Source organism: Colius striatus, chromosome 6, assembly GCF_028858725.1.
Source record: "Colius striatus isolate bColStr4 chromosome 6, bColStr4.1.hap1, whole genome shotgun sequence".
In the NCBI taxonomy this organism is placed as follows: Eukaryota; Metazoa; Chordata; class Aves; order Coliiformes; family Coliidae; genus Colius; species Colius striatus.
The window spans coordinates 980,376-1,102,271 of NC_084764.1; the positions used below are offsets into that span (position 1 = coordinate 980,376).

The 121,896-nt window shown below is 51.0% G+C and overlaps 4 protein-coding genes across 7 annotated transcripts in view; 3 read left to right on the forward strand and 1 right to left on the reverse strand.

The window, feature by feature from the left end:
• Positions 1 to 18,623, forward strand: part of SLC39A9 (solute carrier family 39 member 9) — a 19,237-nt gene extending 614 nt beyond the window's left edge. The window contains exons 2-7 of the mRNA XM_010202200.2: positions 4,328 to 4,436; positions 7,432 to 7,623; positions 9,925 to 9,993; positions 10,821 to 10,906; positions 12,711 to 12,845; positions 14,512 to 18,623. Coding sequence (XP_010200502.1) covers positions 4,328 to 4,436; positions 7,432 to 7,623; positions 9,925 to 9,993; positions 10,821 to 10,906; positions 12,711 to 12,845; positions 14,512 to 14,742 — 822 coding nt within the window. The 3' untranslated portion in view covers positions 14,743 to 18,623. The remainder of the gene's footprint in view (positions 1 to 4,327; positions 4,437 to 7,431; positions 7,624 to 9,924; positions 9,994 to 10,820; positions 10,907 to 12,710; positions 12,846 to 14,511) is intronic.
• A 3,514-nt stretch (positions 18,624 to 22,137) lies between these two features.
• PLEKHD1 (pleckstrin homology and coiled-coil domain containing D1) lies at positions 22,138 to 38,987 on the forward strand. Its single transcript, XM_061998264.1, has 14 exons — positions 22,138 to 22,582; positions 25,454 to 25,547; positions 26,027 to 26,116; positions 26,617 to 26,693; positions 28,698 to 28,789; positions 29,894 to 29,946; positions 30,337 to 30,431; positions 30,995 to 31,088; positions 32,308 to 32,486; positions 33,140 to 33,272; positions 34,114 to 34,258; positions 35,847 to 35,996; positions 36,518 to 36,731; positions 37,105 to 38,987. Exons 1-13 carry the CDS (start codon positions 22,434 to 22,436, stop codon positions 36,676 to 36,678), a joined length of 1,512 nt encoding a protein of 503 aa, XP_061854248.1. The 5' UTR covers positions 22,138 to 22,433; the 3' UTR covers positions 36,679 to 36,731; positions 37,105 to 38,987.
• Positions 38,988 to 47,023: 8,036 nt separating this feature from the next.
• CCDC177 (coiled-coil domain containing 177) lies at positions 47,024 to 48,904 on the reverse strand. Its single transcript, XM_061998819.1, has one exon. It carries the CDS (start codon positions 48,902 to 48,904, stop codon positions 47,024 to 47,026), a length of 1,881 nt encoding a protein of 626 aa, XP_061854803.1.
• Positions 48,905 to 55,810: 6,906 nt separating this feature from the next.
• SUSD6 (sushi domain containing 6) lies at positions 55,811 to 121,662 on the forward strand. 4 transcript variants are annotated; one of them, XM_061997917.1, is made up of 9 exons: positions 55,811 to 55,904; positions 58,823 to 58,962; positions 62,250 to 62,336; positions 83,721 to 83,911; positions 87,635 to 87,664; positions 111,661 to 111,858; positions 113,572 to 113,710; positions 114,835 to 115,268; positions 116,901 to 121,662. In XM_061997917.1, the coding sequence occupies exons 4-9, from the start codon at positions 83,791 to 83,793 to the stop codon at positions 116,924 to 116,926; spliced, it is 948 nt and encodes a 315-aa protein (XP_061853901.1). In that variant the 5' UTR covers positions 55,811 to 55,904; positions 58,823 to 58,962; positions 62,250 to 62,336; positions 83,721 to 83,790; the 3' UTR covers positions 116,927 to 121,662. The 4 variants fall into 4 exon arrangements, with proteins under 4 accessions (XP_061853901.1, XP_061853900.1, XP_061853902.1 ...); XM_061997918.1 differs by lacking the exon at positions 55,811 to 55,904 and adding an exon at positions 56,117 to 56,450; XM_061997916.1 differs by lacking the exon at positions 58,823 to 58,962.
• The last annotated feature ends 234 nt before the right edge of the window (positions 121,663 to 121,896 follow it).

Here is a 121,896-nt window from a genome sequence, read left to right on the forward strand (position 1 = left end):
GCGCTGTCCCTTGGGCAAGTGCTGCTTGCTAGGGATAATGTCACTTTGAAAGACTCTTAAGGAAGTTATGGTGTTAATTTCCATTCCCAAGTTGTAGTGTAAACCTAAGCTTGTTCTACAGCATGTACAAGAGCCATTTGAACATGCCAGGTTCAAGACAAGTGTCTTGGCTACAGGTGAAGCGAAGTCTCAGCATGTAGTGAAAGGACACAACAGGAGCTGGACGTGGTTGTTCTTAGAAGCTTGTGTGAGAAGCTGCTCAAGTCAGAGATTCTGTTACTGTGTGTCTATGGGCTGCACAAGTTAGGTTTTTCAAAAGCAATTCCAAGAGTGTTCTTGGAATACTTGGGTTTGGATCCCAGTTTTGTCCACGACTTGTGCTGCTCAAAGTTAAACCTCAGCTCTTTGATTACAGTGTAACTTCTAATGATGTTATTGTCCTGTGTAACTCAAGGTGGTTTTTGTTTGAAAAATGCTACATAAAGTGTTCTGTTCTCCTCTCCTGAGACTCCCATCTGCAGTGCTGTATCCAGCTCCAGAGTATAGGAAATAAAGACCTGTTGGAGTAGGTCAACAGAAGGGCCACAAAAGTGATCAGAGAAATGGTGCTCCTCTCCTGTGAGGACAGGCTGAGAGAATTTGGCTTATTCAGCCCGGGGGAGAGAAGGCTCTGGGGAATTACAGTTGAATCAACAGGCTTCTAAACCTTTTGGGGCTTCCAGCAGCTGCAAGAATACAGATGTGTTGTGGATCCAAAGCCAGCACTCTACATAAGCAGAAGCCTTTTGTGTGTGCAGTGTTTACTAACAGCATGCACGTGTGCAGTCAGGTTTGCTGGTGGTATTTTAAACTCAGAAGTTTTAAGTTCTCGATGTTACACTTGACTGAAATCAGATGTTTTAAGGATCCACACGTTTTGCTGGTTTAAAAGAAGAGCAGGATGTGTAAATTACGTGCAAATACTAGCTACTCCTGGAAGTGTCTGGTCAGAGGGTAGAGTTGTTTAAAGGGATTTCTTAGGGCTCTGCAGGAGGGCAGTTTCAAACTGAAATGACTGGGCTGCCAGAAGTTTAGCAGATGGCCTTATTGAGGAGAAATGCCTCCTCCCACTTGCCACAAAACGAGTTCTTTATGTAATCCACTCCAGGTGCTGGAGAACAAAAAATTACTTGTTAGTGTGAATACGTTCCTTAAGATGAGGGCTTGTTGCCATCAAGCCTATTGATGGTGTTCAGTTGCTAGTTTCCACTCTTTTAACTAGCTGTGGATATTCTTGGCAAAGCCAGATAGGACTAAACATTGGTGGTGAAGAGGTACAGACTGAACAGAGCTTTGCTTTATCTCCATGTGCAAATGTCTCCTTAATCTGAATGGACAGTACTCTGCTGGGCTAACTGGGCTGGAAATAACAGGGGATGGGTCTCCAGGATGTGTCTTAAGTGGTGGTCTAAATGTGCTTCAGACAAGTGGAGCTGGAGCAGTTGGATTGCTGTGCTGATGTGCCAGGGGTAGGCAGTGCTGACTGCCCTGGGACTGCTTGCTGCTGGAAACAGCTGTCAGTTTTTGTGAGGTCCAAGTAAGAGTTTCAGTGCCATGCAGACTTAAACCAACTGCTGGGCAGTGAAACAGTTTAAGTTGAGGTATTTCAGGTGATACCCATGCATTTTTTCTTAGTGCTGTTTACTGTGTTGCTCTTGTTTTTAATGACAGACTGAAATGGTTTGATTTCTTGGATGCCTTTTGCTGGTCTGGGTAGGCTGCAGTTGTTATATATATATATATATAACACCTCTATATTCACCGTGTCTAAGGGTTTGGAAGTGAGAAGGAGACTTCTTTTGAAATGGTAACTTCATAGTGTGTGTTACTTCCGTGGATCTTTAAGATTCAGAGATGCCCAAGCAAGCAATTCTCTGTGTTTGCAGTTGTAAAACACCTGACCTGTGACTCTTATTTTCCCTGTGTTTATATATGCCTGTATTTTAGAGACATTAGTGCTGCACTGTCCAAATGAGCTGCCTGTTTTCCTTCTAAGGTGCAATATTGTTTTGCAGTGACTTTATGAGCAGTGGGTGATTATCTTCTCATGTAGATTGCCACTGTTCAGCAGTTTATAAAGTAGAGTTGTTCTGTGTGCCATCATATAGTGCATGTTGGTGGAAACTTTGCAGGTGCTTTCCTCTCTTGCATATTACTAACTTTCGCTGGGAGTGCTGTAATTGTTTCCTTGTGGTTGCATTTGGCTTGCTCTCAGAAAGCTGGCTGTGTAGTTCTCTGGAGCCTCCTATTTCTTCTCTGCAACATTGCCTGTCTTGGGGAGATTCAGCAACTTGTGTCATTTTGGTGCCTGAAGGAGAATGGATGGCACAATCTGGGCAGGCAGCAGGTGGTTTCCTGTTAGTCAAACGCTGTCTGTCTGTCTCCACGTCCTCAGTAGTTCACATCAGTGTTTTGTTAGCACCCAGACATCTCACTGTGTGTGGAAGACAATGATGGGCCTGCCACAGCGTATGCTACACGAGTTGTTGCCGGGATCTGAACTCCCATGCTTGATACTTGTGATATAAGAGCTCTTAACAGATACGGTGAGAAACATCCTCTGCAAGCTGGGATATTGTGGAGTCTCTTAGATGTTTATCTAACTGGATTTTCAGTACCTGGCTTTGAATTTAGACTGTTTGCAGGGAAGCAAAAAGTAATAGTAACCTGTTCTTAATATTTATCTTCTTAAAACTGAGTTTAGTCAGTTTGGGAGGAGTGAGAGCTCTCTAAGCTTTTTGCCCCAAATTAGAACATAACTGGGAAGGTAACATTTACTAATAGCAGCAGGTAGAAAGTCTTCCTGAAACAGGAATTAAGCTGTTCTTCTTCACAATAAAAACATTATGTATCTTTGGAAGATTAAATTGAAAACTTGCAATACTTTTGTAACATCTGTTTTAGAACCTGCCTTTGCAGAGGGGAAAGGGGATTGCCATGACCTGTAATTATATGGAGAGTGTAGTATTGTTTTATACTGCCCTGAAGGCCTTTACAGTCCGTAACACCTTTTAAAATGCTACTGGAAGGCTTAGAAATGGTTGTAAAAGCAGTAATCACTGTTGTGTGTTCCTGCACCTCTGACTTGAAATGTCTATTAGCATCACTAGCAGTTTGGTGCAGTTCCCTCATTCAGACTCGTTTGAGTCAGCCTTTTAAAATCCTTCTTTATAGTGCTGCTGTTGGAGCTGTTTCGGGGATTTGATCTCTTCTGCCAGGTTGTGTGGCTACCTGATGTTTCGTGAGTGTGTGACACTGTGGTTCAAAAACTTTACCTGGCACCTTTTTAATATGCATAACACATCCTCATCATCTTTCATGTACAAGAGGAGTATCTTTCTCTCCATTTACTCTTTCTAGCCATGATTTTATGTTTTTAAAGAGAGTCTGTTGAGTGGCCTTCCATTCAACGGGGTGTCACTGAAGTTGGGAAGTTTAAAGGCCAGGCTTCTGCATGGGAACAGCTGTTTCATTCAGAGGCAGAAATACAGCTCATCTGTCATGTAACAGTCTTGGAACACCTTAATTTCTTCTGCGACTCCAAGCCTGTAGGTGAAAGTAGATCTCCTGCTGCTCTTTTTTTTTCTCTAAAACCTTTTTCTCTTCCTGTAGCGCTAAAACTTTTCTCGGCCCTTTTCTGTGTTATAAAAATATAGATGACTCAGTGGTTTACGCTTCTACTCCACCAAGGTATTTAAATCTGTGTTGCTTCTCTTGTCCTCCTGGTTTGGCAGTTTCTTGTATTTTCTTTTAGCATTTAGCTTGGCTGTTTTGGGGAACAGGCTGTTTATTGTGTGCTGTGCCACACCTAACAGATTTCATGGAACTTGTGACTTCTAGTTGAAAGGATACATTTGAAAACAAATCCAGAATGGAGATAAAACACAGGGCTGCAAATCTGCTTTAAAATTCAGGCACTTGCAGTCTTTCTTTGTCTCTGCAGGCCTTACAGTTGGAGGCCCAATAGGATGAATTACACCCCAATAATCAGTAGTGCCTAATGGAGCAATCTTGCTATTTTCAAGTACACCATGTTTCATTTCTTGTGTGATGTTAACAGTCAAGTGGGTCATCTTTAATTTCCTCCTCCAGCTGATTGCATCAGACAATGGATATGTTCACTTTCCAGAAAGTTAATCATTAAAAATATAAGATTGTACAACTGGGGTTCCTGGATGAAAATCAGCAAGGGGTTCTGAAGACTGATCTTCTCCCCCCTGTTAATGAGAGAGAGTAAAGAAATCACTTTCTTTCTAAAAGATGATAGTTGTTTTGTACTTGTTTGCAGGAGAAGCTAAAGCTCGTGACTGTTCTGGGTGCTGGGCTGCTCTGTGGAACTGCTTTGGCTGTCATTGTGCCGGAAGGAGTACATGCACTTTATGAAGACATTTTGGAGGGTAAGAACCAAACCCAGGTGGCCTTATTCAAGATAACTTAGGTCATGGTGTTACGGTGTTCTGGGGCTTGTTTTCAGGGCTTTTAACATGAGATTGGTGGAAAGGTTTCACAGCAGCATGACACAAAACTGCAGTGGGCATGATCACTACACGTCTCTGGTGATTTGTCAGAGGGATAGGGTCAGGCTGCAGATCGATGCCTCTTGCTGAGTGATCCATGGAACCACAGCCTCTTAGGCCAGGTCATGTTTAGTGTTCCTCATTCTGGGGAGAGTTAAACTTTAACTTTCACTGGAATTCCAAAGCAGGTGTAAGGATGCCTTTGGCTGTTTTGGCTTAGATTGTTTCTCATTAAAGCAAGTGCAGGAACTGTTTTATAGGTCTATATGTACTTACTGTCGTATGAATTTCCTCCCATGAAGTTGAAGAGCAACTTGGAATTAAGTTCCCTCAATACTTGGCTGAAGATGATGGTTATATAGGCTAGTTCACAGAGAAGGAAGCATTTCTTTCTTGTGTGCAGGTGTCCATTACAAGTAGGTATCTGTGGGTGGTTCCAAGTTCAAGCATCCAGCTCTAGTCTACTGTTGCTGGTATTCAAAACCCCACAGCCTCTAATGAATGCTCCAAGCTAACAGCAGTTATGTGCCTTGTAGGGACGTGAGGTTGGAGCGCTCAATTTGAGCTTACAGTCTTATTTTAAATAGCCAGGGCTCATTGCCTCTGTTTGGAGTGCACTTTCAATCTTCAGCTTGGAGCCTTGTGCTGTTTCATTACCATTGTAAGTATGAGATTTTTCCCAGCATGCTCAGAATCAGAAATTTGTCTGGATGTAAATAGCAACAACTTGGTGGTAACAGGAGAAAAGACTGAAGTTGAGGCCGTAGAGAGCTGTGTCTGATGCACCACTGTTGCTAATGTGGCTTTGACAGGTGTTGTAATATTGTTTTCTTATGCTGCTGGGGTTTTTTTTCTTGTTTCTACACTGGTTTAAATTCCTTTTTGGCAATATGCTTTAAGTTATCCTGGTTTAGTTTCCACCACATTTGCTGTTCTACTTTCATTATCTTCTGTTTACTTCATATCTATAAAATTATCCTTTATCAAGAAGTGAAAGAACCTCTGATTATGCTCTTACACTGTAGTGTAATTTGTGCACTCTAGGATGTCTCTAATGAGTTGTGGTTGTGGGTTTGCTTTTCACTCAATTATAATTCTAAATAGACTAAATTTTCCTTGTCTTTACTGCTATCCATGGCACTACAGCTGCTGGGAACGCTGGCATTTTTCATTCTGTTTTCACTAAATAGGGCACACTGTTCATGTCTGCTGTCTACAGCCTGCTGTTTAGAGCTGGATACTCTCTAACTTACACTATGTGGCAAAAAAGGCACTTCCCATTCCTGCAGGAGTAGTATCAGAGGTACTTACCTAGGAAAAAACAGTTTGTTCTGTCAATTAATTCGGACTCCATTCCTAACTCCCAGTATTGTGGCTAAAGCCAGTCTTATGTTAACATCAAGCTTAACATTAACAGAGCTTAATGGCATTGTCTTTATTTTATAATCCATCCATTTACATAATTAAACCTAGAAAGGTGCCCAAGGGAACCTTGAGACATTTGTAGATGAGGGAACAGGCTGCCCAGGGAGGCTGTGGAGGCTCCTTCCTTGGAGGTCTTCAAGACCCACCTGGACATGCTCCTATGCGACCTGATCTAGGTTGATCTGCTTCTGCAGGGGCGTTGGACTGGATGATCTCTGAAGGTCCCTTCCAACCCCTACCATTCTATGATATATCTGCAAAAAAGAGATGTCTTTGTTTTGCCAGTTCCGAGTGTAATTTGACTCTGAGTCTGGTTGCTCGTTATCAAAATGGGTGTTTCATTGATACCAAGTCTTTCACATAAAGGTACTAAGGCAATGCTTGTAATCTTCAGCCAATTCTGAAACAGCTGCTCTTTGCCCTCTGTCAGATGGGATTGCAGAGGCAGGAATTTCCTGTGGTCTTAAGCAAGGCTGGGAGCCGTGAGGCAATGACTACTGGAAGTGCTAAATGCAAGTTCCAGAGAAACCACCTTTCTCTTTAAGCTTGTGTAAATTTAGAGTGAGACTGACATAAGTTTTGTTGAAGTTGGTGGGAATTTAGTGTGTGAGTGTTTGCCTGTGATAAAGATCACGTATGCTGGGCAAATGGCACCCTGTAACATTCAGTGAAGTTACATTGCACCTCTGCTTTCTGAAGGTTGTTGTGGATGGAGCCACCACCCACTGTCACTGACCTGTGAAATGTTTGAAAATGCTTTATTTGGTGTACAGTTCATGATTTTAAAGCATTCTGTACTATGGAAACTGAATTAAAAACCTCACCTGATTTCAGGGTGGGACAAAGTCGATGTCTGACAGCAGCACGGAACTAAAGCTTGTGTAGGGGAAGGAAACAGCCACACAACATTCAACCCCAGGGCCAGGGCTTGGGAATTTGAGTGGTGCTGACTTAACTGTTGTTCTAGTCTGTATCAATGCTAACTTGTTTAACCAGAGTGTGATGGTTGGAGACATACAGTCTTTTAGAAGGGTAACTTTATTATCTTTTAATGAATGGAATCTATTTTATCCCCTCGTCCTGTATTTTCTCACTTAAGTGAAAATTTAGATGTAACTGCTTGACAATATCTCTGAATACTGACAAAACTGGTGACTTTAGGTAAACAAGGACCTGCTCAGCAATTTTGTCTGTCGATTTGTATTTGAAGTGCAGCATTTAAACACAGTAGCCTGGCTTATCACCGTTGCTTTTCCTAAAGCTCTGAAGCTATCCGAGGAGAGGCCAAACGGGCAAATAAATGCATGCTTACCTAAGGAAACGCTCCCAGGCAGACCTGAAACGAGGCCTTTGTCCAAGCAAGGGTGAAGAATGCTTTTGGGAAAGGAGGAGAAAACTGAGGGTGCCATGTGTATTCCCCAGCTCCTAATGGCGTTGCTTGCTGCCGCAGGGAAGCATCACCCCGCAAGCGAGATGCAGCGCGTGGCTCAGTCCGAGCAGGTGGCGGAAATCCCGGCTGTGCACGAGCATGGCCACGACCACACCAGGCTGCACGCCTACATTGGGGTGTCCCTTGTCCTTGGCTTTGTCTTCATGCTCTTGGTGGATCAGATTGGCAGCTCTCACGTGCACTCTACAGATGGTGAGTAAAGCTTTGCTTCAGTTACACTCACTAATTAGTCTTAATTAGCAAGTTGTGAATATTGTTGGAATGCATCTGGGATTTAATTTGACCAATTGCATTCAGAGTTCCAGTAGGTGCCTTACAAACATAAAGCAAGGTCTGTGTGAGATGTTTGTGCTGGAAACCTGTCCTGGAATTGAGCATAATGTTAGCAGTGCCTTTGCTAACGTGGAGCAACCGTGTGAGCACACATGGTGTGAGGGCTGGAGGGTGACTGCACACTTGAGTCTGTTTTACAGTGTCACCTGCAGGGAATTTCTTTGGCTTTCAAAAAAACCCCTCAAGTTAGTTTTATCTTCATTCACTTTTCCTACTTCATTGTCATACACATAGGTAAAACTTGCACAGAACAAAAAGTTACCTTAGGTCAGGCTTCATAAATGACTAGGTATAAGTTCTGGGACTCCCACACCAGTCTGCAGCCTCACTCACTTCAAAATACTTCCTGCTTAGTCCAAGCATTTCTCAACTTCGTTGTGAGACACTAAAAATGCCTACAGTTGCCTTTGTTTCCTGCCTGTGGCCTCATGCTCAGAGGGTAGCTTGAAATGCACCAAAGGAGTTTTGTCATCTGAAAGGACATTTAATTGCCTTTGGCTGCTCATTTGTCTCCCACACAATCTCTTCTAGTGGTGGAATTTGGCCCTCAAAAGTTAAGGAATTGATCTCAAGGGACAAGTAAAATACACAGACGAAGGAGGTGGGATAAGTTTTGGTTGGATCCTTGTGCAGCTGCACAGATCTCGTAAGGTGTTAGTGTGGTGGGGCAGATGGGAGGCCAGTGCAGGGACTGTCGGCTTTGTGCTCCTGGACCAGGGTAAATGAAGCCCTGGCTGGCTGATATTCAGAGCTTTTCAAAGGAAACAGTGGTAAGAGAGAATGACAGTGGAACACAGGTGAGCAACTGCCAGGAGAATCCTTGGTTTGTACAGGTTATGATCCCTCCCTATGTCTCTGGTCAGAGCAAATGCCAGGAGAAGTCTGGCTACAATCTATTTCAGAACTACACACTATAAAGTAGGATATTAAATGAAGTTTTATCAAGTCTGTACCTCTGTCACAAGAAATGTAGTGTTTTTGTAATGTTTTTTGAAGCTACCAAAGAAGCAGTGTCTGGTAGTTATGTCATCTTCCAAGTGTCTGGAATGGAGGTACAAAAGACTCTCCCCTTTGAGTGTGTTTTACCAATTGAAAGGAAATGTTCTTTTTCACATATTCGGTGTAAGTGCACCATCAGTCACTCCAGTGCAGATGATGCAATTAATTGCTCAAGTAGGCTCCCTTTGATTCTGAAGATCAGTCTGAGTGAGGAGAATACATCAGTGTTTTAGCCCTCTCACTTCTCTGATCTTGACTGGGCAACTGTGTGAGTGCCTGGATGTGAAGAAACAGGAGGGCAGGGGGACAGGCAGGAGGAGAGGAACAAGACTGGACTTTCCACTTTGGTGGCAGCGCAGACTTAGTAAAGTAGCTGTGGAAGTGTTCCTGCAGTCAGTTTACTGACAACTGGTATAATTAAAGTCTGTTCAACTGTTTGAAATTAAACAGTTGAATAAAAGATGTCGCAGGCCTTAAATGCCCTGTTCATTGCAGTGACTTTGCGTGTGTGTGTGTGTGTGTGTGTTCTGCTGCCAGTTGCACAGTGATGGATGTCACCCTGCTGTGCTGGGAAAGGAACTAACCTGCGAGTGCCTTCTGACTAGCTGTCAAACAATTGCAGTCAAAACACTGGATCTCAAGCAGCACTGGCTGCATTTCTCCTCTGTGGTGTGTAGTGTTGGGTGGAAACTTTTACAACTGCTGCCATGACAAGTAGAATTTCTTGCTTACTAGGAACTGCCAGAATCAGTTCAACAGACACTGCCCCAGACTGTCTCATGAAGGAAAATGCCAACGTTGGGCTGTGTGGGTTGCTTGGAATGACTCTGCATTCTGGGGGTACAGAACCAGCCTTTCTTCCCCTTGGCAGCACAGAGCTTGAATGTTTGGTTTCAGCATATTTAGGAAAACAACTGCTTCTGCCTATGTTAATGGCCCTGTCAGCTGCAAAGAGCTGCCTAGGGTTCTGTCACTGGCTGTTGGCAGAACGTAGGTGATTAGAAGGTGCTAGCTACCAAACTATTTTACAGTAAACTCAATGCAGAAATACAGAACCTGGTAGTTCTGAGTATAACTACCTAAGCAGCTGACAGAGACAGTTTTTCTTCTGGCATGTTTTATTTGTTCTCTTTACCCTAACTTTCCTCATGGCCGTTTCAGATCCAGAAGCTGCAAGATCGGGGAACTCCAAAATCACCACAACACTGGGACTAGTAGTCCATGCTGCAGGTAACGTGGGTAACGGTTAGCACCTGACAAGGGCTTCTGTTGCTCATCTTTAGGTGGGATAGAAACACCTGGGGTTTTTTTGGAGGTGGCTTTTTGTACCCATAAAAGGGCAGGAAGAACTAAGGAACCTCTCCAAAACTTACCAGGAAAATGTACTCCAGTGCTCACTCTCTGCCTCTTCAATTCCTTGGACTGCTGTAGCTGTCATGCAGTCAACTCATGTGCATGCAATTCTTCACTGTGTATGTAGCATAGGTATGATCTTTTTAATATGACCTGCTGAAGGTTTTTGTCTAGTGAAGTCAAAACATGTTGATAAAAAAGAGATCTCTTCACAAAATGAAGCATTTGTATATTAAAGGTTGATACAGTATCCATTTCCTGTTTCATTTAGACACTATATTGGTTTTAAGTGGTCAAAAACTAGTGTTCACAGTAGTATTTTCATTTGAATATTCATTTAAAGAGTGATAATTCAAATGCTATTAATGTGTAGAATCTACAACAGATATTGAGACGGGAAGCCACTTCTTTCTGCTACAGAAGACTAAAATAACTGAGCTTGTTACTTGGTTCTAATTTGTCAGAGTTCTTGAGTACTGAATGGATTCTCAGCATTGCTCTTATGGTTCATGTTGAGGGCTGTCTGGTGATCCTGAAATTGTTGTGGCTTAAAGGGAAGTGAATCGTGGGGCTGGTATTCTTAATGGCGTTTTGAGGAACAGGACTCCTCAAATCAACCTGTCGTGTCCTGTCAGCCCTTGAGGGGGTAGGAAAGCTGAAACTGACATGGAAGAATAATCCCTCAATTTGCACTCCTGTTTCAGCTGATGGTGTTGCATTGGGTGCAGCAGCTTCTACTTCCCAGACTAGTGTCCAGTTGATAGTGTTTGTGGCGATTATGTTGCATAAGGTAAGTCATCATCCACAAAGTCCCATTTGTTCTTTTAAAGACTGTCAGAGTGTACAGAAATTACTGAACATCTGAAGTTTCCTTTGTGATGTAACGTGGAGGTGTGTAACACCATTGAGGTGAATGGGTTAGTAGCACAGCTTCAAGGACCAGCTGCACTGGTGTGTGACAGAGCAGCAAATGACGAAGGCTGAGGGGGGTAAGGATTTTGGCTGCCTACTGCCTGCCTTGGTTACAATGGCTGGGGAAAGCCTTCTAAAAGTAGAGAGAGAGAGGAACAGCTGACAAAGAAATGCGACAGCTTCACAGTGACTCTTTCTGAAGCTAGTGTGGTGGGTTTGGTTTGTTTCGTTTTAAAGAGGCAAACAAAAAACCCCAATACTGCTGTAAGAGTTCAGAGATGGAGAGAGGGAAGCACAGTAGTATATGCTGGTGTGTTCAAGGAGGAAAAGCAGTTTTATGCTGATCACAACAGTTTGTCAGTTCTGTGATCTTCTCAAGAAAACGGGAAGGATGTTTGTTATAAAGGGTTTTAGTGCTTAAAGAGTTAGTCTTTTGAAACTGCTGAAGACCAGAGTACTAAATTACAGCTTCTGGTTACCTCTGTTACTGTAGTAGCTTCAGCACCAGTCATGTGCCATTTCTGCAGGAAAAGGCTCTCAGTGTCTTTCTGATGGTAACAGCAAACAGCAGCTCTTTAAGGAAAAAAGATCTTCCCATCACCTATTAGCTATAGAGGTTCCAAGCATACGTGTGTAGGTGCATATTTGACTGAGGGTATCACGTGCATATGGTACAGAAGCTAGTCATACATTCCTCCAGGGTCTCAGTTGCTAATTGCATGTGCAGAGTGTTAGGAAGTCCACATGTGGTGTGCCTCCACTGCTTCTACAAGAAGTTGTACTTTACATAACCCCCTCCAAAGGTGACAACAGCAGTGCTGTATCTTGACATGAAGCTTAGTTGATGGCTATTGCCAAGTGAAACTTGCTTTTTTAAATTCTTAATGGTCAAATTAGCTGACTTTTGAAACGGTACCATTTTAGAAGAGGAACATTTCTCGTGTGGAAGATGATAATCAAATGCCTGGCTTTGAAAGAGAAATGTATTCCTTCTCAGGTGTCTATTTTTCTAGTCCTCTGATTCTTTTGGCTTTCCCATCTTTTTTCCTTCACTCAGTTTTCTTCTAGTTTTAAAAAATAATGATCCCTGGGTATGACAAATGCTCGATGTATTTTAGTTTTTCTTCTCTCAGAACCATCAGGGTGGATGGCTGCTGCGTTTACATGAGCAAAGGTGTAGCAAGTACTGTGAGTAATAGGACAGCTGTGCCTTGTGGTTAAGGAACTGGAGGGAGAAGAGCAGCAGAGGGAGAAAGGGGAAGTATTTGTTTGCTTCCCAATGGGAACAGAAATGAAACTGAATGATGGACTAATCAGAAGAGCTCTTAAGTCTCTGTTCATGAGCAGGCTGACAGTGACCTTTCCTTGGGGAGTTTTTGTCCAGCTGAGGGTGAGGAGTAGTATCAGCATCAAAAAAGTCACCTAAGTTATGGGAGACTTAGGGATTATAGCAGTGACAACTCAGAATGACCTTGGCTGCACAATTGCATGTACTCTGACAGCCAGAACATGAACTTCCGTTAGGTGCTGTTCACGTGCAGAACTCTTCAGTGTGCTAGTGCTCACTCTGAGTTTCTTCTGTTTCAGTGCATTTCAGTGTGGTAAGTCATATTGTGACTTCACCTGAGATTTCAGGGGATTTTCAAAGATACTGTCTGACCAGTGAATGTTGTTTTCTGCAGGCACCAGCTGCCTTTGGCCTGGTTTCCTTCCTGATGCACGCTGGGCTGGAGCGGAATCGGATCCGAAAACACTTGCTGGTCTTTGCATTGGCAGCGCCTGTTATGTCAATGGTGACATACTTGGGGCTAAGCAAGGTAGGTCTGTGACTTTGTTCTGCTCAAAATGTAGCTTAATGGTGGAGTCTGGGGGAAAGGAATATCATGGGTTTCATAGAATGTAATTCCAAACTGCTTGAAAAGTTTAGCAGAATGGAGATTAAAAGTGGGTAAAAGATAGCAATATGGATGTGAGCAACAAAAAGTAACCCCTGCTTCCCTCAGAAACAGTGGTACAGCTCCTCTCTAGAGGAGATTTACTTCTGTCTTGTCTTCCTTCTGCTTCTTCCTACTGAGAACAATTTATTTGTGTACCAGGTTTTACCTGATGACTGCAGAACTGAGTCAATTTCAGTGCTGCTGCGTGCATTCTTATTTTAATACGCAGGTAGACAATAATCTTTGCCAGTTTCCCCTTCCATCCCAGAACTGGAGCTGTATGCTCATGCTTTCATGCTGTTTCCTCAGCCTTTTTGCCTCTCATACTCCTTAAAGCACGGTCTTGTCTCTCTACAACAAAAGGCCTGTGAAATGGGCCACTGTACATGAGGTTATCCTCTCTGTCCAAATCAAATGTTTCCACATAGCATTTCATGTGACACTGCTGAGGGCCCTGCTGCTGACACACTATGGTTGTAAAGAGTCTGATATGTGACCTCATAAAACTCAAAGTATGAGAGGAGAGATTAAGTAAATTATCTGGGCTAATCGCTGTACTTGCTGGAAGGGAGTTAGATTTGATGTTGCAGTACAGGAGACAACAGAAAGGGCTGGGTTTGCGAATAGAAACAGACATGCTGTCTGGGGGCTCTTTTGATATGGGCTCACTACGAGTTGGTTTTTCATTCTGCACTTCAGAAAGAATGGAATTGGTTAGCCATAAGAGCTGTCACAGTGGTTGTAGAGTTCCAGAGCAGAAGATGTACCTCTTGTCTTTGGGGGGGTACCTGAGAGTATACCAGAGAACTAACATCACACTTGAGGTGGAAATTGTTCAAGAAGCATTTTGAAGCTAATAAGAGTCAGTATCCATTTCATTATGTTTAATGATGGGTAGTATGATCTTAATCCTGGGTTGGATGTGAAGAGGTGCTGTTTCAATCCAGAAAATGCATTACTTCATGCACGTTGCATGGGGGCTTGGTAAGAGTTTTGGATGTTTACTTGTACATACCAATGAAGTACTGAATGAGTGAGGATTTGGGGCTGAAATCTAACAAATCTTGCTCTGACTAGCAGAGGACTAGGTACTGAAAGGCCAACATCTTACTTGAACTCGTTGTTTGGAAAAAGAGAGAAAACAAGTCTTGAGTGTCCTTCCTAAACTGTGCAGCTTTGCAATCAGAACTCTTTATTTTCAGAGCACATTTTGTCACTTTGCCATTTAATATGTTGCTGTGAGGTGATCAAACAAGATGCTTCTCTACAAGACTGACATTTTTCTTCTGTAAGGGTTCCCAGGAGTCTGAAGTGAGCTACCTAGGATGAGAAGTGCCTTTCTGTCCCCCATGTGAACTGTAGAATGCCAGTTGTGTCTTGCACCTTCCGTGTAAGGAAACACCACATTAAACCATTGTCACTGAGAGACAACAAGAGTTGCTAGAAGTCCTACTGTGAAAATTATGAATGATTGATTGAAGAACTTCTGCTTATGCTCATTTTTTTCCTCTTCCTGTTTTCTTTGTTGTGTTTTTCCCCACTCCAGAGCAGCAAAGAAGCCCTGTCAGAAGTCAACGCCACCGGAGTTGCTATGCTGTTTTCTGCTGGGACTTTTCTTTATGTTGCCACAGTTCATGTCCTCCCAGAAGTAGGAGGAATTGCTCATAGCCACAAACCTGAATCATCTGGAGGAAAAGGACTCAGTCGTCTGGAGGTGGCAGCCCTAGTATTAGGATGCCTTATCCCTCTAGTTTTGTCTATTGGACACCATCACTAAAAGCTCCGATTTCCCTGTTCTCCTCCTCGACCTGACGCGAGCAGTAAACGTTGGCTGCTCTCGTTATCATTGTCTCTTACCCATCATCCATCCCATCCACTTACGGAGTTCAGAGGGAACCTTGATTGCAAAAGGAGGAAGTCTTTAGTGTAGCAAAATGTACTTTGGCAGCCAGACATAAATTCTGTGTAACTTTCTTTTCTGAAGACATTTGCTGTTGTAACTGTTACTTCTGGCCCTATTCTCAGGGAAGATGGAACTTGGAGCTTGAGAAAGGTGATCTGTGAAGAACACAGCGACTCATCACGAAATTGCAATCACCAAAGTATCCTGCAGTTCTCAGCTTTCACAGCTGAGAGCAAAAACAAAGGATGGTTGCCCTGGGAGAGGTTGAAGTCTTACTAATGAAGAAGGGGGTTCTCCCCACAATGGTTCCGTGTTGTCCTGACAGAGCAACTGGTCCTCGTGGTGTTTGTCACTGATTTACATTGCAAAAATATGCCAGGCTTGCAACTCTGGACAACACTGCTGTTGTCACAGAAGGGTCACTGAAGGAAAGAAGTGACGTAGGCAAAGCGTAGGGTTAGAGTAGGAAATGAGCTGCTTTCAGCACAGGTGAATTTTGCCATGTATTCCATTGTTTAAAAGGGAGGATGGAAGCGAGGAGAACGGCAGTGCTCTGATCGCTTATACAACTGTTAATCATGTTTTCAAAGGCGGTTATTTCTGGGGAGGTGATCTTCTGCCAAGGCAGTGAAGTGCAGGCACCAAAGCCGTTGGCAGGAATTTAGGAGCTGGGTCTGTGATGGCACTGCTGCTGGTGTGGAGAGAAACACCCACAGTTCCTTTCGAAATCAAGTTGTTCTGGGCTCTGAGGAGTAGAACTCTCCTGGAGACAGCTGCTGAGGGACCAGGGAAGTTTACTAGCTTATTTTCACAAGTCTGAACTGCTGAAATGGGTGGGAGCTGTGGGGTTGTTATTGTTCTGTTCAGTAGGTATTGAGGCTAACAAAACCAGACGTTTACTTAAATATTTATGCTGCAGATAGAGTACAAAGTATCTAAAGCAGTTCTGGACAAAAAAACCCAAACCAAAAAACCCCCAGACTGGTGGGTCCTGAGCTGTTCAGTGTTTTGCTTTGCCTTTGGGAATTGTGCATTTGCCTCTTACTGATAAGCATGAATTTTGGTGAAGTCTACTGGAGGACTAACTGCCAGCTGCTGATGCCTCTCCCTGCAGAAGAGTGCTAAGAGATCCCTCCCTTCCCAAAGCACAGCCTTTCTTGTCAGGCACCATTTCTCTTATGCAAACCATGTTGTACTCTTCATGACTGTAGTGCATTGGCAAGTGAGGAACGCCTGCCATGCACAGACTCAGCATCACGTCCTTTCTGTAGGGGAGAACTTTTTAATGCCTACCCTTTTTAAGCTGTACTCTGTCTGCACTTTCTAAAGATAACATTGCCAAATACTTTTTTTTTCTTTTGATGATTTCTATTTGTTTGAAATGAATTTTCAAGGCTTGAAATAACTTCTTAACTGAAGTGCTTCTTGTTTCCATTTGAATGAGTGTGTCTGTTTCATGCCCTTTGTTACTATACTGCACAGGCCGCTGTCCTACTCGTCTGCTACTTCAGTATTGGGTATAGCCTGGCTCTTGGACTAGTGGCTGCTTTGCCTGTTGACTTTGTAAGGATAATGGTGTATCCCAGGCCTGGACCTTGTGCTGATTCCCAGAAGTGCTTGTTCATTTCTGTGTTTACTCTGCAAAATCAATACAAAACTATGAGAAACGGTGTTTTCCCACAGGACAATGCTTTCAGGTGGGGTTAGCGTGTCAAGCCTAAGCAAGCAGCTTTTTTGAATTAGACCTTCAAAAGTTAGTTCTGTTCTGAAAAGCAGCTGCAGAATTAGTGACCTGGAGGAGATCCTGTCTTGCACATCCTTAAACGATTTTAATGACATACATCTGCAACTAGTAAGTTACCCGCTGAAATACTGCTGTGATACAGGTTACTCCCACACAAGGATGATACACAGGGATGTTCTCTCCACATCTCCCAGTGTTCTTCCTGCTTTCCCCCTACTTACCTTCTTCCTCGATAGTCCCGCTATTTTACCTTGCTTCATGTTTCCACGTGTTTGCAAAAGCTGGGGCACGTGCAGGATCTGCAGCAGAAGCAAGGGATAGCTCGGTGCAGCACCAGCTGTTACATGTTGTAAAACATGTCAGTTATTCTCTCTATAAACTGTCCTCTGTCACTTGCAGGTGCACCTCACCCCACTAGCTGAGCTGGCATCCTGACTGGCTTCCTCTTCAGCCTCCTGGTGTAGAACAATCACAGGGGTTTAGGGAGGTGTGTAGGAAAGGTCCCTTCCATGCCTTTTGTTCAGTGTTGGCAGTGTTGAGACATCAGCATTCAGTCTGGATCCCCCTGTGTGGATGAGGATGTGGCAGGCAGCCTCGCCATGGCTGGGGTGTGAACCGTGGTGTGGGAATGATTCAGGAACTATAGAGGCCAAGTTACAGCAGCAGGTGAGCAATTCTAAATGAAAGCATTGGCACAAAATTCTCACAACACATACTTTCAATTTTGGCACCTGGGTAATAACAAAAGACTTCTGTGACTTTTGTTAACTTGTTTCCTACCCACTTAGCAGCAGCAGCAGCAATTTCTTTTGGCTGCCTCCGTTATTTCTGTGTTGAACTATGATTTTCAATTGTGTAGCCAAAACTGCAGTGAATAAGGAAGCTTTTGGTTATGTGATAAGTAGAACATCAAGTTTTACATGCCCAAATGTGTCCCAATTGTCAGTTCCACATGGAGCATTGTTTTCTTGGAGCAGAGTATTTTAGTGTGTTAAATAAAATGGTCCACATTGTCACAGCCCCCTTTTTACCTCTCTGCCCATCTGTCACAGTAAATCCAAGCACTGTACGTAGTCAGGGCCATCTGGTATCATTTTCTGTTCCTCTGGGGACCTTGGTACAAATTCCTCTTACTCTCTGTAGTAGCAATCTCTGCCTCTGTTTTCTCCTGTGAGGTGGGTGGCAGCAGGTTCAGGCAGGTGGCAGGCATGTCCCCCCTTCCTTCCGTAAGTCCCCCTAGGAAGTCTTCTCATCAGCTGTTTTTCTCAGTTAATAATTTCTCAGTTGGTGATAGGAATTGGACTAAAGCTGTTTCTGTTGATCCCAGAGTGTTCAGGTACTTTCCCTCTTGTTCTAGTTCTTTTGCTGTTCCTACATAAAGGAGGGATAAACCTCTTGTGTAACACCTGGTAACAGATGCAGGAGCTGCACTAACACGAGCTGAAGTGACTGAAGCAGAGCTTGTCCCACTGGGGAAAACTACTGTCTCTTCAGGAACTGGTTCAAAGCCTTCAGGAGCTTTTGGCAGCGGCAGATGTGGTCTGTGTGGCAGCAGGTATATGCAGAGTGAGAGAGATGCTGCCCTCTGTTCCTGAGAGAGTTGCTGCTGCCTCCTTCCCGTGCTTGGGAAGGAGAGGAGGGAGGTGTATCCATAATTTGGGAGCGGGAGTGGTTGTGTTACGGTGATGAGGCTTATGATGAATTTCAGATTCCTGTTCACCTCAGACTTCTTCTACAATAAAATAAGTCTGTTCTTTTATTCCTTACTGTACTTCTGTTACATCTCTTAGCAGGCTTGGCTTTCCAGGAGAAGACAGTGTGTGGTCATTGCTGTTTACCTGACTCCATGTACGGAACTGTAATTTTAATGTCTCTTTCCCAAACCCTTTGTACACACAATCATTCCATGAATGGCTGCCTTATCATTTTTCCACTTTAATTGTGAATGGTTAAAAATAATGTTGCCATTTCCAATGTGTTTTATTATATTAAATTTTTACTAGGTGCAGTGCTTGGGAGTTGGCTGGTCATTTACTGCCTGGGCTTTTGTGAAGGGCGGTGGCAATCTTCAGCGTGCCGCAAGCGGGGCACACTGTACGTTCTGTTCTGGTACAGGCGTGTGTGCCGCTTCTCATCGTGCCTGAGCACCTCCTGGAAACTGGAGGTGTGAAACTGCATGTTGGGAGGCAGTCTGGCAGGTTGATTTGGACCTGGGTGTGACAACATAAACGTTGAAATGATTTGATGGATGTGCTTGAGAGACGTTTGACAACTGCCGTCTCCCAGGTGTTTTAAGAGCTGGCGTTGCCCCGAGGCTGTCTCTTTCCTTACCCCAGGGAAATGAAGCTTACAGGACAGAGGGTGTTTTGGAGGGCCATAAGGAGATGACTGTCTCAGGATGGCTCCAGGCCACAGTTAAAAGGCTGGAGGGCACCTCTGGGCTAAGGAAAGCAGAGCACGCTGGACAGAGTGGAAACAGGCTCCACAGCCCAAATGGCAACACTCAGTCCCTCCGTTCTTTTTGGAGACTTTGTGACAAAGTGGCCTTTCCCCATGTATCTGTGCCTCTGTGATCTGGATAACAAGTCAGCTTTAAATACACGTGCAAATATGTGAAGAAAGCCCCAGCCTGCTTTTTGGTGTTGTGTTACCAGAGAAAACCGCTGGGGAAATCTTTCTTGGACCTGTTCCGCAGTTTGGGGATTTTCCTTCCCATCTTCTTGCTGTTTTCAGGCAGCAGGTCACAGCTCAGCTTTCCTTGTGACTGCCTTGTGATCCTGCTGCTTACCTGCTCACAGCTTTCCAGCGTTGCTCAGTCTGCATTGTGGATGTGCTCCTGTGGAAGGCATCTGACCTGCTTCCTGCAGCGTGCAGTGGTGTGAAAGCCTGCGTTAAGCCATAGCTACTGAAGCTTTCATATCTCCAAGGATGGAAGACTCCACAGCCTCCCTGGGCATCCTGTGCCAGTGCTCAGTAACATTCACAGTGAAAAAAGAGTTCAGAGGGAATCTCCTGTGCCTCAGTTGGTGCCCGTTGCCTCTTGTCCTGTCACTAGGCTCTGCTGGCAGGAGCCTGGCTGCATCCTCTTTGCACCCTCCTTTCAGGTATTTGTACATACTGAGACCTCTCCTCTAGCTGACACAGTTTATAGATGCTTTTGCTCTCTGTGCTCTCCAGCTGCCCTGGAAGCAGGATTGGGCTTTAGACAAGACACTTTCAGAAGAGAGCAAGGGGAATGCTGCTGGTTTAAGGTGAGTGATGTAAGTGTTGCCAGACTCCACGTGTCCGTTTCAGAGATACTCTTGATGGAGATGTGTGTTTTTCCCCTGCAGCTGCTTACTGAAGATCTTGTCCCTTTCACAGTTGCATCACAGGAGGATATGGTTAAAGTCACCAGGAGAACTGAGAGAAATGACAGTGTTACTGCGAGAGTTAGTACAGGCAGACGTGAGGCAGTAAGGACTGGGAAGCCAATGTTTTGCCAGGTGTTTGGCAAGTTAAATTGCAGTTGAATGGTGAAGTGTCATGTAGTAGTAGAAGAGGATGAGCTGTCATCTGTTGTTCCAGCTAACAAATTAAGCCATTCTTCTACTGATACATGCAAGCCGTATCCCAGTATCCCTGCAGGCAGAATCACACAACATCCCACCCCCCTTATCACAGCACTTCTGCCTCTTGTCTGAGATGTCTGGAGATCAGAAAACCCTCAAGGTGGATGGGAGGAGGTACCTTAAGGAAAATGCCTCATTCAGAAAACTTGTAGAGCTAATCAGAAGTAGGATATACTGAGTACAGCTCTGTAGTGTTTAGAAAATCTGAAAGCAGAGGGGGAAATTGCTTGTTCTGTGTCTGTGTGTCCATCCAGTGTTTGAAGTGGTGATTATGACCTCTGATCATAGTTATGTTGGAGTGGATGGACGTTAATGGGCTTCTGCTGTCTGAAGAAACACTTCAAATGAGACACTTACGGCTGTACTGGGTGAAGGAGGCTGCTAAAAACTGTGTACAAGTTACAGTACTGACCTGAATGACTCACAGGTGGTGTGCATGCTCAGCAGCAAGCTTGCCAGCTCTGGACACTGCCCAGAGTTCTTTTACCCTTTGTGCAACATGATTGCAGGGAAAATTTCCCCTCTCCTGGTTGTGTTGTGTTTTCTTCTCAGAGTAGTGTGTGGAGGGGTCACTAGAGCACTAACGCTTCTCTTCTGCAATGCACTGCTCTGTTCAAGACCCAGTGAGATGGAGGCAGTGTCTGCTGCTCTCCCTTCTCCTCCACCCTCTCCTTTAATGTGTCTCTGAGGTGGGCTTTGCTGCTTGGGCCACATCCTGTCTGGGCCAAAAAGGCCAATCAAAGCCAGGGTGAGAGAAAGGAACAAAGCACTGAGATTACCGACTCTCTCATCTTAGTGATCAATAATGACATTGACCAGGAACCTGCATCTGTAAGTTCTCTAATACCAAAGGCAGCCTGTGAGCTGAGGTGGGCAGTCTGCCTTCCCTCTGTTTAAGATGCTTTGCATGTACCTGTAGCCATATAAGGTGAAGTGAGCCCATGTCCAGTGCTGCGATCTGGCCTGTGGCACGTCCCAGGTTCCTGATGTCCAGCAGTAAGAAAGGACTGTGTGTTTGCAGTGTGTCACTGCTGAACAGCTGCATTGGGAAGGGCTGACGTGTGGCAGTTAGAGCACCAAAATCAATACAGGTGGGACGGCACAGGTCAAAGCAGGAGGGAGTGCCTCCCAGCATGTGTGTGTCTGTACTGGTTATATGACACCCCAAAACTCCAGGTGCTTTACTAGGCACAGTGCAGACACTTCTTCCCCTAATCCTGGAGGGGAGGCAGGATGCCACAAGGAGCAAGAAGCTAATGTACTTTCCTGTGGGCATTGCAAAAGACAGGGATGGTTTTGGAGGACTGTGTTTGTGTCTCTGTGGGCAGGGAGGGTTTCAGGAGAGGAACAAGGACTTGAGGAATAAAAAGTTTGTGGGGAGTATTAAACAGGAGAGTACCCGAGCCATGTAACACGTTCCTGTGTCTCTGTGCTGTGTCCAAGAAGGAGCTGGTATGGAAGAGACAAGGCAGAGGCCGTGCTCGCCGTGTCTGCAAGATGCAGCAAGGCTTGGAGGCAGGCAGGATTTTATGCTCTAGCTTTAATCAGCAGTGGCCCTTTAAAGCTGAGCAGGGCATGCAGCTTGGACACTGCCCAGTCCAAACCCAGCAGCCATGTGAACTGCACCGGGGTGGGCAGTGCCAGCCTGGCACAGCAAAAGCCTCCTGGTGGCAGAGGGAACCTGACTGAACTTGCTGGCTGCCACCCACTCTGCTCCCCTTTTCCTCGTGCCGAATGAGAGGCAGCTGTCTCCAGGCGCAGCGTTAGAATGTGTGTCAGGGTAAGTGGTGCCTGCCGCTGAAACGTACATCTTGGCCTGGTTTCTGCCCGGGCTGCTGCAATGTCGAGTGAAATAACCTTCCAGGCTGGCTCTGGGACAGAGGTATTTTGGCTTATGTCAGTGCTGGAGCTTTCTCTCTGCTTCTGCCTCTCTGCGTTCCCCATCTCTGGCTCTCGTCGCTCTTCTCCCCTCGGTCTGGGGTGTGTGCTGTGTGTAATGCTTCAGGAAGCAGCACGCAGTGAGGGAGCTCTCAGCACCAGTGCATCAGGGAGAGCGTTACTGGCTGAGTGCTGAGCAGCCAGGGTATTGATTCAGCCCGCAGCCCAGTCTGTCGGCCGCCTGGACTGGCCGGTTACGTCCCTCCGCTCCGCCGCGTCTCATTGCCCAGCTGCCGCGCCGAGGGGGACGGTTAGAGCCAGGTCCCTCCAGGATGTTTGCTTCCAAATCCAGCTCCGTGTCCCCCTCCCCGTCCATGGAGCAGGCAGAGCCGGACGCTCTGGACATCAGCACCAAGGTGCAGCTGTATGGCGTGCTCTGGAAGAGACCCTTCGGCAGGCACTCAGCCAAATGGTCCAGGAGGTAAGCCCCAGTCGCGGAGGGGTGCTGAGGGGAGGCAGAGCCCGAGTGCTGGGCTCCTCATGTGCAGCTTGCCACGGGTGCAGCTTTGGGCATGGCTTCCCTGCTGTTCTTTGTCTGCATTACACATGTGGCACCCCGTTGTGCTTTGTCCCCCCAGACCCTGTGCTATGTGCCTCTCAGGGTGGGAAGAGGGACTAGCTGCCTCCTCTGGAGTATCCTCCTGTGGTCATGGCATGAAAGACAAAGAGTGGGCTCATACATTTTCCCTCCAAACTGCTTGACTTTGTTCACTGGCACTTGTTACGGCTCCTTGAGCCCTTTGGGTGTGAGGTGACCAGGCTGCACTGAGCTGTGCATGTGGGGCTGTGTGGGACTGGGCGCTGTGGAGCAGCATCGGTGCTGCTGTGCTGCACAAAGGTGATGGCGGCTTGGAACAGCAAACGCTGATTCTCTTCCCCGGGGGAAAGTGGCTCTGAATTCTCCCCCATCTGGTGCTGGGGAGTTGTAAGCTGCTGTGTGCTGGGCACCAGCAGGCAGAATGTCAGGAGCTGGAAGGCATTTGCTTGTCCTTTACCAAGGACACAGTCTGGTCTCCAATACTGAAGTTCCAGGTCAGTTTGAAGCTTAAAGTTGGTCGAGTTTCTTTATGCAAATCACTGAATCTCACAGGAGAGTTTTCTGCTGTCAGATGATGAGACAGGACAGTTTATGGATGGGTGCTCACACAGAAACGTGGTACAGCTCTCTCATTGCTCACTGGGGGTGTGTGATCCAATGGATTAAGCCTTCCAGCATCCCTGGGTGGCAGATTGATGTCACTGCTGATAGACGTCATTGGCAAGTGATTCAGTTAAAAGTCCAGCAGCTGAGAAACTTGCATTTTCACCCTGCCACTGCCAGAGATGTGTTTGTGAACCAAGAGTTGTTGTCATGATTATTAAAGCAGGATAGTACTCACCTGCCTGTAGTACTTTGGCTTCTGCAGATGAAGTCTGACAGAAAAGCAAAGTATTGTTTCCTTTCCCCACCACGTGTCCCCTGGGGAAAACACAAATGAGTCCTTATAAAAGGCAGCGTGGGAAACCTCAGCTACCTCTGGAGCTGAAAGGCAGTTTTGCAGCTTAGTGTGTCTCCAGGCTTCTCATACCCATCAAGTGACCTGCAGGTGAGCGGTGCCCCTGGTGCTTACCTCCCGTGAGAGCCCTTTAGCTGCAGCGGAGGCACAACACAGCAGATCCCTTTGGAGACCCAGCTTTCCCAGTTTTGCTCTGTGTAGTAACCATAGTGCTGCCCAGTCTGAACCTGTGAAGGTGGCATGGCCTGAAAAGTAGTGAAATGTTCCTTGGGCAGCAGCTTGGTGTTTGCAGCTGTCTTTGGCCTGTGTGCAGGTTTTATTCTGTACTTCCCCCCAACGCCCAAAAACAATGGCCTGGTTTTCACCCAGGAGGGGACCTGTGCTGCTGCTCCCTGCTCAGTTCCCAAACATTTATATTTCATTATGTCTGGAAACTGATGTGGCTGTTATGGAGAAGTGGGCAGGATAGCAGAGAGGAAGGTAATTTGCCATGAAGGAGACCTCCTTAAAAGCCTTTCTTCTTCCTAAGCAAAATCTCTTGTAGGCAGATGGCCCATCTCTGCTCTCTCTGTCATTATTTATTTAGTGCTGTTCTATTCCTAGAAGTCATCCCCCATCTTCAGCAAGTGGTGAATGTTTTAGTGAGGGCAGGTGAGGAGAGAGGGCTGTGGGGCAGGGATGATGTGGAAGGCTGGCTGCAAGCGCAGCAGCTGAGGGTCCCGGAGGACCAGAGACACGTCAGTGGGAGAGGAACACAGGCAATCTGTAGGGCTTGGAAGGAAGGAGTTTCTGGAGTAAAAAAGACTGGAGCAGGAGGAATTGTAAGGGTTTTCGTAATCACAGGAGAGATTTGCTTTACTTGTGTGTTACTCTGAGTCGGGCATGAGGAGCAATTCATGCATTCCCCCCCTAACCCGTGCCCAGCGAGGCACAGTGGGGCAGGTGCACTATTTTAGGGAAGTGAGAAGAGCTGTGTCCCACTCCAGCTAAATTAGCAGAAAAATGGCTACAGCTACGATATAGCTGAGGATCTGATCTCGTGGCCTTTGTCCTGGAATCTTGTTTCCCTGCAGACAGTTCTGCACAGCTGCTGAGGGATGCATGACAGTTACTGGCCTGATCCCGTTCATTTGCCCATGGTTTTCCTGAGCTGTCCCCAGGCAGAGAGCTGGGATGATCCAGGGACTGGGGTTCCCTGCCTGTGCTCCTGGACTGGTGCCCAGAAAACCACCACTGGAAGGAAGGACCAGTGAGTCTGCTGCAGTCTTTTCATGTGAATGAAACACTAATCTTTCCATGGCCTTTGTATTTGCAAAGGTCAATGACAGGGGACTTTGCCAGGAGCTCTGCTTAAAAATAGCTTGCACATTTCTTTCTGCTTTTGAGTGCACTTGTGGCCAGTCTTTTTGCCTCGAGAGTTGCCTGGGGATGCCTGCCCGTGACCCTCTTTGCCATGGGACTCTGTTACAGCAGAAACACACAGAGCACACACAGGTCACGACGCCAGAAGGGTTTGGCTGTGCCCCTGAGCTGCACACAGACTGCCACCCCATTGCCCTGTGAGTCAGGGGTGCTGTGGTTTGCCTCCCCCACGTGTGTGTGCACCCTGTGGTAAGCTGCAAGCACAGAGCACTTGGTCTCAGTGCTTCACGTTGAGCAGAAGTGAAGCACCTCACCTTAGGCTTGAATGGGAACAGTAAACTCTTCTCCTCAGAAAGCAGCTTTAGTTAGATGGAGGTTTTCTTGTGCCGTGAACCGTCACCTCAGTTCTGGCAGATTTACTCTCTGTTTTAAAGGTTCTTCATCATTAAGGAAAGTTTCCTGCTCTACTATGCTGAGAGTGAGAAGAAGAGCTTTGAAAGCAACAAGTACTTCAATATCCACCCCAAGGTGAGCAGCCTTTATGTGGCAGAGGGGGTTGATCTGTTTCTAGCTCCCCACGGGCCCAGCAAGGGAAGATCCAGGGAAGCCTGAAATGAAGTGAGAATCATGTCAGTAGGTGTGGAGTGTTGGCTGTAATGGATGTGCAGCCTTCAGGTACCACACTGTGAATCTGCAGTCTGACTCTCTTGGGAGATCACCACCTCCTTGATAAAAGAGCTCCCACATCCATGTCCTAGTTAATAGCTTCCCTCCAAGCTGAAGGCAGCAAAGCCATCTTTACCTCCCTCCTGATGCCTCTGGGAGGTCTCCTGGGGGTGATGAGACACCCTCTGCTTTTCAGGAAGGGGGAGTATTGCCCCTCCTTGGTTAGCCAAGTGGTCCTCAAGTGACCAAGGGTGCAGGTTCAGCTCCTGGTTAATAGTTACCAAATAATCAATAGTTAATTGCTTTTTCTAACTGACTGGAGCACTCTGTTTTATCCCCAGGGTGTCATACCCCTGGGAGGCTGCATCGTGGAGCCCAAGGAAGAGCCCAACATGCCTTATGCCATAAAGATCTCTCATGAAGACTTCCATGTAAGTAGACTTCTCAAGAAACCCCAAACACCACAAACCACTTGACTGCTGGTGAGCAGAGCTGCACTGTCAGTCTTTCCCACCCCACCAAGGTATGCTTACCCTCTCTGGGCAGAGCCCTGAGAGAGAGAGAGGTGGTGCAGCATCCCAGTCCCCTCAAGGCTTTGCTGCTGTTCTTTCTGCTTTGACAACCAACAGGGAAGCTCGCTTTTTCTGACAGCAGGTCTTAAGGTATTAGCAGACCAGAAGACAGAGATTCAGGAGCCTTGTAACTTGTGTTTCCCAATCATTTTATTCCTGCCATGGCTACTTGCCCCCTGCATCTTTGCAACGTGTGGTAGGCTTGGGCTGTATTTGTCTCCCCTGTGATGGCTCTCAGGGAGGTGGAAGCCCAAGCTGAGCTCTGCTCTTGCTGTGTGCAGCCCATGCCCTGAGTGCACAGAGGCATGTAGGGCACTCATCTCTTTAATATGGGGTTTTTTTCTCCTCTCCTCTTCTAGGGTAACATTGTTCTAGCAGCTGAATCAGAGTTTGAGCAGGCTCAGTGGCTGGAGATGCTACAGGAGTCTGGAAAAGTGTAAGGTGCTTTCTGTTACTCTCTTTCATTTGCTCTGGAGATGTGTGAAGGATAAAAAGGAAGAAGCCTTACTAGAAGGACTATGGGTAGGCAGACAAGGTCCCCCAGACTAGTGAGACCTTCACTTGTCTGCTGGACCCATTCTTTCCCTAAACAAGAATGCTCTAAAGCTGACACACAGCTTCCTGCCTTGGTGTGCATGGTGGTGTGCAGGGTGGCTCTGCTATCAGCTCCAGGCTGTCAGCTGTCAAATGCTGATGCACCCAGTGGCCTCTGCAGGCACTCCCTCAGAGAGTCCCAGCAACCTGGGATTGAATGGGAGCTCTCCAGCTCTGTTTTGTATGGGAAGCAAGGTCCAAAGGTGGGGGGCAGAAAAGCTCCCTGCACTGCAGATGTGTGAACTGGGGTAAGGAAGGAGCAGAACGGGCAAGGCCCAAAGCTACTGAGCAGCTGTCCATTTAGCTCTACAGCCTATGGGAGAGCAGGGACCTCAGCAGCCCAGTCCTGCTCTCCTGAGCTGTACTGGTCATGCTGGGACGTCACTAACAGCCCTGAAGCGATCGTGTGGCTGTGGGATGTGCAACCCTCCTGCCCAGACCCAGGGTGCTCAGGCCACACAGCAGCAGGATTTGGCCTCTGAAGACAGTTTAATTCTGAAGTGCAGAGGCAGGCTAAATCCTGGGGGAGGAGATGTTAGCAAAGCATTTCCAGCCCAGGTGAGAGGGTTTGATTGCTGTATGCATACCATATCGAGTGCATAGTCTGTGCAGAATGCTGGGCAGACTTGCAGTTTGTGGGCCACCACCTCTGCAGCCCCTCCAAGGTGTAGTCACCTTTGAGTTCCACACAGGGAAGCATCTTGTTAGGCTGGGGAAGGGAGGGAGCACTGGAAAAGTGACTCTAATAAACAGACACCTTAAAGGCTACAGCTGGTTTGAAACTCTCCAAGTGATCATATGATAAACTCTGCTGTGATGTTCCCCCCAGCCCCTTGAGCTGTTTGCTCTTGGTTTCTCTGAGATCAGAGTCGCCCTGGATCAGAGAATGCTAATGGAAAAACACGTTCCCACTCTCCTGTTCTCACTCAAGGTGAAGATGTCTACCTGTGGGCAAAACATCACCTTTTCATTTACCATTCTAACTTCCCCTGCACTTTAGAGTTATCCCAGGTTCTCATGAGCTGAAAAGAAACCCAGCAAAGAGCACAAGGCTGTGCTTGGGCTGCTGGAGCTGTGAGCTGCCTGGTCCCTGGGGTGATGTGTGTTTAATGTATTTGTCTGGCCTCCCTAAGAGGAGAAGTCTGGGTTGCCTTGAAACCATTTTATAAGAGGTTGCCAACTTAATGGTTTCTGAAAAGCTACCATTTCAAATGGCTCACAAAGAGGCCTGCTGCAGGAAGGCTTACAGGTATTTAATATTAATAAGCTCCCTGAGGATTTAACAAAGTGGCAGTTTCTGGGCAGCAGTCGCAGTTCCCGGATGTGCATCTGTATAAACAGGCTGAGATGAATGTTGTGGATGTGTGTAGATAATGGAACACGAGTAGAAGTGAGCAGCAAACTCCATTTCTGGTCCCGTGTCCTTGCCCTCAGTATTTAACACCTGTACTTCTGCACAAGACCATGTCACTGGCAGACAGGGAGTTAGTTAAAATGAAGTCTGTCAGGATTCATTTCCAGGTGTGTCCTGCTGCAGCTGAAGGCTGTGCTTGTGCTGGGCTGTCTGGAGAGCCCTTAAGACTGAGCTTGCTGTAGAAAAGTCCAAAACACTGGGGGGAAAACATTTGGATAGTCACGTGGTGTTGATATACAGCTCCTGGAAATAAAGAAAGAAAGGAATTGCCAGGAGTCAGGGACATTCCCAGTTCACTGGTGGAGAAACATTTAAAGAATCACTGATGAGAGCCTGTGTGTTGGAATTCCGTGGCAGATTGCTGAGTCCTTGCCTTGCTCTGTGGGGCCCTTGCCTCTCTTACATTGTCTGCTTTGTGTCTGGTCTCCCTAGGACTTGGAAGAATGCTCAGCTGGGAGAAGCCATGATCGAGAGCCTGGAAGCCCAAGGACTGCAGCTAGCCAAGGAGAAACAAGAGTATTTAGGTAGGCAGCTCTGCAAAAGCCATAAACCCCAAAAGAGCCATTTTGCTGTTGTGGAGCTGTCAGTGTCATCAAGTCATGCAGCTGCAGGTTTTTACAGTTGACACTGTGCCACTCACACATGAGAGGCAGGCCAGGGACAAGGGATAACAGGCAGTGCTGAGGAGGAGCTGGGGAGACAGGAGGAAAACTAGCAGCAGGAAAAGTCAGAATGTCATGTTGGTGCCACTAGAGCAGGGTAAAGAGGGCCACAGTGCCATGGCACACAGGCAGTGACACACCTGGAGAACAAACCTTCCGTGGCAAACAGGAGATACCTGAAATACCAAATGTGTTTAATTGGGTTCTGTGGCCCGTGACAAGAACATGCAGAGCTGGCCAGTTGTCACAGTTGGTTACTTTCCTTTGACAGCAGTTCATTCATTCCTGTATAACTGCTGAGGCTCCTGCCTGTTGGCCCTGCCTGCAGTGACCTGGGCACGTCCTTTGAGGTCTAAGCTTTGGAGTCTCTGGTGGGCACGTGTCCTTCTCGGTAGACAAGAGCAACTGATGTTGAAGGGGACTGTTCTTAAGAGCTGAAAGTTTTGTGGGTAAGTTAGGGGACTGATTTTTAGGCTTGGCTGGGACACCCTAAGGTGACTATGGAGAGCTGTGAAGGGGCTGAAGGAGAGGGTGATATGCAAGGTGGGTAGGGATGGGGAGCAGCTGCAGGAGACATGACTGCTGCTAGTTGGTGTGTGACCCTGTGCACCCTTAACCTTTCTGTGTCTTCACTTCCTTGTGTGTGAAGCAGAGATAAGGACATTTCCCTGACTCAGCTAGAGGATTGCAAAGGTTAGTTTGTTGATGCTCTTCTACTGAGAGGAAACCTTAGAAGGAGGAGACAGCTATATGATTGTGTAGTTTATTGAGTTATTTGGCAGGAGGGAAATTACAGAGCATCCCATTAGTGTCAACTCAGCCTCTGGAGCCTCCCAAGCAGATAGATGCAGAGCAGTAGGGAACACTGTGTCTCAAGCCTCCAGCAGGCAGTGTTTCACACTCATAGATATCCCCAGCACATCAGCTGCTTTCCTCTGCATTTGGCCTTTGTGTGTGTGTTTGTAGATAAGCTAATGGAAGAGACAGAAGAGTTGTGTCTGCAGAGGGAGCAAAAAGAGGTGAGTATTCATCACAGGGCAATGTCCTTCAGCTTGCACGTGGTGAGACTGGGAGGCTGGGAGCTGTTGGTTTGGAAGCGTGTCAGGGTTCAGAGGGGGAGGCTGCAGAGCTCAAACAGCCTCCAGCCCGCTTCTGGGCCCTGTGGATGAAGAGAGGAATGAGAGCCGGGCCATGGGATGGTTGGTCCCAGAGGTATGTCCCTGCTCCCCTTCCCAGGCACTTTCCATGCAGTGTGATTATCTCCAGGAGGACCAGGGAGGAAGATCAGATTCAATCCATGTTCTGTGGGTTGAACTCTGCACTTGTCCCAGGCACCGCTCAGGGGGAAGCTTTCCCTAGCTTGTGGGAGCAGCAGCAGAGCAAGGTCCTTGTCTCCTCTTTGGGTGCAGGAGCTGGAGCGGCTGAACCAGGTGCTGGAAGCGGAGAAGCAGCGGTTTGAGGAGGTGGTGCGGGAGCTGCGGCTGGAGCAGGAGCAGATCAGGCGGTGAGGCGGCAGTGGGCGCCGGGCTGGAGCGCTGCTGCTCACACACCCCCTCTTCTGTCCGAGTGGGAGGGAGACAAATGCTGTGTTGACCAGTTAAAGCTGTTAGGATACAGCCTAACTTCACTTTGTGTCCAGGGCTCCAGCAACTTTGCTTCCAGTGGGCTGGGACATGAGCAAACCTCAGCTTAGCCGGAGTAGCAGGGCAGTGGACAGGTGCTAGAGGATTGCAGACAGGCAGTTAGTCTCATTGACTGACCAGCCACGGGAGGCCCAGAGGTCTAAGTCTGGTGTCCACCATCAGGTGGATGGTGCTGAGGGAATGGTGTGGTTGCTCCACCAGGAATAATCTTGTCATTTCCAGAGTCACACTGGGCATATGTAAGATCTGAAAAGAGCCTGTGTCCAAGGTGTGATGCTTCCTGGCAAGCCCCTGAGTGCCTCGGGCTGTCAGTACCACTGGTGGCAGGTCCTGCACCAGAAGGTCCCCAGCCTGTGCTGTGGGAGTGTGGTCTGTGGGGTCGGTGTTCCCCTGCAACAGCCACCACCCTTCTTGCTTCTTTTAGGGAGCTAGAGCTCACAGCCCGCTCTCTTAGAGGAGTGGAGGAAGAAAAGAAAGAGCTGCGAAGCCTGACACAGACCTTACAGAAAACCCTGGAGGTGAGTGGCCACTCCTCCCCTCCCTGAGCAACAGCATTTTGGGAGCTATCCGCGAGAGCTGCCCAGGGCTGGGAGCAGTGCTGCAGTGGAAGGTATCTCACGCTGCTGGTGCAGGGGTGAAGTCCTGTGCAGGTGAACAGGTTCGTGCTGTAGCTGATGGGAAAGTCAAAACCTTCTGCAGGAAAGGACTAGAAGTGACACAGCACCAGGTGATGTGATGCAGGACAGTAACCATAAGTTGCAGTTTGGGAAGGTCAGGTTGAGCACTAGGGACAGACTTTTCACCGGACAGGTAGGCAGGGAGTGGGAGAGGCTGAGGAACCTGTGTCTTGTAAGGTTTGTGAACAGGAGGCTGGCCTGGAGCCTGCCAGAGGGTCCCTTCCAGCCAACATGGCTACAGATCTGTGATAGCTTTCTGATTGACTCATTTTTTAACTTCAGCTCCCTAAGTCCTGGTGGGAACTGGAGCGGCAGAGAGGCAATTCCTTGTTTATGGAAGGGAGCGTGGCTCCCAGGGAACTGTGCACTACCTGGGAATTTAGGGAACAAGGTGTTGATGTATTAAACCCTTTCCTTACTTGGTACCACTCTGGTGGACTAGGGGAAAGTGGCTTTTCTAGATCTCTGTTGTTTGTGTAATTTCCACTCAGCTGGCCCTCAGGAGCCTCAGTGCCAGCCATCATGTCCATGACAGACCCTGCAGGTTTGTCCAAAGATGTGTTGCTGACGTTCCTTTGAGCTCTCTTCTGCTTGACCTCAGTTGTGGGTGAAGAACTGGAAAGCTAGGGAAGGACCTCTCCTGCCCTAGCTGCACACCACACTGAACACTTCACAGGAAACCAGCAGGAGGTGTCCTGCTGCCCTGCAGGTGGAAGTACTGCAGAGGGGATGCCTGTAGTTCCCTGAGTAGCTGGGTGAGGAGGGAAGGCAAGGGAGCTGCCGGGGTCAGCGACACACTAGGGAAGCCCAAGGCTCCAGTTCCTGAGCTGGGTGTGTGACTAGCAGGTCACATCAAACCAGCCTGCAGGTTCTTGCCCTGTTACATAGCAAGGGCTGTGCTGGAGGCTCATTCCCCATGAGGCAGTATGAAATGAAAGCCAGATTGTGGTGGTCCTGTTTTTAACCTGAATGAGGCATGTAAGGATGGCAGCACTGAGCAGGGAGGAGCCAGGCAGGGACAGGAGCAGAGACGTTACTCTCAATCTCCCCCCTCCTTAAGGAGCTCTCCCTGGAAAAGCAGCAAATGCTGGAGATGCTGGAAGAAAACGAGAGCCAGCTCCCGCTTCCAGCCAGCCCCAGCGAGGAGCAGAGCCCCGTCTGGGGACTGCAGTGCAGCCTGAGACAGATTGAAGAGAAGATGCAGCAACTTCTGAAGGAGAAACTCCTGGCAGAGAAGAGGTAAGGTGAGGGGAGGGGCTTTTGTGGTGGTGCCAGAGAGGGGTGCAAGAGTGTGAAAAGGGTGATGGGGAAAGGAGTCGTTTCCCCCTGGCAGGTGGGAGGCAATCAGAAAGGGTATGGCTCCATATTTCCAGGCTTAGGATTAGAGTCACTTAAACACTGCTTCCTGCTGATCCTGAGACCCGCAGAGAGGCAAGATCATCATTTCCATTCTTGGGTGCAGTAAGGGGGACGCTTCTCTGGCTCAGGCTTAGTGCCAGATGCTGTGACTATCCGCTGACTTGTGCTGGCAATCAAAAAGCAAGTGTGGAAGCTTGTCTGGGTCCCGTGGCAGGAGTTCAGGTTGGAAACCCTTCAGAGGGGAGGGTGAGGCAGGACAGCTGAACTCTTGCTGCTGCTTGGGCCCGCTCCTCAAATCAGGACGTGGGCACGTGAATCTGTGTGATGCCGATGGGCTGCTGAACCTCACCCGGGGCTGTGTGTTCCGTTCAAGCACCACCCAGCAGGCTCTGCGCGGCAACGCCTGCGCTGAGGTCAAACAGGGCGCTCCCTGCGTGCCTCTGTGCTCCGGGCAGCGGGTGGTGAGGCCGAGCCCCATCCTGCCCGGGAGCCGCGCTGGGGCTGCAGCGGCGTCTCGCTGTGCTGTGCCGCAGGATGAAGGAGAACGAGGAGCGGTCCCGCGCGCTGGAGGAGGAGCGCGAGTTCTACTCTGCCCAGGCGCAGGCGCTGCAGAACTCGCTCTCGGAGCTCACGGCCGAGAAGCAGCAGACGGAGACAGACCTCAAGGTACTCCCCGGGAAAGCATCATCTGAAGGTGGGAGGAGGAAATACAGTGAGAGGGGAAGTAGACACAACCGAGAAGAAAGGTCACTTCAAAGAAACGCTGACGTGCCCGTTGTAGAACCGAGCAGGCGCTTCCCTGCTCACTCGTGCTCAGACAGTCAGTTTTAAGACGTGTGACTGTTCTGGAACCTCTGCATGAACTTGGGTTTAAAAGCAGAGGAATGCAGGTGAGGTACCAGCCTCCCCTCGTTTGTTCTCCCAGTAATGGAAGATACCTTAATCTACACACGGGTAACGGGACAAAACACACTGTTTTGCTTAAACACAACCTTTATGTCATTTAATCACTGACTGCCTGACACCCGACCTCCTTCTATAGACACTTTGTCACAAAAAACCCCAATTATTCCCTTTTCTTGCACCTCCAAGATTTTCTTACTCCATAACCTTTCCCTTGGCCAAGCTAAAGCCAAGCTGACCTAAGCTGTGCTACTTACTGCCACTCGTTAAGCTACTGCTGATACGGTCCTTTCCTTCTAACTCTCCCTGTGCTTTGTTTCTGAAACCAAGTACCTGCACACCCCTTTGTGGGGACTGACTGGCTTTATCTCAGGTCCCTCTGAACATTTCCCTGTTGAAATGCCATCCCTCATTCCACGTGGTTGGTACAACAAGAGGGAAGCCACGAGGAACAGCTTTTATGTTGTCTATAGGATATTTCTACTGGTTTTCCGTACTGTTGTCTCTTCATCTGCTTGGTGGGTCCCTTACAGGCGTTGTGAGTGAGCAGGATAGTCACTGAGGCACGAGCTGTTTCTTCAGCAGTGTTTCTTTTCTTCCTCAGGCTGAGGTGAAGATGCGCATGGAGCTGGAGAAGAGGCTGAGAGAGGCTGAAGAAGCGTTGCAGAGCTTGGAGCAAGGCTTGAATTCCCTGGATTTCAACAAGGAGAAAGAGAAGAAGATGAAAGCAGATGTCAGTCACTTGAGAAGTAAGTCAGCAGTCACCTGTGCTGATGAGCAAGAACCTAGGGGCAGAGATGGGCAAATGCTTTCCGAAACGTCAAACAGGGAAGCTGTGGCAGAGCTGTAAAGACTGACCAGGTCTGTGTTGTAAAGAGTCCCCTGGCTGCCCTCAAGAGACTCCCTTCTCAGCCCTTGTTGTGAGAGCATCAGCAGTTTGAGGACCGTGGTTGCTGCAGCAACGTGCTGCTGGGTGACCCAGCAGGTGAATTGTGGATCCTTAGCAGAGCTGAATCTCGCAGCATCAGCCCAGCACTGCAGTCCTCAGGTCAGGCGTGAGGCTCAGCCTCCTCACAGCCTAGCCCTGCTGCCTTGCCTTGGCTTTTTTGTAAGATGGGGCATTATCCTAGCGTGTGGCTTGAGTCAGGTTTGGGAACTGACGTTGGCAGCTTCAGCTGGGTGAAGTCCTGAGGATGGAAAAGAAGCAAGTACGGTCCAGGGGACAGCTGTTAGGAAGATGCTGTGTCTGTGCAGTTAAGGCTTCACTTCGGTCGATGGTGGATGCGTTGGGCCAGTGTAGGAAAGTTAAAGCCTGTGACACAGATAAGTGTAAACACATGGCTGAAGAGTGTTTACATATGTACACATTTGAATCAACTCAGGTTTCTCATCTGGGGCAGAGGGCGTGATTCTGCACTTCACCTCTCAGAGCCATGGTAAGAAAACTGAGCTAGAGTGGGTGTGTGGAGCTCAGCACTCGAGCAGAGCTGGGCTGCCTGCACAAGGCAGGAGTGACTCACGTGGCACTGCGTGTCTCATTTCCCATCACAGGTTTTGGGGTATGTTTTTCTCTAATGAGTAGAAACGTGCTGATGAGCAAAACAGTAGAGAAAGGGAGGGAGCAGCGATGTTTTCTTTCACACCAGTGACAGCACAGGTTGCCTCAGTCCTTCCAGGGGGTTCCTGCAGCTCTGCCCTGCCCTTTCATGTCAGAGTCGGGACACATTATCGTTGTGGCCTTCTGAACAGCAAGGGAGCGGTGACAGGCAAGAGGACAAGAAGATGGGAATGGCAGGATATGTGGGTTAAATGATAAGAGGGGAGATGGGCCAGGAAAAGGAGTGTCAGATCAGGACAGAAACAGGTTAGAGTTTGGACGAGGGGCTTTGGGTGGAGCCTGTACGTGTTAGTGTTTGCTATGCTCCCACAGAACCCCTGGCTGTGCATGGCCTGTGTGTTGCCAGCACCACCTTCTCTAGTTAGGCTTGGCTGGTTTTAAATGTCCTTCAAAGCAAGCGTGGTGAGCATGGCTCCAGACCCTCCCATTGCAAGAGAGCTGAGAAGTTCCAGCACAGTATCAGAGGCTTTTGGCAGCTGGATGGCGGCAGGTGTGGGAACGATGGCTGCGGGTAGGCAATAGATGCTTGCAGCTCTCTGTGCGAGCTTGTCGAGGGCTGGAGGTTCTTGTCCCTTGGAACTGTTCATGCTGGTGGTACTGTGGAGCTTCGTGGCTTGCTGTTCCTGGGAGGCCTGTGGGGGGTGTTGATGGCTGCCTGGCTCGGCGCAGGGGTGAGTGCCGGCTGAAGCGTGTCTCTCACGGCGGCCTCCTCCCCGCAGGGTTCTTTGAGGAGTGCATCCGCACGGCAGAGCTGGAGGCCAAGATGCCAGTGATCATGAAGAACTCGGTGTACCTCCACAGGGCTGCCACTCGGCGCATCAAGAGCTGCCGCTTCCACCGCCGCCGCGCCAGCGCCTCCTGCAACGACAGTAGGTGTTGGCAGCCCGCAGGAGCAGAGCGGCTCTGCAAGCGGGGCTCGCGCTTCTGGTTCCCTGGTAGCACAACGGAGCCACAGACAAACTGGGAGCGTCCCCACCCAGAGAGCAGGCACCGGGTCCCTCTTGCCTGTCTCCCCTTGTGTGCTGGCGGGTGATGCTGTGGAGGGTCTCTAGAGACAAAGCCCACGCTCGAGCCCGACTTCACCTGAACGCTTTTAATCGCAGAGCGAGTTGGTGAGAAGGGACACCTGGGCACAGCCCATCCAGTCCAGTGCTCAGAGGGGCTGCCTGCCAGGTTACATGAGGTTCCACAGAGAACTGTAACTCAGAGGCAGCTGTGAAGAAGAGTGTTTTGTGCTGTCAGCATTTTCCCCCTCTGGAAACAGTAGGGTGGAGCTGTTAGAGTGCAGTGTTAGCTCATCCCCTGCATGGCTCCTGTGCTCCAGTGAGGCTTTGTCTTCAGCACGTGTCCTCGGCAGAGTGCTGACCTTTCTGTGCCGCTCTCGTTTCAGTGAAGCAGTCCCAGTCCTTCATCTTCTCGCATGCAGAAGCTGAAAACATGGAGGAGCTGAAGGAAACGGCCAAAAGACTAAGCCGGGACCATCACTTCAGGAAAACTCTCTATCAAATCATGAGGTCGCAGAAGGATTCCGCTTCAGGGGGTGCCAAGTGACTCTTGTTGGGAGGGGGCTTCTGGTCTCAACTTGCCACTCAGCTCTGTAGGAGGTGGGCCATCAGGCACTAGGGTCAGGGGAGGGTTGCTGTGGGGGGGCAGGTGGGGGGAAGTGGTGTGTGGGCAGTTCCTGCAGTTAGTGGCTTTGCTTTGGTTTGAGTGCTCCCTGTAGCCTGGCAGGCCCTCTCTGCTCATCACCTCAGGCCTGTCTGCTTCAGCTGCTCGTGTGAAGCCACCCTTTGCCAAGACACCGCAGTCAGTGTTACAGTGAACCGCAGGCAGTAGCTTAGGAAGTGCCTCTCCTTTCCTTTCTAGCGTGTCAGCCAAACACAAGAGCTCCTGAGAAAGCCCTTTCAGCCCATGCTCCAGCTAGTGTAACCTCCCCAGCTGGGCACAGCTTACCCTGTTCTGCCTGATCCCCTCTAGGCAATGGCTTGCTGCACACCCCCAGTCAGTCAGCGCTTCGGTGGGACGCGTTTCCTGAAGGCTGCAGCAGTCCCAGCCTCCCAAGCACAGACAGTCATATCAAACACAGGGCAACCTCTTGATGCTACATCATTTCAAGCAAACAGCAGCAGCACAAGGTGAAGACGACCTGAGGATGCTGTGGATTTGTCTCCAAGGAGGATCGTGTGCAGAGAGGAGCTTATAGGTAACTGAGCAGCAGCAGCAGCAGCGCAAGCTGGGGGAGGGCTGAGCTGTGGTGACTGCGGGAAGAACATGCCGGGGCCACCCTTGCACTATTTTGTGTTGGGACAGCTGGCTGTGTCGCTGCCAGGAGCACAGCTATGTCCTGCAGAATGTGTCCCCTACAGGCAGATTGAGTCTGGAGGAGCCTTTGGCTCAGCTCTGGTGGCTTCCTCATCACAGCTGTCCTCCAGCTTGTTTTACAGGCGGGTGAGGTGTGTCCAGCAACAAAACCCGCTGCTACTTGTAGAAGTCAAACATTGTCAGCAGCGAGCTGTCAGGGCTGTGGAGGTGGGGAAAGCATTCTCTGTATGTGCTGCAGTGAGTGGGCTGTGTCCAGGGCTTTGTACTGCTCTCTACCAGTCCTCCTAAGTGCAATCCAGGCTGTCTCAGTCCAACTGGGGCTTCTGGCAGGTCAAGGTTGGACTGGGAGAGGTGCTGTGGACAGCCTAGTCGGAGGTGGGCTTCTGACTGGCCTCTGTGCCCTCCCAAGTGCTTTACCATGTGATTTTTGTGGGGGACAATTTGCCTTGGATGTGATTGGCTTGTATGTTACAAGAGAGGAGTTGCTTTGCTGTGGAAACCTTGCAGCCTCTCCCACCCATTTGCAGCAAGCAGTTGGTTAACAATTGCCCCTGCCACGGTCCCAGCGCTGCCTGGGGCTTTCAGAGCACGTGGCAAGCACGCTCAGAGTGATGCTGCTCTCCCCACAGTATGACTTGGGGAGCAAAGGAATGAACAGTACAAAAGTGAATGGAATTAGCAGCAGCGGTACAGCTGGGGATTGGAGGGGTCTTACTGCAAATTTCCTGGAGCTTTCAGGGCTGAAGCCCTCAGTAGCACTCCTGGGTGTTACCTATGTCCAGTGACACCAGGGGAGCTGCTTTTACCTGTGCCCTGCAGACTGTGACACTGTCTAGTCCTGGGCTTTGGCCTCTGGACACCGAAGTTCCTTATTCCTGACTAGTTCAGTGCTGTTTCTAGGGAGAAGTCAGGGATGAGGCTGGGAAGGGAGCCCTGGCTTTCCATCCAGAGGAGAGGTGCTGCTGCAGGGGGGAAGGAGTGCACACACTGGTAGGGTGTGATGCTCCTGGAGGGAGGCACTCCGGTGTGACCAGAGAGAAAGCGTTGAAAGCACAGCTCGTACTTTCCATTTCAGGCAGTTACTCACCCCAGGCAATGGCAGGTTTTATACACTGAAGGCTGACATCTTTGTGATGGCAGATGATGTGATTGGGAAAGAGCATTCACACACCTGATCCTTAGGTGTTTTTTCCACTCGTGTGGTAGAAAGTCCAGGTGAATTCTTGCCCCTGCATGGCTGAAGGGCTGAGAAAGCAACACAGAGCCGGTTTCCCCTTCACACTGTCCTCGCATCATCTCTGCTGTTTTCCAGTTACAAGGGCTCTATCACATGATGCTGGAAAAGAGGATAACCAGGGAGAGGATGTGTAATCCCAGGCAGTTAGGAAAATCACCCTGTGGCTTGTAAATGCAGCAGCTGCGATCTGTTCCCATCAAAAGCCACAATGTCAGGCTGCACAGGGGTGTTGTACTCTGGAGGTAGCCACATCAGGTCTTCCTTTACTGTGCTTGTTGACAGCAATAAAGAAATAAATAAATAAAGCTATGCTGACACTAGAGTGAATTCCTGTGTGTTCTTGGTGCACTGTCACTGAAACGCTGTTACCTTGCCTCTGCAGGGGTGACACTAAGGGTTGTGCCGGGCTGGTTCCCTGTCAGCACACTCCCTGTGCCTCACAGAGCTGTCACAAGCTTAACCTCACCTCTCCTCAGGACTGGCTGCATGTCCTTGCTACCCACTCCCCCTTTTTAAATGTGTATAAAGCTAAAGACAGGAGAGACCACATCTAAAGAAGAGATGTCCCTCTTGCTTCCCTGAAGGCAGCGAGCATCTCTGTGGAAGCAGCACAGCCTGCCTTGAGCCACCCCGGGCAGGGGCTTGCTGCCAGTCAGTCCTTGCTGCAGATACTAGTCCTGCAGGGGAGTCTGCTACCCTCCAAGTTCCCTGGCACAGTCAGCACAGAGCTGGGCACCACAGCAACTGTCTCCTTATTCTGTTTGAAAGGGCACGGAACTGCTGGTCTCAACGTTACCTCTGTGCTCATCATGCAATGAGCGTAGGAACGTGCCTCAGGGAGCCACTCGCCTCTGCTCAGATATCCACAGGCACTCATGGGTCAGAGAGCCAGGAGAATCAGGAGTGAGAGCTCCCTTCACTGAGGAGAGTTCCCTAAATCATCCCCTTGGGTCCAAGGACAGAAGACACGGGATGGTTTGTGTGTGGTAAGATTTTCTTCAGAAGGTACCAAAAAGCCAGACTGGCTCCTGAAAGCCTGTGCCCATTCATCTACCACCTCTGCCTTCTGGCTTCCATCTGGGAACCTCTTTCCTCTGAAGGCTTTTCCTCTTGTCCTCTTGAGAGACACTTAACAATATGGTTTCGTTTGCAGACCCAGCCAAGGGTGTGAAGCCTGCTGACCCCTCCCCAGCACTGCATGGCCTGCTTTGCACAGTGGCAACAGTGGCTCCTGCTAAGGTTAGTTGAAGGGTTAATTTCATCCTCCACGTAAGATGCATGAAGCTGCCAGGCAGTCTCAGCCAGTCCCTGGTGTGTAGCAGCAGTGGTTCCTGCTGGAGGTCAGGTTTTTGGTGCTTGCTGCCTCAAGGCTTTGCACAGGGGTAAAGGGCAGAGAGGGGGAGGCAGCAGCAGCCCGCTGCCTCTGGTATCTGCTGCTTCTGAAGCCAAGGCAGTGGACAATGAATGGAAACTGCCCTTGGGGTCAGAAGTCACTAAGGGATAAGTGGCTGCTGGTGTGTGTTATGCATGGCTGTGCATGGCACACAGGTGACACAGCCTGGGAGGCGTTCAGTGACAGAGCATGGCTTGTTTTAGCTCGAGATGGTAGGTAGGCTTTCCACTTAGGACACGACCGAATCTCTTTGGCGAGAAGATGATGGCTTTAGACAGAAATGGTCTATTTTGAATGCTTTTCAATGCAGTCAGTATCTGTGGTTACTGGAGGGATGGAGACATGGCTCATGCAGTAAAGAGAGGTTTGCTCCCAGGAAGATGGCCATGCTCAGAAGGCTTTGCCCAAGGCTTCAGGCAGGTCCTGGCCCTGCCTGGACACTCCCTGCTCCTCTGTGCTGCTGTGGCAGTGAAGGACGAGGTTATGTTCAGCATCTTCCACCTGATGCACTTGGCACAAGGACAATGCTGTAGCTCTTCACCTCGTCCATGTACAACTTGTTACTCGGTCTGAGTGCAGCCAGAGAAACCGGGGCGGGCGGTCAGCTGAGAGCTGGGTCTGAGGTGGCCCGTGGGGGTGACAGTCACCATGGGCTCAGCAGCCTCACCTGGCTTGTTGACTAACCTGCAGTGCCTTTCTGCCCACTGAGGTCGTCTCTCCTTCTGCATTAATAACATTTACTTTTTACTGCAAAGTAAAACAGAGAAAGATCCACCTCAGTACTCAACCAGCTCTCACCTGCCCCCTCCAGTGTTGCCAGATCTGGCACTTCAGAGGAGGAAAAGTTACAAGGGCTGTTTTTGTGGAGGCAGCAAAGGCACCTTTTGCTAACTCAGAGGTGTTGCAATAAATAACTCCTCAGGCTCATGTGTTCCTAGCATTGATGTACCATGAAAAGTGCAAACTTTGCACCGATTCAAATAATGAGCAAACTCTGCTTAACCTTGGGTTCTCCCTGGTGCAGCTCTGCCTCAGCCCTCTCTGGGGAAACCAGCCAGGAGCGGAGGAGCAGGTCTCCTGAAGGAGAGAGCTCCCATTTTCCTCTGTACGCCAGGAGCCGCCAGCCCCTGCTGCTCCAGCCCGAGGAAAGCAGAGCCCAGTGTGTTGGCTGTTATTGTTCTAGTGCCTGATGGATGGAAATAAGCACTTTTAGCACTTTAAGCAGTTCATGGTGGATGTGAGAAGGGACTGGCTGCAATGGGATCACCCCCGTTCAATCAGGGTGCAGGTGCTCTCGGCCCTGGCGGAGGTACGGCTGGAGGCTGGTGTCAGAGCCCCTCCTGGGAGCGCAGCCGTGAGCAGGGCGACAGCAGCACGTGTAACAGCTCCAGGCTCGGCAGGGTCCGTGCTGCTGCAGGGCTGGCAGAGGTGGGCTGCCCTTGCACGGGTGCTGCCCTCACAGCATGTGAGGCCGGCGGGAGGCTGAACGTGGCAACAAGGTGGGAACGCTGTGGCTTCTGTACCGGGATGGGCTACAAGAGAACACTGCCGCTCAGCACACCTTCTCCTTTTAAGTCGTGGCTGGCTCCTCGAGCTTGCATGGGGTTAGGTGTGGTGGGCATCGCTCGGGAGCGGTGGGAGAACGGTGCCGGCCCGGGCAGAGGCGAAGCCCCTCCTGCCACAGAGGAGCTGGGCAGCCTGTCCCTGGGAGAGGGCAGGGGAGGTGAGACGTGGCCTGCAACACGCTGGGAGCTGCTCCTGCCTCTTTCATAACACCGCCTTTCAGTCTAGAAGAGATTACTCATCCTACTTGCAAAGTCTCTCAGACTCGAGCGCCTCATGCGGAAAACGCAGAGAGAGGGGCAGAGAAGGTCCCCAGGCTGTTAACCACGGCCTGCCTGCCCTCCCCACGGGCCGTGCAGCCCTGCCAGCTGCGCAGCTGGGCAGGAGGTGCCTGTGCCCTTGGGGCCTGGGTGCCAGCTCCTGCCTCGGCACGTGTCAGGGCAGCGAGGGGCTGGGCTGTGCAGCGGGCAGCTCTGCCCCATCTGCTGGCTCCGTGGGAGCAGGGCTTCCCACCCCCAGCTGAGGCTGAGGCACGGGGCCTGTGCCCCCTGAAGCTGTGTTTCCAGAGGTATGTGCTTCCCCTGAGGTCACCCCTTTTCTGGCCCAGGCTTAGTTCTTCACAGTCTATTAAAAGCTCTTCCTGCGTAATGTTCCCTCTTTAGTACACGGTGCCAGATATATCCAGGCATCAAAAGCTTCTGCTCTCACAGGGACAGGTTTGGCAGAGGGAGTGTTCATGGGAGGGGGATGTGTGCGCACAAAGCTGAATACCACTCTCCCTGTGTTCATCTGCCCCTGCCACCAAGAGGCGTCTCCGGGCAGGTGGGAAAAGTCTCGCTGCACCTTCACAGCGTCTTAGTGGCCGTGAGTGTCCCAGAACCAGCAGCAGAGCCGCGGCCCCTGGGGTGCAGTGACAGTCCAGCTCCTCATTTTGTTCCAAGCCCTGGCTGTGTTCTCTGTCAGGAGGATAATCCCATGACCTTGGGGTCAGGGGATGAGCGCTTTGCTTAGCGATTAAGCCACTGCAGCAGATAACACACCACGTGTAATCCCTCTGGTAGCTGGTTGCAGGGAGGGAGGGCAGGAGGGGCTGCAAAAATACATCAGCTTGCAATAGGTCTGGAGACCTCAGAAACGGTGGCAACAGTGCAGAGACTGAGGCTGGACATGCCCATCCTCCTAAGTCAACTGGGTGGCAGACTGGAAACCAAGCGGTGTATCTAGGGCACTGCTTTATCAAGTGATGGAGCCATATGGTGCAAAGCCCCTCAGCCGTCTGAGGGCTCGGGCATGTCAGAAATCAGCGAGTCCCGTGGTGTAGCCATCCTGCCCGATGGCTGGCCTGTAGAAATGGAAGGCTTGCCGTCATTTTTCTTCTGCTTTGTCGATGGGGGAAGGGACTGCCCTGGAAACAGCCTCAGAGTTGCTCTGGCTGTGGTGTCACCTCTGCTGGGAGGCAGGAATGTGCTAGTTGTCACCATGTGCTTGCCTTTGGGCAATCGACCTCAGCAGGCAGGAACCCAGCCTCAGTCCCGTGGTCTGGGGACCGAATCAAAAGGGTTGGTTACAAATCAAGCTGTGTGTGGCTCTGGCCTCTGTGTGACACTGCCAGCCAGCTCTGCTGTTCCCTAATGAGAGCTGGGCTAAGGTCTCTACCAGCCCCTGGCAGTTTCACATTGAACATGGTTTTTAAGACAAAAAAAACCACCCCAGAATTAAACCAGTCTTCCTCAGGAATGTGCTTCCTCACCCTGTGCTCCAGCTGGATACCCCTCCTCAGCTCCTCCTCCCCATCCTAGCACGGGCACCGTAAATCCTTTAAGTTTGGGGAACAGGAGGACCTGAGTAAGAGCTCCAGCTAGGTCACCGAGGCCAGCATGGCCTGGGGCAAGTCACATCAGTTCTTTCTGCTTCAGTTGTGCCATGTTTAGGCCGGGGGCAATAACCAGTTTGCTGCACAGCCAGGTCCTGAGATGAGAGGCAGGGAGCTTGTATAAAGCACGCAAGAACAAAATAGCACTGGCAGTTTGGGTTTGAAATGGGGGACATTGCTCACTGCCAGGGGCGTTCTGCAGTGTGGGAGGCTTCTTGCTGGGATGTAGAAGAGGAGTGCAAAGTTGCCAGAGAATGATCTGGGTCCTCATTAACGAGGTGGTTTCCCAGCAAAGAAGGGGCTGTGCTCACAGAATGGGCGAAGGACAAAGCTGTCAGACCTGGCACTGCGTTTTTTATGCCCTAGCACTGAGGCATGTGGGGCGTCTCCCGTTGCAAAGGCTGAGCACGCCGCCCTCGCCTGTGTGCTGGCTGCTCTGCAGAGATGGACAATGTGTTTCCAGCTACCTTGCTCAGAAGAGTTTTGTGGGTTTTCCCCTCTTCTCGGTGTTTCCTGTTCTAAACATCACCTAGAAACGTGTCACCCAACCAAAGGGCAGAGCTGCCTCCTGCCTGGAAGCAGCTGCGTGATGATTTTCTCACCGTGCCTCAGCACTGGCTCTTTGCAGCAGCTGATCCTTGCTTGCCAAAGGCTTGTGGGGCTGCGTTCACATGGCTGTTCTGTGCTGCAAACTGCACGTCACGGGGCTCACTTCAGAGGGACTGGGCTAAGCCAGCGTTTTCCTCTTCTTTGCTTGTGACAGATGAGTTTGATTCTAACCAACTTAATTCCCGAGGACCTCGTCCCAGCAAAGCCTTAACGTGCCTGCTTTGAAGACAGCCTCCCAGGAGAGGACCAGCCCAAGTTATCTTTCTGCAGGACCTAACCCGATGTCATCAGCTGCTCCTCTGCTCTAAATAAGCCGTGATCCACTTCTGAGAGGTGAGGTGACATGTTGCTCGCTTGGATTTCTAGTCCTCTCTGCCCTGTAGCTCAATATCAACCCCCCAGATGAGCCTCTTCTAAAAGGACACACGTGTCTCAGGGTTTAACTCCTGTTCCCACCGAAACCCAGCAGTGAAACTCCCCAAATGAACAGCAGCAGAGCCAAGACGTGGCCCCTGGTGCCTCCACCCACCCACCTTGCTGACCCCATGGGCCACGGTGCAATTTTCAGCAGTGTCTGAACTCCGCCGACGTTCACAGGCTTCGCAACCAGCCCAGAAATAAAAGGCATCCACACACAGGTTCGTGTCTTTTGGAAAACAAAAATACTTTGTTTTGTCTTCAGTTGCACATTCAGAACTCGGGCAGCACACTGCACAGTACAGGAGCGGTGGTTTGCCAGTCCCTTACCACCACGGAGCTGTGCTTGGGTCAGTTCAGCCGTAGCCTCGAGGGGCCAAACCCAGTCAGCAGCAGGAGGCAGCTGGGTGTGATTACAGCCAGTGGCCAAGGCTGTAAAACATTCTCAGCCTGCACTGGAAATGCCCCGTCAGAGAGGGAGGTTTGGACAAAGCCTTCAGGTGGATTGCAGCAGACCTTCAGGGTTCCAGTTACAGACCGTGTCTGCTCATTCACCCACCACATTTTGCTGCCTTTCTGCTGTTTGCCAGCTTCCCTCTGCTAAATGGACCGAGCAGTGAACTTCAGCCACGCAGGGAGCAAGAGCCCTCACCTGCTGGCAGCCCCAAAGGCTGCAACCAGCACGGAATGGCCGTGCTGGAGTCACTGCAGGTTTTGTCCCAGCTCCAGTGCTGCCAGGCAGTAGGGGACGTTGTGTGCAGGCTGCATTTGGGCCACTGGGCCGTCTCTTTTCTGGGTCTTTGCAGCTACACAGTCACAAATAAGGCCAGAACACTGTGCTGTGAGCACCACGTGAAGAGGGCCGGTTTTTATCCAGCACCTTGTCAGGACTGGCCTCACTGTTGAAACTGGTTGCAGTCAGGAAGGGACAGGCTCCTAGCTGGGAACAGTAACAGAGCTGCCCTTCCCCCAGCTGCTGCTGGCTTTAGATCTGGGTGTTGTGAACGCTTTACACCGTCAGATATGCTACTTTAACAACCACTCACATAAATACACTCCCCCATGCTCCAAGCCTGATGCCATCACCACAGCAACCCAGCGTGGCACCGTGGCTGCTGGAGGGGAGCTGGTGCTGCCTGGAGCCCGAAAAACCACAGCAGCAAGTGCTCGGTTTGGATGTGTGCTCCTCGCTCCCAGCCAGCAGAGAGCACACGTGGAAGCCTGGAGCAGGACACGGTGCTGCTGCCCAGCTCTGCATGGGACACAGGTGGGCTCTCTGCATTCCCGGGGCGTTGTCAGCAGAAGGACTCGGCTCCCTCTGAACAGTCTTGAGACAGAGTTGTAAAAAAGCTGTGATCCTTACCTAAGAGAACCTGTAATGTACCTTATTTTGTGCTTCTACTCTTTCTTGTGCCCTGTATGAAGACTACAACCCCTAGCACCAGTGGGCAGATAAATGCTGCCCTGCTCAGCAGGTGCTGACGAGAGCTGGGAGAACATCTCACTGTAGGAGCTCACGGAAGCGTGAGGCTGGAAGGGACCTCAGGGGGACACTCGCCCAGCCTCCTGCTCAGGGCAGGCCAAGCTGGATGAGGTTGCTGAGGGGCTCCTCAAAGCTCAAGAACTCCTGGGGGTGGCCATTGGTCTGTTCAGTCTGTTTGCAGGTTCCCGTTTACAGCTGATCCACGTTTGCCATGGGCCCCACGGGTTCGTTGGCTTTTGTGTCTCACCAACCAAGCGGCTTGTGAGGCTGCTCGTCAGCCTGGGGGCTGCCCACACACCCCTCTCCTTCCCCCCTTCTCCAAGAGGAAAGAAACTGTACGGGCATTTGTAAGAGAGGCTTTGAAAGGAGAGGGGAGGATGCCTGGGAGGGACACCAGAACTGTGAGCACAGCTTCTGCCCAGCTCTGATCATAACACGTGCTTCGGTGCTGTTACAACGTCTGGCTCTGTGCTTTCTCTGGCTTTGGGGCAGCAGCGGGCGAGGGGCAGCCGGGGCTCCTGGCGTTCTGTGCTCCAGCCCTGCTCACCCGGGGCATGGGAGTGAAAATGCCGTCCCATAGCCGAAAGCAAGCTCCCCAGGCCACCTGCCATGGGTTTGGCTCTCAGCCCGTAGGCTGTAGTAGCCTGTTGTCTGCGTTTCTGGGTGGAAAAGGGTGCAGCTGTGGCCAGCCCCAGCGCAGACAACCCGTGGGTAACCCCCAGGCTTCTGCAGCCCTTGCCCAAGGGACCACGTGTGCCGGCGGGGTGGCGGCCACCGAAACTCGCGTCCCCTCGCTGGAGATGACCGAGGTCAGTCCGTAAAACACGCCCGGGACAGAGCCACGTGAGAAACGGTCCGTGGGGCAGCTGCTGGTGCTTGTGCGGGGCCCTGCTCCCTCGCAGGGGGCTGTCAGTTGTCGTTGGTGGGTTGTCAGTTCTCAGCGCTGGCGCGGAGGAGCTGCCTGGCCACGTTATCCCCGCGCAGCCGCGGCGACGCCTCTCATTTCTTGCTGAGCTGGGCGTGCAGTTCTGCCTCCAAGGCCATCTTGTCGAAGCTGCGCGTGTTTGTCTCCTCCCGCACCCTCTCCCGCACGTGGAAGGACGCCCGAGCCACAGACCTGGCGTTCTCCAGCACACTCTTCTTCTCCTTGAAGATCTGCTCGCTCCTCTCCAGCTTTCTCTCTATCGACAGCAGCAGCTCCCTGCGCCGCAAGTCCTCGTACTCCTCCACCTTCTGCTTGTTCATCTTCTGCACCTTCTCCTTCTCCAGCCGGCTCAGAACCACTCTGCGGGCTTTTTCTTGCACAGCCTCCTCGGCCACCTGGGCAGCGTGCTGCAGCTTTCTCTCGGTCTCTCTGGCCAGGGCCTCCAAGTGCTCCTTCTGCTCTCTTTCCTTCTTCTCTGCTGCCAGCTTGGCCCTCTGGATCTGCATGTCCTCCCGCCTGGCTTTCTCCCTGAGCTCCTGGTTCCTCTTCTCCACTAGCTGCTCGTAGTTCTCCTGAGCCTTTGTCAAACTCATCTCCAGGGAAGCCTTCAGCATTTTCTTCTCTTCCGCCTCCTGCTTGGCCAACTCCTTGAGCAAGGCCTCGTGCTTCAGCTTCTCTGCTTGGTTGAGCAGTTTCTTCTCCTTCTGCTGCTGCACCTCCTTCTTCAGCCTCTTCTGCGCGGCCGTGGACAGCTTCTCTTGCAGGAGCTGCTCCTCTCGCTCCCGGTGCTCCCTCTTGCCCTCCTCCTTCGCCTTCAGGTTGTGCTCTTGGTGGAGCTTCTTCTGCCTGTCCTCCTGGGCGGCCCTCTCCAGCCTCTCCCTCCGCAGCCGCTCCTGCTTCTCCGCCTGCTCCCGCCACCTCTCCTCGCAGGCCACACGCTGCCTCTGCTTCAGCAGGGCGGCCTCCTCCTGCTCCCGGCTCAGCCTGCCCCGGCGCTTCTCCACCTGGCTCTCCCACGCGCGCTGACCCTGCAGCAGGGCCCTCTGCTTCTCCCTCTCCTCCTGCTCCTTGCGCTGCCGGGCCAGGCGCCGCTGGCTGTCCCACTGCCGGTGCGCCGCCTGCCGCTGCTCCCGCAGCAAGCTGGCCTCCTGGTGCTTGGCGAGCATCAGCGCCGCGATCTTCCTGTCCCGCTCGGGCACCTCCGACAGCCCCTTCCTCCTCCTCACCTCCCTCACGATCCGCTCCACCCGCTGCGCCGTCTGCGGCGAGTGGCTGAGGTCCCCCAGGCTGAAGCTGCGCCCCAGCAGCGCGCCGTTGGCGGCGGCGATGGCCGCTCCGCGCCGGGCCCGGCCGCCCGCCCGGCCGCCGCGCTCCCGCAGGCTCTCCCCGCTGTAGGACGACGAGGCCCCGGACTCGGACGAGGTCTTGCCCCAGCTGCCCTCGCGCCGCTTCTGCAGCGAGTCCAGCGAGTGGCTCTTGGCCTTGGCCCCCGCAGCCCTCCCCTCGCCGCGGGGCCGGGGCGCGGCGGGGGCCCGGGGGGCGCCGCGGGCGGCGGGCGAGGCCGGCGGGGGAGCCAGGATCCGCCTCTTCTCCTCGCGGACGATCCTCTCGCGCTCCTCGCGGCACTGCTGCAGCTTGCGCCGCCGCTCCCGCTCGTAGGCCTCGTACAGGCCGGCGGCCACGCGCATGGAGCGGCCGGGCGCCTCGCGCAGCAGGTCGGCCAGGGCCCGCGGCAGCAGCTCCACCGGCCGCACGGCGCAGCGGGCGCAGGCCTCCAGCGACCGCGGGCTGGTCAGCACGTACCGGCTGCCCTCCGCCGCCGCGCAGTCGAAGTTGTACAGGTCCAGGTGCAGCAGCGGCGACTGCTCCCCGGGACGGCCCGGCTCCGCTCCCCCCACCGCCCCTCCGGGCGCCGGGCACGGCTGCGGCGGCGGCTCGGCCGGCGGCTCCACCATGGCTCGGCCTGTGGAGGAGAGAGTGGCGGCGGCTGAGGGGAGCCCTTCTGTCTGCCCGGGAAGCGGGCGTAGGACGGAGGAGACGGGACTCTGCACTGGAGGGGCTGGAGAGAGGAGATGGGGACTCTGCACTAGAAGGATGGCTGGAGAGAGGAGATGGGACTCTGCACTGGAGGGGCTGGAGAGAGGAGATGGGGAGTCTGCACTAGAAGGATGGCTGGAGAGAAGAGATGGGACTCTGCACTGGAGGGGTGGCTGGAGAGAGGAGATGGGGACTCTGCACTAGAAGGATGGCTGGAGAGAAGAGATGGGACTCTGCACTGGAGGGGTGGCTGGAGAGAGGAGATGGGGACTCTGCACTAGAAGGATGGCTGGAGAGAAGAGATGGGACTCTGCACTGGAGGGGTGGCTGGAGAGAGGAGAGGGGACTCTGCACTAGAAGGATGGCTGGAGAGAGGAGAGAGGGGGTTTGCACTGGAGGGGTGGCTGGAGAGAGGAGAGGGGACTCTGCACTGGAGGGGTGGCTGCACTGGTGGAGTGCAGCTGTGGGGGTCTGTCTGCCTGTGGAGGGAGGGAGGTGGCCGGGGCGGGGAGATGTGTTTGGGCGCTCAGTGAGGGTGCTGGGAGCGCGTGCTGGGGCACGGGGTGCGGGGAGAGCGATGGCGGACGCTGCAGGGGGCGATGGAGGTGTCTGGGGCGGTGTGGGGTGCGTCCAGGGTCACGGCAGGGCGGCGGGCACGGGCTGGGTGGGCCCGTGAAGGGGATGCTGGGGGCGGCCGAGGCGGGTCGGGCAGGGCACCAGGAGGATGCCGGCGGCGCTCGGGGCTCGGCCGAGCTGCGGGAGGGCGGCTGGACGGGGGCGGGGGCGTGCGGGGGTGTCAGGTCGGGCTGGCTGCGGGAACGAGACCTCCGCCCGCCCCCGAACCGGTGCCCACGGCGCAGGAGGGACCCCCCTATCCCCATCCCATCCCATCCCATCCCGCGGCACTCACCGTGCGGGCGCGGCGGGAGCCCCGCGCTTTGTCTCGGTGCCGGCAGCGTCGGCGATCAGGCGCCCGGCCGCGGCGGCTCCGCCATGGCAGCCCGGCCCCGCAGCCCCGCGGCTCGGCGGCAGCCCGCGGGCCCCGCACCGGGGGAACGCGCCCTGCAGCCCCGCGGCGGGGCCGGGCCGGGCCGGGCTGGGCCGGGGGCAGCGCCGCCGCCGCTCCCGCCGCTCCCGCCGCCGCCGCCGCGCGGGGGTCCCGCCCCGCGCCCCCCCGCCGCGAGGGGCCGGCCCGGACGCTGCTGCGGCTGGCTCGGGCGGTGGGCAAGGGCTCGGCGGGTGTCCGTCACTAACGGCGCTCTTCATCCCTCTCTGCGCATCCCTCCATCCCTCTGCCTGCATCCCTCTGTCTGCACCTCTTCATCCCTCTCTGCATATTCCTCCATCCTTCTGCCTGCATCCGTCTGCACCTCTTCATCCCTCTACCTGCATCCCTCCACCCCTCTCTGTGCATCCCTCCATCCCTCTGCCTGCATCCCTCCATACTGATGTCTGCACCTCTCAATCCCTCTGCCTGCATCCCTCCATCCCTCCACCTGCATCCCTCCATCCCTATGTCTGCACTTCTCCATCCCTCTGCCTACATCCCTCTGCCTGCACCTCTCCATCCCTCTCTGTGCATCCCTCCATCCCTCTGCCTGCACCTCTTCATTCCTCTGCCTGCATCCCTCTATCCCTCTCTGCACATCCCCCCACCCTTGTGTCTGCATCCCTCCATCCCTGTGCCTGCACATCACTTCATCCCTATGTCTGCATCCCCCCACCCTTGTGTCTGCATCCCTCCATCCCCACATCCTGCCCCTCTGTGCACACACATCCTTCCCTTGCAGACCTCCTCTGCATGAGCAGCACCTCCAGGGTCGTGCCCCCAGTTTTGCACTGTGCCTGCACCCAAGCACCCCGACCTGTATTTACAGTTAATACAAACAACGATTAAAAGGGGTGTAAGGAGGAGGAAGGGAGGCTAACCCAGCTTCACAGATGGCAGACTGAGCTGCAGGGAGGGGAAGGTGCTTGCCTTGGGCCACCCAGGGAATTGAGCCAGAGATGGGAACAAAAGGCACAGCTCAAATTTCAGTTCAAAGCAGTCTGTAGCCATGAAGCCCTGTTTGCTGTAGTGCTAATGCAAGCTAAGGCTCACTGAAGGGAGCTGTCAGGACTGACGAGGGGGGAACTAGAGTGATGTTATAGGTACATACAGTACACCTCAGTACCCCTTTTCAGGTGCCCTCTTTGAACGTGCTGGTTGCAGTTATTTGACAGATCCATCGTTTCTGCAGGGATCTCGGGCTCAGCAGCCTCAGAGGGCTTGAGGAATGCCCTGCTCTAGGAATACCATTCAGCAAAAAGGGCTGGTTGTGGAGCTGCAGAGCATCTGTGCCACATAGTGGAGCAACTCTGATGCTGTCAGGGCAGAGGACAGCAGTGGAAAATGCACCATTAGCTGCTGTATTACAGCTTCAGTGCTTTTCAGCAATTTCTCGTTTAACCTCTACAGGTGCTGCATTAATTAATTAATTAACCCCTTAATGCTGGCTGCAGCAGTGCAGCTGTTGAGCCCTGGCTGTGTTCCCTCTCTCTGGAAAATCCTCAGGCAGCATGTGTGGGTGCCAGGTAAGGTGGGGGCTTTGGGCAGGTTGCTGGTTCAGCTTCCAGCAGGGCTGTATGTGAGTCTTTAGGAGCCCCATAAGTGTTCTCCTAAATGCAGTCAGAAGGGGATTTATCTGGAGGTTTTAGACGCAGCAGGGAGTGACTTTGGGAGACATGACCATGTGCTATCCAAGTATGGAATCACATCCCTACCTCATGACCCCTGAGGGAGGTTTGGGATGGGGCAGGAGGAGATGAAGGGGATCACTGCTAGAGAGTCATTCCCCCCCCCCCCAAATTATAAAACCTAATCCTCTGTAGGCTGGAGATGCCTGGAAAGCTCACACTAAGGCAGAGCAGGGCTATAAGGTTACACTCCTGCTTTAATAAACACTTTCCCTCTTTACAGTGCTGTTAATGACAGCAAGAGAAGCAGGGCAGTGAAAAGGGGGGCTACAGATTGTGGGGGTGGAAACATCTGCATGGCTGCAACAAACCCCTCTGTGCACTCCTCATTGCAGGAGTATTCATCACCTTCCTCCCACCCAACCCCAGCACTGCCCCTTCCTGGGTTTTCCCTGCTGTCCTCGTGATGGCAGTTTCACAGCCTGCTAGAGGGGGTTGGTGCAATGGTGTTAGTTACTGTCAGCTTCAGTTTCCTCTCTGTTTCCTTTTCTCCAGTAGGTAATTTGCCCTCCCTCCTGCTTGGGCTTATGCCTTGCAAATGTTTGTAAACGGTTTCCATATCTTCTCAGAGCCAAGGAAACGTTCTGTCCTTGCCAATCAATCCCCTGGAGCTGCACAACAAGCTATCACCTTTCTCCTGACCTCCTCCCAGCGTGTCAGGTCCTCCTGGTAGCTGCTGCCCTGAACTGAGCCAGCGCTAACCTCCTCCCCGCTGCCTGGCACAGGGTCACCGTCTGCACAGTCCTGCTGCCAGTGCAGTGCCTTCCTCCCCTCTAACATCTCCTCCTGTCCCCTGCCCTAGTTTTCTAGCTCTCCTAAGCTTTGCTCGACACAGTTTGACTTTCCAGAACAGTTCCTCCCTCTGCCATGGGGAGTGTTAGCTGGGGAATTGTTTCCTCCTTGCCAAACAGCTTTTGTTTTCCACCTTGAACCCCGTTTCCATCTAGTTTGCCATTCCTACTCTCTCGTGCCGTGTTTACACCTGTGTTGTTGCCAGGACCCTGACCTAGCTAGTGTGTAGCTGCTCCAGCTCCCAGCCTACTCATTCCTGTTTAGATTCCTCCTGGCTTTGCACCAGAATAGTCCAGCTCCCTCCCTGGGAACAGGGGAAAGGTGATAGCCTTGAGGAGCGCAGATTAAGGAACCTTCTGACACAGGTTTTAGGCAGCAGGCTGCTTGTACCTCCCAGGCACAGCGTCCTCCTCTTTCTAGCTGCAAATGGAGCCCAGGCTCCCTGTGCCTTCCCCAGGGGCAGGAGGCTGAGAGTGTCCTTTCCCTGCCTGGAGGCAGCTGCTGTACCCCTGGCAGACACAGCAGGGCCTCTCCAGCACAGCCTTCCTCTGTCAGCTGGGTGGTTTCACTACTGGTTTAAAACTTTAATGAGGCACTCAGTGTGAGGCCTCACTGATCCCCATCCCCATGATACCTTTGGTCTCTTCCCTCTAATTGCCACATGCCATAATCCTTTGTTCACAGCCCTGCAGCCCCTCCACACGAGTTATCCTGCAGCCTGCCCCGAGCTAGTGCTGAACACAGAGTCCCATGAGATTTTACACACAGAGCTTGCCTGGCAGCCAAGGACTGAAACCAGCATGTCCCGGATGGGTGTTTGCTCTCCTCTTGCTGCCACAGACAGGTGAGGTGCAAGGCAGAGGGCTGCTGCCAGAAGCAAACTGTTTGGCAGCCGCTGGAGACGGACTTGCACTGCAAATACTCCACCCTTCCCTCCGGTTCCCAGCTGGAATCTGGGGCCATCACATGAACTGTGCTGACATTACTAGTGCTGGCCTTGCTGGGGGATGCTATGGTGATGCTGTCTGGTGTCCCACCAGAAACACTTGGTCCTCAGTAACAGAAAGGTTTTGTTGGTCCCTGGTGCTCTCGGGATTAAGAGTTGTCAGCAGTGTTGCTGCATGGATGCACTCTGAACAGCTTTCTGCTTGGCTCTGTGCAAGCTAGGCACATCTGCAGTAATCTCTGTGTTTGGGCAAACCTTTGCAGTTACCAGGGCTCTCCAAAGAAGCCCCTGTGGTAGGCTGGCAGAGGAAGCTTTTTAAATGAGGGAAAAGTCCCCTTGTCACTGCTCATTTCCATGGAAACGAGTGCAGGCGGGAGAGGCACCTTGCTCAGTCAGTGCCTGTCACACAGGTTGCATTTTGCTGTGCTGAGCCAGGGGCATGTCCCAGCCAGCCTCAGGAATGCAGGCTCTGAAGAAAGCGCTCCTGTGCTAACCAGGGTGGCTTGGTCATTGACTTCAACGTGAGCAAGACCTACAGGAAACTCCTTTCCCCTTGCTCTGAACATTTAGCCCTTAAGTGAAGTGGAATTAATGCCACTGTGCTGTGTGGCTTGACTCTAGCACAAGTGCTGCAGAAGTCAATTTGTTGTCTTACAAAGGAAATTAATGAAGGCCTCGTTTGCTTCCCTCGGAGAGAAAAGCTCTGGGTACTTTCCAGGAGATGGTTTGTATTTGGTACAAGCCTGTACGTACAGAACAAGTGTTGTACAGCTTCAATCCCAAATCCCTGGAAGCTCCAGGGTGTGATCTGTGTCTTCTGGCCCCCGTGACAGCCTCAGTGGCTGCTCCACCACTGCCTGCTGCCCTCATGCTGCCTTTCAAGCCACAGACAGCTAAGCTGGCTCAGCTCAGTGAATATTGGTGGTACACAGAGAAGGGAAATGCCAGTGCAGGAGTGATGCTCGTACCCTGATGCTTTAGCCTCACCTGCCCTTCATCAGCACTGCAGAGAGAGAGGGGTAAAGGGATCTAGAGATTACAGGCTCAGGATCATCAATGCCTCAGAGTAAAGCAAAGAAAGACCCCCTCCGTGATTACCTGCATGCACTGCTGGACGCTGAAGTGTTGTCATGAGAGAGGCTATAAATAGCAGGTGAAGAGAGGCGGCAAGAAGGTGCAGAACTTCCCCTGCACACACCAAGCCCCCTGACCGTGCTCTCCTTCTCCAGCACCCGCTCAGCCTCAGATCTTCCAGCCACCGACCAGGACTTGGCTGGGCTGGCTTGGAGGGGAGCTGAGGGTGCTGCCGGTGTGCCCGCTGGGGACACAGGCCAAGAAGGGGGCTGGCACATGGACGCCTGCTGAAGCAGCAGCTGCAGCGAGGGCCCCTGCACGGCTTCTGTGCTGCTGAGGTGTATTCACAGCGACGTGCCCCTGCCCGAGCCTCTCCCTGCCCGAGTTTTGGTACGGTTCCCAGCCCCCGTGAAGGCAGCGAGCTCTCCCTGCCAGATAAACCCCTCGGGCTGCGAATAACGCGTTGAAAACGCTTGCAAACGGCTCGGATTTTGCAGCAGCATTCTCTCTCCCCTGCAGCCGCGGGGCCGCTGGGGCACACGAGCAGCCGCCGGCGGGGGAGAGGCCGGGCTCCAGCTCCTCCTCCTGCTCCCCAGGCGCGGCGCCGAGCGCCAGCGCCACGTGTCCTCCGAGCGTGCGGCTGCCACAGGGGCTGCTTGCGGTGGGCTCCGGTCATTCAGCAGCGGCAGCCGCCGGTGTGCGGCGCAGTGCCGAGCCCCCCCCGTGCCGAGCCCCCCCCGTGCCGAGCCCCCCCAGTGCCGAGCCTCCCCCGTGCCGAGCCTCCCCCGTGCCGAGCCCCGGCCCCGCGGTGCAGCCGCTCGCGCCGCAGCGCCCCCTCCTGGCCGCGCCCCGCTAAGGGCGGCCCAGTGCGGCGGGGCGTGACCTTAGGGGCGGAGTCCGTGTGGGCGTGGCCTAGGGCGGGGAGGGGCGTGGCCTGGAGGGGCGGGGAGTGACCTTGTGAGGCGTGGCCGAATGGGCGGGCTCTATGGGGGAGGGGCGGGGCATGGAGTGAGGGGCGGGGCCTGGCACGAGTGGCGTGGCCTGTAGGGGCATGGCCTGGTGGGAGAGGCGTGGCCTTTAGGGGCGGGGCCCGAGGCGGGGCGTGGCCTGGTGGGGCGGGGCGTGGCCTGGAGGGAGGGGCGTGGTCTGGAGGGCGGAGCGTGGCCTGGAGGGAGGGCCGTGGCCTGGCGGGCGGGGCGTGGCCTGGCGGGGCGGGGCGTGGCGGGCGGCGGCGGCCGCCGGGGCGTTGGGCGCGCGAGACGCCGGGCCGGCCGGGGCGTTGGGCGCGCGCCCGCCCGCCGACCTTCAGCCCCAGCCCCGCGGCACCGCCGGCCCTCAGCGCGCAGAGCCGGCCCCGGACCCGCCGCCCGGTGAGCAGCCGCTGGGGTGGGGAGCGGGGGCAGGGTGTGAGGGGCCGCCCGGGCCCGGCTCGGGGCCTGCCGGCGGCGTGAGGAGCGGCGTGCGCCGGTTGCCGCGGTGGGGCCGCGCGTTCCGGCGCCGGCTGAGGCGGAAGGGCTTCGGGGCGGAGCAGGGGGGAACGCGGGCCCGCCTGGCTCCCGGCCCCTCATGCCCGGCCCGGGAGCGGCGCTCGGCGGCTGGGCCGCTGTGCTGCGGCCGGAGCGGCCCCTGCCCCGTCCCGGCGCTCGGCGCTGGGCTGTGCCGCCGGCTCCGTTACATAACGTCACCTGTGGTACCTGGGCCGCCCTCGTGTCGCGCCGGCGGGCTGGCGGTCGCTTCTGAGGGCAGCGGCCCTGGGGGTGGATTCGTGGGCTTGTGGATCCTCCTGGCGCCGGGAGAGCCTCCGGAACCCCACAGCCGAGAGTGGCAGCTGGGAAGTGGCATCGCTGTCTTCTGCTTTTTCCTCGGGCAGAGCTGATGAGTGCGTGGAGAGGCAGAGGGCAAGAGGGGTGCCCGAGGTGAGGGTGTGCATGGAAACGCTGGTGCCGGTGGTTTAATGGGACAAACTTTGTGCTCGGCAGAGCTTCGTCTTTGCTTTTCTTATTCACGGTGCCTTGAATAGCGGCTGGAGGTCAGAGCTTCCCCAGCAGCTGCCTTCACACGTGTGCGGTGCCTGGCCTGAACCCCTACGTGTGCATAACCGATCTATCCTAAATCCCCTGCAGCACCCGGCACTCCAGAATAGCCACGCAGGGCTTTGGAGAACTGAGAAGCAATAGCTGCTGTGGGCATCCCTTCAATCGAGTGAAAGATCGACGGATACCATAATAAACAGCGCTGGTTTAGGATGTGTTTGATGCAAACGGTGACACCTTCTTTGCATCTTCACACGGTTCTTTTAAACAGATCAATGCAGTTGCAGCAGTTCCTGGGGTCACAGTTGTTGGGAATGGCCTTGGGGTACTCCCAGCAACACGGATTTTGTTGGGTGGAAGGACAGGAGAGAAAGTAAACAGAGAAATGAGCAATATCCTGAAGCTGCCTTTGGAAGGGCAGAGAGCTGAGCTGTGCTGATGGGCAGAGAGGGTTTTTTGCACTTGTCTGGTTGCGCTTTCTAGTGGCTCTTTGTGCGTGTTCTCATAAACGCTATTATGTAATGGTGCTCCTCTTGGCAAGGAGTCTGTAGTCCTGTCATTCCTGAGGTTTCTGGAGCAATGCAGCTTGTGCAGGAGAGTTGTGGTCAGAACAATGGGAAGAAAAGTTCTTAAGAGGAGGTTTTAACCTCTTTAATTTTTCATACGGTAGGGCTAAGCTCGAGACGTCTGGATCTCTTCCAGAGTGCCTTTACTGCCTTCTGTCTGTTGTTCAGCTTGGCTTTGCCTTGTAGGCTGCGCTGTAGGGATCAGGCACCAGCTTGCTGCTTGCATCCTGCGTCAGTCAGAGCTGGGGAGTCGTTGCCTCTCTCCTTTAGTAACAATTTCTGTACTCATTTTTGGGGGGAGAGGGATGTGTGTTTCTCTTTTTCTCCTCTGAACAGAAGCAGAAGTGATACAGTTCTTTTCAGAGCACTTAACTGTTGCTTGGGAGAAAATATTTGAGATAATGGGGAAAGGGGACTCTCCCCAGGCTTCATCTGGTTAGAACTTGTCTGTATAGGCATCAAAGGGAGGCAAAACGCCTAAGCAGAGCATTTGCATGTTAAATGCTGGTCCTCTAAGGATCAGTGCTTTGGTGCCTGCAGTTTATCACTGATGTCATCCACTGCCTCCTCTTCAGGTACTTGTTGTAAATCCCTTTGCAAGTCTACCTCCTTCTTGTTGTTTTCCTGCCACAGTATTTTTTGTGGGGTGTATTTCTATGGGAGGGAGACTAATGCTGTCCAGTGTTGTAATCTAGTGGCCAGTTGTGTCACTGAGTTTTACAGATCACACTTCTGCCCTTTTATACCTTGCCTGTTGTTTCTGGCAGTGATTCTGCCAGCAAAACTCGGAAAGGTTTGGAGTTTTATCTGCCCCCTTAAATTGTCCTGTCCTGTTTACGTGAATCGGTGTTCTATGGGCCGCTAGAGAAGACAATACCGTCCAAAAGTTCTTTTAGGGGTCACTAGGATGAAGGGAATTCACCTGAAAGACCTGCAAGCTGGTCTTATGTGGCTTTTAAAGTCACAGATGATTGATGTCACTTCATGGTCTTGCACCTCTTCGTAGAGCACATGACCAGGGAGCCCTAACCTCCCCTTAGACAAGCCCCTGCAGAAACCCCAGTGCCCTCATGTTCCTCCTTTAAAGTTTACCTCAGTGGGGAAACTGATCTGGAGGCTGGAATTTCTCAAGCACGGTATTAGCGTAGCAGAAACTTTGCTTCTGTCCCCTTCTCTCTGTGTGTCATGCAAACTGACCGCCTTGTGGTCTGAGGAGAGCACAACCTCCTTGAGTCGTTCAGCGCACCCTGTCTCTGCTGAAGGAGCTTCCAGGCGTTCTCAGCAGTTTGTACGAGTGCAGCGTGTGAAGGGGGAGTGCAGGGGCTGCTGGAGCTGCCTGGGAGTCAGCAGCGATGGTGGCTGAAGTCACTAAACGTGTGTCCTGCCTGCAGCAGTGGTGATGTTGACGGGATTAGTTCAGCCCTGTGATCGAGGCTGTTTTATTCTTGCCTGGAGGATTGTTTCAGCTCCGAGGAAGAGCAGTGTGCAGCGGTGTTAAGCTCAGCTCCTCAGCTGTGCAGCCCCTCAGCTGCAGACGTGTGCTTCTGTGTCTGCAGCGGTTCCTGTTGCATCACTTCTGCTTTTCTCTCGGTGTGCTTGCTCCCAGCACGGCCGCTGCACCGCCCAGACCCGGCCCTGGCGCGCTCTGCTTTCACCGCAAAGCAGATGCGAGCCGCTCATTTCTGGCAGGTCAGCAAGCTTCGGTGCTGCACCCAGAGTCTGTGTCAGGCCGCTGCCGTCCCTTTGGGGTTTCTGGGAAGTTGCATCTCTTGTTGCAGACCCGAGGCCTCGGTGGAGAAGCCGGTTGCCTGGCAGTACCTGCGGGAAAGGTCAGTAGCTTGGAAGCTTCTCTCCAGCGTTTGCCACTCCGTGTCCTGTTGCGCACTCTGCCTGGTGCAAGGGCTCCCTGCGGCTCCCCTGCTACAACCAGCTCATCCCAGCTGATCAGGCTTAGCTGGGAGAGAGGCCATCTTTCGCTGCCAGGGCTGGGCCCGCTTGCCTGGAGGACTGGGAGGGAGTGGGGAGGCAGCAGGGATTGAATTCAGCTTTAGGAGTGTGTAAATAGAAACACGAAGGCATTTCCTAGAGCAGGAAAAGGGAAGAACTTAACCCGTGTGCAGCCGAGACGCTTGCTCAGTGTGCTGCTGCTTCCAGGGCATGTCTCCTGCTAGAAGCAGTCATGTGTAATTGTGTTTGCTTAGTTGTCATGACTCGAAATGCTGCTGTACGTGTCTGAGCCCTGTCAGGAAGCTATTCTGTGCACAAATGGAGTTGCTTCAGGTGTGATGGCGTAGTCCCTAGCACAGGGAGCACTAGTTAGGGACAGGGAGTTTGTCTCTGCAAGTCCTCTGTGTAACTCACACAGCTTTGCTGTTGCATATAGTGTTTTCCTTGACTCTTCTAGCAGGCTGGTTTAAGAAATCGATTTGGAAGTTTAACCAGTGGCAATGTGCCCTGTAAATTTCAGGAAGCCAGCTTTGACATGCAGGGAGAAATGTTTCCCCCCTTCCTTGTCTTTGCTGTTTGTTTGGGGAGGGAGCAGTGGCAGCTAGTGCCGGCTCACAGCTGAGTGCTCGCATGGCTTATGGTGCTAATAGCAGCCCAGTGCGAGCCTGGCCTCTTGCTGCCTGCTTACGTTTCATTTCCAACCGATGGTGCTCTGTGTGATAACTCAGGCTGGTTTATTGAGGAAGCTCACGGGAGTGAAGAGCTGCAGGAGCACAAGTTAGAGGTACAGAACTCTTACTTACCCACTGCTTCCCCCAGGTTGTGGCTTTCCCTGCCTGCGTGCTGAAGGCAGGAGGAGGGTTGATGTGCCTCTCTGGTGATTCCCTGAAGGGATCTGCTCTCCTGGCAGCCAGCCCACTTTGCTTCCTGCTGGGAATATCAAGTGGAACGGCTTGGTCATCACCTCTACAGCAGCAGCCTTGTAGGCAAGGCGTAAAGTACAGCTTCTGGAGCTAGCAGAGCAAAGGGAAAGTGGCTTCTGGAGGCAGTTTTGTGCGGAGCATGAGACACTGCATCGTACTTATACTGTGGACCAGGAAGGCTTTCAGTCCAGCAGTGTGAACTCCCTTGCCATAGGAGTGACTTCCTTGTAGATGCTTGAACTTTGCTCTGCTGAAGTGCTCACCACTGTAATGCTCAGAAGTAAACGAGTTTGAATCCTCTGTGCCTCTGTCCATAGCTTCCTTACCCTGCACTTTAAAAGCTCCAGAACTTAGAGCTGTTTACATTTTTCCTCAACTCATCTTCCTCCTGGTTTGTAATTCAATGTTGCCGTGGTTTACTGCTGCTCCTGGTTTGGTTTGGTTTGATTTTCCTTGTGTTGTTTTAACGGGATTTTGTAATGAAATGAGTGGGAATTGAAAGAATCTCTGATGAAAACCAAGTTTGCATCTTGTTTGGGAATGGAGGTAGGTAAGAAGTTCTGTTGAAGGATTGGAGCTCTTTCTGCAGAACTCTTTAAGACTGTTGATTAAAAAACCCAAAAACCAAACAAAAAAGCCCCCAACCCCTCAGTGTTTGTGAGTGAGCTTGAGCTTATGCTCTATAGAAACAAAGATCTTTCAGTAGCTGAACTTGCAGCTTGATCTTTCAGCAGTGGCTGTTAAAGGCAGCTTGGTTTGAGAGGAGATGTAGTTTTAAATGTATGGATTAGTGCAATACTCTGACTTGTTTAAGATCTTTGGGTAATTTTTTTCTTCTTGGTAAATACCTGCTGGGAAATGCTCAGGCAGTGAATATTGAAGCAGCCCAGGCTAATACAATGACATTGTGGGATGTGCCAGAATCTCCTTTGGGTATTGGGGCTCATTTGTGCCAATCACTCTCACGAGGCATTTTATTTGTTAAGGCCTGTGTAAGGTGCTGTCATGTTAATGAAAACCCCTCTAAGTGAGGGGCCAGGGGGAAGCTAAAGATGCATATGGGTGTGTGTTGAGCTCTAGTGAGCTAAGAGGCAAAAGAAAGTGGATGTGCAGTGAAGAACAGTAATTGATGGTCCTGTGCTGTGTGGGGGTTCATTACACTCGAAAGCTAAGCCAAAAGCTGCCCTCTAAATAGTCAGTGTAGGTGATCCTTTGGTGTTGGTACACAGCCTGAGCAGAATGCCTTTGTGCCTGGAAGGATGATTGACGTCTCTGCTTTGCGGGAGAAGCGTCAGAAGTCCAGAGCGTGGCTCAGGAAGGATGAAAGCTGCACTGCTCCATCTGCTGCCACATATGCCACTGGCGACCCGGCAGCCGTGTGTGGCATCGTCCTGACAGCCTGAAACCCTGCTCCTCTCCCAGGGCCCCCCTGCTCCTTTTGAAAGGCCAGAAAGGGCATGCTGCTTGCTTCAGGGCAGGGAGGCTCCTGTTGTCCCTTTAGGAAAGTCTAGCAGTACATCTTTATAAAGCTAAAGCAGTAGTGCAAAGAGCTGTGTGATGCTGAGGCGCTGCAGACCAAATGTGCTGGGGCCTCGCCGCAGGCTCTGCCCTGGCTTTGTGAGCACAGCCTGTGCAGCTCTGCAAGCCTGGGAGGAGAGATCTATTTAAAACTGCTTTTCCTGGGCATTGGGAGCAGGGCTGTATGCTCAGAGGTCGTGTCTTTTCCAAGTGTGTGGTTATTTGAGTGGGAGACGCAAGAGGAGCTTGCTAGGTTTTACTTCTCATTTCACTAGCTGTGAGAACCTGCATCTGAAGGCAGTTGCTGGCTTGCTCTCTTGCACACTCCTGACACTCAAAAATGTGCCAATCAAATGTTTGACAACAAAGGAGATCTTTAAGCGAGCTGGACAGAGATGCCTTTCAGCTGTGCAGCTTTTACTTTCACTTTGGGGTGGCCAGTCTGTCCAGTTCTCAGTTGCTTGCCAAGGTGCAGGAGGTTACCTTGTTCATTACCTTTTTTTTCTAAGTCTTGTGTAGGGGGATAAGAGACAATAAAACACCACCTGTATCTCAAATCCAGGTCTGGGTTTGGCTGGTTGTGTCTGTACCTGCAGCATAACTGTGCTTGTGTCCTAAAAACAGGAGCTGCTTCTGCCCCTCAGCCTTCTGGCTCTCTCATGTGACAGTGCCATTCCTGTCCCCCAGGTACTCACAGCTAACACTCACTTTTTTGAATGCCTCCCTAGGTGTGTGAATCAACCTGTCCTCACTGAATCATCACTCTGATCACACTGACTCGACAACCAGTGTATGCCAGCGCGTGTCAGCACCAGGTAAGGTGAAAGCTAATGCTGTTACTTTATTTTACCTGACTCTTTGCTGCTTCAGGCTGGGTTTTGTCCCAGTGCCATGACACTTGTGCAGACTGGTCAGTGTGCTGCATTCCATGTCCTGCTGCAGTGGGACAGACACTTTCTGTTAGAACAGAGGCTTGGAAACAGCAAGTAATGCTAAAATGTTTGTGTGGTCTGACTCTTCCTCACACCTCTGTTAACCTGGCTTTTGGGCTGGTCAGTTACCACCAGCTGGTTTCTTCCATGTCCGTTGTGTTTTGCTGTTGACTTTCTGCCTTCCAGATCACAGAAGCAGCTTATTTATGTATGTTATGCTTTAATGGTAAGAAACTACCTGGCTGTGTCTTTCAGAGAAGTAAACATAAAGCTGCTTTTCATACCTCACCTTTTTATCCCTCTTTAGAGAAGGAATGTGGATTGGGGATAGGGAAATCCCTCTAATACTTTCAACAAGGTTATTACACAGTGCTCTAGAGGAGTCCCAGTGCTGATGAAGTAATGTGAGCCTTTGTTCTGGTACTGATCAGAATAGGGGTAATTCCTCTGTCTTCCCCTCAGATCCCTCTAGCAGCAGTAAGGCATTAAGCTCCTTTGCTACCCATCCTATTGCTGTGCCAACCTGTTGTCCTTGTTTCCAGCAGCTACTAACTTGAGTGCAAAGGCTTGTTTTGAGGAAGTCTCGTTGGGATTGCTCACTTAGATATTTTGAGATATTTTTGAGTGCTTGTCCTTGTACACTGAAACACACACAATTACCCACCAAGATAGCTATTTATCTTTTTATCATTAAAAAACCCCTTTCTGTTGATGCAACACACATTGGACTTGAAGCTAGTGGCATCTTCTGTTACCTGTTGAGACATGTCACTGAAAGAATGCAAGTCTGCAGCAGATGAAACTTAGAAGGTATTTTTCCTTCTGTCTCTTCTTTCCTCCTTCCCTGGCCACAGCAAACAAATGCTGTTTCTCAAATGCTTTTCAGTACTCCTTACAAGGCTAACTTCTGATGGCTAGTCCAGAGAGCTCTCAAGTCTTCTAGGCTGAATGTCTGTGCAGCCTCTAGACTGGTTTGGTTTATGCCAGTGGTCTGCTCCCAGTGTGAAGACAAACTGCACAGCAGTAGAGAGAGGAGCTTGAAGCCAAGGTATATGGTGAAATATGGCTTTGCATGAAATACACCACAAAAAAGTAGTCCATTAAAACCACATCTTTTCCCTAAATCATCTTTGTGGCTGTGGGGAAAGAGTGGTGGTAAAGATACTGGTTAGATCACAGCAGCCAAAGCTGTTAGTAAGTGCCCTGCAGATCAAGAAGGGAAGAGGAGAAATGTACTGAGTTATCCTCTTCAGCCTTTCCTTGGCAGTATGAAGCTGATGAGAAGCTCAGCCTTGTGCTTCTAAAAGCAGGTGTCATGGTATAGCCATTCAGTCTGTGGTAGTGGGCTCTCTGAGGATGAATATTGGCAGTCCTCCATGGATAATCCATCCTGAGTCTGGCTGAGCTGGCCTGCTGCTGAATTTGTGAGGCAGTTTGCTATCTTTCACTGGGGGCTGTTCTCTCTGCAGGGTGGTTTAAGACCTGCTTTGGTGTCAGTGCACAATAGAGGGATAGGAGGGGTTTAGAGAAGTTAAAGATCTTCTCTAGAAGACAGAGTGAGTGCACCTGCACATCAGTGCAGTGCTCTCAGGGTTTCATTTTGGTGGAGAGTGGTTTTATTTAATGCAGAAATGCAAAAGGCCTATGGTGGTGATACAAAAATCTGATCCCTTAGCCAAAAGTCATGTGGTTTGCAATGGAGACATAGTGTCTAGATAAGGTGAGCTCAAAGAAGTGTGCAAAAAGGTACTGGGGTGGAGGGAGAAAGGCTCCATCAGAAGGAGCCTGTCTGAGGAGCCTGACCTGAAGTGGTTTTTGCTAGTGCCTGTGTGTGGGTTACAAAGGCAGTCCAGTGTGGCTCCTTGGTACCAACCTGCATGGAAGCATTAGGGGTGGGAAAGGGCTTCTCAGCACTTGGAAAGAGCAATTGTGTTGCAGAGTCAGTTTGCTTACTGGATGCTGAAGAGACAATGTTAACCCATGCAGTGGGACACATTTTACATGCCTACAATTATGGGTTGGCCATAACTGCCTTTGCCTGGCACTGCCAATCCAACAACTGTTAAATCCCAGGAAATGCTGCATTCCAGGGTAGTGATTGCTTTTATGGCCTGACAATAAAACTGGAAAGCACGTGTGTTGTTGGGTTTATGTCGTTACTCTGGATTGGCACACGCAGGGCATTCCCTGCCAGTGAGTGCCTTGTGCTTAGTTAGTCCTGTTCCATCACTTTTCAACATCTGGCTCATCTCCTATGAATTAAAACGGTTATCCCAAAGTGGCCTGTGTGTGAGAGACCACAGACAAGTCACAGGCCAGGGCACAGGATTCCTCTCCCCCGTTATTGTTATCCTGTGAAGTGAGAACAGGAGGAGGATGAAGGAAGCATTCCTTAACAGCTCCTGTGCAAAGCTTCCCATAAGGCCTTGAATGCTCTCTAAGCTCTGCTTTCATGTCTGCTCCCCCTTGTCTGCTTGAACCATTTGTACTGTGAAAGCCTACACTGCAGGTGCCTGTAGCAGTGATGTCTGCTCAGGGGTCAGCCAGCGCTCACCTGCATCCTTTCATACCTCTCAGGGTTTCTCCCGTGTGTATATTTCCACTTGTTTTGTGGGTTTGGTTTTTTGTGCAGGTTAGTATTTCCCTTTCAGGCAGTGTGCTGTAGCACGAAGCTCCAGGGGCACGTGGCATTGTTGGTATTAAAAATGAAGGAAGCAGTACAGAATACACAGAACTGATCTGTTTTTCTCCCCAGATGTGTTTTCTGCTCCACTGACGGGAGGCCAGAGGGGACTTCCTCTGCCTGTCTGGATATGAGCTGAGGGTTTGGGTTCTAAATAAGAGTGTGCTGGGCTTTTAGTGGGGATTTTTGGTGTTTATTTTAAGGTAGCTTGAAGGCCAAGTTAACCCTCGTGACTCTGGTTTGCTCTCGGGTAAGAGAAGAAGGAAGGTGTGTTTCCAGCAGCCAGCGTGTCCTGGAGGCAGTAACCTGTCCCGTTTACACCGTGATGGTCGCTGCTTTCCTCTTCCTCCACGCTCCTCCCCAGCGTTTCGTGTGGCAGACACTGCTTGATTGTATTTGTCTGTCTGACTTTGTGAAGTTAGAGTTTTCAGTTAGCTTAGCACCAAGTAACATGTGGCAAAAGGGCTCTTTGGCTTTGGATGTGACAACTTGCACTCGAGATGGAACGGATTGGAACATTGGAGCCGCTGAACGTTAACAGCATGAATGTGCTTCTCACCTCTGGCAAATGCCCCTCATAGGTTGATCTCTATTGCCTTGGTTGATCTGTGCACCTGTGCCTGGTCTTTTCCACCATCTCCAACAGTGTCCTAGTGCATTGCTTGGTGCTAAGGAGGAGGATTTGAGTCAGAAATGGTGCGTGTGCTGTAGCCTCTCCAAGCGTTGCTCCAGACAAGTCTTGCTGAATTTGAAGTACGTGATAAGATTTATCTTGTTAAAGCACTTGGTGGCAAGCAACCATATTTGCTAAAGCAAAAGCTGCTACTTTATAGCCTCCCTGCACTGTGCATTTAATTGCTGCATAACTGGTTCCTGCTGTCTCAGGCATACATTGATTGTGCTTCTTTTATGCCAACTGTTTAACAGGCTCCCAGTACATAGGGGAATTTTGTACTTCAAGTAGTACTTGGAGCTGTTGAGAGACATTATTCAGCTTAGACAATACAGTCCTGTGGCTTAACGAGGGTGTGTGCATATCCTAAATTCTCTGAAGATACAGCTAGGCACCATTTTAGCTGCTCAGAGAAGTTGAAGGCAGTGCTTTCTTCCCCTGCAGCACCTCCTGCTACGCGCTCGGTTTGTTTCATCCTCAGCCAGTGGTGAGCTTTGCAGGATGGTTGTAGTAAAGAATGCAGACTTGTTTGTTCTGGTTTGGTTTTCCTTCCAAGTCATCAATATTAAATCAGGGGTTTTGGCCACTTGCACTTGCAGCAGTCCTGTGTGCTTGAATCGGTGTCACCTACACAGCTGCTGCTCAGCTCTCACGTTTTCTTCTCTGCTTGCCATCCTAAAATGGATTGGCTGTCCCAGGTTCCACCCAGCAGAAAAATGGACTTTGTCTCCACACATCTGCCTTTCCTGAAGGCAGCACCAAGGCTGCTGTGCTCCCATCACTGTTGGCCACAAGCAGAGGTAGTGACACTAGACAAAAAACAAGGGCCTAGAGGGATTGGTATAGAAGTCCACACTTAATCTCTGCCAGTGGCCTGTGGTTTGCACAAAGCCGGGCTCCAGCCTTTCTGCCTTCCAAGGCGACTGATTGCCCTCTGCCTCTGGAAACACCCTGAATTCTGCCGTGCTTTCGCTGGCCATAGCTCTTCCTTTGCACGTGGGAGAAATGTAGACTATAGATCTCTGCTTGAAATTGATTCAGAGTAATTTCTGGTGGCATGAAACATCTTAAGTAAGAATAACCTCAGGCATATGCAGAAGGCTTTAAAATCAAGAGCCTGCATCCAGCTTCCAGAGGACATTGCTCCCTCACACAAGTGCACTGTTTCTGCTTAGGCTGCTCAGCACTGCTGCACAATCCTTCTGATCCTTCCTGCTCTCCATCTCTTGCAATGAAGACTCAATCGACAAAGCCAGTGCCTGAATTTCAGAGAGCAGGTGTGAATCCTTGCTTGGGGAGAATGAAGAACCAGGAAACGTGCCGTGACCTTGTTGGGACTGAGGGACTCACAATAGGTGAATTGACTTGTGTGCTGTATCTTGACAGCTGGTGAGGGATTTTGCTAGGACCAGAGATCTCATCTCCTTGCAGAAGACATTCACAACTGAATGATACTTACCAACAGGTGCTCAAATAGGAACAGACCTTATTGATCTATATTTGAAGAGCTAATGAGGATGCATTAAGATTGTCCCTCTTGGCTTATCACTTGGCGTGGCAGAGGTGGATGAGGGGTAGCACTGCCGCAGCAGCAGCTTTCTCAGCTAGGGTGCCTGTGTTCTTAAGGTATTAGAAAGCACTGCTGCCATGTCTGGCCTCATATTTGTTGGAGAGATGTATTCGTGGGTGCTGTGACCTGAACCAGCTGTGATGACTGCAGTTGTGGGCAGTGCTGTCAGGAGTTTAAGGTGAGTTCAGGACAGTGGCTGAGGTTTGCTATGCTAACCCTGTTTACTGCTGCCAATGCCTCACAGCTTCAGAGTTACTGTAACCTGCTAGTGACAAAACTGGTCCTTCTGTGTTGCAGCTCTGAGTGGGCTGCAGGCAAATGAGGCTCGTGTTGGGGCTGAGCAAAACTGCTGTAGGAAGGAGTGCTCCCATCCTCCTCACTCTGGAGGCCTGCTGTGAAACGTGCGCTGAGCTTGACTGTCCGGGCCGGGACCCAGACACCACTGGTTCAGAAAGCCAAGTCTGGTCTGGGGATGCTGGATCTGGAGCAGTTGTAGGGAAACAGGCATCTTCCCTTTTATCTTGGAAGGAATGACCTATTACTTCTGCTTTTAAATATGAATGAACTCATTCTCAGGACCTCAGATACCGACCAGATGGTAGTTCTGGTAACAGCAGCAGATGTTCCTCTCTTGCTGTGTTTTGCTTTGTTACATAAATTCTCTTTGTTTTCTTCCTATGCTGTCTGCAGCGGGCTGCAGCAGTGTTCAGCTCCAGTGTGCCAGGTTACTGCCCTGAATTTCTAACTGTACATGTACAGATAACAAGGCAGGGGCTGTGTGAACCGTGTGTGCTGTGGATCTGGGGGGTGTGTGTGTAGGTGGTAACTGAACCCTGTGTTCTGGGTCAGTATGCTCAGCTGAAGGGGTTTTTTTCCTTCTGTTTTTCTGTTCCTTGTGGCCTCTGCACTTTGTTCTTGAACATAAAACCAGAATGTTCCACTGCACCTTCTTTGTGGTAGGCTGGGTTTTGCTGGTGAATGCAGTTTCCTTGCAGATCTGCTGTACTTTGTAACCCAAAGCAGTGTTGTTTTAGTGAGAGTATGGGGATGTTTTTGCATGTTAAGTGATTGTTTCTCTGTATTCTCCCTGCCAATGTAGTTGTTTGTCCTCTTGTGTACTCATGAGCTGCCTTTCCAGTTTAGCTAAGGGAGAGTAGGCATGGGGTGGTGGACTGCAGCAAATGTCTGTGAGTGCCAAATAGAGCATGACATCCCACAGCCTGCACGCAGGAACTGGAGGACTGCACCCACAGCCAGTTGTTCTCTGTTGTGTCTCTGTGTGGAGTATCAAGCACTTGACACAAGTTCTCCATGTACCTCATTCCCTGTGTTGTTAGAAGCCTGGTGTGTGCAGGGGCACGTTCCTTTGCCATGGGAAATGCTTTGCCTTAAGGCAGTGTCAGGGGCTGTCCCAGCCTGTGCTGCCAGGCTGAGCTGTGTGCATGCTGTGGCACAGGCAGCTGGAACAGGCCAGGTTACGAGCCAAGCCCTTCTGCAGCCTTCCTGCCTGCCTGTAGGTGAATCCAGCCCCTTCCCATCTCCCTCAAAGTCTGGCCATGGTCGAAATGTCTTTCTGCAGTCAGGCACCCCGCTGCCAGCTGTGTAAGGTCAGCCCGTGTCAGGATTGCTGTATGTCCTAAGGAGGCTGTCAAACACAGAACAGTGTCATGGTAGGTGTTTTTTTTAAGACTTCTGAAGCAGGGAGGAGGATTTTCTGTTCACAGCAAGGAAGCTGCCATGGTTTAACAAGAAAAACTCCATAGCTGAGTGAGATACACAGGGATGAGATCACCGAGGGGAAGCAAATAGTAGTGTTGCCTTTCTGTATGGAGAGAACACAGGTATCAACTTTGTGCGTGTACAGATGAGTGTAGAAGGGTTCAAAATGCACATGTGGGTGTTTGTGCTGGCTCATTCATGCAGCACTGAGAAGAGGCACTAGCACAGGTCTTGTGAGCAGTCTCTTGTGGTGTGGGTTGCTGTACTTGGGAAGCCTTATGGCAGCAGCGTGGGTCAGTTCCCCTTTGGGGAAAGCGTGAGCCTCTAGAAGAGGGATTCTGCCTTTCTGGTAAAGGAAGCAGAGATGAGGAGGTGATTATCTCAGGCAGTGCCTGAGGGGTTTGCATCAGACTAGTGCAGTAAAGGAAGCTGTGGTACAGAGCTGCCCTTCCTGTCTCAGAAACTACCAGTCCTTTCTGCAAGACTTGTGCCTTGGTGCTTCTGTGCTGGCCGTTTTCTGCTTGGGCTGCAAGGCACCCGTGACAGCATGTTTCATCAGTGCTGCCCAGCATGTGAGGGCTTGTAGTTGCTAGATTCAGTGAGACAAGGTGGTCTTGCAGGCTGCTTTAACTGCAAAGTCCTGTAACTTAGTGTGAGCCCTTGGCAGAGCCAGTCCATGGGCCACAGAGTTTTAAGCATCTGTTTGTGTAGAAAACTGAAGCCTAGAGGCCTGTTTGAGGGAGGAAGGGCGTGTTTGAGGGCACTGGGATTAATGGGATAGTTATCCAGATATGATGGATTGCTCTAAAATTTGTCTTCTCAGGAAGACAGAAGCACAGGAGTGAAACCTGTGGAAGCAGGCTCGGCTTCACTGAGAAATCCCACTGGGGCTAGTTACAGGGAGGCGAGGAGGCAGCAGTTTCATCTTTGTCCTTAATCAGAAGAGGAACAGCTGTGCTGGGGTGGTGAAATGCAAAGAAAGACCAGATAAATGCTAAGACATCAAGATGAGACAGACATCTCTTTTTAATGGTCTTTGTATTGCAAAAGTTACCAGAGTCTCTCAGGAGCTGCTAGAATGTAAACCCTTTAAAGCAAAACAAGTTTCAACTGTGATGGACAAGATGAGTGTTGGAGATGTTCTGTAGTGAACCTGCCGCCGCTGTGCCACGGCTCTCTGTAGTTTATCTCTCACAGGCACTGCAGCACCCCATTGTCCATGCTGCAGGCAAGCTTTGGCTTAGTATCAAGCTTTGAAAGATATGTTTAAGCGGCAGCTCTTGATCTCAGCCAAGGAGGAGGTGTAGGCTGGTGCGTGGGTCCTGTCTCTTGAGGAGGCATGACTAAACTAGGGAGCATTTAAAAACAAAACCCCAAAGCCACCCCCTCGCTCTCATCCCTCTCACAAACCAAAACAGCACAAAGTCCACAGGCTTGCTGCAAGTACATCTGGCCAGGGAGAAGAGCCAGTTTGCTCCTTTGATTTCCTGGAGCGGATTCCTGTGCTCCCAGTTGTGTTTGTTTAGGGAAGCCTGATGCAGGTATCTGCAGGGTGGTGATAACCCCCCCGCAGGAAGGAACACAGCCTCCATTAGCAGTGTGCAGCTCCTCTCCCTACTGAGCTCCAAAGCCTGGGGGTGCAGCTCAGCCCAGGTTGAGGGATGCTGTGTCCACACCAGTCTCACCCGATTGCTAATGCTGCAGCTGCACGGGACCTCTGCAAAATGCACAAAGTAACTGCCCTCAAAACCTTACAGACTCGTTCCTCTATGCCCAGGGGCAGGTTTTTTCAGTTATGGGGAGTCCTGGAGATGTGGTTAATGAGTTCAGCTGAGGAAATAGCACAAGGAATTGTAGGGGAGGGAAGGCTGGCTCCTGCGTGCACACGGGAACTGGAGTGTGTGCAGAGGGGAGGGAGCTGCGAGAGTAATCTTGAGAAGGAATGGAAGAGAAATGACAGCAGAGATGAGGCCGTGTCAGGACTTGAAGATGAGGGAAGGAGCTGGGGAATGCATGGGGAGAGCCATTGACAAGGAAGCCTTTAGGCTCTGCTCCATAAATCTGGTTTTATAAACGAAAAAAACCCATAATTTAAAGTGAATTAATAAGTTTTATAGGTGAATAAGCTCATGCCAGGGACTGTAGCTACCAAATGCTGAGGGAGCTCAACAGTTCCCCATCAGAATGTGAGGGCAGCCTGTTTCCAGGCAGTCTTGCTCTTTGATTCGTTCCTCTGAGACAAAGTATTGGCATGCTCCGGCACAGAAAGAGCTCGTGGATCTGAGTGACCTTTCCATTTGCTTTTCAGCCCCCTGCATCCCCTGTAACGAGCAGTAAGAACAGGCGTGCTGCAGGTTTGATTGCATCTTTGCAACAGACCCAGTAGCTCAGTGTTTGTTTCCCTGGGTGTTACATAGCAAGAGCCTGCTGAGAGTGAGGTCACAGGGAGCCCTGGGTTTCTCTCCCTGGGGTGGGAGTTCATGATACCTTCCTAGCGGTGGGCTTTTTTTGTTCCGTGTTTATACAGCACCTGTGGTCAGATCATGAGGCTCCCTGCAAATGCTAACGAGGCAAGAATTGCTCCTGAAGGGATTCTTTTTGCTTAGTCACATACCTGTTCAAAATAAAAGCTTATCCTTTGTCATGTGCCCGAGCTTTCTGTCTGCACCCCGGCCCTGCAGCAGCTTCCCCAGTGAGTCACAGCAACTGCCTGTGGGACGTCCAGAACATGTGCTGCCGAGAAGGGGATAAGAAGTGTTTCAGACAAGACAGAGGCTTTGGTTGGGTGAGGGGATGAGGGAGGTGTCTGCAGCAGAGGAAGAAGCAGCGTGAGACCAGTGGGGGTTTCATTCCCACAGCTAAAATCTGATCTAGCCTTTTCATCCCGTGTGTGTCGGCACAACGTGTTCCGTGTGAGGTACAGGAGAGCTGCCCTAAGGGAGCGTGTGCCTGCTCTGTATTTCAGGCAATGGGTCAAACAGAAGCGAGCTGACCAGATAGACCTGTGGTAGCTGCAGCCTTTTTGCTCACAGTTGTGCTATTTAAAGACTAGTCTTCTCCAACTTGATTCTAGTGAAATACAGCGTGCCTGAAGTCTCCTGGCTACTGGCAGTTGAGGAGAAAAGCTAAGCATTGCTGGGGATAGGGCTGCCATTTCTCAAGGCAACATAATTGTGTTACTCTGATGATATTAAGCTTCTAGAGCTCTGGTTTGGCTCTTGGTAAATGACTTGTTCAAGCTGTGTACACAGAGCAGCCCACCTTTTAGGTGTGGTTTGGAGAAGCAGCACTGATTGTGTTAATCACCTCTCTCAAGTTGAAGTTCTCTGAGTCTGGTTCGTTCCCTCGATACTCTGAAGTGACTCTGCCCTCACAAGCTGGTTCTGTCCTCTCTCTGCCTTTCTTTGTTCTCCTGAGATCAGGAGTCCCTCCTGCAGGTAAGGAAGTCTGATGGTCAGGCTTATTTCCCCAGAAAGGAAAGCAGAACTTTGCAGTTGTGCATGTCAGAGCCGCTGATGCTGCAGCCTGTCACCTGCTCTGCTTTTCTCTTTGCAGGTGCAAGTACCTGCAGTGCTTGCAAGGAGTAGCTGGGTGTTCCCTTGGTGATGGTGGTGTGGAGGGTGTACCTGTCTGTTCTACAGAGGCCTCCCTTCTGATAGCCTTTGCCACTTGAGTAACTTTTGATGTCATGCAGAGTTCTGAGATTGAAACTTGCTGTTGGTGTAGTGACAGAAGCCAACAGCTTGCTTTGGTCAGAAACACAGGTTTCTCAGTGAGAACGCTCCTTCAAAGCATGGAAACTCCTGCCCAATTACACCTGTTTCACAGCAAACCTAGCCTAACTGTAATTAGCTGCTTCAGATTTGGTCTGTTTGCAGAGAACTTGTGAAGACTGTCTCTGCCTTTGATGTAGATAATGTGTATCTGTGCTTGGCAGAGAAGATGACATTTCACCTTGTTCTCAGAAGCAAGTTGCCGGGCTCTGTGCTCACCAGCAGGTGATCTTGCCTTTCCAAAGGCCTGGGAGTAGCTTTTCCCTGGGCTTTTTTCCCTTTGCAGGGTGGTGAGAAGCAGCCTCTGCAGCGATTCCCAGCACTGCACTCCAGCTCCTCTGAGCATGAGTGGAGGCGGTGGGGGAGCTGGAGAGGGAGCTGGAGGCTGCAGGAATGTTGCTAGAGGTGGAGGAAGGGGATGTGACTGCTGGGAAAAAGGGCTGCTCGTACCTATTGTGCTCTGTAGCAGCTGTAAGGAGGGTGGTTTCCTCAGCGTGCCCTATAGCATCCTGTGGAGCCTTAATGGAGATGTTTATTTTCCACAGTGTGGGCTTCTCTTTGTCCTCCCCCCAGTTCCCTCTGAGTTTGAAACAGTGACTCTGCTTCATGAGGAGAGTAGATCCTGAAGTGCCAAGGGAGACAAAGAAGATAGTTTGCTGTCCAGAACTGACTTTTGCTTACAGCTGTTAAATATCGTGTTCGGCTCACCCAGAAAAGCAGTTCTAGGGGAGCTTTAATGTGCATAGAAGCAGGCAGAGGCCAGTCTTGCCACAAAGTGAAGCTTGGAGATGGCCTTTTTAAAGATGCTGATGGAAGCCTGGGCAGTTGGAAATGAGAGACCCACTCCTGGCTGCTGCTGTACATGACATTGACAATACAGTCTGTACAGGTGAAGCTACAGGTGGCATCCGTTGGTCTGGAGGGTTTTGGTTTGTTTTAAACAGTTATTTCTCAGTGCATTTAGGGAAGTGAGGTTAGCTTAAAAAAACCTGTTAGTGGTCAGTTCCTCTGCAAGGATCCTTTCTGGAAACTCCACATAAGGTGCTTTGTTTGTTTGTTTTCCTTGTGGATGAGAAGGAGGAGCTCAGTTGACATGTGCATGTGGGACAGCTGCCAATGTGTCGGTGCTCACACCTTTCTGGAAGGTACATGTGATCTTTTTTGAGAAGCATGCCTTAACCTAAGTGGTGGCTCTGTTTCTTTTACTGTGTTGTTCCAGTGCTGTTACTTTACTATTACTTGCTATTGTCTGTTCAAGAGATGCCTGGGTACTGTTGAGCAAGTTTCTGGGGTCGGGAGGACTGCTTGTTTTCCTCCACACGTGTAGCATTTGTGGGAACTAACACTTGTGCCTGTGTTTTTTAATGAAAATGTTTGGCCTTAGAGAAGAGGAAGCTTGTGACACTGGAAGGTGGAGTGAATGGATTTGGTCCGTTGTTTGCAGCAGGCAAAGGCAAAAGGAGAGCAGCTTTGGTGAGGACGGCTGCTGACTCTCCGGAGACAAAATTGTGTGTCAGAGTGACAAAACAGGGAAAGCAAATTCCATTTAGGAGCACGGTAATCAAGGAATTGGGTGAAATCTCTTTGAGAAACCCACTGGAAAATGGATTAAATGAACAAGAAAAATCCTCTGCTGTTGAAAGTTGTTTTAAATCTTCATCTCACAGCTTGGGTTTGACGTCATAGTTTATTCTATTACATAGCCCGTAAGCTCCTGTAGCTGATGTTTGTGCTGCTGCTTGGAGCACTGTGTTGCAGGTAGAAAGAAAAGGCTAGCTTACAAACTAGCTTGCTTTATACTAATTCTAATATCCTTTATTTAATCAAATCACTCTGAGGGAACCTTGTCTCCAGAAGCAGCAGCTTGCTGGAGAATTACTGTCTGTGGCAAGACCTTCTTATTTATTTGCAAAATGTCTGGGGAAAAAGCAACCCCCACGTGAGTCTTCCTTTAAAGGCACTTGCAACTGGAGCTGCTGAGTTTCTTCCTGTAAGCTGAGGAGAGGTCACTGGGAATTCTGTGCTGGAATGGCTCTTCTTAACAAACAGCTTGATTGCTTGAGTGTACTCACACAGGGAGCTTGGAGAGGAATCAACACTCGCAGCAAAGCACAGTGACCTGTTTCCCAAGTGCATGGGCTATTCACTTGGCTGCTGGTGCCTCCACAGAGCTGTTCCCTGCCCTGCAGATCGTGCTCCAAAATGCCCTTTTTAGGGGGACTGAGGAAGGATCCTTCACTTCTCAGCTCTGTGTGTGCAAGGGGAGTGTGAGGGAAAAGGTACCCGGAGCAGCATCTGTGGTGTCCTTGGTGCTCGTGTGCCTAGCAGGTTGACATCTGAATACAAACAAGCTGCACAAGTAACAAAATGCAGAAATCCAGTGAAGGCTCTGTATTCTCTTCCTCTTCTTGCTCATGTTTCCTGGATGCTTGCCTGGTAGCTGGTGGAGGACTGTCAGTAGAGCCAGGAGGGCAGCAGCACAGAGGAGTGCTGTGCTTGGCTGAGGCACAGCAGGCAGTGTGCATTCCCTTCAGCTCACTGTCAGGATGCTTCACCTCTTGCTTCTGGTCCCAGTGCTACAGAGGCATTACCTGCAGCTTTATCCAGGGTTTGTCTTTGCACATGTGAGTACTGAGAGGGAATCTGATCGTTGGGAGGGCTTTCCCTGGAGTTTTGAGTCAGACAGAACAAAACCTATCTGTGCTTGTGCAGTCCTGGGTGGTCTAGTGAAAAATGCAAGGTGTGGAGCAGAAGGTCAAATAACCTGGATCCTCTGATTTGTGTGTGTGTCTCCTCCTGACCTGGCATTGGTATGTGTGTGGTTCGTGGCTGTGTGCAGCACCACTTCATGGCCTTTCTCACTGTTGCATGACACTAAGATTTAGTGCCAGAGCAAGTTGCTGACTCTTGCTGTCCTGCTTTGTACAGCTTTTTCTCCCACTTTTATCTTTGGTATCATTTGACTTCCTCTAACTAGTCAAGCCTGTGTTGCCTTTGGCTCTCATGGAGCACTCTCACCCAGCTTTTATTCTGTGTGGAAACCAGGATGCTTGGAGCCCTGATTTAGGGGAAGGGTTGAGTCTAGAGCATTTTTTCTGCAAAACAAATGATTTTTTTCACTACTAACCGTGCTTTGTGAAGGGCCTGTGTCACTGAGTCAAGTGAGAGGGGAGCAGAAGCTTCAACGGGCCATCTGTTGAGATCAACGTACAGGTTTTATTTGTTCCAGGTTTGCTTCTGCACAATCCTTCCTGGCCGCTCAATTCTGGCATCCAGAGTGCTCAGCCTTTGAATGGTGTCAGGTACCTGGTTTGCCACCCTGTTAGAAAGGGTTCTGGAGATTCTGCCGAAGTGCTCAGCCTCCTCATGCTGTGTGTGGATACATCCCCTCGTGACTCGGAAGGAGCAGGGATCCTTCTTGGAGTGCCTCTGCCTTGGTGCTCCTGGCTGCTGCTGCTCAAATCAGAATATAATTACAATTGATCCCTTGTTAGAAAATCAAATTAAGCACAGCCTGGTAAGGGAAGCCAGTTAGAAAGAAAAGGCTGGGGAGGGTCTTCTGCATAGTGACCTGTGCTCTCTGTGAGCTGGTAATTGTGAGAGTGATTTAAAAGAAAGGAAACTGTTAGGTTTCCTATTTCCCACCTCCCCTCCTCTCATCCCTGGAATATTGACTTTTGAGTTTATGGCACTTTGCCTAGAGCCTGAAAGCCTGAGGCTGAGCACTGGGGTGGGCTGTGGCTGGGGAGGGTGCCCAGCTGAGGAGCCTGCCAGGGTCACCTTCTGCTGCTGCCCTTGCCTGTGGCATCACAAGTGTGGGTCACGGAATCACAGGAAGGGACCTGGAAAGCTCATCCAGTGCAACCCCCTGCCAGAGCAGCACCACCTAGAGTAGGTGGCACAGGAACTCCTGTGTGGAGGTGATGTGCTAATCCTCCAGTTCTGGTTGCAAGGAGTTCTCCTGTTTCAGTGGCACACTGGCAAGAGTGATGTGGCTGGGCTCTGTGCAGTGAAAGGTGCCCAGTGCCACTGGGAGAGTTTGTGGCATCTGTGATGTTACCACATCCTACATAGGAAAAGCAATAAGAAACATCTACTGATGTTGCTGCTACCAAAAAAGAAAGAGCAAAGGGAAATAGTGAGCTGGGAGATCCAAACCTGAGCCGTGGTACTGAGGCCTTTTGGAGGCTTGCTTTCCTCCCCACCTCACTGAGATCCACTGGAGCCTTTCCCTGCTGTGCTAGAGCCCCAAAGGCAGCCTTGAAGTCAGAACCAGCATTTGAAACTGGTTTTTAGCTTTGTGCCTTGGGTCAGAGGTACACTGGGGTGTTGGAAGATGGAGTCATTGGAGGGTTTAAGGGACAGTGGTTATTTCTCAGAGTTTGTGTGTGTTTATCTTTGAAAGAACCTTTGTGCTGACAGACATCCCATCAGCAAGGATTTGTTACCCTGGAAGCTTCTGATATCACAGCACGCCTTTATATGTACAGAGACCTTTATATATAAACAGTGATACAAATAATAAGCAGTGCAACAGTTGTCATCACCTCTTGGAAGAGGGTGAGTGCACGTTCTTGTGTCTGGGGAACTGGACCATTCTAAGCTAGAGTTGTGTGTCCCAGCTGTGCTTCTGGGAATAAGCACAGGAGCACCTCTGTCTTCTCTTACAGCTCCTTATTGACATGTCAGGATGGTTCACTGAAGTTTATACACAGAGGGCTTTGATAGGAAAAAGGTCTCCCAAGTGATGTTCCCTTCAAACGGCTGTGCTGCAGGCTGGTGCTTTTAGCTGAAGCGAGAGCAGGAGTGGTAAGGAGGGGGAGAAGCACGTTCTAGGAGTGAGGGGTCATGTAATTAGCCTTTACTGTATGAGGGCCTTGTGGTGCCTTCCCTGAAACAGATTGCACAGCTGCAGAAATGAGAAGAGCATCCTGGACCTAGGAGGGACCTGAGCTGCACACAGGACTCTCCTCTTACCAAAAGGAGCATTTCAAGCTTCTGTGTGGTTTCAAGAGGTTTTGCCTCTGCATGGCTTTCCTTTATTCCCCTTCCCTGGAGCCATTTCAGTTTACTGTGAGTTTTCTTTTTTAGGACTTTATTATTTTTGGAAAGCATTCTGGAACATTTTCTGCATATGGCCCCGTGTAAATGTGCTCTTGCACTGATTAAAGCTGAAAGTATGAGGCCTGGCCTTTCTGAGGCAGTGCAGCAGGGGGACAGGGCTGAAACAATAGTTGTGAAAGGGAAGGCTTTTCCAAATAAAGAGATATTTAAAAAGAATCAACCAAGCTGGGCAAGATTGCGTGTGGGATGCATGGACTGGGGAGAGGGAGCATGCTTTCCCACACAGGGGGCAGACGTGCCAGTAAGCTTCAAGAACAAATCCCTTCAAGCAGGTCCAGCACTGTTTGTTTTCTATAGCTGGTTTGTGTTCACTGCTGTTGTGACCCCATTGCTGTAAACACTTTTGTAACAGCACAGAAACCTGACCTGTTGCAGCTATGTGTGTTTTACCTGTCCAGCTCTCCACCCTGCTTTGCCTTCCTTCAGGTTCACAGCCTGTCTATAACTAGCTTCTGCTTCCTTATTGGGAAGGACAATTGGATTTTGATCTCTTGTTTTCCTCCTCTCAAGTAAACAGAAGAAGTTTCAAGTGAAATGCTGTGACTTTTTGGGGGAGCCAATGTTACCTGGGGCTGTCAGACTTACCAGTGGCATCTTCTGCCTCACTAACAGCTGCACCGATGTTTTAGAAACCTTCACCAGCAGAGGAGGTGAAAGCTAAAGCAAGACATTTATGTGAGAAAACAGCTGTATTTGGCCAAACCCTTTTTTGGTGCAGGTGGGGAATGAGGAAGGAAACCCAGCCACGTGAGTCCCACTGCAGGTTGCAGTCAGGCCTTGGTTTGCAGGAGGATGTTTGCTGATCCTAGTGTCAGCTTGGTGTGCCCTAGTGATTGCTCTCTGTAGCAGGGCATCTGTGCACTTGAGCCCTGTGCTTTACACTGTGCCACTGCTATGCACAGATCTGCCTTGTTAGAATCAAGAACAAAGGTGTAAACCAGAACTACCAAACACATGTTCTAGATCATCTGTTTGCTGGAGGTGGTGGGGAGTGTTCCGTGGGTTGTTTAGCTTTGCTCGTTTCCTTCCTCCCTCTGCCACCTTTTCCACTTATCCTGGGGAGCTGGGAGCTGGCTGTGCTCAAAGTCAGATGCCTGAGGTTTTTCCAGCCTGCCTGCAGGTGACTTGACTTTCTCCTTGTTGTTTGTGTCTAGTTCAGCTGAACAGTTTAATTCGACTGTGAAGTTATCCCAAGATGGTAAAAATACAGTTCTGTTTCTACAAGCTTCCAATTAAACTGGGTTAGCTACAGAAAATGAGTGGAATTAGGGATTTCTTTCCTCTGCTGGCACTCAGACTTGATTTTTCTGCAACTTTTCTGAATGAGCAGCCAAGACTTTTTTGCTTTGAAGCTTGACTGCTCGTTGCAAGCAGACAAATAAGGACATAGCAAAACCAGCAACCAAGGGTGAAGGTTGAATCCTCTGAACCAGACTGCTCCCATTGGTTTGCCTGTGCACCATGACCAGTCCTTGTGCATAGTATCCCAGAAGGTGAGCTGTGCACACACCCCCGTGGCTCGTCCCACTGACCAGACCTTTGCCCTGTGCATTCCAGAGGCAGAAAACAATTTCAGGGTAGTGTTCTGTGAGGAGGAAGCTGTGTGGATGAAATAGAGGTTTATGATGTGCTCAAGGATAACTATTTTTCTATTGGCAAGTTTCAAGTATGGTGGTTGAAGCAAGCCAGGAGCATTCCAAATGTACTGCACAAGCTGTGAAGGATCCAGGTTCCAGACCTGTTTACCCCCAGTGGTGACACAGGACATGGCTTTGCCAGGCATCTTGAGCAACTGGAAAGCCTCACACTGTCCCATCCACCCCCGTGATGTTCCGTGACCTTGATGCACCAGAACTGCCCAAATCTGGTTGTCTTTCGTGTCCTGAGCATGTGACATTGCAAAGGCCACTTTTCCACAGGGACCCAGGAGTCCTCCTGTGACCCAATGGAGACAAATCAGAACATGAGTCACAGTGCTGGGAAAATGCTTACGAAGGGATGTGAGCTGGCAGCTGCTGAAGGACGGGGAAATAATGGCAGAGGTCCCCAACCAGCTTAGCTTAGAAAAACTCCTGCCATTTCCATTGCCTTTGGAACTGACCCCTGAGCAGGAAATCTGACCTGCTTGCCTTTGGTGGGAGCTGATCCCTGCTTCAGGGGCTTCACACGGAAGCAAACTGCTGCTTGTTGTGTGAGCAGGCCTGGCTGTGCAACGAGGGGGACTGAGGGACTGATGCTAAAGCTGATACTAAAGGCTGCTTGATGGCAGGACTTGAAGGAAGGGGAGAGCCAGGGGAGGCTGTAACCCGGGAGCAGCGAGTTCCTGGCGTTCCCTGAGACAGTGTGTGGCTATTGACTTTGTGGCAGTGGAGGCCCATTTATTTTCTTGTGGCCATAGCTGATGGTTTATTTGCTTATCCATATTTAGGAGGTGTTTGCAAAGTGTGTATTAAAAAGAAAGCCAAAATACTCCTGTTAACAGAGAAGAGAGAATACACCCTTGCTGTATTTATGGGAACTGATGGCTGTGCTAAATGTTATCTTTGAAAACATCTCTGTTTAAACTGAATCCTCCCACAGCCCTTCAGCCTGGGCTGTGGCATGTGAAATGAGTCTCAAGTGTCCTTGCTCCATGTGCTCCTGCTGCTGTGGGCTTGTGCCTCATCGTTTCTGGGATCTGCTAAAGAAACCATCGTGTTCCTTTCTGTGTGTAAGCAGGGACTCCCTGGGATTCACATGCACCCTGACAGTATGTCTCTGACACACGTGTGTGCTCTGCAATGCACTTGAGTTAACTTCTGGAGGTGGAGGCCTGAGGAGTTGTTATGAAAGCTGCTTCTCCCTGCTCTGTAGGTAATAAAGAATGTGCTGAAACAACAGTCAGCTTTCAGAGGATTGGATGGCTGTCTAAACAGCTTCCTAGCCACCAGCTCTCCCCTGGGAAGAAAGGATAACTTATCTAGCCAGGATGTCTTTCATCTTTTAGTTTTGTGAGGGAAGAGTCCAGGCTGGGATAAGGTTTTGCAACTTGTCTGGAGCCTGAGGGAGGATCCTACCAGGGAGCTGGTACCTCAGCCCATTGTCTCCTAACAGGTCTGAGGGGTTTATCAATGCTGTCTTCCACTAAATGGTTTTGTTGCCTTTGTGGCTGCTTCAAATCCCACACCCAGCTAAACCAGCTCAGTGGGATGTTCCTGTGGGCATAGCAGCAGCGATTCAGTGGGGCAGCCCCCTGCCTTTGACAGCCAGGATCCCTGGAAACCTGGGGCTCAAGTGACTTGGCAGCTGAAAAGGGACGAAGAAACTGTGCCTGACCTAAGAAGAAAGCAAGAGTGGAAGTGCTGTGCTTTGGAGCAATCTGTCAGCCATTCCAGCATAAGCAATAATTGATTGCCCCAAAAGATATCCTTCTTTTAGGTGTCTTGAAGTTGGTGGCTGTTCAGAGGCCAGAACTGAGCCATCTCTGGGAGAGGAAACGCCTCTGGGGTAAGGGAGCACACCTCAGGTGCTCAGCAAATCTGTCATAATTGCCTGCCAGCTCCCCTGCCTCTGCTTCTGGCCACTGACAGGTCGCCTGGCAAGCACTGTTCCAAGGCTAGGGAAGGCCACCTTGAAAGGATACCTTGGCAAGACTTGCAGAGTTTGTTAGACTAATGAGGCTTCATTACACTGGGATGGGTAGGACAGACCTGTTTTGCTGTAATCAGAAGGGCCCTTTGTCAGAGCTGTGATTCAGTGCAGAGCAGGGACGCGGAGAAGAGACACCAGCTGCTGTCCTGCACTCTAGGCCAGATGTTGGTGTCTTCCAGTGGACTGTGAGCTTACAATCCGTGTGAGAGCTCTGACTTGAGAGGGCAGATGTACGGACTAGCTGGCTTGGATTTCTTCTCAGAGGAGTACTCTTTCATTCCATGTTGTAACTGTTACTGAAGGAATTCTAGCAGGTGAGTGGCAGCATCCTCACTCCTTCTGCATGGTGGTAACCTGAGCAAAGTATTGGCTCCTCATCTGTGGAAGATAGGAGACATCCTTATGTCTGTTCTATAGACACAGGGTGGGATAGACTCATTTCTCTCCCTCCCTCCCCAGCTGAAGCAAGAAAGAAAGGGGGCAGACACAGAGTTTATTGTAGCATCAGCTCCAGACTCGCACATGGCAGTTTAAATGTCATCGTGAAATGACATTTCAAGGCGGGGGTGTGTGCAGACAAAGACTTCTTTGGTAGACACTAATTGGCTTGAAAGACACAAATTTGAAAGCTAGCCCTTTTGTGGAGTAAGTATGAGCAAAGTAGTGACACTGAGCTAAGGAAACCCTCTTGTCACTGGCACGATTTCCACGGTTAATGACAGATATTCTGTCTCCTAATGCAGCTCGTTCCCTTGCCTGAGTAACTGGAAACGGGAGTTGTGGCTGTTTGTGTGTTTCTCTGGTCAGGGCTGGTGTGCTGACTTCAGTACTTAAGGATCTGGAAGTCTTCAATCCTTCCCTAGGAGTGGGAGCACTAACCCATGTGCCTCATCTGTTCTTGCAGGGAAAGAAAAAGTGCAATACCTGCCTCTGGGCCTCTGCAATTTGTTTGGAGTTACCCAGTTTGAATTTCCATGGGAAATTAAAAGTATTCCTGTGGTCAGCTGCAAAGAAACTGATTTCTGCAGGTCTTTTTCCCCCCTGAGAGCTCCCAGTGTGTGTGTACAGAACAGCGTGCTGCCAGTGTTGACATGTGGCTGTGGTTTTCTGGCTGGGTGTTTTTTAGTTGGTTGAGTTGGGTTTTTTGGGTGGGTTTCTTTGTTGCTTTAACTCCTTCCCTCAGTTGTATTTATCCTCATTCTCTCCTTTTCAAACCAGTCCATACAGATTCTGAGTCACAACTGTTTCAGGAGCATTGAGGTTACACATGGCATGATTACTCATCCAGCTCCAAAGTTACTCTTGGAGGTCTTGCAGGCTAAAACCACACTAGGTTGGTTGGTGGGATGTGTTCTCCTGGGTCTCTTTCCTTCATTAAAAATAGGGGTTCAGCTTTGTGCCATCTTGGTTTCTCACCTGTGCTTTGTGTGCTTATGTGCGAGCCTGGCTGTGCTGTGGCAGTGCCTGACGGGTTACAGCTGAATCCCTCAGTCCTCTGGTATGAGCAGTGTCACATCCTGCAATGTTAATTGCTGCGCTCCTTGCTGTCAGAACATTCTACCTGAGGTTTGCAAGCTGGTTTACATTCCTGCTCCTAAGCCTGTGTTTGCCTGCCAGCTGGCTGTCAGGTTCGCTGTGCCTCTGCAGCTGGCTGAAGAAGCGTTGGGTTTATTTATCCTGGCTGCCTAGTGCAGTGTGCTGTGTCCTGGAGACCTCTGAGAGCTGGTGCTGTAGGAGGGACAGGCCTCTTGAAGTTAGTTTGAAACAAGTTCTCCAGATGCTGTGTCCTGGGGGTTGTCTTGAAAGGAAAAGCTCAAATTAATTGTTAGCTAGGCAGTCTTCACACCTGAAATATTAGAAGGTGAGTGAAAGATTCTGGTCTCTAGAACGCATCTCCTCCTAGTACTCTGTATGCAGGAGATTGCCTTTTCTGCTCCTGTTACCTTGTGAACTATGAATACTTGTTAAGGTTCCCAAGTGCTGGACCATGCAAAAGGTTGCCCTTGTTTGTTTCTGAATTTCCCCTTCTCCTCCCCTCCCTAGATGCTGCAGGTGTTTGGCTCAACACTTACCGCTTCTTCCTTTGTCTTTGCAGACTGAGCTGCTCCTCATCAGCCACATCCTTCAGGATTTTTTCTTAACAAAGCAACTTTGGTGGGTAAAAGATGTGCCATGGAATGGTAGCACCAAAGAGCAGCACGGGACCGTCTCTTGCCTTGACAAGCCGTGGGTTATTTCTTCTGCTAGTTATCTTTGGTACCTTTGTCTTGGAAGCACAGGCCTCAGGTAAGTGAAACCTTTGCATATGCTTTTTGTGGGGAGGCTGGTGATGGTTGATGGAGGTGCTCCCAGGATAAATTCCATTGCTGCTTGTTAAACAGAGGGCAGTGTCTGAACTGAGCCAGTCTTGCATATTAATACCTAGGTGCTTGTCCTTTACGCTGTCATTTTCATTCCCCTCAGCCTTTTCTCCCTTCCATTCTCATCCCTTCATTGTGGGGGCACTGGAGTGGACCATCTCAAACATGGTCCCTGCTCTTTGCTGTAGTGTAATTGTCATACAGACGCTTTTATCTGTATGCCCTGTAGCAGCTGCTTTTGTGAAGCAGTTTTGGAGGTACAGGCTGTCCTTCAGCTCTTTGCACAGCTGATGAGCCTGTTGAGTGCTTCTTTGTGTGCTCTCTTCCCATGCCTCAGCACCCCCTAACTGCACCCCTCTTAGATCCTCTTTGCAGCTTTTCCCCTCTTCCCTTTCTAACTTCTTGATGTTTATCTGATGGACAAGTGTAATGAATAACTTAAATAGAAGTGCAGTGGGATGATGTGTAAAATGTCAGCAGAGATGAGGAGAGCTGCCTTTAGCAATGGCTGGAAGAAGAAAATACGATCAGACACTTACAAGGCAGCACATGATATGTGTGTGTTTACCCACTACGTGTCTTCTCTCAGACTAGCCATGATGTAGTTTTTGTCTGCAAAGAGATGCCCAATGGTGAGTGGCATGGGATAGAAGGAGTAGCTGTGTGTACTCTTGTACAGAACTTTGAGGGAAGTCAGTCCCAGAGCAGCTGTCTGTCTGTCTTCAGCAATTCTTGCTGGTGTTGCTGCTGTGGGTGATAGTGTCACTGCCTCATTTCATACGTAGGCCTGTCAGATACACCTCCCAGAGAGGCAGCCACAACACTGGCAAGCCTTTTCATACCACTTTTGAGGTGTCCAGTCACATGAGCAAAGGCGCGTGGCAGTTAATCATGTCAGAAGTGCTGAGAGTGGTTCTGCCTTGTTTCCATTTCTGTGTTCCTTTTGCTTGGGGACCTGAAACCAGCTGTGGTAAAGTGATCAAGGCAGATCATGAGCTCAGTAGGATTATGGAGGCTCGGCATGAACCTTTTCCTGCAGGGGAAGTGAGAAAGTGAGTGCATGTGGAGAGGAGACCCAAGATCATAGCAGAGGAAAAAATCCTGGGGGAGGGGAAGGGCTCACTGGGGAGTGCCTCCACACACAGGTTTTCTGAGCCTGGGAGGTGGCCACCCAAATGCCAGTTGCTGGGAGGGCTGGGGACGCTCCGTGGTGCGTCATGGGCCCAGAGAGCTGCACCTGCAGCAGCACAGCAGCCACGAGGAACGGTAATGAGCGAGTCAGCCCAGGAGCAGAGCGCCAGATGGAGAGACAAAGAACGCTGGCAAGGCCCTTGGAAAATCATCAGCATCCCCCAACCACCCCACCGTCCTCACTTCATTGTTTTACATAGCACAGTCACTCAGAGCAGGCAGAGCACAGCGACGTTAACGTGAAGCGAGAGATTGTGTCGAGTGTCTCGCTGATCCTACACGTGAGGCCGATGCGACAGGCTCGCCATTGCCACAGAAGCCAGAGGAAGAATGGTCTCATAAAGAGACAGACAAGTGTGGAGACAATGGCTGGCTGAGAGCTGAGCGAGAAAGCAAAGCTGGTGATTCAGATGTTGGAAAACATATGATGTGTATTGTATTGCAATAATCTTGCTCTTTAGAGATTCTAGTGCTCGAGTTCCAGGAGGCTTAGAGAGACGTTCACGCCGGGGGCAGGAGTGTGTTCTTGTTGCCACGTGGTTAATGCAGAGGGCAGACTCCTTTCCAGTCAGCAAGCAGCTGGTCTGTCCTCTGGTAATAAATGGGTTTTATTTATGCAGAGATCTTTAAGAACAATCCCCAGCGCTTTGTCTCAAGCAGTCAGTGAGAATATCCTGGAGTGTCGTGAGATAAGTTGCTGAGTCACTGGGAACACTGCAGAATGTGGGGACACTGCTTTCTTTTCACAGGGACATATCCATGAATGTAAAAATAACTGCTGCACATAACACAGAACAAGTGCAGCATTTGGTGCTGGGCAGGCAGTGGAGCTGTGTCAGAAGAGGAGGATTTAGGGAAAGTCAAGTGCTGTTCAGAAATACATTGTTGAGCTTTGTTACTGTTGTGCCTTCTTCCCTGTCTGGCAAGTTCTCCAAGATTAGCTGAGGAATGAAGGAACAAGCAGGTGAGGAGACTTGGAAAGTAAGGGCCTGGAATTCTGAGGCTTAGCTCTGTCTCTTCTGTTTTCTCTGAAGGTTCTTCTGGAAGGTAATTGAGAGATGGGGTGCTTACTAAGAGAGGTGGGGAGTTTGAGTGTTGGGAAGGAGCAGTAACAATCATACTGTCTGCTCTTCTACAGATAACACTTGTCCATCCTTTCTTTGTCACTGTGAGATTTTATTTCCCCTTCTGTCCCTCCCATCTCTGGCTTAAGGTTATTCCCAGCTCTCGATGGCCTTGTGTTTGTATCTCATTCACAATGGTCTCCCTGTCCCGCTGCTTTTGGAAGGACATCAGCAGATCAGAACAAGTTGTTGATTACATTTTAACATGTGGTCTCCTGAAGTACTCTGAAATCTTCCTATCACTTGTGTTCCAAATGGTGTGATCTCTCTTGGATTGGTAAGTAGCTCTGTCAGAAACCTATCAAAATACAGGCTGGGCCTTTCGTTATTGGTAGTAGCATCACCCGCGCCTGGGACGTGCAAGTAAAGTTGTTGGCAGAAGTATTAAACACCCTGAGTTAAGCAAATATCAATACCCATAAAGGAGAGTGCTCAAACATTGACCTTTACAAATTAACAATCATGCAGGCTCAGTGAATCCAAGTCCATTTAGGTTTAGACACAGCCCCATTTTCTTGTTGGCTGGTCACGTGTGAAATGCTGTAAAGCTGCTCTTCAGTGGCCATCCTAAAAACTGAAGTGATAAACCGAGCTTGAATAAACTGAAACGACTTTGTTCCTGTGTGTTGTGTCTGAGGCAAATGCAGCCAGTCTCCTGCTTGCTGTTCTAAGGCCCTTTCAGTGCCAAGGTTATTCTGCACAGAAGCGCCTGGTTACTGCTGGTGTTTGCATTGCACAGAGCAGCTTGTCAGAGTGCACCCCAGTCCCTGAGCAGGTTCAGACTTGTTCCTGTTCTTTGGGAATCTGTGCAAAGCAGAGGTTTCCTCTGTGTCTGATGATGCAGCTGAAAGGAAGGTGTTATACAGCTAGGAGTGAATTCAGTAGTCATGAAAAGCAAGGCGCTGTGAGACTGGGTGGCCAGACAGAGACGTGGCCATGTGTTGTGCATGAACAGAGGACCCCAATTCCACCCTGAAAGTGCTGGTTTGGAGAAATCCCAGGGTCAGCTTGAGAAGGGGGCAGTTCCCTGTGGAGAGAAAGGGGAGCAGTTTCAGGTGGAATTCCTCTTTCCAGTCTCTTTAGAGAGGTTAGCAAGAGCAGAATGGAATAATGGCCAGGCTGCAATGGAAGCAAATGGGCCCAGAATTACACTGTGATATTCACACTATTAGTACACTGATCCAGGCAGTGCTATTTAAGCAGCTGGTTTGAAGGCAGTAACAGGGGTCTCAAGAAGCCACACAACACATGGAGTTTTAACCAGTTCTAAAGGCTGAAGGATGAATTAAAGCAAGCATAAGAGTAATGCTGAATTTTGCTTTTGTCTGTTGCAGGTTGGCTCAGCAAATCCAAAGGAGCTGCCTGTGAGTAGACACATTCACTGCTGTACTGTGAGAAATGAGTGTGATGTTTTACTGGTTGGTGTAAGTGGCAACAAGCTAGGTAGGATTCATGTTATATTGTGTTGGACAGGCTGAGCTCCATCTCCGTGCTCCATTTCCACTTCTGTCCCTGTGTCAGGGAAAGAGGACTGCCTTCAGTTTGAGAGAGGGAGAGCAGCTTTGCATGCTTCACTGTGCTCGAGGGGATCCCTGAGCCTTTGGTAGCATTTAACTTCAAACGACTCAAGAAAAAACATATAGAATAAACCTTCATTAAAATGCAGAGAGAGATGCAGCTTGTGAGAGGTTTGGGAGGCTGCCAGAGAGGATGGAGAGGACAGAGAGGGCAAGCAGAGGCCAAAAGAACTTTGGTTGTCTCTAACCAAGAAAGGCGATGGTCTCCTCACAGGGCATGACTGGGTGTATTCCATTGGATATTCCCGCTGTCCGTTTCCTGGGCTCAGAAGAAGTCTAAAACCTTTCCTGTGTGCATGTTGTGGATATGTGTAACACTGGGGGGAACTGGGAAGTGTATTGGGCTGTGTATCTGTTCTAAATAGAGCAAATGTTGCATAAATCTTTGTCAAACTCTGTTCTGCTCAGTGTGAACTTTTTCCTCTCCTCTAAAAATACCCCAAACTAACAAAAACCCCACAAAACCCCCCAGAAACAGACTCTGAGGGAAATGGATTCATAATGAAGTATCTAAAGGTGTAGGAGGGGAATTTTACCTCCTACCAAATTTTGGTCCTGAGAGATGGGAGAGATGATGGGATCCTCTACGTCCTGGAGTTTTATCCAATGCTTGAACTTCACCCCTGGGATCACACACACCTAGTATTAAGAGTCTTTCAATTCCTGATCACAGTTGCTAGGAGGAAAATGAGCTGTTTTGGGAAATAACTCAAGGGTTGTGTGGTACAACTTGCCCTAACTTCTTGGGATAGTATGAGAAAGACAGAAACTGGTAGGAGCTTAACTGCAGAGGGGATGAAAGGTGCTGAACAGCACCGTTTGTTCTCCAGGAGAGGGTATTTGTAAACTTCAGTCCAGGGTCTGACTCACCACCATCCTGGTGTCCCTTGGTGACTGCTGTAAGGGTGATGATTCAGAGTGGTCTGTCTTATCTACTTGCTGTGAGAAGAAGCATTTCAGGGGAAGCAGAAGCCAAGGAATTGAACAGCAGGGTACCAAAAGAGCATCTTTGAATTCTGCAGGCTCAGGATTTGAGGTGTAGCCAGCCATGTGTTATTTCTGTGGTGTTAGAGTAGCTTTGCAGTCAAGTGGGAATCACTGTAAACACAGCAGTGTTTGTGAATGGCAAATGTTGTTTGTCTGCAGCTTGCTTTTTCAGTGAACTTGTATTTCACCTAGTCTAAAACTTAACCTTGATTTACTTCTCTGCTGCTGTGGTGATGGTCTCATGTGGTGGGAGGCTCTCTGAGAGGTGGCAGGAAACAGTAAGTTATAGAAAACACTCCTGCTTTGCTGCAGGTCCTGTACTGTTTCAAACAGAATCGTTACTCAAACTGGGTTTCCTCTGGTGATTCTCCCAGACTGGGACTGAAGGCAAGGAAAGCGGAACACTACCTTGAAAACAAAGCTAGAAAGCTCTCTGGTAACCATCTGTGAGCTTTTACAGTACCAGTGTGAAACTCGTGGTGCTGGTCTGGTATGCAGCCTCTCCACAGCAGCTAACTCCAGTTGCTTCTGCAGGGAACTTGCCTGCACTGCCATGCCTTTGGAGCAGCTTTCTCCATGAGATGGTTCCTCCCCGGGACTGAGCCTGTTCCTGCGCCCGTCAGCACAGTTATGTTGTCATTGATGGGTTTCTTTGAGCTGTTATACCCAGCTTAATGACCTGCTGTAAGGATTTTTACTCTCAGTGGCAAGTGAGCAGTTGGGGAACCTTTCAGCTTTGCCTGTTTTGAAGCCTTCCCCAAGCCCACTTTTGTCCTCAGGAGCCTCTGTGTGTGTGTGTGGATAACACAGCGTGTGCGGCTGCTGCACCCGGGGCCCTCACCCCACACACATCAGTTCATCAGCTTGATCTTTCCACCCCTGCTCCTCGGGAGGGTGGGATGGATGGATGGATGGATGGATGGCAGCTGCAGCTCCTGTCAAGCGTGATGGGCTAGGGAGCTTTGGGGAGCTTCAATCGTCTGTGTAAGGCCTGTCACCCAGCCCTGCAGCTTGTCCTCATGGTTGTAATGACATTAGCATTTCAAAAAGGGGATTACCACAGCTCCCAGGTTCTGAGGGGAGGAGATTTTGCCGGCTTTCTGGCTATCTGCCTTTTTTTCCTCCCCCTGCACGTGGATCCTGAAGGGCTGGTGTTAAAAGTGGCTTGTTGCTGTTGCAAGGAAGGTGGTTGTTTACTGGCAGGTAGGAAGTTGTCACTGATAACATTCTTTCATGCTGATTTGGAGTGGCTGAGCGTTTACTAATGGAAAAGTTAAAGGGTCTGTGTCACACCTGTGTGCTAGAGAAGCATCCTGAAGGAAGGAGTGAAGGTAATCATACTGGTTTGTCTTGTGTATTTCAACCAAAGGCACACGTATACCCTATTCACTGTCTCCCTTTCAAACCTCTCGTGGTACCAAAAAACCCACTTTCAGTGCCCAGGCATGAGATTTCAGGGCAGTTCCTTAGAAAAATGGTCATATTTTTATAAGATCTTGTTTAAAAGCAAGAATTCCTCTAAGAAAACTTAACTCCTGGCTCTTGTAATTCTGTTGCATTGCCCCTCACCTCAGATCAATATTCAGTTCATCTTTGGTTTTCACTAATTTCCTTTTCTGATGTTGCTTGTGCTGGAAACTTGCACTAAGGCTCTATATATGCTGTGCTCTGGTGGAAAATCCCTATGGTCACTACCTCCTCTCCAGTTCCATCAGCTGGGTGATGGAATGATGGGTCAGCCCTGGCTGGTTGGTCAGCTGGTCCTTGGGAAAAGAGAACAAAGGGAGTTGTCTTGTTTGCCTCCCAGAGAGAGGCAAAAGTGCTTTGTGCAACCTCTTCTGCTGTGTATTGGCCCTAGAATTAGTAGCTGACCCAATGTCCAAAATAGGAGCCCCTTGGCTTGACTGTGTGAGCATGGCTGGAGGACATGTAGCAGAAAAGGCAGCCGGTTGCATGAAGCCGTGTCCTGAGGAGTGCTGCTAGTGCTGTGTGTATTGAGCTGGTGAGTAGGAAGGGAAAGGTGTGTTTTGAAGAGATATTGTTGTATGCCTAAGCTGAAGTGTTCACAGGCCTTAATCTTTGCAGTGGCCCACAAGGACTTCTCTTGCGGGTTTGCACAAAGCATAATTCAGGTGGCTTTGCAAAGCAATGCTGGCTTAGGTCACGGCCATCCCGTGCTCTGGGCGCTACTGGGAGCAGCCAGGAGTGGTGAGTCACCCTCCTGCACTGGGACAAAGGGCCAGAGAGGGCTGGAGGAATTTCCTAGCTCTTCCTGAGAGAGATGGCAGGCCTGGGCCAGAGATAAGCTGTCCCTCAGGGCATCAAGGAGGAGCAGAAGTACAGTTTCCTCTGTAAACACAGGGTACTTGGTGTGCTGAGGAAGGGAGGTGTTTCACTCCTGTCTGCAAACAGCAACTGTGGATGGCCTTCCAGGAGTGTGGTGGCTGCTGAAGGTGCTGTGTATTTTAATACTCAGTGTATTTTAACCAGCAATCTCCAGGTCTGCTCTGATCTGCTTATTTCTGTAGAGCACACATCTCTCCATAAAATTCAGTGAGGATGGAGAGTCCTAAACATTAACTGCTCAGCTGAACCTGTGCTAAGCAAAAGTGGAGCTCTGGGTGCCCCGTGCCTCAGGTGAGATGGACAGAAAGCACAGGGTGGCTGGGCTGCAGGTCGCTATGGTCACTCTGGTTTATCCTCTCTCTTTTTCCCATGTCTGCAAATGCACCAGCAGCCCCAGCTATGCAAATCTGCCAGCTGTCTCCTTTAGAGGTTAGTGTCTGAGTCACTGTGCAACCAGCTCTAGTTGCACAGGCTCTGCAGTTTGCAGTTAAACTTAGCTACTCTGTGTGTGTGGTTGGTTTTGAGACGTGTGAGTTTCTGCATCCTCGTCTCCAAACACATTCTCTGGTAGCGAGGAGAGAAATGAAATATTCAGTATTACAGTGGAAGCAGGGGGGAGAAGGAGTGAATCTGTAAATCTGAATGCTGCGAACTAAAGAATGCAGGAAGCCACAACCAGCCTGGTTTCTTGAGGGGCTGATAAAATGTTCAGTTAGTTGGAGGAGGAACTGTTCCTCGGTCATGCTTTCCAGTTTCAGGACAATCGCTATTCTAAGACTGGGAAGAGAACGATAAGGGCAGCAAAAAATGGAATGAATAAATCCTGGCCATAATATTTAGTGGGATAAAAGCATTTTAAGCCACTGCCTGCCCAGGGAGCTGCTGGAGTCACCAGCCCTGGAGGGGTTTCAGAGCCGGGTGGGTGTTGCACTGGGGGCAATGGGCTGGTGGGTGGTGGGGCTGGGACAGGCTGCACTCCATGGGCTGAAAGGGCTCTGCCAGCTGAAACCATTCTATGATATATAATTATTGTGGAGTAAGAGAAGGGGAACAACATGAGGGAGAAAGCAGAGTTTTATTTCCCTTGCTTCCTGTTTGGATTAATGAATTTGATGACTTGGAAATAGCTAGTAGCAAACTTAGGGCTTTTCTTCAAATGCACTTCTAACAAAACTGTGGATTCTGAAAGAAGAGGCAATTCAGTGAAAAGAACTGAAGATGAGAGAACTTAACTGCTTTCTCCCCCACTGCAGGTGCTTTCTGTCTGTAGATGTTAAGAGAACTGAATTAATATGCCTCTGATGTACTGGGAGGGGAAGAACAGGGCAAGAAGATGCAGTTGTAAATGCAGGGGATGACGTGAGAGAGCGGCTTGCAGACAGATCCGTACAATAAAGGTGTTCGTTCTTCTGTTCCTGTCAGCGTAAAATAGAGGCAAATATGGAAACGAAATGGCTGAGCAGAGTAGTGGGGTTCTGTGTAATCAGCAGCAAGAGTGCATGAGGTGGGAGAAAGGAGATGGGGCGAATGCCAGAAAAGCATCTTTGTCTAATAAAGCTTGTCAGAAGTTCCACCCTTCTCGATGGCCTAGTTCAGTTTCTGCTACACTCCTCACTCTTTTGCCAGCTTCAACTGGGCTTTATAAAGTGATATGGCAGCATAGCAAGTAACTAGCACAGAGAAATAGCACTGAATCTTCTTTAAATTAGGGAGGAAATCTGGTGGGATGGCTCTGGTGTCACATCCATTTACCATCAGCTGAGATGTGATGGGCCGGGAGAGGATGTCTCAGGTCATGCGAGGGCTGGTGAACATTCTGCCTGCTGTGTTTAACAATCTGAAAGAGGGATTTAGTATCCTGCTGCTTAAATTTGCAGGCAACACAGTGCTGAAGAGCTGTCTTGGAAAAGACCTTTTTAAGCTTGAATCCAGCCTCTCACCTCACCCTGCCAAGCCCATCACTAAACTGACCCATGTCCCTCATCACCTCATCTAGGGCCTTTTGAATATCTCTGTTGCCCAGCTCTGGACACACTCCAGCCTCTCAATGTCCTCGTAGTGAGGGGCCCAGAACTGGACCCAGTATTTGAGGTATGGCCTCACCAGGAGAGCTTTCACTCTGCCCCAAGCCTGGAGCAGTTCAAGAGAGCTTGATACTTTCATCTTGTCCCATTCTGTGATGAGAACAGCCGCGTTGCCAGAGCTGGCTGGGCCCTGAGTACCGATGAAGGGAACTTTCTAGCTGCGGTTCTGTCTTCTGGGTACCCAGTTTGCCCAGTGCAGCAGGCTCTTCTGTTCCAGTGTGAGGGCTCTTCAGGCTGTGATTTGTTGTAATATGCTGAATAAAGCAGTTTTACTGAGCAACAGTGAGGCAGTTTCTTGTGGTTTCTCAGTGACCCGTGTAGTCAAGTCGTGCAAAGGAAAGGCAACGTGCCTTGTGTTGGTCAGACCACGGAACGGGCATGTCCCCACACTGGAGCCAGTGTAGATGCTGTAGGACAAATCAGCTGTTGATTGGTGTCTCAGGAGCAGCTCTTCCTGTGGGCTGCTGCAGCCCTGGACATCGCCTTGGCTGTAACATGGTTCTGTCTGTGCAGGTGTTTTACACTTCTAGGTGGGAACTCACTTCAGTCTAGTAGCCTGTGATTACTCAAGAGGATCTCCCCTTTACATTCCTATTGCCAGGAACCTTGGTTTTGAATGTTTTTAACCATTTTTTCTGAGTGCCAGTCCCTTTAATGCTCTCATTTTGTACCTGCAGCCACACGACCTCCTCAGAACGGAGCATTAGGGAAAAACTCCTTTTCTGGGAGCTTTTTGCAGCAGAGTCCAAACTGGAGATCTGTTGCCAGTAAATGTGTGATGCTGGGATTTGAGGGTTTTCAGAGGTGGTCTTCAGAACACATAATAATAGTCCATGTAGTTCTGCCTGTGACATGATGGCAGCTTCTTACTTTCAAACTGCCTTAAAAGGGAACTTTAAATGTGTTCTTGCTTTGCAGTGCACTGAGGCTCTGTCACTGGCAGAGGCATGTGCCCCTGAGTAAGAAAGTACGTGATCACAAACCACCCCTGGTAGAAGAGTGCTCTTGTTGCAGTGTGTCCTGCACCCTGGGGTGACCTCCGTTGCTGATGAGGGGATTGAGGAGCAGGAAGGCACAGGGATGGAGAGGAAAGCATGGGTGCAGCTGGGCAGCTCGCTCCTGCCTGTGGAGTTAGGGCAGAAGGGACCTGGGCCTGGCAGGGGGGTTTTTGCAGGGTAGCGTGGGATCAGTGTCTTTGCAGAGCTGCAGAAGAGATATTGTGTCTTGGGTTCTGTTTTATCCTGTGAGCTAAAGAGTAAATGTCAACTGTCTGATTGTCTCTTCCACCCTGAGAATGAGAGTGACAGTGACAGCTTTGATTTGCAGTAACTAGGTTGCTGTGATCTGTGCTGATGGATTTAAGTTCAGATGCTTGTGGGGGCAGGACTGTGAAAGTAGATCGTGGCATTTAAGATAAGACAGACACCTCCACCCACGTGGTAAAGGAAGCCAAACAGACTGGGAAGAAAAATGGAAAGGAAGTCTAGGGGCATAATCCAGGAGATTTTTCCCAGTGCTCAGGAGGCCTTTGCCTTCTTTGTCCTCAGGCAAGATACCAAGAAAAAGAGAAAGGTAAGAGCACTGGATTTGGTTTCTTGAGAAACACCCTGATTTTCCAGGCACTAAATTCTGTTTATACTTCCTGGGAAGGCACCTTTTACTTCTGGTGGGAGCTGACACGGTGTAATGGTGTAACAGCACCAAATGGCCTTTTGCACAGCTGTAGCATCAGTTGAAGAGCTGAGAACCTCTGTCAGGGTTGGTCACTGGGTGACCCTGTGGGAGAATTCAAATCTACTTCTTGGTAGGGCTAGGTCTGAAACAGTTGTTTTGGAAACAGTAACTTGGAAATCCCTGGGTAATTGGTGGAAAAAATATAATCCAGAGGTTTTGGGAAAGGGCAGCAGCCTTTGGACAGTCTGTGGTGGCAACTGTGGTGACAGGAGGAAGAAAGTTGGATGTATGTGGTGAGAGGGAGTAGCTCCCTTGTGCTGAGAGGGAGTAGCTCCCTTGTGCTGGGTAAATTGTGTGTGGGTGGAGGAGCTGGGAAGAAAGGAAAATTACCAGAAGTTTGAAAGAAGAGGCTGTGGAATGGTTACACCACTGTCTTGTAGCTCTCTGCTGCCTGCTAGACACGGCCTGTTGTCTTGCTACTGAGACAGTGGGTTTTCTGTTGTTTTCTTCCCCTAAAAGACTTCAAGTTCTAATTAGGTGGAGGAGACGGGGAACAAATGAATAAAACGAGGAAAGCTCTGGGTAAGGGAGATACTACTTGTCCTTTTAGTATCAGCATGGCTTTGTAATAGCTGCTGTATGTCCATAGGCTTCCCTGATGGGATGCATGTTCCAGACACCGTGGATTCCTAACAAACATGCCCCAAGTGATCAAGTTTGGGTTTGGAGCTCTCCAACTTTCTGCTTGCATTGTTACCCCTGTAATGCATATTCGGAATAAATGTGTGTTGTTGGCTGATATTCTCTATGTTGCTGTGAGAATGAGATCAGTTGCAGAGCAGTAACTGAGAGGATTAGTACACAGACTCCTGTTTTTTTTCTCTGGAGCTCTATTTTACGGTCTGGATGCTGATTTATCAACATGAAAGTGACCTCCCTCACTGTGGGCTTTCCCACTAGTTCTCAGGCACAAGACACCCATATCTATTATTCAAGTGTTCTCAAGGAGTCTGCATACACAGCTGGGAGAGTTCCCACGTCTGTCTCTCTGGGGACAGAATTTCTGCTGGTTTTAGCATAATTTCTTTGGGTCTTCTATTTCCTTTGTGTGAGAAACTTCACTAACCATGCAGCAAACAGAGCTCAAAGTTACATGGGAGGCTTTCAGCCTATTGACTGGAAACCTACAAGTGCTGCCTGGGCATTTTCACCAAACCCTCTGGTAGACTGAGCTCCCCTGAGCAGCTGAAGAGACACCATGGTGTAGCCTGGCATAGAATTCCCACATCTTGGAAGTGGTTGGTGTAAGGGACTATCTGTGTACTGTTTGTTTTTGCAGTGTCTGGGGTCTTCATTTGTGTCAACCGCTAAACTCTTCTCTGACTGTAATGCTTGGTGGTTTATTGCCTCTGTTCTGAACTACAGTCCAGAGGGTGCAATGGCAGAAATTTGAACATCTGCTGCAGGGAGAAGGAAAAAATGCATTAGCTTGTGAATCATCTGTTTAAATTGGGAGGCCAGACTTTGTGGTTCAGGGAACTCAGGGAGCGTTGAGAGACCCTGAATTCTCTGGGGAGCATGGAGGTGAGGCTGGGTGACAGGCTAGAAACAGCAGTAGGGATGTGGAATTAGTGTGCATGGTAAGTGTTCAGATGTGGGCATGATGACCAGGAGCTGGCTGGAGTCAGGGGCCTGCCCTTCAGCAGCCTTTCTGGGAGGGCACAGGGCTTGCAGAGGCTCTGTGACACATCTGCCAGCCCTGTGTGGATGTCTAGTGCCTCAGAACTAACTGAGCCTGTCTGTGGCAGCCCATGAAAGAGGCACTTTATTCAGCTCCCCGAGAAAGTGCCTTGGGAACATATATGGGGTCAGCTTTTAGGATATGAGGTGCCTTATGTGTTGAGGGATCTTGTGGTTTTCTTGCAGGTGACAGATGATTTCCTGGTGAGCTGCCTATTCACAGAAATTGGGGCTGCTGGGTCAGTGCCCAGGGCCTGCTGGTGCCTGGTTGAAGCCAGGCTTGATGGGCAGAAGCCTAGTGAGGCCTGGGGAAGTATGTGTAAGGCAGGTTGAGCAGCTGGATCTGTGGAGAGAGGGAAGTCTAGCTGTCAGAAACTTTACCCCAGCAGTGGTAGTAACACTGGGGCCTCTGATGAGAGAAGACAAAAGGAACCTCTGCATTGCCCTGGTTTAAGCTTTTGATGGTATAAAAAAGGGGGCAGGGGGGCAGGGGGGGGGAATCCCAAACAAAATGTACTTCATTTTAGGTGGAGGCAGTGTTAGCCAGGAGAACTGCTACTGGGGGAGAGCTGGGATTTGCATACTTCGCATATCGCAGGCATCCATGTGAGGATGTGGGAGGCAGGTCTGGCTCCAGCTGTGTGTGAGGGCTCCCCAGGGTGTTCTCAGCATTCCTCTGAGCTCTGGCCCCAGCTCTGCAGGAGCTGGGAACCCACAGGGGTTGTGAGCAGCGGCAGAGCATCTGGGCATGCTGCAACAGCTTCCCCTGCTGCATTCTTCCCTGGGGAGCATCTGCAAAGCTCTCCTTCCGTGTAAGGAACTTCTTGAGGCTGCTTTGTTCTTGCAGGGTTTGTTGTTTTTAGCTCCTACTGCCTTGATTGCTGTTGCTTAACGTTTCCCTTCCAAAGCCCGAGTCAAAAGAAGGTGGCTGTGAAATCTGTCTGCCAGAGCAGCATCCATACACGTGTGTTCTGCGTTGACCAGAGCACTAGAAGGGAGTTTTGTGTCCTAGGGAATTCAGAACCTCTAAATAGATAAATAAATCACTCTTTCCTTTGAACAACTGCTTGGATTTTGGAAAAATCTGGTCCTCCTACCTCATCCTCTGCCTCAGAATAACATAGAATTGAGCTATTATTTGTTCTGGTAAGTCTTCAGTCTCTGCTAGTGAAGACAACTTGGAAATATTGTCCTGCTGGTTGGACAGTTTGGACAAAAAGGAACAAGAGGTAACATGGTGGGTTCTGTTGTTGTTGTTTGTACTTAAATATCACTGAAATACAGAAAAACTGTCCTTGCAGGTGAATGCCAAACAACCCCAGAGCACCAAAGGACAAAACCAGCTGTAGGAAGCTAAAGGGGCACTAGAAATGTCTCAGACTGGATGCTGTAGATGTTGTCTGGAAAGTGCACAGGACAGCAAGCAATGAGAAGGGTTTGATGTTGTTTCAGGTTTTGTGATATTGAAGGAATCAGGGTCTTTTTTAGCAGCATCTGCAAATCAGCTGAGTTGCCAAGAACCTGGTCTGCAGCAGTCGCATCAATAAGGTGCAAGTGTAGACCCCGAAGTGCGGCTGTCAGGAAGTGGTGATAGTATCATTCAGGCTTGGCCATGACACTCTGGAGGTGTGATTCTGGGTACTTTACGGAGCCAAAGCTCAGTTGAGCCTTTTCACATTGTTGTTATCCTGTTAAATGTGTGTTGCCCTAAGAAATACTCTTGCTGGTTTAGCCAGAGCTGCTCTGACATGACTGATGATGCTGTATAGATAAGATGTAGCTGGAGGAAGCCACTTGAGACGTGAGCAAGTGCCTCAAAACAAGAAATGAAACTTAATGAAATGTCACAAATAATCTATAAAACCAGCTGGCACAACAGGAGCCCTGTTGAGTTAAAAACAAAGAGGAACACTGTGAGGTGCTGCTCCAGCACGTGTGTCCCTAGCTGTGTGTTAGTCCTGTTTATGGCAGTAACAGTTGAAGTAAATTCCTGGCCAGACACACCTGTGTGGAAGAACTACTGAACTGGGAAATCCTCTGTCTGGGCTGACTTTCTTTGCATACAAAAAGAAGACACAAGTATTAAAACAATCAAATTAATCTCTAAGCCTTTGTGATGGAAATTAATGACATTGGTGACAAGAGCCTTGACATCATTACACTGGCATCTCCAGGCTACCTGGAAACATGTATTCACCAAGGAAAGCTGAGGCAGGGAGGCAAAACCTCAGGTTAGCCAAGTGGAACCTATTTCAAGACGTAGATCCTTTGTGCCTAACTAAACCAGCCACTAAACTGCAGTGTCCCCCACCTAGAAACGTCAGCCACTGGTGTAGAGATCCATAACCTGGCTCTGTGGCAGTAGGTGGGAGCTGGAGCTGAGTGTCTCCAGGGCTCTTGAGCACATCAGGCCAGCTGTGCTCCAGAAACACCAGGAAAGGAGCAAAAGCAACCCCTTAATGAAGCGTTATGATTTGCCTGCTCTTTTTTTAAGCTTTAACTTGCTATTTTAGCTGTAGGGGAACAAAGAAGCTGCCGACATTACCAGGGAATGTAAACAAGAAGGAGAGAATATGCAGAGTCTTGTATTTCTGGTTGCTGAAGGCAGCGAAGCGTAGAGAGGCGGAACTGAAGCTCAGCACTCCTTGAGCAGCTCTGGTCTCCTTCCTGAGAGAAGATTTTGGTTTGGAAATAGACATACTGCAGGCTTTGGCCTTGTGTGGTTTACAGTCTCATCATCTGTCAAATGGAAGGAATGGTATTTCATGTCTTACCCTTTTGTCAAGCACCTAGGGCTACAAATGGGGCTTGTCTTGGCAGTTGCTGCCTCTCACCTTTTCTATGAGCTGCTTTTTCAGATGGGTATTTTGACTTGCCTGTGCTTTGATTCCAATGGCTGGGGTGACAGCATCAAAGGGCAAGTAGTATTTCAAAGGATGACAACTCCTTCTGCGTGTCTTTTCTGCTCCCTTTCCTTGCCAGCTGTGGAAAGGGCCTATTTTTGGAACATTCTCCCATTCCTGGCTTGCTTCAGTTCAGTTTGGTTTACCCCACGTGTGTTTGGGATGAGGAGCCAGAAGGACAGTTTGCTAATGCATCTTGCGAGGTAGTTGGCTGATCCATATCCGTTGTGCTGCTTAGAGGTGTTGTGGAAGGTACTGGGAAAAGAGAGACGTAAAACCCAAACATTTTGAAGCTCTGACGTTTGTATCACCAGCCAGCCTTCCCCAAGGAGGGGGCTGAACACTCTGAATTCATACCGAGTTGCCATTTATTTCCCATGTGCCATTTGATGCTCAGCAGAATCTGAGTGGGTGGAAGGTGTGGGACTCTGCCTGTTCTGCCAGAACTGAAGGTGTCTTGCATGACTGGTAAATCCAAGTAGCAGCAGCATTCCAGCAGACCTTGATGCCTCTTGCTAGTCACACTCCAGTCATGAAGCTTTACTGATAGCTTTGTTGGGTTGCTTTCCTTCTTTGCAAACAACACCCTCCAGTTATTTGCATTGCCAGTAAATAAGAGAAGGCCATGTACTGAGTAGCTGTTAAGTTTCAGTACAGGTTACACAGGGTCTGACACTACCTTTCCTACTGCCACCTCCCTAGCTCTTAAATTGCTCAACACTGTTGAAGTCGTAGGCAATTTAGAAGAGTGCATCATAGCTATCTGTTCTCGGTAGAAGAGATTTCTTTCTTTGCTTTGAGGCTTAGTTCTGCAGCTTCACTCTGTGTGCCTGAGAGCTTTTGAATTACTAGAGTCTGGATTGAGCCTGTGTCAGCTCATCAGCTCAGGAAGAGGCGGCTGAATTTGCAGCATGACTGAGAGGCTCTAAGGCTCTGCGGTGTCTGGGAAGCGAGGTTTGCTCCGTGCATGGAGTGCTTCTGTCACTGCGCTCTGAGGTCCCTCCCACCTGGAACAGGATCATCTGATGACTGCTCAAGTGTAGGGGGGCTGGGTTTGTTTTCCTGCCAGAGCCTGCGGAGAAGTTGCTTGTGATGCTGAGCTCCTGTAAAGCTGGTAGAAAGGAGGACTTAATATTTGCAGCTAACCTAACCAGATCCAGAGTGACAGTACGAAGTGTGCCTGAGAGGTGTTCTAGTGAGACGGGACTAATAACTCTTTGCAGTCCTGCCCAGCCAGTGGTGAGTTCTTTGAGTGCTTGTTCTGACCAGTCTCATGACAGAGATGAGTCATTCTTAAAGGATAAACAGATCTGCCCAGATACCAGATTCTGAAATGTTCAATGGTCTGGAACAGAGCCAAAGGTCAGAAGGGAAATGTCATGGCAGGATGAAACAGTATCCCCTTGTGTGTGGGGCTGTGTCAGACTGAGGTGCTGGGATTTCTGTCCTTCCCCACCTTTCCCTAGCTGCCTGTAGATGCAGTGCAGAGGGAAACTGGAGTAGCCCTGGGCCAAGAGTTCCCCAGTTGGGTTCTCACGTGGATGGAGGTGGGACGGCGCTGGGGACAAAGCTGTCTGCTGTGTGCATGCCACTGCTGCATCAGCCTTGACCAAACTTCCAAATTAGTACTTCTTGGGTAGGCTGAGTCAGAGGCAACAGCTGCTGCTGCTGCTGAAAGGATGAAAACGAGTTGGCTGCGAGAGGCTGGTTAGTGAATGGAGGAGGCCAACCAGGGCAGAGCTCTGAAGCGTCTTGGCCAGTGCTTCCCGTGCACATGTAAGAAGACAAGGCTCCTTTCTAAACCCTGGGCTTACCCCCATGTCTCCTCAGTGTTTGGACTGCCTCTTGAGCAGATTCATGACTGTGCACCAACCTTGCCAAGTCTCAGAATAAGCCAGAGCAGAGCTGGAGCCCGAGGGTGGGCTGGAGGCGGCCTCTTGGGCAAGGGGGAGCTGGTGGTTGTGTGAGCTGGCAATGTCTCTGCCTCACAGCAGACTCCCACTGCTGTCAGCCTTACCAGCCAGGTGATGTGTCATCCAGCACTTGAGTGGCTGTGCTGGAGCCCACGACAGGAACCTATTTTGGGAAACTGCCATTGCAAGAGCTTTTAAGGCCTGGTTGGGGAGAGGAAGCTGGTGGCTGTAGCAGACTGAAGTTTAGAGAGTGGAAGTGATTGGTAGTTACATGGAAATACCAGGCAAGTCAAGCCTCCTGGGGCACTGCTGAACTGCAGGCTGGTAGGGATGAGTTTTGCTCAGCTGAACCCTGAAGGTGTGTTTCCCTGTGTCCTCACCTGGTGTCAACAGAGAGACTGTGTGTGTTTCAGTCGGGATGTACAGACCAGTCAGCTCAAACCAGTCATCTCTGTCCTCTCAAAGCCTGGTGTCCAAAATCAGCACCAGCACCCAGAGTTAAGCTTTTCCCCATCCTGTCTCACTGTTAGTGCTGAAGAGCCACGTGGTTTTCCTGAGGCTGGAGCCCATAGCTTGTGTCAGGCTGTTATCCAGAAAGGCCAGCCTTGGGGTATTGCCACGTCCAAACTGAAAACCCAGCTCGCAACATCCCAGGGAACAGCAGGGTAAAAGTGCAGCTTACAGTGTTGTGGGTTTCTGGAGAGAGCTGAGCCAGGGACAAGATGAGAAATCAAAGCTGTGTGAAGCGTGAAGTTTAAAATTAGCACCAATAACGGAGGGCAGGAGAGTTACTGGAGCTCAAATGCCACGTTAGTACCAACCAGCCCGTACACAGGAGGTGCTGGAAGCTGCTGCACAGCTGCCTCGTCCTTTTTTTTTGGTGAGAATATCAAGTCATTTTGACAGTTCTTTGTTATATGTTTTAATGGTGCCCTCCTTGGTGCAGTGCACAGTGAGGTTCAGCTGCCAGGGAGAGGAAGAGGAGCCCCTGAGGAGTGTTACTTGCCTCTGCCCAGTGCAGCACAGAACCTGTCTGCAGCTCTCTTAGGGGAACCCTCTTCATCAGGCTTTGGAAAAGGAGAGGTATCATCCATATAAACTACCTGGGTGATACTTAGTCCAGTGGGTTTGGGATTTCCCAAGCAGCACGTGGGATGCTGCTGATGCTACACCAAGTGTTGTTACAGCACGTGCCTCGTTCCTTCTCCCCACACGTGGCAGTCGTTACGGGGTGGTTGGAGGAAGGCGTGGGGAGGCCACAGGCAGCCTTGGGAAACAAAAGCAAATGAACCATGTGCCACTTGGAAAGCTGTTCTGTGCCCACAGGGGAGAGCTGGTTGCTATATGAAGCTGTCTGTTCTGCAGCCCCTGTAGCCCTGGCTCGAGCTGCAGCCCGAATGCGCGGTGCAGACAGAGCCCTGCTGCAGCCAGCCCCAGGCAAACGCTGCTGAGCCAAGGCTGAGCAACTTGGCAGCGTTAGTCTCAGGGCCTGTCAGGCTGGATCATTTGGGAAGGTATCAGGGGCAGCACGTTAGAGGTGGGGCTGTTCTGGGGAGGGCAACACAGCTGTCATAGTCAGTAGCACTCTTCCAGGGAGGCGAATCAGCTGCTGGAGTGCCGTTGTGTTCGGGTTGCTGCTGTCCTCCTTTCCCAGGTGGGGTTTCTGTTAGCCCTGGGGTCTGTGTCTTGGTTTTCCCTGCCTAGCACACAGTGAAGTCTGTGCTTCTGTTTTGGCAGGGAAAAGGAACTCAAAAGGCATTTAAAAATACACATTTTGGGGGGTAAAACTTCGGTGAGAGGAGTTGTCTGTCTGCAGCAAAGCTTTGTAAGGGACAGAGAAACACATCAGGACAGTCTGTAGCACTCTGGAGAAGCACCAGTGTCAGCTCCACACAGCCTAAACAGTTTGACTCTTGTAGAATGGAAATAGGGTTTGCATTTTAGAGCAAGCTTTGATGCTAATGGTTTTCTTTTGAGGAGACAGATAAGTCTCTGGAAGGAAAAAAAATCATCTTTCTAATAGAAAGGCAGGCAGACCCATAATTAATGTTGCCCTAGCAGGCTTCCTCTATGGCTGCCTAATCACAGCTGAGTGGTAATAGGCATAGAGGGGTTTTAAATACTGTTGTAACATGTTAATTAAGATAATTTGGCTCCATGTGTCTCTGGATTTACCAGATGGCGACTGCATTGGTGGAAGGCTGCAATTAGAGGCTTTGCTTGCTTTTTTCTTCCTGTGGCCTGAAAAAAAAAGAGAGAGAGAGAAAGGAAAGAAAGCAAAGGCAGCTTTGGTGTGTGTGAGATGGCTGTGAGGGGTGCTTCTTACTGCACACACAGAGTGCTCGTGCCTAATTGCATAAATGCACAGCTATATGATTATACACACAGAGATCTGTGCTCTTCTTCCTTCTCATTTGCCCACATTATGACATAAAGAAAAATAAGCCTCCTCTTCTGAGTGTTCCCTTGCTAGGGAAACTCTGATTTGCCCATAAAGGCTCCAGCCCTCCTCAGTTTGCTCTCCTGTCACTGGCTTCAGGGTAAGCAGCATCTGGAGCCCGTGAAGACAGAGAGCTGCTTTTGCAGTGGACTTTGGGCTCTCAGCACACAGAGACCGAAAGAGAGGGTTATGTTCTGCAGGGTGGTTTGAGGAAGGCTTAAAATACTTCAGGGGCAGGGTGGGTGAGAAGTGTGTGTGCTCACAATGGAGCCCTTTGATTGACTTCTGCCTCCTGGAAGCAAAACATAAAGAGGTCCTTTTGCCTCAGCTGCTGTGGCTGGGCCCCGGCAGCAGCTGCTGTCTCGGGCTTGTCCCGCTGGGAAGTGACCCATCTGCTCACACGCTGCAGAAAGCCAGAGTGCTGGCAAGGACAAGGTTCAAAATCTGTTCCTCTGGTTCCAGTCCCCAGCTCCACCCTAGAAATGACAGAGCAGTGGATAAACCTGGGCATCTGGTAGTCTGTCCTTTATGGTGTGGATGCTGGCTCTGGGTAGAAACACGCTGAGTTCTCAGCTGCTTCCAGCTGGCAGAGGACAGCATCACTCTGGGTCCCTTTGCAGATGTTCTATCTGCAGCTATACCCTGTTTGTACAGTGAAAACTTGCAGGTTGGCACATTTGTGGGCAATAAGCAGAACACCGTGACTACCAACACCTTGATCTGCCAGGAAGGACCTGCCTGTCTCCTGGGGAGAAGGTTTCCTGGTGAGTGCAGGAGACATTTGTGTTCCAACTCATTAAGTGGGCTTAAAAAATATCCCCAAGATGCTGGATCGTGGGAGAGAACAGGATCTCAGGTAAGATTCCCAGAGTGGGTCGTTGCTGTGCTTCTCAGAGTCAACCTGCCAAGAGAAACCTGGGTCTAAAAGCTCTTGGCTCCTCCTGTTGAGCACAGACCTGCTGCAAGCACTGACATTTACCCCTGCAGTACCTGATGAGCCCTTTCCTAGCCTGGTGCTGGGATTCATCCACATGCTGCAGCTGCAGAGGACAATGCAGGAGCAGAGGCTGCAGAGCAGGAGACTGCTGTGCTGAAAGCTGAGTGCATGGAAGCAAACAGCACTGCTTGGAAACCTGGAGGTGTTGAGCGCTCGGGAAGGGAGCTGACACTGACTAGCTGGAGCACGTGGGAGGAGGTGACTGCTTATCTGTCTCTTGTGCATCTATCATATCACTAAAGCAGATCCCCTCGTGATTGCTTTCTCAACAGGAAGGAAGGTGTGGGTGGGGAAGAGGCAGTGCTGTTGATCAGATCCTAGCTAGGTGCTTTTTTTCCCTGCAGACCGGCTGCCCGGGAAGTGGTTTTTGCTTTGGTAAAAGCTGGTGTTTGGTTGACGTAACTGGTCTAAAAAGGGTACCAAGTGATAAGAGACTTGCTCCTTACTGAAACCAAACTGCTGCTGAGAGAGGGGCTTCAAAAGTGGCCTCTGCTGTTTACATGTTGGCTTGTGTGCACAAGGAAAGAGAGGACAACTGGAGATGTTGCGTGTCAGGGTTCTACACTGAAAGCAAAGCTGGCACATGTGCCAGCTGTGGGCATGCCTTTAGCTTCCATGCTGCTTTCCTAGGTTTGTTTTTCTCTCAGGAGGTATATAGTGGGGCTTGAGTTCATCATCATACACTGGGTGTGGACCTGTCCTGCCCTAGCAAATGTGGGAGGCTCACTTCTCTAGGAGGAAAAGCTCAGCTTAACAACAACAAAATAGTTGTATTGGCATGAGCAGTTGGACAGTGTGTGCTGTTAGGTGTAGGGTGAGGGACTGTGGTGCTCTGCAGCACTGATGTGTTGCCTTTGTGGTTGCTCAAGAAGCTGCAAAGTGAGCTTGGCAGCTGCAGCCGCTTGTCTTGCTGCAGTGGCTAAGGACAGCAGGGACACTTGTCTGGTTGGGTCACATTCCTGCTTCTCTGAGTACAGGTGACAGAGGTTTGGGAGTTACAGCCAGTAAATAGATCCAAGAACTGGGCTAAGGGAGTGGTAAGTTATTTCTTTATTGGCTTACTGAACAACCAGTGGAGAGGTCAGGCAGTGCCCTGCTGGCAACAACTGCAGCTCTGCAAAGAGATAATCATGTCCCTTCTCCTATTAGCAAATACAGACACAGCTCTTGATAGCAAATCCATTCTGTTGCTTCCCGAGGCAATGTCAGCGTCCCCCCTGAGTGGGATCCAAGGGCAGTGCTCTGCCAGAGTTGCCAGGCCCTCCAGAGGCCCAAGTGAGCATTATCCCTGGGCTCTGCTGGCATTTCCAGCCCCCTGCCTGGCTGTGTCAGGCTGTCACCTCGTTGTGGGGGAAGTAAAAACCCCAACCCTTGGTATGAGCTTACAAACAAATAGCAACTGGGGGGAAAAAAGAGCCCAGTTGCTGCAAACCCAATCTGGGCACGGAGTGAGAGAAAGGGTGAGGCTGTGTGTCCTTCCAGCGGGTGTGAATGAAAGCTGAACCTCCCATCTGAGCTGCTGACCCTGCAGCAGGCTTCAGATGCAGCTGGTGCTTCAGACCACCCATTGAGCTGTGGCAGGACCCAGGTTGAAGAGGGCAGTAGAGAGAGAGGATCACTCCCCAGGGTGCCTTGGAGCGTTTAGGGCTTTTTGAAGCCAGTAATAGCTTTTGCAGCTCTCTGTTGCACACAAGTGATGCACACACAGATTACCCAAGCAGAAATCCTGAGGCCTCCACAGCAGGGACAGGGAACTGGAAGATGGGGATATCTCGTGTTTCTTTTGGATGCTTTTCTAGATATGCTGTTTCTATGCCTGGTGGCAAGTCCTGGCTGAGAGAATGAAGGTGCTGGTGCTCTGGAGGACCCGAGACTTGGACAGAGAAGTGCTCCTTGCCACTGTAGAATGTGCTGGAGCACGGCTTGGAAGAGGGCGGGTGGGCAAAGGCAGTGACTGTGAGCAAGAGGGAACCCTCCTGTGCAACAGAAGGTATTCAAAGAGACACTTTTAACACTTTTTATGTTGCTCCTGTAAGGGAGTCAGGGTAGCATGTGATAGTTAGGATGGGGCTTCAGAGGGAACAGCAGGAAGGAAGTAATACGGCAGCCAGGACTGGGGCAGTTTCACTGCACGCTTATGTCTGCTGCTAAACAAAGACCTTTGCTCCCTGGGCAAAACATGCTGGCTGAGCCAATCTCGACAGGTTTAACCAGACTAGCCAGGGGAAGGTTCCTCTTGTTAGATCAGGAGGGTGGGTTTTGTTTGCAGGATGCTGTTCCTCTGCGGGTCTTGATTATATCGGTTAAGTGGAGTAAACATAGGTGAGGGAAGAGAATTACTGGGCTTAGGAGCTGCCATTTCCAGTCTGCACATCCCACAAAAGCTGTGTTGTGTGTGAAAGGCCAGGAGTGTGAACACCTCCAAGCAGGGCACTGTGTTCAGGGGATCCAGGGCAGCAGTTGTTTGCTACCCAAATGCACCAGCACTGACACACAGAACTCCTCTGACTGCGCTGTGGACTGCCAAGCCATGCAAAGCCCTGCAGCAGGCAGTGAGGAATTCACCTGAGGCTCAGTCCAGCTTCCTCGTGAAGCTGCTGACCTGACTCTCACAAACAGCAGCTTCAGCTTGTCCGAAGGGTTCCTGTCCCAGCCCGAGTGACCTTTGTGCCTTGCTGTGGAGAAGCAGAGACGTCACTGGGTGTGCAGCCCAAACCAGCCCTTTGTTAAGCCGTGTTAGACCCATCTGTCCACCCACACAACCTGAGCAATGCAGTTGTTTGTTCCCCCACAGCAGCAAACCTGTAGTCACACACTCCAGCAGATGATGATTAATGCCTGTCTTGATCTTTTTTAGGAGAGTGTGTTTAGCTGGGGGGGGTCTGGTTGTCATCTCTGTGTGCTCAGACTGCCCAGCTAAACAGGTGAAGCACTCAAATAGGGTTCAGGTGCTTGGTGCAGTAAAAAAGATGTCTAAGGCTGCTGCTAGGACCCTGGGGTCTTATTGCAGAAAGAAGCATCCAATGCCAAGCAAACAGGGCTGCAGAGAGGTGCCTTTCGGTGGCCTCTTGCAGTAGCATCGTGCCTGTGCAAAGCAGGTGAGCACTGGAGAGCTCTCCTCATTCCGTGGCAATCATCAGCCAGGGTAAAGTATGTTTTAACCTTACATTGTCTGTGTAAGGGAAGTGCACTGTGCTTGATCCTTGCCACAACAGACCCTCTTGCTTGGCCTTTGGAGATCTCGTGTGCCCGTCGGTGAGTGTCGCTGAGGTGAAGGCTCGGCTGTGCTCCCGTGCTTTGCCTTCTGAGCACGTAAAACTCTTGAGCTCTTAGAGACAGGGCCTTTAGGGGCAGAGCTCTGCCCCTTTGCACCCAGTGCTGCAATGTTCAGCCCCCTATTCCTGTGTGTCCTTAAAGCTTCATTAGATGCTGGGAACAGCTTTGCAGGCCTAGGATGTAGGTAGAACCCCCTAGGGAGCTGATAACTTCTGTAACTTGGCTCTTTCTCCTCCCTGCCTGGCGTGAACGTTTGTTTTAAGATGTCTCATAAGCCCTGGGATGCTTCCAAGAACATGTGTTTGAGGGAAGGAGTGGATGACATTCCTGCATGTTTCAGTGTATTTCAGACATAACTCAGTGTCATGGGGAGTCAGGGATGATGCTGCTGAGAAGGGGGCCCATTGTTACAATATGTACCTCACAGTGTCTCCCAAGGATGAAGGGGTTCTGGTTTTAACCTTTTGGGAAGCTTCAGCCCATCTACTGTGATGCACAGGCTTCTGAAACTTGGGAACTGCAAATCTGGGTGTCACAGTTTTGTTGGATCCCCTGAAACCTGCCCAGCTTCAACTGGAGCTGAAATACCCCCCTCCATGGTTTAGTTCACATGCCTCAGAAAGCATCAGCGTGCCCAAGGAGTATCCAGACAGGAGCGGTGTAGGCAGGTTCTGCTCCCAGCTCAGCACCAAGCCCTCCCAACACAGTCCATGCAGGCAGCTGGAGCTTTGCTGCTGGTGGTGACGTTGGGAGTTGTGCAGGATCAGATGAGTCTTTCCCCTTGTTGGGAAACACATATGGGGGCAACTGCAGAAACCCGTTCTGGAGCCTGTGAAAGCTGAGAGGACTGGAAGCAGGTCGCTGCACTGGAAAGCTGCATGGTCTGCTGCAAGCTTCTCTGGGTGCCTGTGTTGCACTGGGCTGGGCCCTGGTTTGCAGAGGTGCTGAGCTCTGTCAGACATGCCAGGCCAAGGCAGCTGGTCCAGCAGGCAGCAGAGGTGTCTGACATCTTCCATTTTTCAGGCACCATCATCTTACCACCCACCCTCCCTTGCCTGGGCCACCTCCAGCAATCCTTCAAGCTGTCTAGTTGCCCTCTCCAAAGGCTCTGGGTTACTCCATTGCCCTGAGGCTGCCTTGCAAAGGACAGTTCAGGAGGTGTCCCAGGGGCACTGAGGTTGCCCAGACGCTCAGACAGGTTGAGGGTGGAGGGTGCTGATGCTGTGGCCGTTGGACCCAGATGTGTTTCCCCAGCACATAATCAGTGTTCTTCCATCACTCTGAACGTGACATGGTTTTGAAGCAGCATGGAGGCCCTTGGCTGAGGATGAGGGGGGTGGTGGGAAGAGGCAGTGACTGATTCTGCAGCCTCCTCCTGTGTGGACAAGTCCAGAGACAACTGACTGAACAGGCTTATCAGCTGCCTCTCCTCTCCTGTGCCAGGTGGCCTGGGGAGGCGAGGAGGAAGCCAGCCTGCAGTTGTGAAGCTGCTATCTCCTCCTGCAGCTTTTGTGTGAGGAGGCTCAGTCAGGCTCCTGGAGGTGACTAACGCAGGGGGAGCAAGCTCTGTCTGCTGCAGTCAGCCAGCAGAACTACGCTGTGTGTGGCTCCCAGGCAATGCAAGGTACCTATGGTGGCATAAAGAGAGGTGGAGTGAAGCTGTCCTCGCTGCTCCAGAGTTGTGGCAGCTGCTCTGGCAACAGCAGCTTTCCCCCACAGCTCTCTACCATTGCCTTGAGAGGTATGTGTTAAACTGCTGAATGCTTCTGGCACTGAGGGGGGTTCTTGCAGTGTAACAGGAGACCCTCTCCTGGGCTGCAGGTGACTGTATGCACGAATGCAAAATGTGCCACGAGGCTGTTGCCTCGGCTGATCCCAGCTGACCCAACTGTGGGACCAGCTTAAAGTTAAAGCAAGTTTTAGCCTCATTAGGTGAAGGGTTAAAACACTGCTTCCAGACTGGAAAATGATTGCAGAGAGGAAAAATAAAGGAGCCCAGAAGAGACGACAGTGAAACAGTCGTGAGGCATGAGACAGGCTTCTCTGAAGCGTGGGCAAGGATAAATCTCCTCAGGAACAAAGTCTTCTTGCAAAGCTGCTGTTAGACCCCTGTTAACCTTTTCTCCCAAGAAGTAAATTGAATTGCAGTTATAAAGCTGGCAGGACTGTTACCAGAGGGGTTTTGGCTTGGCTCAGCACTTCATCTCAGGGTTTGCTGGCATTTACAAGGCGCTGCCTATGATGCAGTCACACATGGGACTTGGTTTCAGAGTCGTTTGCAGTTTTTTTCCACAGTGGAATGAATCTCTAAAGCTTTCTTTGGCTTCTTCAAACCTGCCCCAAACCGGGTTCCTTGAAGCTGGCCCATCTGTCTCTCCGTTTGTCCCATGGTAAGTGGGACACTTAGAGGCAGGAGGAGGGAGTGCGTGCTCCGGGGCTGAAGGGCAGACCTGCATCACCATGCTCTGCCTGGTTCTTCATGCCCCAAAATATCTCAAGAGGGATCCTTGCTGTGTTTTCTTTGGTGAAGTTTAGGAAAGTGACGTGGATTTAAAGGTGAGGGTGCAGATTTCCCTTTCTTTTGTCCAGGCAGGTGTGTGGTGTCAGCAGGGGCTGCTCTGTGGATCCTGCCAGAGGACGTTGTGAGCAACAGCAGTGTCCTGTTTTCAGTGCAGTTCATCATCGGTGCTTTGTCACTTTTGTTTGGCTACTGAAAAACATACAATGTCTGTAGCCATTGGTCAGGATGGGGAAGGTGCAAGGAGAAATGGAAAGTGCCTCCAGCACTCCAGACTTTATGTAGCTAAACAGGGGAGGGGGTTACAAATACAGAGAATTCCGTTCTCAAAAGCAGCCTAGAAGATTTGGTCCTGGTGCAGCAAAGCTCTGGTGCCCATCCTCTTGGTGGTACATCTGTGTCAAATAGCCAAAACCAGTGTGTTCTTACAGGCAGCCTCGTGGGTCAGCTCTGTACCTTGGCCTTGCACCCAGAGTTTGTTTCAGTAGGAGGTCTCGTGCTTTTTCCACAGGAGGCCGATGGCAAAGCCTGGCTGGTGGGTTCCTCAGTCTCTGGTGAAGCAGCTGTAGGGAAAAGATAGCACCAAGGATTTTCTGGGCCTCTCTCTCTCTCTTGTGTGGAATCTCTGTTGTGTCACTGTTCAAAAACACCAGCAGTGTGCTGCCTGCCAACGAGACTGTGGTGCTGGGGTAACAGGCAGTGTTTATCCCTCACAGAAGTCTCAGCAGAGGTGAAGCTGAGCACTGTCCTCTGCCATGGTGTAACAGTCACACTCTCAGCCTTGCTAGTTTGGTAATTAATGGCTTTTGGGAGGTGGCAGTCTGCCTGTGTGCCATATCTAGTGTGCACCAGATCTCTTCCTCTGAGATATCCTCCATGACGTTGCCTCTCTTGTCTTGCCCCAGATTGTCCCCAGCCCCCTCAGCCTGAGAATGGGGACTACAAATGCCACCCGAGCCCCTGCAACAACCCCCTGACTTCGGGCAGCGTCATAGAGTATCAGTGCATGGAGGGCTACATGCTGAAAGGAGATTACAAGTACCTGACCTGCAAGAATGGAGAGTGGAACCCAGCCATGGAAGTCAGCTGCAGGCTCAGCCCGGGTGAGTGCTCCTGGGCTCCAGTGGGACGGGCAGAATCGCCCTTGCGTTGGCTTTCAGGCTCTCCTGAAGCACCGAGTCAGGTTGCTGCTGAGGAGATCCACACAGCTGCCTCCCACTGCCTCAGCAGTTGCTGAAGTGCTGCTTGTTATCACAGCTCTTTTAGGAATGTCTCTGCTGTAACTCCCACCTCGCTGCAACTCCCTTGCAGGTAGAAAGTGCTCCTGTCTCCCCTCAGCCTCCTCTTCCCCAGACTAAACACCCCATTCCCCCAGCTGCTCCTCACCAGACTCATGCTCCAGCCCCTTCCCCAGCTCTGGTGCCCGTCTCTGGACACTCTCCAGCCCCTCAGTGTCCTTCTTGGGCTCAGAACTGGACACAGCACTCGAGCTGCAGCCTCACCAGAGCCAAGTACATGGGGACAGTCCTTACCCTGGTCCTGCTGGCCACACCAGTGCTGATACAAGCCAGGATGCCCTTGGCCTTCTTGGCCACCTGGGCACACCGCTGGCTTGTGTTCAACTGGCTGTTGATGCACACCCCCAGGTCCTTTTCCTCTGGACAGCTTTCACAGCTTTCACTCTGCCCCAGCCTGTAGCATTGCCAGGGGTTGCTGTGGCCCAAGTGCAGGACCCAGCCCTTGGCCTTGTTAAACCTCATTCAGTTGGCCTCAGCCCATCACTCCAGCCTGACCAGGGCCCTCATGAGGGATGCCCCCGTTTTGGGCATAGATTTCAGGCTCTGGGCTTGAAAACAGAGATCCTCTGGCTTTTTTCTTCTGTTTGCTCTTTTCTCCCTCATCCCTACCTGCACGTGTCTTTCATCTCCCTGCAGCTTCAGAGCTGTGCTGCCAACGTAGCAAAGAGAAGTTGAGGAATTACATACATGGGAATGTCCCAGATGTGAAATGCACAGCAGAGTTTGCCAGCAGGGAGATGAGGTTTGTCAGGTCTGTGCCAAAGACATGCATTAGGGATGCTTATGTTTCTATTTACTGTTATTTAGGTGAGAGGACTAGTGCAGCATTCAATACCCAGGCCATTCCCAGTTTATTCCTGTCTTGCAGGGTCCCTTTAAAAGCCAGATCTGTTCCTGTGCAGTCATGTGGCACATCTGAGGAAGAGCAGGAAGAAGCAATGTGAACTGGGCACTTGCATTTAACACTGAAAACTCAACATCTGCCTTCCCTCTGTTCCCTGGCATATGTTTGTGTGAGAGAGAAACTGTGTCTTAAATATAGCCAGCCCCATGACTTGCACCCCTGCCTTTGGCAGCCTGTTCCTTTAGCCAGGAAAGCACGTTGCTTGGAGCTTTTCCTCTGTTTGGGCTAGGTTGTGCTGGGCAATTATTGGCCGAGCTGGTGACATCAGCACACTGTTGAGCTTTTGCTCAGGCAGAGCTGGATATAACATGACCCTTACTGACAGATGGCAGTTCCTGTGGGCTGCTTGCACTGCCTTTCTGTTTGCCATGTGTTTCTCCAGAGGACTCTTGGATGTGCACGTGTTGTTTTAGGTTCTGTTTACAGCTGATGGGGAGGTGTTAGCCTGAGCTCTGAACCGTGCCCTGGGAGAGATACCTGGTGTGCTGTGGCTGTATGGGCAGTTTGGGCTCCTCACGTGTACCCCCAGCTGTAACTCCTGGGAGTGGGCAGTGTGGGTGTTTTTCCTTCACTGTGGCAGCTCATTTTACCTTGTGTTGCTCTTGCTTTTGCAGAAAAGGACTCTCCTCCTGCCATGGGAGTGCCCACGCTGTCCATAGTGGCCTCCACAGCCAGCTCTGTCGCCCTCATTCTGCTCTTAGTTGTGCTCTTTGTTTTGCTGCAGCCCAAGCTGAAGTCATTCCATCACAGCAGGTGAGGAGCTGGGGCTGGGAGGGGCTCAGAGGCATCCTGTTTCTTTGCAGCAGCAAAGCAGATAACTTGGTTTGGGAGCAGTTTACCCCCTCACTTCTCTGCCCTGGTTTTAGCCACCTCAGTGGCACCTCTGCCCCGTGGCCCAGCAGTAGTCTGACGTGGTGGTCTGTGATGCCCAGCTGCAGTCCTCCTTCTAACCTGCCACCTGATGAGTGGTTTCCATGCTCTTTTTCCTTAGCTTTGAAAGTGAGCAGCTCTGATCCCTACTAGCCTGGCTATAGGTCAGCCTCCTGCCTCTTCCCAGCCTCAGGCAGTTACCCAAGTGTGTGTCTGGGGATATATATACATAGATATATGCATCTCCCCCAGGCTGCTTATGAGATCCTGTGCACAGAAATCCAGGCACTGCAGCTGGTTTAGATACACACACAAACCTGCCACCCCTCCCTGCTGTGGAAGGAGAGCCCCTCCTGGCCTGGGTTTGTGGGTGGGAGGAGGGACCCAGCCATAACACTGCTGCTGGCTGAGGTCAACAGTCACTGTGGGTTCTCCCTTGGAAACCAGCTACTGGTACTTCTCCCATAAGAGCAGAGAGGTGGCTGTGCAGCAGCAGAGAGGTTGGAAGGTGGAGCTTGGAGTCTGCCCTTTTCTGAGCAAGTCCAAGCCACTGGCACAGAAGGATCTCAGGACTGACTCACGAGGTGCCTTGGTGATTCAGAGTGTGACTGTTTCAGACCTGCCAGAGGGGATGTCAGCAGCAGCAAAGGTGTCAGAAGAGGCAGTGTGGGGTGGTGCAGAGTAGGGCAGGGCAGTGCAGGCACCTGACAGCAGCAGCCAGAGCTGGCTTTTATCTGCCAGCTGCCACGGCAGAGGGCTGCAAGGCAGGGTCTTTGTCTGAGCTACAGAGGCAGGTGAGATGAGAAGCATCACAATGCATCAGGCGCTGTGACTTCCACACCCCTGTGTTGGTGGCATGTCACAGCAGGGCTGCCTGCCCTTGTTAAACCACCGCTCCAGTTTCTGCTCTCCCCACTGAAGTCAGGGGGAGCGTTAGAGTTGTGCTGGGGGGCAGCGGCATCAATGCTCCACTTACATTCTCCCTGTTCCACTTCTGTTCCCTTGAGGCGAGACCAAGGTGTGTCTGGAGATCAGGTGTCCATCGTGGTGGATGGGGTCCAGGTGGCCCTGCCATCCTACGAGGAAGCTGTGTACGGCAGCACAGGCAGCTGCCCTCCCCCCTCGGACCCGCGGGTGCAGATCGTGCTCTCGGAGGGCGCTGGGCACGGCGCAGCTGCAGAGGTGCAGACGCAGCAGCAGCAGCAGGACCAAGGGGCTCGAGGGAGCTTTGAGAGAGAAGATGAAGCCCCTGGACACTCTGGACTGTGTGAAGCCAGCGGCTCTCAGCGCTCTGAAACTGTTCTTGTGCATCAGGCTGCTACCTCGTGCTGGGTAGCTGGCGTGGCCAGCAGCAGACCCCTACACAAAGAGGCCCAGGATTCAGAAAGCAGTGACATCCAGAGCCTTTTGTCACTCACTTCCTCCGAGGAATACACAGACGGTACGTGGCTTGGGCAAGGAGCACTGATAAAAGCAGGTTCTGCAGTCGACCACCCAGAATGCAAATGGCCCTGTCAGGAGAGCTTTGGGAAACCTGTCCCAGTCTGTGTCGTGTTTCACAGCTTAGACGTGCAAGCAGCACTTAAAACCTTCTGAAGTACAAGGTGCTCTCAGCCTGGGGCAGTCTGAGGCTGCTGGGCTCTGCTGGTCACTCTTGATGCCTTAGCCAAGGATGTGCAGAGAATCACCAGCCTGCAGCTGCAGTAAAGCAGCTGTGGCTGTAAAACAAGTCGGTGGGAGCACAAACCTGTTGTGTTGTTTGGGGTGGTTCTTTGGGCTGCTTTTAGCAAGCAGCTTCCTGCCTCAGTGCAGATGTGCTGGAACTTTGTGTAGAGGGGCAGGCCTGTTAAACAGTGGGTGCATCTTGCCTTCAGCACCTCATCCCTGCCCTGAAGGAGTGGGCTTACAGTGCCAGGGCTGCTCCTGCAGAGCACGCTGTGTCTTGTGAAAGAGCTGTAACTGGCTCAGGGCAGAACTTCCCCTTTCTGTGGTGTGAAGCCCTACAGCCATGGCAACAGCACCAGAGCCCCTGCAGTAAGAACAGTTGCAGGGGATTGCTGCTAAGGGGCAGAAGTGGCAGCGTGGCCCGAGGTGAGTGTTAAACCTCGGGTGCATGAAGGGCAGAAATCCAAACGTGAGGCTGAAGCAGTGCCCCCAGTGTGGCAGTCAGAGGATGCTGCCTCAGGACTGTCCTGCTCAGCACTGCCTGGAAGCTTGGGGTGCCCCTCGGGCTTGTTGTACAGAAGCAGATTTGCCCCTTGCAGCGGGAGGCCACAGAACCAGTGCTTGTGGCTCAAAGCTGAGGCAGCTGCAGCTGCTGGAAGAGGTTGTGTTTCTTCAGGTTAGATAAGGGCAGGTGTGATCCTTGCGTTTCCAACCATCCCTGCCACAGTAAGCAGCGTGTCCTGGGCACTTTGGGGAACTGGAAGGTTGATAAAGGCCACGGGAAAGAAGGGAACTGTCATTCTTGAGGGAAGTTGTTCACCTTTCCCTTAACAGCATTGGTGAGGCTTTACTGGGAATACCCTATCTCTGTGGGACCTCCAGTTCAAGAGAGATGTTCTGAGGCTGGACAGGCTCTGTTGGAAGCAAGCCAAGATAGCCAGGGGCTTGTGGGCAGCGGCTGAGGGAGCTGGGCTGCCGTAGTGAGGAAGCAGCTGAGGGCCAAGCCAGCAGTTGGCTCCAGTTACCTTACAGGGAGCCGAAAAGGCTCTGGGGCTCTTCCCAGCCAGATGACACGACATGGGGTAATGGCCACAAGCTGGTAACTGGCCAGGTTCAGATTGGGCACTAGGAAACTCTTCTGCACCCGCAGGGCAGTGCAGGACCCGCTGGGCACCCAGAGAGGTGGAGCAGTGTCTGTCCTTGGCGCCTTTGGAGGCTGGAGCTGGTCCCGCTCGTAGGGGCAGGCTGGAGCAGAGATCTGAGATCCCCCCTGCTGTTGTGACGACAGCAGGGCCACTGTAGTATGTCAGGGAGGTGGGGGCCTGCCTTGCTTTCAGCAGTAGTTTTTCTGTGTGCCTTAAACCGCAGAGGTTTGATTCCTGCCTTTTTTCCTCTCTCCACCATTCAGATATTCCCTTGTTGAAGGAAGCGTGAGGCCTGCTGTGGTTGTCCAGCCTTCTCGCTCTTGGATTTCCTCCTCCTCCCCTCCCCCTGCCTTCAGGACAGAAGCACTCTGTGCAGCCTTCCCCCTCCTGGCGAGCTGTGCCCTGGATACCTCTGAGCAGAGAGCTGAAGATCCAAAGGACGATGCCAGGCTGCCTCTGGGCTGCAGCGCTGGCCTCCCCCCCCGTCAGCACCAGGGGCTCAAGGAACTGAGCGGGTTTGAGCTCTGCTCTCTGCTTCCCCAGCCAGCTGTTTGACAGCAGTCTCTGCAGAGCTGCTCTTCTCTCGTGCCTTTCTCCTCCTCACACCCGCTTGTTGCAGCTTGTCAGCCTCTCTAGCCCTGCTGCTGCCCAGAGCGGGGGCTGGAGGCCCCTCGCTCCCTGGGCACAGCCACACTCAGTGTATACCCGTGTGTATGTCATGTAGGCTCTTCCTCCAGCACCCTCCCTGCGGTGGGGCAGGCCGGGGGGCAGCTGGGGTGCGATGTGTGACAGCCGCCCTGCGCAGCGGCAGCTCAGCCCCAGGGCAGGAATGGCCCTGCCCCGTCCCAGGCTGGCCTCTGCAGCAGGCTGCTCCTGAGGGATCACGCTTTGCCTCCTCCTCCCTCCTGTGCCCCCTGGGTGATGCTCCCTCTCCAGAAGCTGGGGCTGCGCTTGCCCATTAACCCACCCTCTGGGCTGTGGTCTGGTGCCAGGGCAGCTCCTGGTGTTAGGTTATAGAAGAGCCTTGGGGAGTGGCCAGTGGTTAGCAGGGCCCAGAGAGCTTGGAGGGTGTGACTGGGTTAGCTGTGAGTTAGCCCCTTCGACCCGAGGCATCAGGAGAGGAACCACGTTTGTGGCCTGAGTCAGCTGTGTGTCTCAAAGCCAGTGAAGGTGGTTCTGCACTGAGCCTTAGGGTCCTTTGCTCAGACCTTCAGGTACAGATAACACTTGAGATGTGACCTGGAGGTGGTTCAGGTGTTTGGAAACATGAAGAGGAAGAAGGTGCCTGCAGGCAGTGAATACCTGGGGCCGTGGCTGCAATCCCAAATTCCCTTCCCAGCCACGCTGGGTACCTTGGTGTTGGAGTCCTGGGTGGGCACCCTGCCAGGGGCCAGCCTGTCCTCCTGGCTGCATGCAGCAAGGTCTGCTGGCTTATCCTCACGGGCTTCAGCAGGCCCCTGCAGGGTTTCTAGAGCCCTTTCCTACACAGCTGTGTCTTGGTGCCAGGGCAGGCTGGCTGCGCAGACAGCAGTGCCAGAGGACACCACAGCTTATTCCTCAGCCCAGCTTTCAAAGGCTGCTTTTGCAAGACTGAGTGCAGGGAAAAGCACAGCCCCAAACCAGATATACCTCTGTCCCCACAGGTCCCTGCAGCAGCTCAGCACGTGCTGGCTGCCCTCAGCAGGGTCAGGCATTGCTCTGGGGGATGACGAGTCCCAAAGGCACTGTGGTGGTTGTGAGGCGCTGCAGCAGGGAGGTGTGGGCTCTGCTCCGTGGGGTTGGCTTCAGCAAGCAGAGCTGGCTCCTTGGGTGCAGGTACCTTGTCAGAAGCATCTTGAAGTAACCAGAGAAGCATTTGCCCTGTGAGAAGCTGCTAAATCTGTATCTGAGTCGAAGGAGCAAAATGTCATGGCCTTACACATCACGTGGCAATGGACAGGTAAGCAGGGACGCTGCCTTTGCTGCTTTGCTTTTGCTTTGTGGTCCTCACCATCCCCATCCTCCCGCTCCAGGAGCGTTACAGTCACACCTGTATGTGTGGAGTCCCTGTGGCTCAGCCCTGGCTCCTGGAGATGGGGTCGGTGGCAGTGCCCACCCCTGTACCCTCTGCTCCCCTCCACGAGTGGCTGGTCAGCCCCAGGGCTGTGCCTGGGGTGGCAGAAGCTGCTCTTCCCTGTCCTGGGATGTTCATTCACTTAAAACCAGGGTGTGTGAAACTTCCTTCCCCGTTGCTCATGTTTGCCTTGCAGTGCCACGAGGGTCTGCTACATCCCCTCGGGGTGGTTTGGGTTGAGCCTGGCTGGTGGTGCTGTACAGCAGGGTGCCTCAGGCACTGCAGAGGGCAAATGCTGTTGGCAGGTCTGGCGTTGAGAAAACAAGCACAGGAGTGGTTGTATCTAACTCCTGCCTCAGAAAAGGCCTGAGCTTGAGCAAATTGTCCTGTTCTCTGGTTGATCAGGGCATATAGCAGGGGGCCAGCTGAGTGCAGTGGCCAGGCAGTGTGGCTCCTTTCCTGCTGTCTCACAGGCTCTGAGCAGGAGGACGTGCTTTCTATGCACTTAAGGTCCTTTCTACTTCAACTGACCCTCAGCAGTCAAGGTGTAGAAGTTGGGTCCATGCTGTGTCCTGCACAGCACGTTCCTTTTAACTGGGTGTTAGCGCTGGGTTGGTGAGAGAGGTCTCTGCTGTGCTGCCTGGTGACCCCAGCTGATGCTCCCAGAAGAGCCTGTTCCTGCAGCAACACCCCTGGGAACAGGACCCCTGCAAGCCACAAGGCAGAGAGCAGCCTGAGGGCATCACCTTCCTCTTGCCCACATCCTCAGCTTCAGAGGCAGAGCTTTAGGGAGAACTCAGTTTCCCAGCCCCGTCTTTACTGATGGGGGGCAAGGGCTGAGGCTGAGGGGTGTCCCCTGTGGGAGGCTCCTGGTGTGGTGTGTGGGCAGCTCAGGGGCTCAGCCTTGCAACAGCTCACACACTAAATGATCTTTTGAATGTTTGGGTTGGATTTTTTCCCCCCTGATGGGGCCACAGCCTCTTTGTTTGGGTTTTTTCCTCACCTGTGTCTGGCTGAAGAGTTCAGAGGAAGGTGTGTTTACTTCCTTAACCCTCCCAGGTGCCATCCTCATCTCATGCCCTGCCGTAGGTGCCAGATCCCGGGACGCTCGGGAACGTTCAAGTGACTTAATTCCAGTGGAAAACTAGAAACAGCACTTAATTCACAGCTTTCTGTTACCTTTGGAGCCTGGTGGCTTACAGATGAAAAAAGACAGGGCATTTCAGTAATCCAGAGTATTAATGTGCAATAGAATAACCTCCTTGTTCCCTTTGATCACCGTGCAGCCCACTGCAGGGGTTGCAGCCTGAGCGCGGCAGAGGTGGGCGAGAGGAGCAGCGGGTGAGGCTGACAGCAGCCACGGGCAGGTCAGAGCTCAGCTGGGACTGTGTCAGAGCCTCCTGCTGGGAGATGGGCTTGTGCAGCCTGGGTCTCAGGAGCTTGTGCCTCCCCATGTGCAGGAAAGGTCCAAAAGAGGTCTGGAGGAGAGAGGTGCTGCAGGGTGTGAGCCCGTGGGGCTGCTGCCGAGTTAAAACTTGCTGAGTCTGTGAGGGAGAAGAACTGAAAGCATTGTAATCCCCAGCACCCAGGGAGCTTGCTGTGTAGAACAACATTTACTCAGCTGCATGCTGCTGGTTCATCCCTTGGCTGTCACCCCTGAGGCTTCTCCTTGGCCTTTCTGATGTGGTGAAGTGTAATGCACCTGGAGCCTTTACTTGGCCTTTCAGCACCTGGCAAGTGGAGTGTTGGGGAGAGACGTGTTTTGGGAGGGATGTCTGCAGAGGACTTGGGTCAGGGCTGAGGAGTGGGGCCGAGGGAGCAACTGGAAATGGCCTGGAAGTTGTTTGCAGCTCAAAGGAAGGCAAGGAGCGGTGTGTAAGGAAGAGCTGTGGCTGAAAGCAGAGGTGTGCTGCAGGCTGAGGAGCTGACCCATGCCCGGCCCGGCTGTGAGGAAGCTTGTGCTTTGCTGGGATGGTTTAGCAGACACCAGCAGGCTTGCTGTGTCAAAAGCATCTTCACCTGCAGCTGGTGGGACACACTGAGATTTCCCTGCTGACCTTTGTAGGGCGTCTTTGCAAACCCCGATTTCCCTGTTCTCGTAGTTGTCTAAAAACAGATGCGGCCTCTGCCTTATGATCCCGTGCAGGTAACTGATGGAATCCCCCCTTCCTGGGCTCTGCATAGAAAGGCAATAAATGCCATCCACTTTGCACATCCTGCCTCTCCCCCTCCTCACCCTGCAGCCCTTACCTGGGAGCTGCAGGCCGGGCGTGCCCTGTGTGAGCCCCTGGTTTGCAGCAGAGCTCCCCAGCAGCCGTGTGCTTGCCGCGACCCGCCGCAGGCACACAGCGCTTCCCCAGCCCAGGCTCCGTTTTGAGGTGTATTTTTCTACAGCAAAGAAGCCTTTTTTTGTTGTGTTTCCCCCAGCCCTTCACCCCCCTCCTCCTGCCCTTCCACAGCAGGACAGAGCACGGCACTTGCACCCTGCCCCTGGGGCTCAGCGCTGCTTGCAGGGGACGCGCCGTCTGCCGTCCTCACGCTGCGCCTCTGCTCCTGCCCTCCAGGCCAGAGGCAGGGCCCTGGTGCAGGATCAGCCTTTCTGGCCCTGCTCTCCAGCCTTGCCTCCTTCCCCAGGGGCAGGGAGGGGAGGTGTGTGCGGAGCGAGGCACGGGCAGGCTGCGGGGGAGCCCGGCGGCCCCTGTGCATTCCCCTCTCTCTCCTCTCTGTGTTCCCTCTGAGCTGCACCACTGGGGTGATGTGCAGGGTGGGACTCCCTGTGTGCGTGGGAATCCAAAGCCAGAGCGTAACGGGTGCTGCTGAGGGCTTGCTCTGCTTTGGTGTGTGTCCTGGTGTCCTGGGCACCGCCGGGGGGTGAAGACGGGGTTTTAATATTTGTACAAAGTTTAATTTAATTGTTCTATGTATATAACTGCATTTCTAAATTAAAAAGGAAACATTTCTTTTGAAGTGAAGTCCCAGTGTCTCGTGTGGGTTTTCTCTGAGCTGCTGGGACGCCTGGCACGGCGCTGGTGAGCACGCTGCGCTTGCGGTGCCATGCCTGTGGAGGTGAGGATGAAGCTGAGGCGGCTCGGAGGAGGAGGAGGTGCAGAGCTGGTGTGGCTGCACAAGGGTCAGCTCTTTCCAGAAACACCCTCAGAGGCAGAGCCCCCAGGGAGATTAAACCCTCCTTGCTTTGTTGCTTAGAT

What these genes read in the sequence shown, in the direction of transcription:
- PLEKHD1 (XM_061998264.1), top strand. Translation starts at nt 22,434, where the DNA reads ATGTTTGCTTCCAAATCCAGCTCCGTGTCCCCCTCCCCGTCCATGGAG. An exon ending in GAGCAGGAGCAGATCAGGCG is followed by an intron (nt 30,432 to 30,994) that starts GTGAGGCGGCAG and finishes TGCTTCTTTTAG; the next exon opens with GGAGCTAGAGCTCACAGCCC. An exon ending in AAACTCCTGGCAGAGAAGAG is followed by an intron (nt 32,487 to 33,139) that starts GTAAGGTGAGGG and finishes GCTGTGCCGCAG; the next exon opens with GATGAAGGAGAACGAGGAGC.
- CCDC177 (XM_061998819.1), bottom strand. Translation starts at nt 48,904, where the DNA reads ATGGTGGAGCCGCCGGCCGAGCCGCCGCCGCAGCCGTGCCCGGCGCCC.
- SUSD6 (XM_061997917.1), top strand. Translation starts at nt 83,791, where the DNA reads ATGTGCCATGGAATGGTAGCACCAAAGAGCAGCACGGGACCGTCTCTT. An exon ending in CAAATCCAAAGGAGCTGCCT is followed by an intron (nt 87,665 to 111,660) that starts GTGAGTAGACAC and finishes GTCTTGCCCCAG; the next exon opens with ATTGTCCCCAGCCCCCTCAG. An exon ending in CAGCTGCAGGCTCAGCCCGG is followed by an intron (nt 111,859 to 113,571) that starts GTGAGTGCTCCT and finishes TTGCTTTTGCAG; the next exon opens with AAAAGGACTCTCCTCCTGCC.